A 142,866-nucleotide genomic window follows, 5' to 3' on the forward strand; every position below is an offset into this window, starting at 1 on the left:
AGGCCCAGGTCTGGGCTTTGGGGCCAGCACCCAGTCGAAGGATCAGACCCAATTTTGAGATCAGGGGTCAGAGTTCAGTTTGGGGGGTCAAAGAGTCAGAACCAGTTTTAGAGATCTGAACCCAAGCTCAGTTTCAGAGACCAAATCAGGGCCAGTCTGAGCTCGCCTACCCCACCCATTCTGGAGTTGAGGATCATGCAGTTTCATAGCTCTAGGTGAAGGCCCAGTGACAAGGCCGCCGCCAGATCAGGCCAAACCAGAGCTGCCCCGACCCCTGTTCTACCCCTGTTCTACCCCATCTGGCACTGAGCACCCACCAGAGCTGGAGATGGAGCTGGCGGTGCTGGAAGAGGGGCAGGTATCGAGGGGCGCGGGCGAGGTGGAGGCACTGCTGCCTGCCGGGCCCGTGTTGGTGGCCTCATCAGCCGTGCGGCGGAAGAAGCCGTGCTGCAGAGCCCCCAGTGGGCTGATGCGGGCGGCGGGCTCATACTCCAGCATGCGCAGCACCAGGTCCTGGAAGCGGAGGTAGTCGGCGGGGCTGTGGCCCGGCTCCCCCGCCCGCCGGCCCCCGGGCCCGCCCGTCTGCACGCCCAGCACCTCCTGCAGCCGCCGTGTCCCGGGGCCCTGGTAATCCTGGCAGGGGGAGGTGGGAGGGGGGGCAAGAGAGTGGCCGTCAGTGGGCAGGAGGGGCAGGAAGACACACACGGGGAAACAGAGGCACAGGAGAGAAAGTGGAAAGAGAGGAGCTAAGAAGAGTTGTGGGGTGGGTAGTAGGAGAGATGGGGTGGGTGGGGGAGGAAGGAAAGGACAGACGGGGCGGAGGGAAGAGGAAGGAAGGGAAAGACACAAGGGCAGGGAAGCAGGGAGAGGGGGAGAACGGAGCCCCAAGTGTGAGAGTGAGCGGCCACCGGGGTAGGAGGAGCGGCATGGGGCAGGGGCCGCACCTTCCTGAGTTCCTTTGTCCTTCGCAGGGTCCAGCCACCCCCAGGCAGCCGCTCAAAGTACTTTCGAGCCTTGGGTGCCTGGTCCAGCATGGGGGCTGGTGGGATGCCCAGCACCTCCACAATCCGGTTCATCTGGTCCACCTGAGAGCAGGCAGGCAGTCAGGATCATCAGGCCGGCCAGGCCTCCACCCCCTCCAGCACACCCCCTCCTCAGGAGCACACCTCGTTGGAGCCACTGAAGAGGGGCTCTCCAGTGTGCATCTCCACCAGGATGCAGCCCAGGGACCACATGTCAATGGCCAAGTCGTAGGGTGTGCCCAGGAGCACCTCGGGAGAACGGTAGAAACGGCTCTGGATGTACTGGTAGATCTGGGGGAGGAGAGAGGGCAATAGTCAGAGGTCCCGCCTCCCCGACTCATACCAGTGACACCCCCACAGCTAGGAGGACTGACTAAGGAGAGGTCTCCTGCCCCCAGAACTGGGGACGGGGCTCTCCAAACCCTGATGTTATCAACACCAGCTTTCCAGGAGTCACTACCACTATCTTATTCATCGGCTTCAGGAGTCTCTGCTGGCCTAATCTGATCCTGATCTCCATTTCTGCTGGCCTGATCCTGAGCCCCTCTTGGTCACCAGAGGCTGGGAGTCTGTAAACCTAGGCCCTTCCCACTCTCCCAAACTGAACACTTTTCCAACCACTACCAGCATCATCTTAAATGCCAGCTCACAGGAAGCTGCAAAGCTGAAGAGCCCCACCCCCTTCCATCCCCAGCTTTAAGAGCACAGGGTAAACAAAACTTTGCAATCTACCACGCCAGGCTCAAAGCCACCCAACTCCCCCTCTCCCCCCCCTACAATCTGGCAGCCTCAAAACTGGCTTGTTCTCCCAGGCTCCACTCCTCCCTTTCCTTCCGGCAGTATACCCTGTGGCCCTCTCCTTCACCCACTGGCCCGACCCTCCGTACCCGCAGACACCCCCATCCCAAGCACTATCCCTCAGGCATCGGCCACTTCAAGCTGCACATTACGATCCCATCCCCTCCTAGCCTCGCCCCTTGGCCCCAGGCCACCAGTTGGCCCCGCCCACAGTCTGGCCACACCCACACCACTGGCCCCGCCCCAGGGCCGCACCCGCTGGCCAAGCTGGCAGGAGCTGCCGAAGTCCACGATTTTGATGGCGCTGCGCTTGGGGTTGCAGAGCAGGATGTTCTCGGGCTTGAGGTCGCAGTGAATGATGCTGAGCTCGGGCGTGGCCAGGAAGAGCAGCGCTGTGCAGAGCTGCTGCGCTAGCTTCCGCGTCAGGTTCAGCGAGACGCCACGGAAATGCGTGTTGCGCAGGAGGTCGTATAGGTTGTAGGAAAGCAGCTCGAACACCAGGCACAGGTGGTTCCGGAACATGAAGTGCCGCTTCAGGTGCACTGCCGGGAAGAGGACGGAAATGGGCCGAGGGAGAAGAAACTGAGGCTCAGAGAGGGCCAGCGGCGGCCTGGGGCCCACCTTCTGGAGCACAGGCCAAACTGTGGCGTGCCCACAGGTACCAGCTGTTAATCAGGATGTTTGTATATGTTTATAACTTGTTTCACACAGGAAGTTAATTTTCTTTTCAAGTCTCTGTCAAACTTCCTGATTAAACCAAAGAGAAAGTTTACATTTGGTGCTGATGGGTTTTTTAACACCATCCTACACTTCCTCATTTAATTTTATAATATTGTTTTAGTCTCAGTTCTGTTTATTTTTGTGACAAGGGATGCTTGCTTTCCATTTACTGTAAGGATGTATATTTTCCTTTTAAAAGAAACACACTCCTTAAATCTACTTGCTTTTTCTAAGAGGAATCAGTACAGGAAAGAGGAAAAAGACTGGCATAGATGTTAAGAGTAAAGGCTCTGGAGTCCACTGCCTGGTCAAATTATAGCTCTACTGAGTACAAACACTGCAACCTTCTGCAAGTGACAGCACCTAAGTGCCTCTGTTTTTTCATCTCCAAGCTGTGGGCAATGATAATGGGGCTGCGGTGCGGGTTAAACAAGTGAATTTATGTAAAGTTCTCACAACAGAGTCTGACCCTTAGTGAGCATGGGATAAACTCTGACCAGCATTCTCATGTGAATAGGTAGACATCCTGAAAGCGGCAGGAGAAATCACTGATGTCAGGGAATTACAGACCAAACCCTGCCCTGAAGACACCAGCCCCTTCCTGCACCGAGGGTGACCCATCCCCAGGCAGCTCTGCCCCAGGCCTCACCTATATAGTACTTCATCTCTGTGTCATGCTGGTTCATCAGCTCCAGCAGCCGCAGCTCAATCTGGGCCTGGTTCAGGAAGGCCTTTTTGTTCTTGATGATCTTGATGGCCACCAGCTCCTGGGTCTGATGATCATAGGCTTTCACCACCTGTGACCACAGGCATGTCACAAAGTGAGGGAATGGGGGTGTGGAGGACAGAGCCAGGTACCGCCACTCTTCTCCCTCCAGTAAGGAGACCCACCAATATCACCGTCAGTAACACTAATAACTCAATTTGAGTGTTCACCAACAGTCAGACACGAGTGTGAACACTGGACATGAGATAACACAACCACCTTATGTGGAGAGTCCTGTTATTTGCACTATTTTACAGAAAAGGAAACTGAGGCACAGGTAACCAAGTGATTGCACTGGGGTGAGTGGCCCAGCACAGAACTTGAAGCCACTGAACCACTGGCTGTGTGGGTCAGTATCAGTGGGTGCCCGCACCTCCTAACCCCTGGATCAGGGTCGGGTGGGGGGCATCCCGCACCTGGCCAAAGGAGCCTTTGCCAATGAGCGAGTCAATCTCATAGCGCTCCAGCCAGCGCTCGCCACTGCGCACGATGTAGTCATGGTTGTCATCGTCATAACCGTGGTTCAGGACCTTTTTCTCCTTCTTGGTGCTCGAGTCCTGAGGTGGCACCTGCTGGGCCCGCCGCTTCTTCTTCGCATAGTATACCTGCCCGGCCGGCCGGGAGATGAGGACTGGTGAGTGACCGATGTCAGGACCCCTCAGCACCCAGCCGGTGTCCCCCACCCCCTGCCCACCTCATTGATGTGCTTGTAGGTCTTGATGAGGTCCACGGAGAGCTTGCGCAGCGGGGCTGAGGTCGCGTCTCGGAAGGCCAGGGGCAGCCTCCGCGGCAGTAGCCGCCCATCAGGCAATACCTGGGGGAGGCGGGGTGACGGGTGAGCACTGAGCACAGGCCTTCACCTCTGACCTCAAGGGGCAGAACTGCATGGGCAGCTGGCTCATCATTTCCACACACATTATTTAGTTGGTCACTGTCTGACGACCCCACTAGAATAGAAACTCCCCAAGGGCAGAAACTTTATCTTGCTCTTGCTTTATCTCCCGTGCCTGGAGCAGGGCCTGGCACATAGTGGGTGTTCGTTAGAAATTTACTGAGTGAATGAAGTGAACTATTTACCCGTGATCTTTCATCACATACCTTTACTCTTTTCTAAACACCTCAGTGGGAGAGATCGGATAGAAAACCTGGGCTCTGACCCTCCCAATCCTTCACCTGAGACCATCCATTTTGGGTATCCCATGTTGAGGAGCTCCCTATCTTGCTTCATCCTCATCCCTTGGGGCCTTCCTAACCCTCAACCCCCACTCTGTGCATCTTTGACCAGTTTTCTCATCCTAAGGATCTTGGATCTGGGTCCAGCACCCTGGACCTCCTACTCCATCCTGCTTCCAGCTCTACAGTTTAGAGCCTTAACAGTCTACCCTTGAAGGTCTTTACCCTGCGCCCCCAGGCCTTGCTGGCTCCAAGACCCTGCAGCTCAACCTTCTTCCCTTTCAACCCCTCCAGATCTTTCACTCTGGACTTTTTTTTTCCCCCTTAATGAACATTTATTGAGTGCTTACTATGTGCCAGACACTGTTCTCAGCATTTCCAATTCCATTTCATTAACTTGTTTAATCCTCACAACAACCCTGTGAGGTAGGTATCATTATAGGCCCCATTTGACAGAACAGGAAACTGAAACACAGAGAACCTGAGTAATATAACTGTGGTGCCAGGATTTGAACCCAGGCTCTCCAAACCCTGACTCCGCCAGCAACTCCTCTATACCTTCCACTCCCGTGGCACCCTTCATGCTCCTGGGAGACTGTCCTGGGCAACCACACCATCTTTTTGGCCCCAAGATCCTTCTATCCCAGCCTCCCCCGACCCCCAGGCAGGTGAGGATCCAGCTGGACGCGTACCTGCGTGTGCTCCTGGGGCCCCGGGAAGCCAGAGAAGGGACCATGGCCCGGTGGGACGGCCATGGTGGGCTCAGAGGGCCGCAGGGGAGTGAGGCCTGGAGCGGGAGCCCGGCCGGGGGGCGCCTTCTCGCATCCTGCACCTCGGCTGCCACCGCCGCTGAGACCTGAGAGCGGGCGGGAGGCGGGGGAACAACATGGAACAAGGGGATGTGTTGGGCAGTACCAAGCGGGAAAGAGAAGGACAACACAGAGAAGGCAGGGCACAGAGTGAGGAAGAAGAGGGTACGACACGGCAGCAGGTGGCAATGAAGAGAGGGGACAGAGAGAAGTGGGGGGGGGCACAGCGGAGTCCCCAACAAATGATTACCAAATAAATGAAGTAGGCAGCACAAAGAGAGGAACATGGAAAAGGGAATGATTGGGAGCCAGGCAGGGATGTGGGCCATGACAGGAAAGGACAGAAAGACACGAATAATTGCGGGAGAGGAAGAGAAGAAGAGAGAAACCACAGACAGTACAGGGAGTAGGGTTCACTCTTCTCTCCGCATTTCTACTCACGGCCCTCCCCAGGGCCCCTCAGAGAAGATCCCACCATCCTGTAGTCTTCCCTGAACGTCATGACCTCTTACCACAGCAAGGTCCCTCCACTTCAAGATCTACCCTTCCCAGTTGGTCCCCCAATCCAGAGAACTCTAAGATCCCCCCAAACCACATGAGAGTCTTCTGGGCCCCCTCCAAAGCACAGCAGGGTCCTCAGGGACCTCCTGATCACACCAAGGTTATCTGAGGACCCCTTCATAACAGGGTCCTAACCCTATGGCATTCTCACCCACCAGGGTACACCCTTCCCAGGGGACCCTCCCCATATGGTGCTAAGACCTCTTCCCTATCATTTCCTCCCACTGGGGACCACCCCTCCGTAATTTCCCAAACCATATTCCAGTTCCCCCATGCCACATCAGGGCCCTTCCCCACATTACTCCAAGCCCCCGCCCACCCCCAATCAAGGCCCACTCCTTCTGATGGAAGCAAGGGGGAGGCGTTCCTTCCCACGGTTTAGAGTGGATGGTCCTTGTCTCCCCTACCCTGGCTCCTACCCCCACCCTCCCTAATCGTTATTCCTGTCAGGGCCCTCTCTCCACTCACTCCTCTACACCAGGGTCAATCCACAACTGTGCCCATTCCTAAAAGGCCCCCATACGTAAATCCCCCAAATATCCCAGAGTTCTCCCCTTCCAGAGCATCTATCACACCAAAATCCTCTCCCCACGGGCCTTCTCCCATGTCAATCCTCTTCCTCTATGCCAAGCCGGGCCACTCCACGACCCCTCCTCTCTCTTGGAGCTCCCCCACAAAACAATCTCTTCCTCGGGGCCCTCCCACACCAGGACCCTCTCTCCCAGCCCCCACCCCCTACCCGGGTCGGGGCTGGCGCGCCCACGGGGGGCTGGGGCGCGGTGGGGCCCCCAGTGGGGTGGGCGAGCGGCCAGCATGGCGGCGGTGTCTGTGGTGAGAAGACGGCCGCCTGTCCCGGCCCGGCCGGCCCGGCAAGCCCCGCGGCGGGGAGGACGAGCGGGACAGGCGGCTCGGTGGGTGACAACAGCAGCCGCCGCCCCGCCAAGGGCGGGGAGAGGAGGGGACGAGGGTCAGCCCGGGGCACGCGGGGGAAGGGGAAAGCAGGTGGACGGGGGAGGGGCGGGTTAACCCTCGCCCCGCCAGCACCGCCCCGCGCAGCCACCCGCCCCAGGGGACCCCAGCGTCCCGCCCCCCAGCCCTGGAGGCCCGCCGGGGCCAGCAGAGCCCCGGCGGGCGGGGCCGGACAGAGCTTGGCAGTCCACACCTACGATGGCAACAACCTTGCCATTGGCTGCTGCTGCCAAGAGCTCAACCAATTACAGTCCAGGACAGCTGTTGCTAGGCGACGAGGATGCGGCCGGCGGAGCCGAGCCCAAACAAAGAGCGGGAGCGAGGCCCGGCTACCCCCTCCCAGCCTCCCTTCCAAGACTGCTACCTCGGGGCTCGGCCCCTTCCAGGAATCCGACTAAGAATAGCCAGGCAAGGCCTGCACCTGCCCACCGCCCCCCTCCTCTTCTCCCTCGGCCTCATGCTAAATCTCGCGGCGACGCGGGCAGGGCGGGTCCCGTACTACCCCCCTCCCGAGAGCGCGTGCTGCCCCGCCCGTAGCCGCGTCGTTACCTGAGGGCGCGGGCAAGGGAACTCAAACTGCTCGGGAAGCCCGAGCTCAGTCCTGCCCACTGGCTGAAGATATCCGGCAGACGCAGCGAGCCAGGGCCCCGATTACCCAGTAATGCAACCAGCAAAATGGCGACCACAACAAACCGGCCCCCCCACCCCGCCCCGGACTCCGCCTCTCGCCCGCCCAATCTGTTTCCCCCTCACGTGACCCAGGGCAACACTCCGCGCCTGCGCTCAGAAGAGCTTACCGGGATCTACACGCAGGGAGCAACCAACCCCGCCCAAGCGCCGAAATCCACGTTACGGCTGCGCAGGAGGCAGCTACGATAAGAGCATGCGCTGTATGACCGGATGAGAACGCCCGCCCCCACCAACACGCAAGTTGACCGAGGGCGCATGCGCCCTGTTGATAGAGGTCGCCAAGCAATCAGGGGCAAAGGGAGAGACTGATTAGTCTTTTAATAGAAAAACACACGTGTAACAGTAGCAACACAGTCTCTCTCGCGATCCAGATGGCGCTGGGCTTCAGTTTTTCACCTTGGGGGGTGGCCTGTGAGAGGAAAGAGATGAGGGGACTCAGAGCTCATCACCACTGTGGAACACTCCTAACAAGTACTGACCGGACCCCCTGCTCACCTGTACACACCCACGACCACAGCGTGGTCTCTTTCGTATGGCTCTAGCGTCAACTGCTCCTGGGGCTTCATGTTCTCCTGCTGCATCTTTTTCACTTCAGAGGCAAACACGGCCTCTGCAGAGGCCGTGGAGTCAATGCAGTTGGCCTGCAGAAGAGAGGATTTGAAGTCTGCAGCAAGGCTTTGGGCTGTTTTCCCTTTTTTGTGCTTCTTTAAACCAGTAGAATTTGTTTTCATTGGAGACTAGGCTTTGGGAATGTAGGGAAAGACTTCGTTAGATAAGTTTTCAATTTGGTTTGGATTGGAACAGGAAGCCTTCAACAGAGCCCTATTTATCTAAAAGCCAGTGTTTTAAATCTTACACTCCGGGTTTTGTTTTTTTTCTACTTCCTCTTCTTTAACAATAGCAGTAACTGCAGCTGAGAATACTAAAACAAATGCAGCAAAGGCTGCAAAAAACAATGGTGAATCTGGTTGAAGACAATGGAGAGGCCTCTGTACTTCAAAATGAAACATTTTTTAAAATACACCTAGCATTTATCTGGTATTTACTTTACACCAGGTTCTGTTCTCAACACTCCATACATATTGAGACATTTAGTCCTTACATCAACATTAAAAGAGATAGGACTAACATTGCTATTTTACAAGTGAAGAAACAGGCATATAGGTTAGGTAACTTGCTCAAAGACACACAGCAAGATGCAATTCAAACTCAAGATACTCAGACTCAGCGATCATGCACTTAATCGCTACAGTCTATGGCCTCTTTAAATTCTAAGCTTTTTACTTTTGTAGACATTTTTCATTATGTGCTACTTGATTGGGTGGCTTATAGGGAGCTGGGCATAGACTGACTGGATTAGGGGGATGGAGGCCCCCTTGTTTTGACTGGCTGCTTGGCAGTTACAGATAGAGAAGATACTGCCACCCCATCTTAAGACTCCTCTAAGCCCCGCACCTTAATGGAAATCACAAAGTGTCCTCCATTACGCAGGAAAGTATGGGCATTCAGGGCTACAATCCGCGTCTGGTCTGGCTGGGCCACGTCAGCAAAGATCACATCCACCATTGCTAGGGAGAAACAAGTAGTGGTTAAAAGCTGGATCCAACGGATCTTCCCAGCTCCTCCCATGGGGCCTGCGCCCCAACACCAGCAGGTTCCTGGCAGAGTCTTCCCTGCCTCCAGTCTCACTTCCCCCCCGTTGATCCCCCTCCCTCCACAGTGCCCCCAAGATGGGTCCAAAACCCACAGTCACACCACTCATTCATTCATTCCTCTTGTAAACCGTGTTGCCACCTACTCTGTGGCCAGCCCTGGGCCGGGCGTGGGGGACAGAGAGACGAGTCAGACCCGGACCCTGCCCTCGAGACGCTCCCGGGTCTGGGGGGGGAGACAGACACGTCATCAAAAAGACAAGTAAAGGTGAGCACTTACAGGCAAGAGCGTCTGCAGGATTGTCAAATGAAAACAAGTTGCAGGACAAAGGGTAAGGTATGAATGCACAGGGGAAAAAAATCACGGAAAGAAAAACCAGGGGGAATGCAAAGTAGTATTTTTAAGGCAGTGATTAAAAAAATAAATAAAATAAAATAAAAAACTTCAAAAAATGAAAAGATGGTGCAATGAAAACTGACTTTTTTAAAATCAGGAAAAGCAGACATCAAATTGTTCATATTGGTTACCTCTGGGGGTGGTTTATAATGCACTCCATTTTTATACTTTGCTTCTGAATTTGTTTTTAAAACAAAGTTATTTACATTCACAATGGGCCCCTCTGGGCCAGGCCGTACTCCGTTTGTGCTTTCTGGGTTATGATCTCCCCAGACGGTGCTGATGAGGACCTCCGAAGGAGGCTTTTATGCGTAAGTCAGGGGTAGTATAAAAGGTACCACGTTTTGCAGGGAGGCAGGAAGTACTGGGGTGGGGGAGATTAGGGGGAGGGGCAGGAGATTGGAGGAAAGGAGGTTGGCCCTCCAGACATCCCAGACCCTGAAGCAGGACTGCCACCTCCACCACCTCACCTGGCTCCCCCGACCCTTTTCATTTCTGCAGACTCAAGAGGCCTGTTCATCCACTCCAATTCCATCCAAATCAGGGCTCTGGAGGCCTCTTCCAGGAAACCTGGAGAGGCCTGTCCTACCCCACCCGAGCCAACCCCAGACCCCTCACCGATGAGCATGCGGTATTTGTGCGGGTGCCGAGCATCTTCAATGACAGGAATAATGTTGGTCCGCTTCTTGGCCAAGTTAATGAGGTCACGGCCAGAACGGTGGGAGAACTCAACTGCATAGACCAGACCGTCCTAAAATAAATCAAAATCAAACAAAAACAACAATGATACTAGTTCTCATGTATGGAGTGCCTACTTTGGCCCATATACTGCGTGCATCTCTTCAAATCCCCAAATCAAAACCCTACCATTTAATGACTTGTTATCATTTTAGATGAATAAACTGAGGTCCAAGGGTTATTCAATCCTGCTTTGCCTGATCTGAGAGCCCAGGCCCCCCAATTCAGGCTTAAAATGGGGAAGCTAGGGCACAGAGATGACATCATAACAGCTAAGAATATTTGCAATGGGCCAGGCACTGCTCTTGACACTTTACAGGATTTAACTCATTCATCTTCACAATGACCCTATTTTCCAGACGGGTAAACTGAGGCTCAGAGGGGGACAGTAACTTGCTAAAAGCCACTTCACTGTTAAGAGCCCACACCAGAGCCTGGGGTTTTTAACCACTAAATTACACAGCCTACAGTCTTGTAGCTGAGTGAGGGGTCATGAAGTGAGACGCATGGGTGCCCTCTCAACAGGGAGCCTGTCCAGCCACACAGAAACACAGGCCCAGAAACTGACATCTTCTGTTCTTTCAAGAGAAACCAGAAGACCAGATTTGGGGGGTATCAATTTTTAAAGAGGGCAACCAAATCAAACGTACTCTCAGCTCTGGGCCCCTCTATCACTGGTCACCCCGATACCCACGCCCCTTCCCTCCAGGCCGAGAACTCAGGAGTGAGGCTGAATGAGGCTTTGGAGACGATGTGGTTCAAGCCGCTCCTTTCACTCACAGGCACTGTGACCAGGAAGGGCCTGGCTCCAAGCCACACGGTGCAGAGAAGCGGCCAGGGCCTCTGACTTCCAGGCTGGCAGAGGAGGTGGCCTTTCCCTCCCTCCCACCCCTTCCTGCCCCCATCTGTCTACTCACCGGGCCTACGATATCAGAGACGTGGGAGACGGTGGTGCCCGAGGCAGCCCCGAGGTAGAGCACCTTGGCCCCTGGCTTGATGTGGATCTGGTCCACGCCGCCCAGGATTGCTGCCGCCAGCTTGGAACGGAAGGGGTTCCAGGCGCGGTACTCAATTTTGTCATCTCCCTCCTGGGCCGGGAGAGATGGGGACAGAAGTCAGTGCCAGGCTCTTCTGCAAGACCCCTCTGCTCTTAACTCCTGGGCCCTCAAAAGGGACTGGGTGCCCAATCACCGTACAAGAAACGAACGTGGGTGCACATCTGTGGCCCCGGCAGAGGAAGGGCCTGCCCTCTCCTGGAGGCTCCTGACTCAGGCGCAAGGGACCACAAACAAACAAGATCATCCCAGGTAACAGCAAGGCAAGACCTATGCATTCATTCTATAAACACTGACCGAGCCGGCACACACTGTGTGCCGGCCCCTATGCTTAGGAACTGGGGAAGCACAGTGAAGGGGACAAAGGCCTCGCCCTCAAGGAGTGAGGGTACGCTGAGCTGACTAACACACATGGCGTAATAGCTAGTGACGGGGCTAAGGAGAAAAGAGCAAGCCAGGAAGGAAGATCTGAAGTATGGGGAGCAGGGCGAGGGCAGGTGACAATGAGGAAGGGTGGCCAGGGAAAAGCCAAGGAGGAGACATCTGAAGCAGACCTGAAGCTGAGGGGCCACTCAAGTTATCTGGGGAAGTGCGTTCCAGGCAGCAGGAAAGCCAGCAGAAAGGCGGTGAGGGCAGCTTTTGATAGACAGGGTGGTGCAAGGGGGCCTTGTGAGAGAGACAAGGCGACACCTGACCAGAGATGCTGGTGATGAAAAGGAACCAGCCACACACAGGGCTGGGAGGAAAGTGTTCCAGGCAGAGGGAACAGCAAGGTTGTCGGTGTGGCTGGAAGACACTAGGTTAGGGGGACAGTGGGAGGAGACAGTGGGGAGGGGGAGCTAGAATGTGCAGGGCCTTCCAGGCCACACTGAGGACTTGGGACTTTAACCTGAAGCCAGCGGGACATCACGGAAGGTATCTGAGGAGGGGGGGTGCATGATCTGACTTATGGATTAAGATGATCCCCTGGCTGTCACGTGGAGGACGGACGGTGGGAACAGGGAGACCAGGCAGCCGGTTACCCGGTCAGCTTGGGGCTCTGGTGGCTTAGCCAGGTGCCCAGGTCTCACCGAAATCGAGACTCTCTTCTCTCCGTAAACCGATTCTCCAGGGACCAGATTCTTGGTGACCAGTGCATCCTCCTTTCCTCGACAAATGAAGACACCTGGGTGAGGGGATCAGAGCAGGGGTGAACACCCCAGCGGGCCACACCCCACCCCTAACCCCAGGGGGCTCCCTGCCTTCCTCACTCACCCTCATGCCGATGAGGCTCTACCATCACATTCTTCCCCGACTGGTTTCCTCTTCTTCCTCCCCGACCACGACCCCGGCTGCCACCAGACTGGAACCCGCCACCTACAAGGCAGAGACGCAGTGAGAGGGAGACCCCACGATGCTTCCCTCCCCGCTCCCCAAGCCCAGGGAAGGCCCCCTCCATCACCTCTTCCACCTCCTCCTCCTCCTCCTCCTCCTCGTCCACGGCCCCTAAAGCCTCCGCCTCGACCTCGGCCCCCGCCAAAGCCTCCACGGCCTCCGCCAAAGCCTCCACGGCCTCCGCCGCGACCGCCACGGTCACCAAAGCCACCTCGGCCACTGAAGCCGCCCCCACGGGGGCTGAAACCTGTGGTGGAAACAGAAACAGGAACCATCAACGGGGCCATGGAGCTTGAGAAGTTACTCCTACGCCGAGGAACTCCACTCGGGAGAGAGAGTGGAGAAACGTGCGTACGTGGGCGCCAGGAGAGGTGCCCACACGTGTCCACAGCAGCAGAACAACGGACTAACCTGAGGGTCCATCAGCAGAATGGACAAATGAACGAGGGACTATTCACAACCAACAACGAAAAGGATCAACAGCTCCACACAACAGAGACATAAATCTCAGAATCATGGTAAGTGAAAAAGCAAGCCCTAGAAAACCACATCTAACACAATATCCTTTTAATAAAGCCCAGCAACAACTGAGAGGTGCTATGCTGCATGGATATATGTGGTAATCCATGCCCCACCCGCCCCCAAAAAGAGGCAAGAGAATGATAAATGCGAAACTTACGATATTAGGCTTTGGGAGGGAGAAGTTATCGGGTTAGGATAGGGGAGGAAAACATAGATAGAGGTAGATTTACTGTCAATTTTCTGCTTTGCTCGGTTGGATAGTAAATGCACAGGATCTGTTCTATTATCAATACTAATTAGTCTGAAGAAGAGTGTGCACCGTGTGTGTACATGCACTGTGGCAGTAGGGTCCCCCAGGCCCTGGAAACTTCTTCATGCCCTCCCACTCCTGCCCTTGTGGGTGGCAGAAAAGCGCCAACCCCCAAACAGAGGGGAGGCATTCGACATCACATCTTTCCTGCTAACTGATCCCCCTGCTTCCAAGCATGCACAAGTCTCTCCCAACTCGGGGGGGAAAAACAAGCAAAAACCAAAACTGTCCTTTATGGATGGGCGACTGATCATAAGCAGTTTAGGGCTTGTCAACAAGATGGAAAGTTTAAGGGAAAAAAAAAAAAACATTTAGAGAGACTTTATTTTCATCACTTCAGGAGAGAGCAAACATTGTTCACTTCACTGAGCACAAAACAGTGTCTGAAGCAGACAGAACTCTCCTGGTGCTAACAGATTCAGTATTTGACTCTTCTGTGATGGCTTCAAAAGCTCTGCAGTACTTTCAGAAAACTGCATTATCAAACAATCGTTCGTGTGAAAATTAGTGATGGTTTAAAATGATCTCACTTGATGTAAACTCTTCAATAACGAACTTGCTAAAGTTTTTGCAAAGGTGCATTATATTCCCACCCTATGCAGGCTTCATTCGTTTTAATGGTGTTAGAGATGAAAATGTAGAACTTTGAATAGCTAGTCCTAATTTAGTTGTTAAAAATGAACGGTTTTCAAACTCCTACACCAAGAGTTGTTGACCTCTGGTCTCCTGCTCCCTCTGCAGTCTACTGCCCACACAGCAGCTGGTGACTGACTTTTTCAAAACAGCAAATCAGCTCTCATCATTCCCCTGCCCAAATCCCTTCAAGGGTTGTCCATCACATTCTAAATGAAATCAAAATTCCTTTCTCTGGCTTCCAAAGCTAGAAATCGGTGGGTCTCATCCTTGCCCAGCGCTGTTGCTTAGATTCTCAGGTAAATTGTCTGGGGTGGAGGCCCGGGCATGGGGCTTTTTAAAAGTTCCCCAGGTGACTCTAAAGTGCAGCCCAAACAGAATCACCACCATTGGGCTTGGCTTTTGCTGACTTTTCTGACCTTACTCAGATCTCTATGTTGGGTCCCATGCTCTTTCTCCCCAAGAACAAACTCGCTTTCCAGCTTCTAAACCTTGAGCATCTCCTGTTCCCACTGCCTGGGTCCAGAGGACATTGCTTGACTCACCCACTCCACTGCACTCAGGTCTCTGACCGAATGTTCCTTCCTCAGAAGGGCCTTCTCTGGCTACCTGACCTTTACTCTGCTTTCTTTTTCTTCCTATCAGTTATCATACATGGCATTTTAAAGATTATTACTGCCTGCCTCCCCCACTAGAATCAAGCTCCAAATGGGCAGGGATGTTTGTTTTGGTCATCACTGCATCCTGCACAACACCTGGCACAAAGTATGGGCTCAACAGATAGTAAGTGGGCTGGTAACTCTTAAACCCCTGGGTTCTGTCTCGTGAAGAAAACACCCTCTCTGTTCATTCAGGAAGCAGGAGATCAGATGGTGACCAGAGCCCCAGTCCCTCCCTCAAGCAGCTCATGCATTGATTACAGGGAGACGGCCATGCCATTCACGACCCTAGAGAGCAGGGAAGGTTTGTGGGTATCTTGAAAAGTTCACCTGTAAGAAGGAGATATGGAAATAACACAGTGTCCACCTCGCAGAGTTGTAAAGATTAAATAACAATACACACAGAGCACTTAATATGCTACCTCGCACACAGTTTGAATATATTACTCAAACTCAGGAGAATGAATCCCTCCTCCTTCCTACTTGGGGGAGAAACCACTAGGCCTAAGAGACCCTCAACACAGGCCTGAAAGAACAGAGACCCAGAAAGTGTGGGCAAGGCATGGGGCACAGTGGGCACGATACTCAAAACATATCTTAATCCATTTCAGGTCCTGCGGCTCTTAGAAAAATGTACTGAAAGTACCCACTCCTCAGAAAAACACACAGTTCACATACCTTTTTCTATAAGTTTTGGCTGGAGGGTCCACAGACCCCCTCCCCCAACCCAGTGTAAAACTGCTCTCCTGCCACAGCCTTCCCCATCTCAAAACTGGCAACTCTACCCCTCCAGTTACACACGCCAAAACCCTGCATTGTCCTCGACCCCTCTCTCTCACACCCACATACAAGCTGTTGGCTCTGTCTTCAAAACAGATTCCCTGACAATTTGTCAGCCAGGTCCACTGCTACCACCCTGGTCCAAGCCACATCATCTCCTAGTAGATGACAGCAACAAACTTCCCACTGATGTGTCTACTTTCACTCTTGTTCCCCTAAAGTCTTCTGCACACAGAAGCAAGAAGGATCCTTTTAAAGGTCTCAGTCAAGTCTGACTGACATCAGGTCCCCGCTCAAAATCTCCCAAAGGCTTCCTCTCTCAACCAGACTAAAATCCTCGCTAAAGAGCGGACTCCTGACAACTTCTACAACTTCTTATCCTAACACAGTGAGGGAAGGGTTGGGAAGGCGTACCCTCCATTCCTGGGACAATCCAATCCAGGCAATCAGGATGCCCGCAGGCTTGCCAGGGTCTCAGTGGGAGACACACTGCCTGGCACTTCCTATTCCACCAGTAGATCCGTAAACATTGAAGAGAAAGGGAACTTGGGAGGGGGCATGGACCCACAAATTCTGCCCCCCGCCCCAGATGACCCCATCTCTCCACAGGCTGAAGTGGGGGGAAGGAAGGAAAAAAGAAAACCTGTACTAGGAAACAGACCCTTTCAGTCATGGCAGAAGATTTCCCCAACTCCAGGGGAGCAAGTTGAGGGGAGGGGAGAGGGGCTCGGCCTGATTCAGGAAGATCTGAGACACCAGGGAGAAGGACCCTAATTTTGCTCCCCTTGAGAAGAAAGATAAAGATAACAATTAGAGAAAATACTATTATACATCAAGCACTGTGCTATATGAGACATAACTGCAAAATGTAACATTGTGTAAGTTTAAAGTGTACAACCTGTTGATCTGATACACATATATTGCAAAATGATTACCACCATGTGCTATTTTTTTCTTAGCATGCTCTCACTAAATTAGAACTGGGTGCCATTTTATTGATGAGATAACTGAGGCTCAGAGAGGTAAAGCCACTCGCCCAAGATCACACAGTAAGTTAAGCATAGTTAGGACTGAAACTTTGAACTGAGGCCCTTCTGCTGTCAAAGCCAGGACTCTTTATCATTCCACTAGGAGGGAGGTGTGGAGGGTTCATCAAAATCTCGAGTAAAATTGGAATGAATAAAACCACTCACGCCCTGTGATTACCTCCCTCGCCCACCCCACGATGATCCTATACTGGGCGTGTGAATTTTCACCTCACCTCTCACCGCGAGTTGAGAATCACTAGGCCCAGGAGCTCCACTCCATTCTCAGGGACCCGCCCCCCTCCGGAGAGTAGAGAGCGGGAAAGTGGGCCAGGGAGGGCAAGCCGGGAATACTCATCTATGCCGGCCCTCTCTGAGAAGCTAGGTTTGGAGCCAAGGGTACTGTAGTTGCGGCAGCGACAGGGGAGCATATGGGGTCTTAGAAGACCCAGCCCTAGCACCCAAGACCGGGGGCTCTCCGCCTCCCAATCAGGACAAATCCCCAAATCCCACGCCCAGAGATCCAAGACCCCAGATGCCTGGATCTAGATTCTGGTTCAGTACCCTCGACTGCCGCCTGCGGCCCAATATCCCAGACCCCTAATGACTGCCTCAATGAAACGAATCCCAGTTCAGGACACCCCCAATTCTACGCCCAAGACTCTCTACTAACGACCGTGACCTCTGAGAAGTCAATCACAAACCTCTAGACCAGGAACCCGAACCCCAGGCTCAGGTTCGATCACAGGGCGGAACCAAGCCCTCCCATCCCCACAAGAGACCGGAACAAGACCCCTTCCCCACAAGAGACTGGATCCGGGGCTCAGAATCCTTGCCCCCAGGCCAGGACCCCGCCCCTCCGTTCCGGCCTGGCACCCCGATCCCCGCCGGATCCCAGTCCTGAGCTCCGACCCCAACCCCGGCCTCCACCTGGCTTCATAGCGAGCGTGGAGCTGCACGGCTCGGTAATCTGCGGCTTCCCGGGATCCAAGCGTCTCGGGCTTTCGCACGTGGAAAGGAGCGCACGCGCGCGGCGACGTACACTGCGTGATGCAACCACGCAGCCCCGCCCCTCGGAGCCTCAGCCCCGCCCGGAGCCTGGTGCGCGCTCTGTGGGCGGAGATTTGAGCCTCTCAGGGCACCGCCCCCTCGACCATCCTTGGAGCTGCCTAGACCTGTGCAGCGTTCGCTACCCTAAATACGCTTCCCTCTTCCCTTTTACTGGTGCGATCACCCCAGTAATCAGGGCTTATCCCCAAACTTTCGCACGGGCTGTGCCCTCTGCTTCTCTTCTCTATTCCTAGTTAGCTCCCTAAGATTCCCTCTACAATCAAAAGCCTTCCCTGATCCATTTCCATCCCCAAGAACAAGGGCCGACTCTGGACTCCCATTCATACATTGGAAAAGCATTTGTTGTGCGCCTGAATGTACCAGGCACTGTTCTAGGCACTGGGAATACGGTAGGGAACAAGACACACAAATCCTGGAGCTCATCTTCCAGTGGGGGAAACAGACACCAGACAAGTTATTAAAAGCACGCTGAATGATGGACGGCAATAAGTGCTTTGGAGAAAATAACAAGCAGGGAAGGGGGATAGGGACTGGTGCTGGGACGGGGGGGTGTGGGGTGTGTGTGTGTGTGAAACTGCTTACGAGGTGGTCACGGAACGCATCCAGTGACTTTTCTTAAAAAATAATTAATTAATTTTTGGCTGCGTTGGGTCTTGGTTGCTGTGTGCAGGCTTTCTCTAGTTGCGGTGAGCAGGGGCTATTCACTGTGGTGGCTTCGAAGCACGGGCTCTAGGCGCGCGGGCTTCAGGAGTTGTGGCACATGGGCTCTAGAGCACAGGCTCAGTAGTTGTGGCACACGGGCTTAGTTGCTCCACAGCATGTGGGATCTTCCCGGACCAGGGCTTGAACTCGTGTCTCCTGCATCGGCAGGCAGATTCTCAACCACTGTGCCACCAGGGAAGCCCCATCTGGTAAGGAGTGCGGCATGCTCCTATCTGGAGGAAGAAAGTTCCAGGCAGCTACGATTTTAGGTGCAAAGGCCCTGAGGCAGGAAAAGTAAGGAGGGTTGCAGAAACACTGAGGAATGTGGTCGAGACAGAGTGAGGAGGGGAGAATGGGAGGAGATGAGGGCAGGGAGGTTAACAAGGCAAAGTATGTGGGGCCTTGGGGTGAGAACTTTGACTTTTACTCTGAATGAGATGGAGGGTCCTGAACAGAGAAGGGATATGATCTGACTTGGGTCACTCTGGCTGCATGTGGGAAACAGAGTGAGGGAGCGGGGTGGGAGCAAGAAGACCAAGGAGGGGCCTGCTGCAGTGGATCAGGTAGGAGACAGGATGGACCAGATCAGGATGCAGGCAGAGGAAGGAGGGAGGAGGGAGAAGATTCTGTGTAAATATTGAGAATTTTTTGGTAATTTTATAATTTTCATATTCATCCTCATATTCATTCCACAAAGCAAAACAAGTGCTACTATGAGAAGTTACTAACAACCTCCAGGAGAATCCACTGGTCTGTTCTGTTCATTGTTGTATCACTTTGTACCCAGAACAGGGCCTGGCACAGAGTGGGTGCTCAGTAAATGTTTGTTGAAGGAAGGAATGAACCTATGCTATCTTGAGTTCTCTGTGAAGGGTCTCAGAAACATTCCTGAACATTTGTTTACATATTAAGATGGAAAATCTGCTGAGTCTATGCTGGATTTCCAGGAGCTATGTAATAATTCAAATGGCTCCAATTCAGGGTGTTACCTACTACTGATGGATTTTACTGTTTGCCTTCCAATTAAAAATGGTTTTTTTCTAAAGGATGAAAATCCTCAGTATACAGTGCAGACTGTATTCTGGAATCCTGGCACCATCTCCTGGCTCTGAGGTATTTCACCTGCCAACTTACAACCTGAAATGGCCACTGCCAGTGAGTAATTAGGGGGTGCCTTCTGGTTTTGTGCTGGGGGCACAATGGTGACTGAAAGAGTCCAGGCTTCCTGGAGCTGCCTCAGACAGTGGCAGCCCAGAGGGGTCAGGGCCAGAATGGGGGAAGTACAGGCAGAATGGTCAGGGCTGGGATAAAGCACTGAGGGCTTTATCGGATGTCCCCCATGTCCTCTGAACCTTCCTTTTGCCTTGCTGCTCTGACCACAACCTAGCTCTCCCATGAAGACATGTCTTTCCATTGCAGCCCTTCTAAGCAGAGGCTGTTTTCTCTTCCTCAGCCTTCATGCCCCCTGGGCCTGTAGATAGCATAAGCTCCTCCGTGCTCCCCGTGGCCGCTTCTAAACCATTCTCTGCCTCTTCTCTAAGCCCCTAGCTTTGAAGTTTATACACAGCACCTGCTCCCATTCTTGTAACCAGCTTTATCGACTCCCAAGTCACTGCACCTCATCGCATCTTTTTAGCTCCAGGCTCACTGCCACACAAGCTGCTCCTCTCATAATTCTTGGTGATTTCCCAATTCAGGTAGATGAACCTTTGAGCGTTCTGGCCTCTCGATGCCTTGACTTCCTCTTCTCTAGCGATCTCGTCCTCCACCCAACACTTCCTTCTCACACTTAGACTTTGTGCTGGGGACACAATGGTGACTGTGGAAGCCCCGAGATCCCAGGCCAGTGGGGGAGAAAGGCCCACCCCCATACAGTGGCAACCCCAAAACCACAGCCCCTGCAGAGTCTCAGTTCCATGCGTCTCACTGTCTGCCCATCACCTCCTGCCTTTCCAGCTCACTCCCACTAAACCTATTGCTCCGAGGATCCTTCACCCCCATAAGCTGACCTCCTTTTCCCTGCCCCTCACCCCCTTGTGACCACAGTACTCTCACCACCCAGCCCGATTCCTCATCCAGTGTTCTCTCCTTCACTCACACCCTCAAACTTCTAACTTTATCTTTTGCACCCAATTGAGTCCACTCTCCACCTCCTCCGCACCTGCTCACTGGAAGCTGAATATGGATGGAGAAAAACCCACACCCACCCTGGCTGGTCTCACTTCACATTCACGACCACAAACCCAAGTGGGCCCTAATGCGGCCCAGCCATCCTATCGCATGTCCCTAATTAATTCATTCTCACATTTCCTTTTTTTTCTTAATAGTATGGGTAATGTGCTCATTTTAAAATGCCTGATTAAGGCATAATTTACATACCATAAAATCCACCTATTCTAAGTGTATAGGTCCACACATTTTAGTAAACGTACACAATTGTGTGCCCATCACCGCAATCCAGTTTCAGAATAGATCCATCATCCCATTTCATACAAATAAAACCATACAATATGTAGCCTTCTGCGTCTGGCTTTTGTCACTTAGCATCATGTTCCAAATGGTTGCATGTATCAGTAGTTGGTTCCTTTTCATTGCTGAGGATTCATCATATGGCTATACCACATTTCGTTTGTCTGTTCACCTGTCGAGCATTCGAGATGTTTCCAGTGTGCAGGTTATTAATGCTGCTATAACCATCCACTTACAAGTACCGGTGTGGACAAATGCTTTCATTTTTCTTGAGAGGAGTCCCAGGAGTCAAATGGCTGAGTCATGTGATCAGAGTATGTTTACCTTTTTAAGAAACTGACACACTTTTCCAAAGCAGTTGGACTCATTTTCTTGAAGGATTGTTTTGCGCTCTCTCTTCTCATCAGACCTCAAAACTTTCTCTTTCTTTCTTACTCTTAGCTGATGACCTTGCTTCCCACTTGCATGAGAACATACAAGCAATCATAAGAGAACTGCAGTATCCTCCTATCCCCGTATCTACCAGGCAACGGCACCTGTTACCTCCTGTGCCGTAAAAGAAAACTGTTTTTGTGCTCATACACTTCACTTCTGACACCAAATGTATCTCCACACCAAGCAACTCTCCAGTTCTCTGCAGACTCCACCTGCTGACCTATAATTTAATTCAGTTCGGACACTAAGTACCCGGAGTTGCATCAGACCCCACAGGTTAAGGACGGAAAGGAACAGAGGAAATCACTTTAAGTGAGGTGGTTGTGGAAGCCCTCTCTAAGGCAGCAACATGTAAGTGGACATTTGAAGGATGAGAAGCATCTAGTCATGTGATGACAGCTTTTCGCAAAGGAATGAAGTGAAAAATTTTGCCATGTTCAATACCCTGAAAGATCAGGTTCCCAAATCGTAGTTAGCAGGAAGTACAGTGATAGGAGATGAGTCAGAAGAGGTTAACAGGGGCCTTGTAGGACAAGGTGAAGGAATTTGATTTTATGACAAGATAAATTTATAGCCAGTGGTCCTATTTACATGTAAAGAAGAGTCATCTAGTGGCTGTGAGGATGAATTACAGGCAGGGAAGAGCAGATGGTAGGCTATTGTTGTTGACATGAGTGAGGATGGTGGTGACAGTGGGCACAAGAAGAAAGACAGACAGATTTCAGGTGTGTTTTGATACCATCCAAAAAGATTTGTTGATGAACTGAATAGATGGCAAAGGGGAGGGAAGAAGCAAGAACATTTCCCCATTTTCTGGCTGCTAGACTGAGGATTGGTAGTGCTATTCACTGAGGTGGGGAAGACCACTACAGGCAGGGCACGAGACAGGTTTCAAAGGGAAGAGAGACTTCAAGTTTTGACTTGTAGTTTGGATGAACACATTAAATCCTTGCTCCAACTCTGAGAGGTAGGTACTATCCTTAGTTCTACTTTATTTTTTAAATATTTATTTATTTGGCTGCACCGGGTCTTAGTTGTGGCACGCAGGATCTTCGTTGCTGCATGCAGGATCTTTAGTTGTGGCATGCAGGATCTTTAGTTGTGGCATGCAGGATCTTTAGTTGCAGCATGCAGGATCTTTAGTCGCGGCATGCAGGATCTTTAGTTGCAGCATGCAGGCTCTTAGTTGTGGCATGCGGGATCTAGTTCCCTGACCAGGGATTGAACCCGGGCCCGCTGCTTTGGGAGTGCAGAGTCTTAACCATTGGACCCCCAGGGAAGTCCCATCCTTAGCTCTACTTTAAATATGATGCTTTTGGCTGAATGTTTGTGTCCCCTCAAAATTCATGTGTCGGAACCTGTCTCCAATGTGATAATATTTGGAGGTGGGGACTTTGGGAAGTGATAGGTTGTAAGGGTGGAGCCTTCATGAATGAGATTAATGCCTTTATAAAAGAGGCCCAGAGAATACCCTTGTCCTTCCAACAAGGGCGCGTGACATAGCCACCTATGAACCAGAAAGCAGGCTCTTACCAGACACCGAATCTGCTGGTGCCTTGATCTCGGACTTCCCAGCCTCCAGAACTGTGAGAAATTTAAACTTTTGTTGTTTATAAGCTACCCATTTTATGGTATTTTGTTACAGCAACCTGAGTGGACTAAAACGTATGAGGAAACATTAATGTGCCAGGGTTATAAATGATAAAGTCAGAATCTATTGCTCTTTCTTTTCATTTTCTGCTTCTTCCATCCAATTATTCATCTTCTCATCCATCCATTTTTCTAATCCTCCATTTCTCCATTTTCCCATTTCCCCACCCATCTTATTCCCAATCTACCCATCTATCTCCATCCATCCATCCCCTCACCTGCCAACAAATATTCATCATGTGCCAGATTCCCCAGGCATCTGACACCTACCGTGCAGGAAGGAAAGTCAGGGATGAGAAGACATTAGACAGGCACATTGGTATGCAGCTTAGCTTAAGCTATTTATTCAATGCTTTCACAGTTGGCCTCAGTGGCTCAGCAAAGGGGTAGAGTGGATGAGGGACATACAGTGACAGAGTGCATCCTTCAATTATTGCAACCTCCAGGAGGTTCGGGTCCTGAAGTCCTCATTCCCGGTGGATGACTGCTCAGTCCTGACTGCAAGAGACAGACACTTAGCACTTTTTGTAGACTGAGCACCCACCCCGACTGCCCCTTTCCCATGAGGACCCAGGTGCCCCTGCTCCAAGTAGCCTGGCTTCCAAGCTACATTCCTCACCATGGGGAGAAGTCCTGTGCTCTCCACTTCTCCAGTGCTGTCTCCTGGGAGTCATGCCCATCGTTGGTCTGGTCTGCGTCAAAGTTTCCGCAGGCCCCACACAGCATCCCAGCATGGTCGTCGCTGACCACCACAGCCAGCTGCCCATCGGTGCCAAGCTGCACCCGAACCCCCGCCTTCTGCTGGACTAGCACGGAGCCATCCGGATTCCGACTCACGGACACAGATGTTAACACCTCAGCTGGGAGACCCACTTGGAGACCATTCACCTGGTGGTTGGGGGAGGGTGGGTGAGACACAGAGGTGAGGCCGGAACCGCAGGAGAGCCGGGGTGTTACTAGGATGGAGACCCCACGGAAGACAACAAGTTCAAGGAGTAAAAGCAGAGAGGCGGATTCTGAGAGAGATGAAGACCCGGATGAATGCACCAAATGGAGAGATGGAAACCTAAGGTAGTTGGAGATGTGGATGGATGGATGGAAGGACAGAGAGTGGGTGGATGAACAGATGCATCAGAGCATAAGCAGGCGTGCACACAACATTCCAAGGGCGGCCGGGGTTGGGGGGAAGCACTTGTACCGGATAAACAGTCAGTCAAACCCCAGCATCACCCTGTCTGATTCTAGTTTTCAAAAGAAAAGAACACTTGAGCATGTCCTGTAAGTTACTGGTTCCCTAACAAGGCAACTTCATCCCTTATTTTTTCAATGCTGATGTCTGAAGACAAGTAATGACCTAGCAAGTATAATAATCATGTGAGAAAATGACTATTTCTCCATTACTGGCTGTGGACTCAGTAACCTTGTGAGTTTTTCCCTTTAAATAACTGTTGTCTGTTGGTTTTTTTTTTTGTTGTTGTTGGTTTTTTTAAAAAATAAATTTATCTATCTATCTATTTATTTACTTATGGCTGCGTTGGGTCTTCATTGCTGCACACAGGTTTTCTCTAGTTGGGGCAAGTGGGGGCTACTCTTTGTTGAGGTGCGCAGGCTTTTCATCGCGGTGGCTTCTCTTGTTGCGGAGCACAGGCTCTAGGTGCATGGGCTTCAGTAGTTGTGGTGCGCGAGCTCAGTAGTTGTGGCTTGCGGGCTCTAGAGCGCAGGCTCAGTAGTTGTGGCACACGGGCTTAGTTGCTCTGTGGTATGTGGCATCTTCCCGGACCAGGGCTTGAACCCGTGTCCCCTGCATTGGCAGGCGGATCCTTAACCACCGTGCCACCAGGGAAGTCCTGTTGTCTGTTTTCTTCGATGAGTTAACCCTTCTAAAGTTAGATTCCCTAGCAAGCCTTGTTTCAAAGAAAAGTACTTTTTTTCTAAATGCTTTTTTATGTGACTCTTCCTCTGCCAGATGATTGGAGAGTTGGGTAGATAGACTGGAAAGATAGGTAGATAGGTCTGAAAAGATGGATGGATGGGTGGGTGAATAAATGGATGGATGGAAGGAAGGAATGGAGGGAGGGGAGGGAGGAGGAAGAGAGGGAAAAAGGAAAGAGAGGTGGAAGGAGGAAAGAAGAAGGAGGGATGGATGCAGTGAAGGATAGTTGGAGAGATGGATGGAAAGTTTCACCTGGCTGCAAGCTTCGACGATATAAGAACTGGGTCTGAGTTATCTGTGTTACCCAGCACGTGGCCTGGCGCAGAGGGAACAGGGATGAACGTATTCACAGAACCAAACGTTTCCTGGGTACCCTCTTGGTGCCAGGCCCTGATCTGGGTACCGGTGACAAAGTGATGATCAAGATGAACAGGATCCCTGCCCACCTGAGGATTATATTCTAGTAATGGAGAAAGGCAACAAACACAAAGAAATAATGGATAACCTCAGATAGTGATAAGCACTTGAAGGAAATAAGCCAGAGTAACAGCACTGAGTCTGGGATGGAGTCAGAGCTTCCATTGGTAGTTGGGAAAGGCCTCTCTGTAGAAGCGATGCCAGAACTGAGGTCTGAAGGATGAGAAGGAGCCAACTCTTAGAACATCTGCATTGCAGCAGTGGGAACAGCGAATGCAAAGGCCCCGAGGTGGGAACAACCTTGCTCTGTTGTATGAATAGAATAAAGGTCAGCTTGGCTTATTATCAGCACAGCCAATGAGGGAAGGAGTTGTAGGAAATGAGGTTGGTGAGGTTGGCAGCAGTCCAATCACACAAGGCCATGGAAGGGAGGTGGCTTGAGTTTGGAATGTTGTTCTGGGAAGTCACTGTAGAGTTTTAAGCAGCAGAATGCCCTGATCTGATTCACATTCCTAGAACATCTGCTGTGTAGAGAATCGTTTCTTGATAGAGGAGCGAGGGAAGGTCAAGAGTAGGGGTCTGTTCACCCGAATTATGGATCAAGCAGAGGGCCAGAGAAAAAGAGTGACTGGTCCAGATTACACTAACAAGAGAACTCAAGCTTCCCTGCTTTCAGCAGGGCTGAGTCTTGGACCACCTCGATGCATTGGTGGAGGGATGTAGACAGACCATTCACTGGGGGAGAAGTGTGTGGAGCATTGGCTTTATCGCCCCACTAGACCCAGAAGACACCAATGGGTGTCTCTGCCATCAATGAACAGGTCATGGAAACAGAGACATGGGAACTTTAGGGCAGCCTGACATCTGTGTTTGGGTCTTAGGCTCTATTACTTGGGCCACGGCTGATTAGACTCTCAGTCAGCATCAGCCCTCAGTTCGGCCAGATTCTCTCTCTAGAAATTTGGAATTGGGGTGGTGAGAACTGTGGGGTTTGGCCAATGCAAGGCAGTGGTAAGTCAACAGAAGTCAAGGGGCAGAAGGGAGGACCCACTGGGGCTGGAATGGACTCATGAGGCAAACAATGACAGGCCTGAGGGGGCCCTAAGAGCAAGCTGAAAGACGGCTGAGGGAAGGGTCAAGTAGCCTGGAATTGAGAGAGTCCAAAGGATGTTCCCACTGAGCAGGGCACCTGGAGTCCATCTTGGTCCCTTATATCCACACAGTCACCACCACACTCCATTCCCATCAAAGTGGTTCAGAGCCTGGGTGCTGGTGGGTTCAAAGCCTGGATCTCCCAGGTACTCTCTGAGTGACTTGAGTAAATGATGTCACCTTTTGGGGCCCTAGTTTCCCCTCTGTGTAAAATGGGGATAATAATAGTCCCTGTCTCATGAGTATGTTGTGGGGAGTCACAGAGAATGAAGCTGATTTGGTGGACAGCAAGTCTAAAACACAGAGGTACAAATCTCGATGACACTGCCAGGCACCTGGATCCAGCCACTCCTGAAGCTCTGCCCCTGGATTTTCTAGTTATGTGGGCCAATCAATTCATTTTTACTCAAGGCACTCTGAATTTGGTTTTCTGTCACTTGCAACCAACAGAGTCTTGATTAACACTAAAATCAAAACTAGTAAGTTACTTGAATGTGTTTTTGCTCTTCAAGAGCTCAGCCAGAATAGAGGGACTAAGTTTGAAGTATTGACACAAATACAAATCCAGAGAAACAAACTGCAGAGATCTGTAAAGAAAACAGACAGCAAGACAGATGGGCTGCCAGGAATGTAGGGACACTGCAACAGGAAGAACAAAGCCCGGGGGAGACATGCCCCCTGTGTCCAGGCTTACCCACACGCCCTTGTTTCGGGTCACGGTCACCAGTCCATCCTGGAAGAAGATGTGAACCCGGCCCAGAACTTCAGCTTTGCCGTTGCAGGGCCAGACATCAGCGACCACACGGTACCACGGGACGGTCTCCTGTAGTCCTGGGCAGCGGAAAGAGAGCTCGTAGATGCCGGGGGAGCTGACGGCACTGCGGGCCCCATCGAAGGTGGTGAGGTTGGCATCCACAGAGAGGGAACAGAGGCCATGGGGGACCCAGCAGTCCCGGGCCCCAGCCTGGACCTCGCATACGCGGCCTGGCGGACAGCTGGCCGCCTGACACGTCAGGCCGGAGCTTGAGGAGCAGGAACAGCGCTCGCTGCAGTCTGAGGTCAGCAGGGAGGAGTTCACCTGTGCACAGAAAGGGGTCAGTTTACAGTGGTGTGGTGGACTGCAAAATCAGACACAACCCTTCAACCCTCTGGATCCATGCAGAGTGACTTTGCAGTAGCTCCCATTAAGAAATGGAGTTTATTTCCCCTTCCTCACGAATCTGGGCTGGCCTTACGACCATGCCTTGGTTATTACAGTGCAGCAGAAGCAACGCTGTGCCAGGTTCAAGCCTGGACCTCAAGAGACCTTACAGCTTTCCTCTCTCTTTCTCGGAACCCTGCCCAGACACCACGGGCCAGCCTGCCTGAGTATGAGAGACCCCGTGGAAGAGAGACAGCCAGCCCTCAGCTGACCCACTGGGGGGCCACAGATGTGTGAGTGAGCCCAGGGGATGGCAGAAGAACTGCCCTGCTGATCCCAGCCCAAACTGCAGAGCTGCATAATTGTGAACTAAACAAACCGTTGTTTTAAGCCACTATGTTTTGGGGGTGGTTTGCAACCCAGCAAAAGCTAACTGATACAGGAAGGAGTGGGCACTGGAGATATTCCAGAGTCCTGGCACCCCCAGCCTAGAACAGAGGGCCCTGGAAACCCAGTTCCAGGAAATGGACTTTCTCCTGGTTTTCTCCTGTCTGAGTGGCTGTTCTTTCTTCACTGCATTTTCAAGTTCCTCCTCATCTCCCGAATCCTGAACACTATCCTGCCCAGGGCTTAGTCCTCAGAACTATTCTTTCTCTATCTACCATTTACCACCTGGTGATCTCACCAAATCTCATGAAGACTAAAAGCAGTGTCTGATCCTCAGTTGCACCCTGGCCCAGGGTGTGGGTCGGGTGGGGGTAATTGTTATAGAGACCATTATTGGGACAACAGGTGAAATTCAAATAAAACCTTTACGTTAGATAACAGTATCGAGTTAGTATTAATTTTCTGACTTTGAATTGTATTGTGGTCAGATCAAATGAGTTTTTTTATTCTTAAGAAACCCTTGCAAAAGTATTTAGGGGTAAAGGGGTACTATGTCTGCATCATACTCTCAAATGGTGCAGAAAAAGCAGTATGTGTGTATGCATACAAACATATATATATATGGAGATGGGGGGGGATGATAAAGTGGCCAAAAAGGTCAACATTCGAAGTACCTGAGTAAAGGGTAGGCAGGAGTTCTTTGTACTATTCTTGCAATTTTTCTTAAATTTGAATTATTTAAAAATAAAAGTTTGAGAACTTTAAACAAAATGAATACATTTAATTAAAAAAAATTACCATCTCTATACTGATGACTCTCACATTTATGTCTCCAGCCCAGACCTCTCCCCTGAATATCAGACCCACAAATCCAAGAAACCTTCTAGCACGGGCAGAGCGGTCAAGGCTGGCATGGGGAAGCAGAGGGGTCTGTGGGAGTCCAGAGGAGGAGCCTAACCCAGCCTAGGGGATCAGAGAGGGCTTCCTGTAGGCGGTGAGGCCTGAAGGAAGTAGTAGGAGGAGTTTGGCATCTTCTTCCGCAGAAGTCCTGCACTTCTAGACACTCTAGCCTACCTTTCTGCCGTTAATAAAACTGGGAGGAACGGGGAAGGGAAGTGGTAATCCATCTTTCCTTTATTTGATAAATATGCTTTTGAAGAAGCAGGACAGCCTAGTAGTTCAGAAGGTGAGCCCAGGCTGCTGGGGTGTGCATCCCAGACTCCCCACTTGCTAACGGGTAGCCTTGGGCTGACTTCTCTTTGTCATCCATAAAATGGGGAAAATAACAATAGTATGTGTCTTGTAGAATTGCTGTGACTATCAAATGACATCTATAACAAACTTGGTGCATAGTAAGAGCTCAAAAAATATCAATCACAAAAGTAAATCAACTATTAACTTTCGATTCCCATTATTAAATGACTGTAGCTGTGCTGCTGTAAATTACTATTATTTTTACTGAGTGTGATGAACATTGAGGGTGAGGCCCAGTGCTCAGTGAGTGCCTTTCAAGCACAATCACCCCCGATTCCTCAGACACCTATGGTGCAAGGATGATGATTAACCCCATTTTACAGATGGAGAAAATGAGGCTCAGGAAGGAGACTGTAGTAGGCCCGATAATGGCCACCCCAAAGACATCAGGTCCTAGACCCAGTAAATGTTACCTTATATGGAAAAAGGGTGTTTGCAGTTGTGATTAAGAATCTTGAGATGTTGAGATTACCCTGGGTGGGCCTTAAATACAATCAAGTGTATCCTTATAAGAAGGAGCCAGAGGGAAATTTTATGACACAGAAGAGGAGGGGAAATGTGACATGGAAGCAGAAATTGGAGTGATGTGGCCATAAGCCAAGGAACGCCTGCAGCCACCAAAAGCTGGGAGAGGCAAGGAACAGGTTTTCCCCTAGAGCCTCTGGAGGGAGTGCCGCCCTGACGACATCTTGCCCCAGTTATCCTGATTTCTGTCTTCTGGTCTCCAGAACTGTGAGAGAATAAATTTCTCTTGTTTTAAAGCACCGAGTTGCGGTCATTCGTCACAGCAGCCACAGGAAACTAACACAGGAACGTTACTAACATTGAGTCACACAGCAGGGAAGTGGTGGCAGCCTCTCTGTCCCCATCCTCGAGGCGGTCAGCACAGAAACTCTGAGTCCCCCTCAAGCTCCTCCACCCTCCCTGCCCACCTCAAGCTCCTGCTTACCGGCAAGTATCGGCCGTCATGGGTGCAGCCGCAGTCTTGGACAGGGATGCAGACACCCTGGGACAGCAGGAAGCGGTCGTCACACTCACAGCCCTCAAAGCAGCGGGTGGTGCAGCCCGTGAGGCCAGAGAGAGCCGCACAGGAGCCCTGGCAGGAGCGCGTGCAGATGGAGTAGTGGCTGTGGGCAGGGCACTGGAGCGCTGCGGAGAGAGAAGGCAGGGTGGCGTCACGCCTACACACGGCCACTGAATAACGAATGGGGCCTACTGCACACCCAGCTCTGGGCTGCCGGTGCTGGGGACACAGCAAGGAAGACAGCTCCAGGCCCTGCCCTGTGGAGCTCATGTCAGTGGGACAGAGAGTGATGGCCCAGGGCTGCACTGGGGAAATACAGACAGAAGGTCCGGGCCAGGGTGCGGGAAGCAGAGGCAGAGGGGTCAGGGCCAGGCTGGGAGCTGTGAGGACGCAGGGGGGGCAACCAGAGTGAGGGTCTGGGCTCTGGCTCAGCAACTGGTGGATGGTGTGGCTGCCCCGAGATGAGGACCAGGATCAAGGAATAGGAGGTGTGTGAGGGACCCTGCGGACACCAAGTGGAAAGTGTCCAGGAGGTCACTGGACCCATGAGGCTGGCAGTCAGGAGAGAGGTCAGACATGGAGACAGACAGTGTCTACTGCCAGCACCGAGGACAAATCTAAGGCTATAAGGGTAGGTATGGGCCTGGATGTAGGTCCTACCCTGAGGAGAACGAAGGAGACACAGCCCTGCCCTGGGGGCATGAGTGGCCACTGCCTTGTCCAGGAGAGTCCAAGGAGACATGGCCCTGTCCTGGGGGTTTGAAGGAAACAGATAAGCCCTAACTGGGGGTATCTAAGAGGTACAGTCTTGGGCTGGGCGTCTGAGGGAGCTGCAGCCGTGTCCTAAAGGATCTGAGGGGCTATGGTCCCATCCTGGAGGAACTGGGTGAGCCACAGACTCAGGCTTTATTGTGTGAGCTTCTGACCTGCCCGACCCACCCTCCAAGGTCACCACAAAAATGTTCGGGATGGGCCTTGAGAAGAACTGTATCTGAGGTCTCAGGAGAGCGGGTCCCTGAAAGGAGTCTGAGAAGGGCCAGTCAGCCAGGCAGGAGGGAAGCCAGCAGGGTGTGCTGTGGGAGGAGCTGGGGACTGCTCCTGAGATGCAGACAGGACAGGGAGCAGGCCAGAGGGGGCCCCCGAGCCTGGGCTGAAGTCCTCCCAGGGGCCCATGGACACTCACGGCAGAAGCTGTCTGTCCTCCAGGGCTTCACGGCCACGCCAGCTGCCTGGCAGGCCGCTGTGTAGGCTGACAGGCTGCGGCAGAGGGCGGCACTGTTGCCCTTCTGGGCACAGAGGTCATACACGCACTGGCGGAAGTACTCAGAGGGGCTCAGAGACGCATGGCAGGCGGAGAAGGGGCCCTTGACATCCCGGAGCCGCCCGCAGGCCTCAAGGCTCTCATGCGGCGCCGTCTCCTCCGCTGAGCACAGGGGGCAGCCCTGGGGCCCGCAGCCCTCGCTACAGCCCTGGGAGGAGCTGGGCGCCCGCCATGCGGCTCCAAAGGCATCCTCGCTGGGGGCCGTGGCGCCACCGGGCAGGACAAAGTCATCGTTCCAGTTGCCGTTGAAGTTCCCACAGAGGCCACAAAGCCGGTCACGGAAGGGGCTAGGGATGGATATGAGGACGTGGGCATCGCCGTCAAAGAGAAGACGCAGCTCCTTGGTGGTCTGCAGAATCATGTTCCGGCCCTCGGCGGTCACCCGCACGTGGCCCACGGCCACAGGCAGGGCTACGGCCTCGCCGTCCACAGTGACCTGGATGGAGGGTCAGATGCGTCAGGGACTCATAGAAGCACAGGTAAGGCAGGTAAGGCAGTTCCCTCAGACTCCCAGGATGCAGCTGTCTCTCTCTCAGTCACATTGAGGTGGGACCATGTCCTCCCCAGACTTCCCAGGGCAGGGTCGTGTCCCCCTCAGAGACCCCAGGGCAGGGCTGTGTCTCGTTCAGTCCCCCCTGGGGTGGGGTCATATCTCGCTCAAAACCCCCAGGGTGAGCCCTGTCCCCCTCAGAGCCCCCAAGGTGGGGCCAGGTTGCCCTCAGACCCCCAGGGCAAGGCCATGTCCACTCACCTGCGGCCCGCGAGCCAGGCCCACAACCTGGCCAGCCACAGTAACCACCAGACGCTGGGGATCTCCAGCCGCATTCTTCTCAAGCACAATGGTAAAGTCCTCGTCCCCAGGCTGCGGGTGGCAGACCTGGGCCAAGATATAGGAGCAGGAGCCATGCAGGTCATAGGCACGGCCGTCGAGGGTAATGTAGTGGACGCCCCCGCTGGCCAGGCAGCGGCCACAGCCTGTAGGGCGACAGGCCTGGACCCCGTCCTGTAACCGGCACTCCTCATAGGGCCCACAGGCCGCGCCCTCCTGGCAGCTGACCTGGCCGCCCGGCCCACACTCGCAGCGCCGCCCACACTCAGAACCCGGGTAGAAGTCCTCGCCCAGCGGGTAGTAGCGGCCCTCGTGGAGGCAGCCGCACTGGCCCACAGGCACGCAGGTGTCTCCACTAAGCACAAAGCCAGCGTCGCAGACACAGCCCTCCCGGCAGGTGGATTTGCAGCCCTCGGGCGCTGAGAGGCTCGGGCAGCTCACAGGGCAGGAGTCACCACAGAGCTTGTAGTGACTGTGGGCCGGGCACTGGAGGGCTGTGGGGACAAGAGGGGAATGAGCCAGGCAGGCACGAGGGAGGGGGACACAGGGGAGGCACAGAGCGGGAGAACCTGCCCAGGTGAATCTGTATGTTTTGTCTGAGCACATTTCGTGAGTGAATCTGTCTGGGGATCTGAGCGGGGTGCCTGATCCACTACATCTAACGGGGGGATTCAGTGCGGGGATCTGGGGTCTCTCTGCCCAGGTAGTGTGTCAACCGGATCAAGTGTTTCTAAAGATCGAGTCGATCTGACTGGGTGAATCCAACCTCATATATCTGACCAAGATATGCAGGAACCAACTGTGAGTATCTCAGGGTGTGAATCTGGCCGGGGTGTGGGCCCAGATATACCTTGGGGTATGAATCCACACGAGTATGCCTGACTGTCAGTGTCTGACCTGGAGCCTCTCACGGTCTCGATGACAGGGTCTGTCAGTGTGTGACTCTGACCACATGTATGTGGATTGGGTGAAGCTGACAGGATAAATCTGACCAGGAGATCTGTCTGAGGGGAACTGCCCAGGACTATCTGGCCATGAATCTGTATGTATCTGCCTGGGGCTATGTCAGGTTCCTGATTCTACGTGGGTGTATCTGCCTAAGTGTGTCTCAGTGTAAATGTGATCAAGTGTCTCTAACCAGAGGAGTCTCTGTCTGAGGTTATGGGACCAGTTCTATCCGACCCTGTGTATTTCCCTGTTTAAAACCGTCTAGGGGCATCTGACCAGGTGTAACTCTCTAGGTCTCTCTGACCAGGGGGAGCTGAGAGAATCTGCCTGACCAGGTGTTATCTAGCTGTGTAGCTTGGACAGGGTCAGCCACCCCAGTCTATCTGAGCGCATGAATCCTGAGAGGGTACTGGACGCAGGGTTTCCAACCACGTGTATCTGAGTCTCTACCACTTCAGTATGTGACCTGGTATATTTCAGTGTGTGAACGCCAAGATGTTTCTTTCACAGGAGATATCTGGGCTCAGGGGAGGCAGGGTGGTGCCTAAGCCCCACCGAGGAGAAGGCTCTTGTCTTAGAGCCCTGGGAACGGGGGAGGAGGGGAGACCCCTGCTATGCGGCCCATGCATGGATCAGTACTCACGACAGAAGTCCGGTCGCCTCCACTCGCCGAGCTGGGCCCCAGCGGCCTGGCAGGCTGCCACATAGGCGGCCACGGCAGGGCAGAGGCCTCCCGGATGGCCCTGAGCCTGGCAGGTGTCCAGCAAACAGGCCTGGAAGTACTGCGCGGGCGGCACGCGGCTGTGGCAAGGAACCAGCGGGCCGTCGGGGGCAGAGATCACGCCGCAGGCGTCCGGGCCGCCGAAGGGCTCCTGCTGCTCCTGCGTGCAGGGTTGCGGGCACGGCCCGGGCACGCACTCTTCGCAGCCCTTGGCGCCGCCCACTTGCCAGCCGCCCGGGTTCCCGCCCACCGCATTCAGGTCGTCTTTCGGGTTCTGGTTGTAGTTCCCGCACAGGCCACAAAGGGCGCCCGCGTACGCCGCCGGCACGCGCAGGCGCACGTTGTTGTCTCCGTCGAAAGCCAGCGAGATCATCGTGGCCGTGGTTACCACCACGTCGGCGCCGCTCAGGTGTGCGCGCAGGCGCGAGTCCAGCTGGAAGGGCAGCGCCACCAGCTTGCCGTCCACCTACAGGGTCGGGGTGGGAGTGGGGGTAGTGAACGTCGCAGGCACAGATTCGAATCCTGACTCCACTATCTAGTGGCGGGGGGGGGTGGCGGGTAGGGTCCCTGTGCACGTGACCTCCCCCCTTGTAATTAGTAGTAGTACTAATAATGAGCGACTATAGGCACGATGTCACTGGCTCCTCACACTACCCTCCGAAGCAGGTACTGTTCTTAGACCCATTTTACAGAGGAATAAACTAAGGCTCAGAGATGGGGAAGCCACTACTCCAAGCCATCCAGCTCCAAGGCCTATACTCTCGATCCCTCCATCTGCCCTGTTAACCTGTGAAAGGCAATCAGAGTAGTGGCAGACCCCTAACTGTCCCAGGCAACTCCAGGGCTGGCACATGCTCTTGCCTGGCCCACTGACCCCTCACCTGCAGCTGTCGAGGCTGGCGGGCACTGAGGGTGAAGCTGTGGCCGTAGATGTGCAGGGTGACAGTGCGGGTGTGACTGACGGCCTGGCTGCCCCGGTGCTCGTTGGCTACAATGACCGTGAAGTTCTCTACCCCCGGGGGTAGTCTGTGGCAGGGCATACTCAGCAGGTACTCGCAGGCGCCTTGGAAGTTGAAATGGTGTCCATCCAGGGTGATGTAATGGGGGTCACCCCAGGCCTTACACTCAGCTGTGCTGATAGGGTGGCAGCCATGCTGGCCTGAGGGCAGTAGGGCACACTCTTCACCTAGCCCACAGCTGGCAGGCTTGCAGACCAGTGAGCCACCGCCAGGCCCGCAGTGGCACCGCTGGGAGCAGGTGGCATCAGCCCAAAACTCGCTGCCTGCCTCGTGGTAGGTGCCGTTGGCCCAGCAGCCGCAGCCACCATCCAGGGGAACGCAGCGGGCGGCGCTCAACACGAAGCCTGAGTCGCACTGGCAGCCCTCGGTGCAGGGGCCCTCACATGGGGCAGGGGCGGTGGGGGGTGCAGGAGACGGGCAGCTGGCTGGGCAGGGTGGGCCGCAGAGCTCGTAGTGGCTGTTTTCTGGGCAGGAGAGCTCTGTGGGTGGATGAAGAAGCGGGAGGGAAAGAAAGGGAGAGAATGGTGTCAGGAAGTGGGGTCTGAGGATAGGGTAGGAGGAGACAGACAGAGACCACGAGATACAGAGCAGGAGACAACGAAAGACCCAGAGACAGGGAGAGAGAGGATGAGAGACAATCAAAGGGAGACACAGAGACAAGCGCCAAGAGACTGAGAGACAAAAACAAAAACAGAAAGACAGAGAGAAAAAAACAAACAAACAGACCCAGAAGGACTGGAGTGAAACCAAACCAGCCCCAAAGAGACAGGACCCCTGCCCCCAGCTTCTGCTCTGTCCCCCAACACTCACCGCAGCCGGCCTGCGTCCTCCAGTCCTTAATGACAATCCCAGCAGCCTGGCAGGCGGCGGCATAGGCAGCCAGAGCCTGGCAAAGTATGTCCTGGGCCCCACCGCCCAGGCAGACATCCAGAACGCAGCCCTTGAAGAAGCTATCAGGGGCCACATGGGCATGGCAGGCAGCGAAAGGGCCTCCGGAGCCAGGGGCCAGGGGTCCACAGAAGCCGGGGCCCCTGTACTCCTCCAGTCGGTCCTCGGTGCATGTTGGGCAGGACCCCTGACATTCATCCCAGCACAGTGGGTCCCAGCCTGGAACCCGCCAGCTGCCGCCCCAGACGGGTATGGAGGGAGCCAGCGTGCCGTTAGGGAAGGCTCGGTCGTTGCTGGGGTTACGGTCCATGTTCCCACAGAGCCCACACACCGCACCGTGATAGCTGCTGGGCAGCGTCACCTCCACTCGCCAATCCCAGTCATAGCTGACCCGCAGCCCGAAGTTGGTGGCCAGCACCGCTCTCGATGCGCCCTGGGTGACTGAAAGCCGCCCACCGGCCACAGAGACAGGCAATGCCGTCAGCACGCCGTTCACCTGGGGGAAGAGGGGGAAGGGAGGCAAACACAGGTCACTGGAGATGCCGAGGCCCGGCTCTGGCCCCCTGCCTCCCTCGCTTGTCCTGCCGTGGCTGGGAGCTGCCAAGGCCTTCCCCGTGACTGCTGGTCATATAGTCATTTGACAAACATTATGGACATCTGCTCTAGTCCAGGCCCTGGAGAATGAAAGCCCACTCTGCTGCTTTTTCTGGGTTTCTCTTTTGATCTTTGTCTCCCTCCCTTCTCTCTCTCTCTCTCTCTCTCTGTTTCTCTCCCTCTTTCTACATCTAGACCTATCTCTCTCTCTCTGGATTCTCTATGAGTTTCTCTCACTTTGTCTCTCTCTCTGGGCCCCCTCCCTTCTCTGTGTCTCTCTCACTTGTGCACTGTCTCTCTCTGCATCTGTGTGTGTGTGTGTGTGTGTGTGTGTGTGTGTGTGTGTGTGACATTCTCTCTCTGGGTCCATCTCTCTGGGTCTTTCTCTGGGTCTCATTCACCTAGTCCCTCCCTCTCTCATCATCTCCTATGCATCTCTCTGTGTCTGGGCATTTCTTCCACTCACTCACCATCGTTTATTGAGGGCCTGCTCTGTTCCATACCTCATTCTCTCCCTGTGAGCTGCCATTAATCTGCATCTCCATTATTCTGGGCAGAAAGGGCAGTCCATCTCTCTCTCTCTCCATCTCTCTCAATTTCTCTTCATGTCGGAGGCTCTGGGCCTCTCATTTGTTCCCTCACAAACAATCAAGGGTGCTTACCTGGGGCAGACCCTCAGCTGAGCACTTTACATGCATCACCTCACTGTGGGGCAGGGCCTGCTATGATCCCCATTTCACAGATGAGGAAACTGAGGCCCACCAAGTCAAGTCATTTGCCCAACATCACACAGCTCATAATGAGAGCCTGGATTCAAACCCAGATCTCTAAAAAGGCAAATTCTAAAATGGCAAAATTTAAGTCCTACATTAAAGCCCTTAACAAAGGGCTAGGCTCATTTAATTCCCAATAGAGGGGTGATGTTTTTGTTGTAATTATTATTGCTCTCGCTGCCATTTTGTTTCAGGCCTAAGTGAAGAGAGAGAGCACTGAGCTCCTAACTGTGGCTGGCAGGACCCTTCCCACCCTACCTGGGGGCTCAGGGGCCATCCTTACCCGGACTTTGCCAATCTCGCCTTTGTGGATGGAGATGTTGGTGTTGAGGGTGGTCACGGTAACCAGCCTCACGTAGGACACAGAAGGGTTGCCCCGGTTCTCATTCTTGGTGGTGACAGTGAAGGATGTCAGGCCCTGGGCACTGCTCCCTGGGCAGCTGGTTGATGCCAGCACATAGTTACAAGTGCCCTGGAAGTCAAAGTTCCAGCCATCGAAAGAGTGGTAGTGTGGGTCACCCCACAGCCAACACGTGGCCTCGTAGTTGGGCACGCACACACCCTGGCCATTCTTCTCCTGGCATGTCTCCTGTGGCCGACACGTCACACCATGGCACGGGTCTGGGGGCAGAGGAGAGAGGACCTTGAGGGGCTGCCAAGCATATGACCAGCTACTTCCCAGCATCTGCCCCAGTCTGTGCGAGGGATACTGGCTCTAAGAGCAACTGGGGGTGAGACCAGATTCCAGGTTCCTCCCATCTGAGATGCAGGCCCTACAGTCTGCCATTTCTGAGACCAGGCCCTGGGCACCCCTCCACGTCTGAAACTCTGTGTCCAAGACCCTTTCAAAGGTCCCCACATCTGAGACCCAGGCCCTGCTGTTTGTTGTCTGAGACCCAGGCCCCAAGGTCCTTGCAGCCAAGACACAGGTCCTAGGGTCCCTACATCTGACACCCAGGCTCTGGGGTCCCCTTGCTTGAGATCTTAGCCCCAGAGGACCGAGGTCTGAGACCAGAGACACAGGAGTCCCTGTGTCTGTGATGCCAGCCCTGTGAGCATCCATGAGAACATCTACAGCCCAGGGTTCTCTGTGTCCAAGACCTTGGGCCCGGGTTCCCCCATACCTGAGCTCCCAGCCTCCTGGGGGCCACCACACCTGAGACCCAGGTCCTGGAGGTCTCTGTGCTCAAGACCAAGGTACTGCAGGAACTTTCTGGTGAGAAACTAACCCCAGAGGTCCCACCATTTGAGACCCTGACCCCGGGGTCCCTGTATCTAAGTCTCATAGCCTGGCAATCCCTCTGTGCAAGATTCTATCTCCCTGGGGTTGCTGTGCCTAAGACCCTGGCCTTGGGGGATCTCATTTCTCAGGCCCTACCTCCGAGGGTCTCTTTGTCCAAGACTGTTCCTAGGGCCACTGAATCTGTGAACCCAGCTTTTGGAACCCCTGTGCCCAAGACCCCAGCCTTAAAACTTCCTTCTCTCTCCCCCGTGCCAGTTTTCAGTTGACTGCCCCTTAGCTCCAAATCCACCAATAAAGTTAGGCTTTGTCAGCAGAGGGCGCTGGAGGGTCACGGCAGGAGGAAGGGGCTGCTCTGCTTCCAGTGGGCTTTGCTCTCCAGGCTCCAGGTGGCAAGCAGGGCCAGCAGCCTGGGGGACACCCACTCGGTGAGGTTCACTGGCCCCAGCTGGTTTCCCAGCGAGTCATTCAGGCACCCCGGCAGGTGGCTTCCCAATGAGTTTTGCCAGCACCCCAGTGGGGGTTTTGCCACCTTCCAGCTCAGCCTGAACAGCCTCTCTGCCACCCTGCAATGAGACCTGTCTCTCAGCCGTGGAGTGGGGGCCGTCTTCCCAATTCCTCCCTTCCTTAGGTGCTCTGCTGTAACCTTTGGGGGCAGGGGCTGCTCCCTACATCTGCTCTTCCTGTGTTCGTCGGCGTTCTTTTTATCCCTTAGTAGTCAATCCCTATTACAAGCAAAGAATTCTATTAAACTGTCCCTATTTAAGCTACTGTGTGGCTTCTGTCTCCTGTTGGACTCTGACCAAGGTACTCTGGTCCCTGGGAGTCCCTGATACCCTGCCCATCAGCCCTGAGATCTCAGTCAATTCTGGAGGTATATCCCTTTATCCTCAGGAATAAGGGAATTATTCTCTGCCCTCCACCCCGAGAAGTCAGTCCTGTGGGGTGGCTTTGTGGCTTAGACTTAATCCTGAGGGGTGTCCCCTGTCTGAGAGTGTGTCTCTATAAATCCCGATCTTCCACTTGAGGTGGGTCCTGTATTCAAGACCCTGGCTTTGGTGGGGTCTCTGCCTTAGACCTCAGGACTCTGCTTTCTGTCCCTGTGGGCCCCAGTCTCCTCTACCCCTTGGGGATGGTGTCTGAAACCCTAAGCCTAAACCCGCATACCAGTCGCCAGCAAACTATACACTTCCAGCTTCCGGCTTCTGTAAATAAAGTTTCATTGGAGCCAAACCCCTTCACTTACAAAGTCCACAGCTGATTTCATGCTGCAAAGGCAGAGCTGAGTAGTTGTGACCGAGACCGTATGGCCTGCAAGTTTAAATATTTACCATCTGGCCCTTTAGAGAAAAAGTTTGCCGGTCCCTGCCTTATACTGAGGGTCTCTGCCATCTGCCCTGGGAAACCTATCCCTGAGGGTTCCCACAGCCTGGTTTCCACCGTAAGAGTCCCTGCCTTCCACGCTGGAGAGCTACTGCTCCTGGCCCTGGGAATCCCAGCCTAGGGGTCCCCAGGTCTGAGACTTCAATCGTTAGTCCTCTGTGCCTCCCACCATGAAGAGCCGGGTCACATCACCCTCGGCTCCAGAGTCCCTGTCCTCTGTTACCCCAGCCACACCGGCCCTGGCCCCAACCCGGCACCTTTGTTGACGCAGCTCAGGACGCCTCCCGAGGGCTGGCACAGCTGCCCTGGATTGCAGCTGTGGTCCTGGCAAAGCAGGCCTTTTCCGGCATGGCATACGCACTGCTGCTGGCAGTTGTCAAGGAGTACAGTCTGCCCCAGCTGTGGGGACAGAGGACACAGCTATCAGGGCGGGAGCTGACTCTGGCAACTTTGGTGTTCCGGGCATAAAGGGGTCTGGAGGACATAAAAGGGACATCTTCCAGCAGGGTGGCCCCTTGTCTAAGGCACAGCATGGCCTTGGGGCCCAATTTATTCATTCTTTCAGTTTCATTCATTTACTCACTCATTTGTTTATTCCAAAATAGCTACTAAATGTCTGCTGTGTGGGAGAAACATAGGAATTAAGGGCAAAGGCTCTGGAGCAGATTGCCTGGGTCTGAAGCCTGTTTCTGCTGTTTCCAAGTTACACCACTCTGCTCAAATTATTTAGCCTCGTTATGCCTCAGTTTCCTCATCTGTAAGTTTCAGGTAATAATGGAACCAACTTATGAAAGCATAACTGAGTTAATAATACATATAAAGTACAGATGAAATGAAAAAGGATTTCCTTTAAATATCCAGAATGGAGAGGAAACGGGGGTAGCAATGAACTAAGATTGGGAAAAATGTTGATTATTTTTGAGGCTGAGTGATGGGTACATGGAGATTTATTATACTGTTCTCTTGACTTTTGCCTGTGTGAAAATTTTTATAATAAAAAGTTGATACATAACATTATATAAAAAGTATATATATATTACATATAAATAAATAAATTCATGTATATTGTACATACAGTACTTAAAGCAGTAACCGGCACATAGTAAGCACCATATACCTGTTTGCTGTAGTGCTATTATTATTCGTATGAGGAGGTAAACAGAGAGGGTTCCTGCCCTCACAGAGCTCTCAGACCTTTGAGGGAGACAAACTTTAGATAAACACACACTCAAATCAAAGGAAAAGGAGTAAGTCTCAGAGAGTGGGAGAGGGAAGCAGAGGGAGTTAGCCTCTGGTATCACAGAGACGAAATCTAGACCTGGATACAAAGCCGAAACTTGACCTGGGGAGCCAGGGGATGGTTTCAGGTTGCAGGACCTATGGTCATATTTGGAAGGGTCTTACCTGCTACCTTGGGGATGGTAGACCAGAGGGAGCAAAAGTGAGGGCTGGGAGGGAGCCAGCTGGGAGAGGACAAACTTGGACCACGGTGGGGCCATGGCGAGGGGAAGAGGAGTGGGTGGGAGAGACGTTCAGGAGGCCAAGCGGACAGGCTGTGGGGCTAATGGGCAGTGGGAGGGGGGGTCCAGCTTGCAGTCCCCAGCTCTGCCCAGGATGACCAGGTCCCTACTTCGTAGTAGACACCGTCGTGGTAGCAGCCGCATTCCTGGATGGGCACGCAGGCTTGGCCGTCGTTGAGGAAGCCGGAGTCACACTGGCAGCCCTCGGCACAGCTATCCGGGCACTGCGGGGGGGCACTGAGTGCCCAGCAGCCCAGGGAGCAGGTGTCTGCACAGAGCTCGTAGTGGCTGTTAGGGGGGCACTGCATCGCTGCAAAGAGGGGGTGCAGGTCAGAGCCCCTGGGAGTGAGAGGCTGCAGGGCCCAGGGTCTGCCCCTTCTGTGCCTCTACCTCCCCCTCTCTCTGCCCCTCACTCACGACAGAAAGATTCGGTCCTCCAGGGTTCCACGTGGCCTCCAGCTGCCTGGCAAGCACTCACATAGGCATGAACGTTGCTGCAGAGAATGCTCGCGTTCCCGCCACCCACACAGAGATCAAAGACACAATCTTTCAAGGGACCCTGGGGATCCACCAGCTTGTGGCAGGCAGCCAGCGGCCCTGTGGGGCTGGTGAGGAGCCCACAGAACTGCTGCTGCTCGTATTTCTCCTGCAGCTCAGGTTTACACTCCAGCTCTGTGTCACAGCTTCCGCCAGGCTTGCAGGTGGGCGCGCAGGGAGAGCCCGGCACTGCCTCCTCCCAGGAGCTGCCAAACTCATTGGAGCTGCCTGCCTGTGAGCCGTCGGGCTTCTGGAAGTCGTCCTTGGGGTTGCCATTGTAGTTCCCACACAGGCCACACAGCTGCTGGTAGTAGTTGCCTGGGATGGTGACCCGCACATTGTACATGAGGTCGTAGGCCACGCGCAGGCCAAAGTCAGTCTCGATCACAACGTCTGAGCCATGCTGGGAGGCGCGGACCAGGCCCTCGGCCAGCACCACGGGCAGCCTCTTGTCCACACCATTCACCTGGGAGGTGGGAGATGCCGTGCTTCAGAGGGTACACTTCGAGAGGTCAGACCCTAGATCAAGCCCCTGCCTGACACTGAAGATCTGTGTGACTCACCTCTCTGGGTCTTAGTTTCCATATTTGTAAAATGGGCCTAATAATAGGGTCTTGTAGTTGGTTGAATGGTGGTTCCCCAAAGATATGTCCATCTAGAACCTCAGAATATGACCTTATTTGGAATAAGGGTCTTTGCAGATGTAATTAGGGTAAAGATCTTGAGATGGGATCGTCCTGGATTAGGGTGGGCCCTATATCTAATGACAAGTGTCCTTAAAAGAGCCAGAAGAGGAGAAGAAACAGGGACACACAGGGGAAAAGGCCATGTGAAAACGAAGACAGGGAGGGACTAGAGTGATGCAGCCACAAGCCAAGAACACCTGGAACCACCAGACGCTGCAAGAGGAAAGGGAGGATTCTCCCCCAGAGCCTTTGGAGGCGGTGCATCTCTTGCCAACACTTTGATTTTGGACTTCTGGCCTCCACAACTGTGAGAAAATAAATTTCTGTTGTTTTAAGCCACCAAGTTGGTGGTAACTTGTGACAGCAGCCTCAGGAAACGAATACAGGTCTCAATGTAATAACACCCTTATGAAAGCAGGGACCAGGAGGGAGGGGAAGATGGAGTGGAAGGGGTGGGAGAGAAGTCCGGAGGGGATAATCAAGGGGCAGGGAGGTGGAGACTGAGCCACATGGGAGAAGGTCTCGGTCCCCAAGGCCTCCTCCCTCCTTGGTTCCGCACTGTAGGCTCTGACGGGCACCTCCTCTCCTTGCGGACCCCATGCCTCCCACGTCTGCTCGGAGCTCTGTGCCCCCTGCCCCTGGCCTGAGTGCTGCACGTGCTCCACCCACAGATCACCCTCTAGCCCAGGCCCCTTCCCTTCACGTCCCACCCCTGCTCTCACCGTGACCTTCCGCTGCCTCTGCTCCAGCCGCAGGGTGAAGTTGGCCACCTGGACCGTGATCGCCCTGGTCACGCTGACTTTCCCATTGCCCCAGGCCACGTTCTCCTGCAGGACGGCAAACTGGGCCAGGCCAGGCCGGGTCCCGCAGGTCTGAGCCAGCGTGTACACACAGGTGCCCATGAAGTCGAAGCGGCGGCCATCGAAGGTGGTGTAATGCGGGTCTCCCGATGCCTGGCAGGTGGCAGAACCCACGGCCACACAGCCCAGGACGCCACCGGACGGCTTGCAGGCCTCGTGTGGGCCACAGCTGGAGGGCTCACAGGACACCAGGCCACCCTCCTCACAGCGGCAAAGGGAATTGCACCCCGACCCCGGGTGGAAGGTCTGGCCGGGCGGGTGGTAGGTGCCCTGGTACACGCAGCCACAGGAGGGCAGCGGCACGCAGGACTCACCGTTGAGCACGAAGCCCTCATCACACACGCAGCCCTCTTTGCAGTCGAAGCCACAGCCCCCAGGCACCGGGAGGTCTCCGCAGGACAGCGGGCAGCCGTAGGAACACGCCTCGTAGTGACTGTGGGGCGGGCAGCTCAGGGCTGCAGGGAGAGCGGCCATCAGCATCAAGAATCCCTGCTCCCCGGGGACACCGTGGACCTCCCCCCCACACACACGCATGCACACACACATGCTCACACACACTCACACGTATAAGCGGTCCAGCGGCAAGGAGACCCTCCTCTGTTCAGTGGGGCCTGGCAAACATTATATCACAGTTAATCTACTCCTGATAATTAAGATACTATTCCAATTTAACGGTGGTCTGGGTTTATCTGTAATGTCTTTAATGACCTTATTCAAGTTGGTAACAAGTTGTGGATCTGTGGTACATATTTTAACCATGCAAATGTGTGTGTGTGTGTGTGTAATCTATGCAGTGTATTTGTGAATGCAGTATTTTTAGCTTCTTCACTCTATAGCAGTAATGTAGTAGTAGTGGTAGTAGTAGTAATTCTATAGTAAATTAAAATATTTGGCCAGGGTGGTAAAGAAAAAAATAAAAAAGAATCCCTGTTTCTCTCTCCAAACTCCAGTCATCCCAGATTATAAAACAGGTGGTTTCCTCACAAAAAACAACCAAAAAAAAAAAAAAACCCTAAAACTGAACCCAATCAAGCCTCTATCTGTACCATCCAATACGATAGCCACACGTGGCCATTTAAATGTAAGTTAATTAAAATTAAGTAAAATTGAAGATTTAGTTCCTTGGTCACACTAGCTCGATTTCAAGTGCCCAATAGCCACACATGACTAGTGGTGACCAGATGGGACAGCTTAGGTATAGAACCTTTCCACCATCACCAGAGTTCTACTGGGCAGCACCATTATAGATCTAATATCCAGTTTACAAGAGAATCAGGGGACAGAGGGACAAATTAAATACACTGTGAAGAAGCAACTAGCCAAATCCAGAAAGTAGGAAATTCTGTAGAATAAATGACCTGTTTTTTCCATGAACAAAGGAAGGGGTGGATAGAGGGATAGACATGTGATAAAGCAAGTATAGTAAAACACAGATTGTAGAATCTAGATGGTAAGTATATGTGTATTCACTGTAAAATTCTTTCAACTTTTTTGTATATTTGAAAATTTTCATAATAATATGATGGGGAGAAAAAGGAAGGGGCTATTACAGGATAAAAATGAATACAGAAAAATCAACCCAGTGCAGTGTGGATTTGGTCTGGATCCTCATTCAATTAAAGTGAAAAAAAACACATTTTTTAGACAATTGGGGAAATTCGAACCCAGGTTGGGTTTTAGAGGATGTAAAAGAATTAGTGTTATTTTTGTTGTTGGTAATAACAGCACTGTGGTCATGTTGCTTAAAAGTCCTATCTGCTGGAGATGTTTACTAAAGTATTTGTGGCAAAATTCATGTCTAGAATTTGCTTTAAAATATTTCCACAAAATAAAAAAAGAAAGGGGCGGTGGTGGAGGAGATAGAGGAATGAGAATAGCAAAATATCCACAAGAGCTGAAGCTGGTGCTGGGCACATGGGTTCAGGCACCACCAAGGCCTCCCTCTGCCTGGTGTCTGAGTCCTCACAACCCAGTCTTCTAGAACTTCCAAGGGCTCCAAGGGCAAGAGGAGTTTTAAGGAAATAAGAGATTCTCAATTATTACAGAGGCCATAGAATGCAACAATTAACTGTACAAATTCAGGAGCCAACCGGCCTGGGCTCAAATCACGCTGCCCTGCGGTGTGACCCCAGGCAAGTTACTTAATATCTCTGCGGTTCCATTTCCTTGATGATCCCACCTCACAGGGTGGTGGTGAGGATGAAATGAGAGCTGTTAAGCCCTTAGAACAGAACCTGCCCAATGGGAAGTGTGCCACACAAGTCCTGGCTCTAATTATGCAAGTCCTTCCTAAAACGATCAGCCTGAGAATGTGCCTCTGATGGAGTTGCATCTGCTTTCCCACCGTCCCTTTTGCAAGTGTGCTTCTCCCACTTTACAGAAGAGAACAGTCCCGAATCTTAACACAGTATGCTGCCGTGGGGATGTGAAAACTTCCAGGGACACGAAGGGACAATTTCAAATATTACCATAAGCATGGAGACAATGGATGACAAATCATTACTGGTAACAAATCAGTTCCAGCTCTGCTCCCGACAAAACAGAAGGAGGGCCTCATAGAATCAGCTGCTCAGAAGTCATAAAAAGTAAGTTTTATGGCATCTCTCAGTGTGACTAACTTCCCTGCAACTCAAAAGGGGTTCAAAGAACGGACTGATGTTGCTCTAGCAGAACTCCTGCCACTTCCACCCACTTAGTAGTACCATATCTACAAAATGAAAATTAGAATTGATGCTACACCCTGTCTCCTTCCAACAACAGACGTGAACTATTGGGGGGAAAACCCCATCCATCTCATTAAGAGATGTCTTTCCAATACGTGTTTAATATTTTTTATCAGTTGTGTACTAACGAGACTTGCAATGATAACTCACTCTATCTTTTTTTTTTTAACACTTAGAGTCTATGGTCTCAGGCATTTCTAAAACTTATTAAATGTTGCTCACTCATGCATATGTTTGTGGCAGAGATGTATGATGGGGATTGTGACAGACTGACACTGGCCACCCTTTACTCTGGGTTTGGCCATGGTACTGACTTTGGCCAATGGGACATTAGCAAATGTGACGTCAAGCAGAGGCCTGGAGTGTGCTTGCCCACTGGGGGCTGTCCGCCCTTGCTGCTCTTAGGAACCTTGAGACCACTGTGTGAAGAAGCCTGTGCTAGCCGGCTGGAAGATGAGACCAAGCAGAGCAGAGACAAGCAGTCCTGACTGAGGTCCTCCAAACCAACCAGCCTGACAACTGCCAGATGTGCAGGCAGGGATCCTTAGGAGCTCATCTCTGAATGACAGCTGCCAAATGGGAATCAGACCTGGGGCCACCAGATGTATTCAGCCAACTTACAAATATCTACTGCATCTGTGACTTCCTAGCTGTCATGATCCCAGGCATGTAACAACCTTTCTGAGCCTCTGTTTCCTCATCTGTTAAATGGGTATAACCACAGCCCCTACCTCATGGGGCTGTTATAAGAATTCAATGACTTAATGGTATTTATACATTAATGAATATACATAAGGCTGAGTCCCCCAGTCGTCACTCTCGGTACTCACGGCAGAGTTCCTCACTCCTCCAGGGGTGCACAGCGGCCCCGGCGGCCTGGCATGCAGCAGCATAGGAGGCCAATGCGTCACACAGTGGTCCAGACTGGCCTGGCAGCAGGCAGCGGTCGTAGACGCAGTCTCGCACAGCACCCTGTGGGTCCAGTGTGTGGTGGCACTCCCGGAAGGGCCCACTGGGGTCGGCAAGGATCCCACACTCCTTCTTGCTCTGCAGCTGCTGGGCCACCAGGGTGTCCAGCTTGGGACAGTCGCCTGGCTCAGCTGCTCCACAGCCTGGCCTTGTTTCCGCCTGCCAGCTCTTCCCGAAGGCCAGTGCGTTGGCAGCTTGGCCTCCACCCCTCAGAGCCAGGTCGTCAGCTGGGTCCCCATTGAAGTTCCCACAGAGCCCGCACAGGGCCCCCGCATAGCTGCTGGGCACCTTGGCAGTCACATGGGCATCCCAGTTATAGGTGACAGTCAGGCCAAAGTCTGTGCGCACGACAGCATCTTGGCCCTTGCGGAACACCTGCACCTGCCCATCTGCCGCCTGGAAGGGCAGGTACTGAAGGATGCCGTCCACCTGGGTAGAGATGCGGGAGGACCAATAGGTCAGGGTATTCAAGGCTCTGTGGCTCACCCTTCACTCACTCAGCTCTGGCTACTCTGGGCTCCTTGTTATCCTCTTGAGCACATTATGCTTGATCCACCTCAGGGCCTTTGCACTTGCTGTTCCCACTGCCTGGCAAATCATCCACCTCTCTTCATCCTTCAAGTATTTGCTTAAATCCAAATCCCTAACCCATGGCATTCAAAGCCTACAGGATCTGTCTCCCTATTACCTCCCTGACCTAACCTCCTCCCACTCTCCCCCTCACTCATTCTGCTGTAGCCACACTGGCTTTCTTGAGATTCCCCCAACTCTCCCAGTTTAGTCTAACTTTAGGGCCTTTTCACCTTGCCAAGAACACCACCTACCACTTTGCTCCTGGCTGCTTCCCCTTCATTCTTTAGGACTTGGCTTAAATCTAAGCCCCTTCCCTAGAACATCCTGCTTAACCTTGGCTCTTGTCCACCTTTGTGCCTGCACCACCTCCCACATCACTCACTCGGGCTCCCTCCTGTCTCCTTGCTGTCTCCCAGGACATGTTAAGTGCACTCCCACCTCTGGGCCTTTGCACTTGTTGTGACCTCTTCCTGGGATACCTCTCATCACTCTTTACTTGGCCACCTCTATTTCATATTCTAGGCATCAGCTTTGATCCAAACCCCTTACAATGGTCTAAAAGACCATACATGATCCGAGCCTCACTGCTCTCCAATTTAATTCTTCAGGACTGCTTCATTCCCCACCCTTGGAACTCCAGCCATGCAGGCATTTTGATATTCTCCTGAACTCACCAAGCTCAGCCCAGCCTCAGGGCCTTTGCACTTGCTATACCCTATGTACCCTATGCTTGCAACATACCTACCCTCTTCCACATCTTTATTCTTTGTCTGGCTGCCTCCCCATCACCCTTCACATCTCAGCTTAAAATCAAATCCTCTACCCACTAGGCCCTTCTTGTCCCCTCTTTTCTGACTTCATCCCCTACCAACCTCTCTATCCCATCTCCCCAGGCTCACTCTCTCAGGTGCAGCCTCCTTGGCCCCATGCTGTTCTCCTGAACTCTTCAAGCTCAGTTCAGCCTCAGCCTTTGCACCTGTTGTTCCCTCTGCCTAGCAACCACTACTCTTCACCTGGTGGTCTCTTCCTCATCCTTCAGATTTCAGATTAAATCAAAAGCCTCTATCATAGCCATCCCCTACATCATCTCCTACCTCGCTCTCCCTTCCCTCTCTCCATTCCAGGCCCACTGGTCTCCATGCTGTTCCTCTACCCTTCATGTTTGTTCCTGCCTCAGAGCCTTTCAGTTGCTGTTCCTTCTGCCTGGAACAGTCTTCCATCCACTTCCATCCCTGCCTGTTCCATCTCTTTCTTCAGGAAAGGCAATAGAATGCAGAGGTTAAGAGTATGGACTCTGGAGCCAGACAGCTTGGCTTCAAATCTTGGCTCTGCCACTCATTAGCTGTGTGACCTTGAATAGTTGACTTAACTTCTCTGTGCCCAGTATTCTCCTCTAACAAGATTACCTATTTCACAGGGTTGTTACAGAGATTAACATATGAGTTACTGTATGTCAAGCATTTAACACATAGAAGTAAATTTTATATATATATATATATATATATATATATATATATATATATATATATATATATATATATATAAAATTTACTGGGTGGTGGACCCTGTAAAAACCCTCTATCCAGAACCCTGTGGGCCCATCTGTAAGTACCCCCACACCCCTGTAACACTCCCCCAACACCTTTTATTCCCGACTTTTCACATGTCACCTTACTCTCTGAGTATCAATTTTCCTCCAGAAAATGCACCAATCTTTAACTTTGGAGGGATCATAACAATAAAACATTGAGTCAACATTTACTGAACACTTGTTGGGCACCAAGGTCTCTTTTAAACATCCTACAAACATTAACTCGTCAAACCTCCACAACCACCTTGTGAAGCGGCTCGCATTGGCAAGGCACCATCTCATTATCCCATTTGTCAGAGGACAAAACTGAGGCACCGAGAGGCAAAGTCACACAGCCAGGGAGAGGCAGCACCACCTGGCTGGGGCGCCCCAAGCCTAATCACTGGCCACAAGGTCTTCTAGCAGACCCCCACCCTCCCCCAGTGGCCAGACCCCTACTCTTTAAGGGGGATTCCCTGCCCCTCCACCCGGCCTTGGGCGCCCATCACTCACCAGCACTTGCCCAGGGTACTCCCGGCGCACGGCCACCTTCACGCCGCGAGCCTCCACGCGCAGGGCGCGCGTGTAGCTCACCCTCTGGCTGCCCCGATGCTCGTTTTCCACCAGCACCCGGAAGGCAGGCAGCCCCGCGGCCTGGCCGCACGAGCCGGCCAGCAGGTACGTGCAGGTGCCCATGAAGTCGAAGCGCCGGCCGTCGAAGGTCACGTAGTGCGGGTCCCCAGACGCCTGGCAGCTCCCGAAGCGGTCGGGGTAACAACCCAGGAGACCGTTCTGGACGCGGCAGCGCTCGCCCGCTGGGCAGCCCTGCGTGTCGCTGCAGCGCATCTGCTTGGTGGCGGCGTCACAGGTGCAGCGCCGCCGGCAATACTCATCGGCCCACACCTCCTGGCCGGGAGCGAGCGGGCGGCCCTCGAAGTTGCAGCCGCAGGACGAGGCGGCCACGCAGGCGCCGCCGCTGGCCACGAAGCCCGGGAGGCACACGCAGCCCTCGACGCACGGGCGCGCGGAGCAGTTGGACGGCGCCGCGGGGGGGTTGCAGGAGGCCGGGCAGGCGGGGCCGCAGAGCTCGTAGCGGCTGTTGGCGGGGCAGGACAGGGCTGCGGGGACACGGGAGGGGGGGGTCAGGCCAGCACAGTCAGAACATGCCAGGACTTCCCTCCCCAACCCAGCTCCTTCCTCAGAGCTCCCCATCTCAGTTAATGACACTTTCACCCTTCTGGGTGCGCAGGCCCCAAACCTCAGAGATATAGTTGACTCCTTCCCCTTTATTCACTGGACAACCAACATGTCGGTAAATCCTGTGAGCTCCATATTCAAGATCTATCCAGAATCTGCCCCTTTTTCCTTTCACCCCAGTCCCCACCCTTGTCCTGTTCACCCCAGCAGCCTCCTGCCTGGTCTCCCCCCTGCTCCCATCCTGCATCCCATTCTATTCCTCACATGCAGCCAGAGGGATCCTGTGAACACTTGAGTTAGATGACATCCCTCTCCTGCTCAGAGCCCTCCTGTGGCTCTGTCTTGCTCAGGGTAAAAGCCAGAGTCCTCCTATTGGTCCATGAGGCTTCCCATAATCCACGCTCTGCCCCCATCACCTCCCTGTCCTCACCTCCTCTCACTTTCCCTCTGGCTCACTCCGCCCCAGCCACAGTGGCATCCTCTGTGGTGCTCACACTCCCGCCTCTGGGCCTTTGCACTGGCTTTTCCCTGTGCCTGTATTAGCCTTTCCTCACATGGCATGTGGTTAAGAGAAGGTTACTGGAATGTAGATGGCCTGGGTTCAAATCCCAACTCTCCCCTTCTTAGCTGTGTGATTGTGAGCAAACAACTCCAATTTCTCTGTGCCTCAGTTTCCCCATCAGTAGAATGGGATAATAATAGTCCCAATATCACAGGAGGCTCATCTATGTAGAGACACCCCATGTAGAGCATCATTATGAGCTCACACTGTTCCAATGGCAGCTTCTCCCAAGGGCCTTCCCTGAGCACTCTCTTCATGAGCCTCCCATTTGCTCTTATCCCATGAACTCTGTTTCTTTCACTCTCTGAAGCTATTCCACAGTTCACTGCTTACTCTCTGTCTCCCCCGCTAGGATTATAAGTTCTGTGAGAGTGGGAACCTGATCTGTCTCAAACATGGCTGAATCTCCAGCACCAAGGACGGGGCCCGGCCCACGAGAGATGCCCAGTAAATACTTCGAAAATGAATGGGTAGATAAGTGAATGCACTGGTTCTTCTTTTGCACCAGGCATTGGGGAACTCGGCGGTGATGGGGAGTGGTGTTTACTGGGCAGTGAGGACACTGCAGTGACCAAGACAAACCCCAAATGGCCTCAGTGTCTCCCCCAGACTTACCCCTCTCTGGAGTCCCTGTCCCAAGCCATGGGCCTGGGCCTGGAAGCCTCCTCCTCCTTCCTGTGCTAGCCTTTCTGCCTCCTGAACATTTCTCTGGGAGCCTCACAAGGGCAGAGACAGGTGTTTTGGTCCCCACTGTGCTCATCGTCAGCACAGGGGTGGGGCCAGATAGGGACTCAGGGAATGCATGTTGAATGAATGAATACATGAGTGAATGAATGATTCAGTGGATGGATACCTGGCTATGGAGCTGGGACTTTATCCAGAAGACATCGGGGAATCATGGAAGAGATGTTCGCATGTCTGCTTTGGGACATCTCATGCCAAGTCTTTGCAGATGCCCTTCTCTCAGCTTGGAACCCACTTCCTGCCCCCCCGTTTTTCTATCTAGCTCCAATCCCTCCTACAGGCTTCAGATTGGGCATCCCTTTCTCTAGGAGATCCTACTTGATTCCCCAGACTGAGTCAGGAAGCTTCTCTGGTCTCCCATAGCCCCTCTGAACTTCCCCCATCCCAGCCCTGACCACTCTGGACCATCACTGTCTAGTGTGATACGTCTGCCCCAACCTTAGGCTCACTGTGGGCAGAGCCTGGCCATCTTGGCCATTGCTCCGTCCCTGGCATGGTCCAGCTCCAGGCTGGACCACAGTAAATGCTCAGATATTGAGCAGATGCAAGGGGTCCCCTGCCTCCCACATGTGCTCCCAGCCCCCACCAGGGTATCACTCACGGCAGCTGGCTGGCAACCTCCAGTTCCCAACAGAGATGCCAAACTCCAGACAGGCCTGGGCGTAGGCGCTAAGGGCACGGCACAGGCTGGCCCGGTCCCCATGGGCCACACACAGGTCATATACACATTCCTTCAGGAAGGGCTGGGGGTCCAGGGCATCACGGCAGACAGCAAAGGGGCCATCGGGCTGGGTCAGCATGCCGCAGAGACGGCTGCCCTCATGGTGCTGGGCCTGGTCTGGGGTGCAGGAGGGACAGTTGTTCTGGCAGCCGTCCTCACATAGGTAGTCCTCGTCGTCCAGCTTCCAGCTACTGGCAAACTCCACGGCATCAGGAGCCTGCTCCCAGTCAGGTGTAAGGAAGTCATCAGTGGGGTCACCATTATAGTTGCCACACAGACCGCACACCTGGCCTTGGAAGTGCGCGGGCAGGCTCAGTGCCAGCTGGGCATCCCAGTCATAGGTGACTACCAGCCCGAAGTCCAGCTCTACCACGGCCCGTGTCCCACTCTGGTACACGCGCAGGCGGCCCTCAGCCAGGGAGGCAGGCAGGCGTGAGCGCTGGCTGTCGATCTGCAGGAGTCAGGAGAGGAGGGTCAGATCCCCGTGTGGTCTGCCCTTCAGCCCCTCATCTCCTCCCACTTGCTTCCCCTGCTCTAGCTGCGTGAGGATTCCTTCCTCCTGTTAGTGCCACCGACCAAGCCTCAGGATCTTTGCTCCTGCCTTCCTCGTGACCTGAAATGTTCTTTCCCTTAGATATACACGTGGCTCACTCCCTCACCTCTTACAAAAACTTTGCTCAAATGTCACCGTCTCAGGGAGGCTATCCCAGACCACTCTATTTTATATGGCAACTCCTCCCTACTCCCTATTCCCCTTCCCTGCTCTCTTTTTTTCCCTATGGTGTCTAACCTTCTAAAATGTCATCTGCAAATATCTGATGTTTATCATCTCTCTAACTTGACTACGCTGTCAGCTCCACGAAGACAGGGCAGCTGCTTCATCTCCAGTGCCTAGAACTGTACCTGGTAGAATAGCAGGTGCTCAGTAAGTGAATGAAGCCCCTGCTGTATTAAATAAACATTCACTGGGCACTGACCCTGTGCCTGGCCCTGGCCTGGGAGATCCTGGAGATACACGATGACAAAAACAACCCCAGACACTACTGTCATGGGGCTCCCAGTCCAATAGGGGAGACAGACCTGTCACTAGACAATGACAGATCAGAGCGATCAGGGCTGGGATAGTGGAGGCACAGGAGGCTGCAGGAGCCTAGAAAAAGAACCAGACCCAAACTTCCAGGTCAGGAAAGGCTTCCTGGAAGAAGGGACAGCAGAGCTGAGCCATAAAGGACCAGTGAGAGATAGCCACGAAAACCAGGAGGGGGAGTGGTGTTCCTTTGCAAATGTCCTGAGTGGAGAGAGAGTCCAGCCAGGAGATAAGGAGTGTGCTCTCTCTGTCCCCTGGGCCCATTTTCCTCTTCCTGAGCATGTCTTTCTTATCCTTTCTTCACAAAGTCTTGTCTTAGCCAAGAGGATGGGGTATGAAAAAAGGAGTAACAGGCAGAGGGGACAGCATGAGCAAGGTCAAAGGTAAGATAGATTGTTCATTCAGTCAGCAACGCCTCCATGAGCCTTCCTGTGTGTCCAAGCCTATGCCAGGCAGTGACCGAGACAGCCCACATTCACAGGCTCTCAGTCCAGGGACCCCCGTTCAAATCTGTCTTTCCCCTAAGACCAGTGATCTTCATTTTTAAATGACACAAGTAGTGCCTGTTCAGTACAGAAAACTTACGAAGTATGCACGAGCAAAAATGAAAAAAGAGAAAATCACCCATAGTGCTGTACACATACACACGGGGAGAGGGAAGGGTAAGCTGGGACGAAGTGAGAGAGTGGCATTGACATAAATACACTACCAAACGTAAAATAGATAGCTAGCGGGAAGCAGCCGCATAGCACAGGGAGATCAGCTCTATGCTTTGTGACCACCTAGAGGGGTGGGATAGGGAGGGTGGGAGAGAGACGCAAGAGGGAGGGGATATGGGGATATATGTATACGTATAGCTGATTCGCTTTGTTGTGCAGCAGACTAGCACAACATTGTAAAGCAATTATGCTCGAATAAAGATGTTAAAAAAAATACTCACATTTATGAATCATGCCAGGTTTTTTTCTACGTTTAAATACATGTATACTTTAAAAAAATAATGAAACCATGCTGAAGTCACCATTTCATGAACTCCTCTTTTCTCCTAACAAGCTCTTGTGGACATCCTACCATGATCCTACCAGGAACTGTAAACCTTTGTCAGGTCGCTGACCTCTGTAAGGATCTGACAAAGTAATGGACCCTCTCCCTGAAAAACTACACAGCATATGCAAGATTCTGCACATAAGTTCAAGGGATTTGAGGTCCCCCTGAGCTTGTGTTCAACCTCTCTAGCCTTCAAGAACACTACTTTAATCCACTTGGTTATTGATCTCACAGATCGACCTGCACACTCACAAAGCGAGGGAGATACAAGAATATTCACGGCAGTACTGCTTGCCAGCATGAACAAAGCGTCCAACCACAGGGGCCTGAGCTAAATAAACTGTGATGCATCCAGCCGATGACAAACTGTGCAGCTGTAGAAAGGAGAGAGGAGGCCCCCTTCCTACTGACAAGGAGACAGCCTCAGAATGCACTGTTCAGTGCAAAAAGTCAAGTTCAGAACAGAGCACAAGTACAGTACTGTTTGCTAAGAAAGGGGAGACGTAAGAATGTATTGCTTGTGTCGGCATAAAGAAACCCTAGATGAATACTCAGGAAACTAGTAAAAGTCATTACCTGTGGCGAGCAGGGAAAGCAGGTAAAGATAGGCGTAAAAGCAGGATCTTTCACAACATGCCTTTTTGTTTTGAGCTGTAAATTCTTTTCCTATTTAAAAAAATTAATCGCAGCAACACGGAAGAACCTCGAAAGTATCATGCTGAGCAAAAGAAGCCTTACACAAAAGGCTTCTTGCACTGGATGATTCCGTTACTATGAAGTTCTTGAACCAGCAAAACTAATCTACGGTGGAAAAAAATCAGAACTGTGATTGCCTCTAGGGGTGTGTGGGCCATTGTTTGGGAACGGGCATGAGGGAATTTTCTAGAGGGATGAAAACCTTCTATATCTTAACAGAGGTTTGGTTTGCACATTTGTCAAAACTCAGTGAACAGTGATTCGTGGATTTTATTATGTTTAAATTTTGATTTGTGGATTTATTTATGATTTGTGGATTTTATTATGTTTAAATTTTGTTTCAAAAGTAAGCAAAAAAAAGTGTGAAAATATTGCATTCTAGTTAACGGTATGCTTGCTAAAATCTTTAGGGGTGAAGTGTATTGATGTCTAGGACTTACTTTAAAGTGCATAAAAAGTAAGAGGGTTTGTTGAGTGGACAGAGGGATGGACAGTTGATAGATGTGTGATGAACTAAGAAGAGTAAAATGTTTAGAATCTAGGTGATTGGCAAATGAGTGTTCACTGTACAATGATTTCAACTTTTCTGGGTGCTTGAACATGTTCATAATAATACAGTAGGAAAAAGGGAAATTATTGTTTCTATTTATTTTGCTGTTATTATATTTCTGTAATTTATATTGGCTGAGTAGTAATCCATTTACCAGAGGCAGAATAGCCTAGAGGTTAAGATAGAGACTCAGGAGCCAGCCTGGGGGCGTTCCCAGCTCCATCTCTTACTAGCCCTAAGCCCTTGGGAAGTCCTTCATCTCTCTGGACCTCAGTTTCCTCATCAAAAAGTGTTAATGGGGCTTCCCTGGTGGCGCAGTGGTTGAGAGTCTGCCTGCCAATGCAGGGGACGTGGGTTCGAGCCCTGGTCTGGGAAGATCCCACATGCCGCGGAGCAAGTGGGCCTGTGAGCCACAACTACTGAGCCTGCGCGTCTGGAGTCTGTGCTCTGCAGCAAGAGAGGCCGCGATAGTGAGAGGCCTGCGCACCGCGATGAAGAGTGGCCCCCGCTTGCCGCAACTGGAGAAAGCCCTCGCACAGAAGACCCAACACAGCCATAAATAAATAATTTTTTAAAAAAGTGTTAACAATAATAACGCCTACCCCCATAGATTGCTGTGAGCATTAAATGCGTTAACACATGGAAAGTGCTAAGTGACAAACCCAGCACATAGGAGGCGCTCACTACATTTTTAGTGTTTAGTGACTTAAGAAATTACCCACTGTTGGACATTTTGTCTTCTTTCTTTCTCTCTCCGCCCGCCCCCTCTTCTTGCTATTATAAACCCATCGGCATAAACTTTTTCCCCCCTAACCATATCTCTGAGCATTCTAAAAATTTTTAGAAATCGAATTGCTGGACAAAAGGGGTTTAAGGTTCTGCCACTGATTTTCAAATCCCCCCTCCCGAGCCCCCACGCCCTCGGCCCACTTCTCTGCACCCTCCACCCCTTGGCAAAGGGCTCGGGTTTGGGGCCTGACACTCAGGCACTGCCTCCTCCTTCTGCTTGTTGGGTGACTCATGGGTTTCTTTTTAACCCGGAAGCCTCCTCTGGGTCCTTACCCGAGCGAAGCCAACTTCCCCGCGGGCCAGCGACACCGCGTGGCTGTAGGCGCGCACGGTAACCAAGCCCACGTAAGAGACTCTGCGGCTGCCCCGGTGCTCGTTCTTGCTCTCGACGCTGAAGGCAGGCAGGGTCTGGTCGTCGCTGCACAGCTCTGCCATCGAGTACAAGCACGTGCCCATCATGTCATAGCGGCGGCCATCGAAGGTGGTGTAATGGGGGTCACCCTGGGCGCGGCAGGTGGCCACGGAGGCCGCCACGCATCTGGCCTGCCCATCCAGCACCTTGCAGAGCTGCTTGGGACCGCACTGCTTGCCTTTGCAGGAGGCCTCCTCCTGGGTGTGCACGGCTGGGGAGGGAAGGGGGAGAAAGAAAGAGTCAGGAGTGTCCACCCCACCAGGAATCCTGGAGCTCTCCCATCCTGGGGAGTTTGGGCAGTTGGCTCACAACTACCCATTCTAGAAGTGGGGGGACTGAGGTCTGGAATCTCAGAGGGAGAGAGCTGCTCAGGCCTGACTTCTCTTAGGTTTTCTGGTTCCCCAGAAAACACAGCTCAGCCCAGAAGAGCTGAAAGGTGGTGAAGAACCACCAGGCAGGAACAGTCATGGAAAGGTTAATGCGTGGCTTTTCTCTCCCTGTTTCCCCCTTGCCCCTACCTTCCCAATCAGGCTAAAAGGCTAAGGGACCGTTTTTATTTTTTATTTCTTTTTAATTTTTGGCTGCACCACACAGCATGCAGGATCTTAGTTCCCTGACCAGGGATGGAACCCGTGCCCCCTGCAGTGGAAGCGCGGAGTCCTAACCACTGGACCGCCAGGGAATTCCCTAAGGGATCTTTTTTAAAGATAGAAAATGGAAGACAGAGACTGTTCAATAGAATGGAAACGGTGGTGTCAGGCTGCCTAGGTTAGAATCCTGGCACAGTCAATTAGCTGTGTGACACTGGAAAGTAATTTATAATTCTGTGTGTCTCAGCTTCCTCACTTGTGACATGGGGGTGATAATAATACCTTCTTCACGGGGATAGTTGGGGAGGGGGGAGTGGCCTGCTTTAAATAAGCTAAAATATAAGCAGGGTTTGGAACTGATCCCAGGTGTTAATTAGGTTAATTATTACCTGTTATAATCAATCACCCACCTCTTCCACATTACTATTCAAGCCTGAAGTGGCCCTTTGAAGTTGGGTGGCTTCCATGCCCTGGAGGATGGATGGGAGGGGCATTTTTGCCAGTGCTGGGAACCCTACTGTCTAGGATCCTTGCTTCGGGAAGGGGATCCACATAGGAAGAAACAGCTGTGCCTCCCCTGCCTCCTAGTCTTCAGAAGCTCTTGCCTTCTGTCTGCTCATAATGATAGCTCACCCTTATGCAGCCCTACTCACTTGCCCGATACCGTCTAAATGAGCTACAAATGTTAACTCATTGCACTGTCACCTAACAGCCCTGTGAGGGGTGCAGTTAGGATCCCCAGTTTACAGATGTGGAAACAGGTCACACAAGCAGAGGTGGGATTTGAACCTGGGAAGCCTGGCTTTAGCATCTGTGCCCTCAAACGCTGCACTGCTTGGAGGCAACTCCTCGACAGGCTGGGCCCAAAAGTACACACAGGGCCAGGTCCTAGAAATTAACTATGTTAACACATACAAGGCACCTAGAGTGGACCCTGGTATGTTGAGAAATACTCCCCCCACATGGTAGCCATCATTATTATACTTTTAGACCTCCTGAGTTTGGCATTCCTATATGAGGTGTTGGGGGAGTGGCAGTTAGCAACTGGTATGGTTGTGTGTCAGTAGCTAAAATAACAAAATATTCCCAAGCTGGTTGGTGAGAAGCTGCTGACCTGACCCGACCCCTCACAAAGATCTCTCCCTCTTGGCACCTTGGCTCTCCCCAGGAACCTTTCCCCAATGCCACCCCCCACAAAAGCAACAGACAAAGGGCTGATGCCAGACACCCTGGGGGCTTCTAGGACCCTGCTGCAGTGCTCTGACTGGCATCTCTTCAGGCTGGTTGGGACCCTGGATCATATCAGTTGCTAAACACTTAGAGTATTGTTCCTGCAGGGGGTGGGGGGACAGGGAGGGCTTGGGAAGCCTTAAGGAAAAGAAGGATGGCGGGGAGGATGCAGGTGAGTGGGGGACAGCCCAGCTGAGCCAGGAAGCCACAGATGAGCACAGAGAGGGTGGGAAAGGGGAAAAGGCAAGCGAGCTGGCAAAGGGGTCCCCAGGTGGACAGGGCCAGAGGTCATTTCTGATCACTCACTCCGGCCGCAGGCAGCTGCTGTCCCAAAGCTCACGTCCTGGTCCAGCCCAAAGGTGAGCAGCCCAAAGTTGGTAGCAGCCTCAGCCACATGGATACTGTCCGTAGTGCCGAGGTCCACTTCAGCATATGAGAACTCACTGCCTGGCACAGCGGCCCAGGTGAGCTTGGCCCCCAGCCTCTGCCCGTCTATGGTCAGCTCACCAGCAGCCTTTGTTGGTGCCACTACCAGGGCCGTGCACTTACAGTTTGGCACGCTCTTCACTACATAGGCAGGGCAGTAGGCTGCCACGTCTGGGATCAGGACCAGGTGGGGGTCATAGGTCTCTCCATCTTTGGTGGTACCCGTGCCAAACAGCAGGACTTGGATGCCCACATCTGCAGACAGGTAGAGTGGCCAGGACTGCTGGATCTCAAGCTCTGTCACGTCACCTGCCTGGAGCCCACGGGAGCCAGCGGTGCCCCCGAGGTTGTAGGTCAGCTTCGTGGCCTGGCTGGCCACGACATAGACCAGGTCCTGGCGGGTCTGGAGGGACAGAGGGGGCACCACATAGCGGGTGCCCCAGGCAGACGTGGGTAGCAGCTGCTCCACCACATGGTTGCAGTTCGTGTTTTTCTGGGCACAGCTGTGGCCGGAGAGGACAGCCACGGGGCTGCTGGCGGTGACCTTTGACCCTGAGAGGTTAGCTGTGCTCTGCACCTGGGCCACCTGGTAGGGGTCCAGAGTCACACTCAGGACATTGCCCGCTGAGTAGGACTTGCCCTGGAATGTCACTGACCCCTTCAGCTGTATACTGACAGAGGCACCGGCTGCACCCGCCACCACAGCAAACTCCTTGAGATTCTGGGACGAAGCGCTGGCGGGTGTGAGCACAAAGTACTCAGTGCCTAGGGCGCGGACAGGCCACAGCTGTGTTACATCTGCTGTGCTGGGCTTAGCGTTTATTGCCTGCACAGAGATGGTGCGGTCAGAGTGGACCACCACCGCACGCTTGAAGGTATTGCTGCCGACCATCTCAGCCTTGGCAGTGATGTTGACCATGACTGACTGCCCGGGCCCCACAGTGACCTTCTGTGAGGTGCCGTCTACCCGGCTGAGGATGGAGACTGAGGTGAGGCTGTCCGACAGACTGGAGAGGAGGAGGTAGAGGTAGGCTTTGCTGTACCCGAGATTATAGTTCTGCAGGAAGGCCGTGAGGAATTCCTCCCCCTCACTGTTCTTGGGGTCCACTGAGGCCTCCTGGGTCAACCCTGGGGTGAGAAAATGCAGCTGTGGGTCTGCTTTATCCAATCCTCCCCATCAGAGAAGTAACCTCATACCCCGTGCCTGGGTCGCATGTTGAAATACTAACGTGGGTTTCTATTTTCTCTCTTCTCTCTCCTTTCCCCTTATTCATGCAGTGTTCACCTACCAGCCTTTCTGGCTTTTGCCTTCCAAAAGCCTGAACACTTCAGACAGGGATCTCAAACTCAAACACTGACGGGGCCAGGCAAGTGACATATGTGTGAAACAGAATGGGCAGACTGTGCAGCTAGAGCATTCACATGCCATGGAAAGTGGGGTGTTGCTATTAGCTTTAATCTGTTGTTATGATGATGGCTTATGGGCTCTTTCTTAAAAATGTCAGATCTTACCATTTTTTCAAGGGAAATTGGATATCTGAATTTCCATGTGAAATCTCCAATCCAAAACTGTTTTAAGTAAGAACTATGGGGCCTAAACTGGCTGGATTCAGGTGCCAGTTTGTGACTTCTGTCTTCATAGGATTAGGGGTGCATGTGAAGGGGAAAAGGGGATTATGGGAGTATGGACAAAATGTCTCCTAGAAATAGAGAGGAGTGGGGACTTTTCAACACCTCAATCTAGGAAAAGATTCTCCAGGGCTGAGAAGAGAGAGGGGGAGGGAGAGAGATCACTCTACAGGATCTTGGAGAGAGTTGTGGTGGTTATAGAAGGACTGTCTGCCGAATAAGGGGAGCCTTGAAGGACATCCCAGTGTCCCATGGGGCCAGGGCATCAGGGTCAATGAATGTTTCTAAAGTAACCTAAATAGATGTTGACTGGTAAAGAGGGCCGGGGTGTCCCATCCCTCCCCCCAAACTTTGGCTTTACCTTAGACTACAGTTCTGGACATAACCCTAGATAATTGGCCACCAAGTCCCCCCCACCGCCTGCCAAGAAAGACTTTAGTGAAATTTTCCATCACCTCAGCAGAATGAGGCTCTAAGTCAAAACTTTAGTTGAGTTGCAGAAAATCAAGAGAGTAGTAGTTCTTACCTACTTGAATTTGGGGACTAAAGTTTTTACCTGTTTCCCTCTGGAACAGAGAGAGAATGGGTGAATTCCACCACATTTCTCTGCAGTACTTAAAGGGCCTCTCTCTCATCTCAGCTAGCCTGGGGTGACACTGGGAGATGTATTTGTGGAGGGGGCTCAAATGGAGGGTGCTGACCCAGGCAGGTAGAGTTCTTCAGACTGGAACCAGGACATAGATGGGATTTTGGTCTGACTTACCCCACAGGAGGGTTGCCCCGGCCCAGAACATCCACCAGCTCCGCAGAGAACCCATGTCTGCAGTGGAGAAAGAGAGGGGGTCATAGGAGGCTGGTCTGCCCCTCCTGCCAGAGGACAAAAGGGCCCAGTCTCAGGACAAGGGCTTCCTGGGCACCAGGAAGGCTGAGGTGGGCTGAATCCAAGGGCCAGTGTGTGTGTGTAAGGGGAATTGGACATCTGGTGGGTCTGGGGGTTGGGCAGGGAGGGCAGGACAGAGGTAGGATAGGGAGTTGGATGTCCAGTGGGTCTGGGGGGAGTGGGATGGGGAGGTCTAGAGCCAGGGGCAAGGGTAGGGGACCTGATGTCCCACTTCCAAAGGGGATGCAGCCTCTCTCACCTGCAGGTTCCCAGAGCTGCAGGGCTAGCTCCAGGTTCCCTGGGCTGCGCTATATAGTGGAGTTTCTTGACTCAGGCCACGCCCTGGGCCACCTGCCAGGCAAATGGTGCCAACTTCTTAGAGGAGGGCGCTGATCCCAGGGCCAGCTGGAATGGGGCCCCCGAAGGCCTGAGAAGGGTGGAGGGCAAGCCTGAATGCCTGAGTCCTGAGAGGGGTGTGAGAACAGCTGGTGGCTCTGCCTGGGGAGCCTGCTGGAAACTTCAGTCCTGGAAGGGTGGTGTCCCTGAGGGAAACAGCTGGGGAGCAGGGTGCTGAGGGCCTGGACCTGGGTCCCCAGTGGGTGGGGAGCAGGAGTCAAAGGTGGCATTTGGTCTTGTTTGCTGGTTCAATGGCTAAATTTTTTTCCTTTGGCTCCTGCCAGGAACAACAGTGAAGGACCCACATCCGGGTCCCCACCCGCCACAAGCTGTTCCCTGGTCCCCAGCCACACAGATCCTCTTTCCAACCGCTCACGGTGGGGGGCAGGTGTCTGAGGTGGGCAGGAACCTGAGCACCTGACTCAGGACTTTGTTGTGGGACACAATACCTCCACCTCCAGACCAACAGGGCCTCCTGGGTACCTAATCTGCAAAATAGGAACGTCAAAACTAGCTTCACTGGGCTTACTTGTCTCCCAGAGGGCACTCTGTAAACTCTCAAGGAGTAGAGGTGGGAGGCAGGCTCTTCTGGTGTGGTCCCAGGTGGGGAGCAGGTGGCACCTGGGGGCTGGAGCTGTGTGTAAAGAACGATGCAGGCCCCTGTTTCCTGGTTCCATGCAGACACTGGGCTCCACTTTCTGGAGAATTTGTTTTCTGGGAGGTGTTTTTTTTCTTCCTGAGAAGGGACTCGCTGAACAAGTTTTGGGTGATTCTGTGCCCCCATCACCCCAAAATCTGCCTGGGATGGGAGTTGGGGGTGTAGGTCGCACACAGGGAGCAGTAGCAGAGACAGCTGAGAGGTGGTGTGGGCGTTCTGAGGCGGAGTCCATGCCTCCCGAGGGGCTGGCCTGACCCATGCCCTGCTCTCCTCCGCCCAGCCCCAGGACTCATTGCCTGGGGAGTCTCCCCTGGAAACAGCAGCTGCAAAGCCTGGGTGCCCTCTTGGACAACACCCCAGCAGCTGCTGCCCCCAGGACTTCTCCTCTCTTATCACAAGGCTTGGGCCTCTTGGTGGTCGGGGTGGATGGGGGCTGTTAGAGCCCCACCCAGGGTAGGTTCCCAGAGGGAGAGAGAAAGGCTCAGAGCTGACTGGGGCCCAAGGTCAACCAGGAAAATGAGGTGAGTAAACAAGAGACTGGATAAGAGCCAGACATATCAAGAAACAGGCAGGGGTGAGGGGGGACCAACAAAGAGTGAGAGCTCTGTGGGGAGTGGTGCCTGGGTCCCTGAGGAAAAGGACCGGGAGGAGGGGCTGCTGGGACTCCTAAGGAGGAAACAGCTATTGCAAACCAAGATGTCAAAATCTTCTGTCAAATACACCTTGTTTAGCCTGAGACACTCAGAGAAATAAGGGATGAGGGAGCAGAAAATCAGAGTAAGACTCAGAGGTGATTCTGCCCCCCAATCTCTAAGCCTTGAGGTCTCCCCTGGTTGACCCCAGAGAGATGCTTTCCCCCTCCTCAAAACCCGTTGTTGCATTCTGCGGCCAGAGTTCCCAGAAGTGGGGCGGTGGTGGTGGGAAACCTCACAATTTAATATTTGACACCCCTGGGACCTTCTCCCTCCTTTCAGAGCCTTAGGGGTGTGAGTGTGGTGGGTGTGTGTAGGTGGGTGGGTATGGTATGACGCACCCTGTACTGTACTCCATGTCATATCGATTCTCAGAAACCCCACGGGGAACCCCTGAGATAACCTGTGGGGACTCTTCCTTGTGGTCAGCGAAATCACATCCATCCTGCCACTGGCAGCCCTGCTCTGAGCCAAAACAAGGGGTGTTTGTGTGTCCAAGCCCTCTATCCTCTCCCTGCTGACAAGATCTGTAGGGGACAGATCTGTACTGGTCATATGACTTGAGACCCCTGGGACCCTCTGGCTTGTCTGGGTTTTAGAGATCCAGGGTACAGGTGGAGACAATTTACTCTGCAGCTCAATTCAGATTTTCTGGCAATTTTGAACTTCATTCTTTCATGCTCTGGATCCCACAAGGGGTCTCTGTACCCCCTTGGGGAACTCCTTCATCTTGCACAAGTTGCCACTAACCTCCCTGAGGTTCAGACTTGATCTTGTTCCTCCCCTGCTCAAGGAAATTCCATGCTTCCCTGTCCCTGTGAATGTAAGTCCACACTCTTGGCAGGACTCTCTCAAGCCCTAATGCTCCATTTCCTGCACCTTCCACCTTGCCATTGCCTGCGCAGCTCCTTCCACTTGGAACACTCTTCTTCATATTCTACCTGCTAACTCCATGCCTGGAATCCAGACATCATTTTCTGCATGTGTGATCTCCTGAGAACCCAAGCTGAGGCTAATCTCTTTTATTCCTCCTATACGGCACTGGCCATCTGCTCCCTTGCTTTATGGAAATTCCCTTTATTTGTTTTACCTTCTTGAAACTTCAGACCTGCTACAGCTATGTTCCTGTTCTTCACCTCCCCACCCATCTCTCTTTTATTTATTTATTTATTTATTTATTTTTGGCTGCGTTGGGTCTTCGTTTCTGTGCGAGGGCTTTCTCTAGTTGCGGCAAGTGGGGGCCACTCTTCATGGTGGTGCGCGGGCCTCTCACTATCGCGGCCTCTCTTGTTGCGGAGCACAGGCTCCAGACGCGCAGGCTCAGTAGTTGTGGCTTACGGGCCTAGTTGCTCCGCGGCATGTGGGATCTTCCCAGACCAGGGCTCGAACCCGTGTCCCCTGCATTGGCAGGCAGATTCTCAACCACTGTGCCACCAGGGAAGCCCCCCCCCCAACCCATCTCTCTTTGACCCACCGCAATCTGACTTCCATGTGCACTGAAACTGTCCTGCTAAATTCTCCAGTCACCTCTTACTCACCACTTGATTCTAGCTCCTCTTTAACATTGGACATGAATGCTTCCTCCTCAAACATTTCTAATGTCTTGGTTTCCATGATATCACTTTCTTCTGGATCTTGTGTTACTTTGGTCTGTTTCCTACAATAACCTCTTTAACATTGGTGGTCTTCAGAAACAATGCCATTTGCAGCAACATGGATACAACTAGAGATTATCATACTAAGTGAAGTAAGTCAGAAAGAGAAAGACAAATCTCATACGATATCACTTATACGTGGAATCTAAAATATGGCACAGATGAACCTATTTACAAAACAGAACACTCATAGACATAGAGGACAGACTTGTGGTTGCCAGGAGGGAGTGGGGGAGGGAGTGGGGGAGGGAGAGGGATGCACTGGGAGTTTGGGGTTGGTAGATGCAAACTATTACATTTAGAATGGATAAACAACAAGGTCCTACTGTATAACACAGGGAGCTATACTCAATATCCTGTGATAAACCATAATGGAAAAGAATATAAAAAAAGAATGTAGGGCTTCCCTGGTGGCGCAGTGGTTGAGAATCTGCCTGCCAATGCAGGGGACACAGGTTTGAGCCCTGGTCTGGGAAGATCCCACATGCCGTGGAGCAACTGGGCCCGTGAGCCACAATTACTGAGCCTGTGCGTCTGGAGCCTGTGCTCCGCAACAAGAGAAGCCGCGATAGTGAGAGGCCTGTGCACCGCGATGAAGAGTGGCCCCCGCTTGCCACAACTGGAGAAAGCCCTTGCATAGAAACGAAGACCCAACACAGCCATAAATTAAAAAATTAAAAAAAAAAAAAAAGAATGTATATATATGCATAACTGAGTCACTTTGCTGTACAGCAGAAATTGGCCTAACATTGTAAATCAACTATACTTCAATTGAAAAAAACTGGTGGTCCTCAGATTCTCTTTCTCTGCTTCTTTCTCTAACTACCTCTTTTCTCCAGGAGATCTTATCCATGTCCACTTACGCTGTCTAACAGAATTTTCTGTGATGATGAAAATTTTCCGTGTTTTGTGCTGTGCAGTGTGAAAGGCAATGGCTCCATGTGTCTACTGAGCTCTTGAAATGTGACTAATGTAATGGAGGAACTGAATTTTTAATTTAATTTCATTAACCCATTTAAAATTAAAGTAACCAGCTGTAACTTGTGTCCATATTAGACAAGACAAAACTCTAGAACTGTTGCTAGCCCAGGCTCCATTTCATCTACCTAGTCAGCTGCTTATATGTCTGTCACCCACCTACCAACCTATTTATTCTCTTTTATACCCATTTTTACATTCCTGGCCCCCTTGTAGGCAACCATTCTAATGTGATTCATGAGAATATTTTTAATGTCTTCTTTAAATAAAATACATATATTAGTAAGTGTACAAATCATAAATGTATGTAGCTCATTGAATGATCTCAAAATGAATACATCCTTATAACCTACACCCAGGTTAAGAAAGAGAATGTTTCCACCATTCCAGAGGCCCTCTTCATTCTTCTTCTTAATCACTCTCCACTCCCTACCTCCCATAAGGAGCCACTATTTTGGCTTCTTACACCACAGATTATTTAGCTTGTTTTTGAACTTGACACAAATGGAATCATATGTTTATGTTGTTTTGTGACTGGCTTCTTTCACTCAGTGTTATCCTGTGTACATAACTATAGTTCATTTTCATTGCCATATGGTACTTGCTTGTTTAAAAATCACTACAGGGACTTCCCTGGTGGTCCAGTGGTTAAGACGCCGTACTTCCACTGCAGGGGTCCCAGGTTTGATCCTTGGTCAGGGAACTAAGATCCCTCATGCCGTGGCCAAAAAAAAAAAATCACTACATATTTACCCATTCTACTGTTTCCACTTTGGGCTAATGAATACTATCTTCTGATGCACATGTGCACAGTTTCTGTTGGGATGTGCTGTGGAGTTCCTAATGGTCATTGCTGGGTCATTTGGCTCAGCTTTAGTAGATGCTACCAAACATGTTTCAATGTCAACTCCCACGATCAGCATATGACGAATCTGGTTGCTCCACAGCCTCGCCAATATTTGGCCTTGTTAGACTTTGTAATTTTAGCCATTCTAGAGGGGTAGTGGTATTGGGTTGTGGTTTTCATGTGCATTTCCTTGATTTTTTAGTGAAAAAATCAAGAATGTACCTGTTCATTTTAGTAATCTATTTGTTCAAGTCTCTTGCCCATTTTTTAAATTGGGTTGTCTGTTTTTTTTCTTATTGATCCGTACAAATTCTTTATATATTCTGGATACAAGTCATTTTTTGTTAAATGTTTTGCAATTTTTTTCTCCCACTCTGTGACTTATCTTTTCACTTTTTTTTTTTGGCCCACATTGTGTAGCTTGTGGGATTTTAGTTCCCTAACTAGGGATCGAACCTGGGCCCACAGCAATGAAAGTGCACCAAGTCCTAACCACTGGACCATCAGGAAATTCCCTTTTTTCACTTAAAAATATATTGATTGATTGATTTGGCTGCACCAGGTATTAGTTGCAGCATGTGGGATCTTTGTTGCTGTGTGTGGGATCTTTAGTTGCAGCATGCGGGCTCTTAGTTCCCTGACCAGGGATTGAACCCCAGCCCCCTGCATTGGGAGTGCAGAGTCTTAACCGCTGGACCATGAGGGAAGTCCCCCTTTTCACTTTTTTAATGATGAAAAAATTCTTAATTTTAATGTAGTTCATTTAATCAATCTGTAACATTTCATGGCTTGCCTTTTTTTTTCTGTGTTGAATTCTTCTAACCCAGAAACATTCTATTTTTTCCCATTTATGTAGATTTTCTTGGATTTATTTCACCAGTATTTAAATTTTTTTCAGAAATATTATGGGGACAGGAAGTAAGAATTCTGAGGGGACTTAGAGAAAATAGAAAAGTGATGTGAGCCCTGTCACCTTGGCATGTGCTGTGTCTGAAGAAACTAATAAACATGCACTCTGAAGACTTTCAAAGGGACACTTTGTGCTTGATGTAATGGTTAGTGAGAGTGAGTGCGCTCTGGTAGATATTGACTCTGATGAGGAATGAATAGGTATTTCTCATCATTCTCAGGACTTGTGATCAAACCCTTTTACACCTGGACTCTGCAGAGTGGATCCTCCTACCTAGAGTGAAAACATGACACCATCCAGGAAGTTGAAAGAATGCCTCCCAGTCAGAGATGCCATTTTTGTCTTCTTTGAATAGGTGAACTACAGGGGTTTGACAACTTCCTGCCCGAGCCATGCCTTTCTCCAGCAACCACAGATGGAACTGAAAGGAAAAAGGAAAAGCAGCAGGTAGTGGGCAAAATTATCTAACTCAAGATTTCAGAGCTGAGTTGATGCAATTCTATGAAGAGAAGTTTTTGGAAAACTCTTAAGACTGAGTTACGGGACCCTAACTCAGAGACCTGGGTTCTCCACCCCCAGCACCCTGTAATTCCTTTACCAAAACACATTTCACATTGTCTTGTAATTGTTTTCTTGACTTCCTTAATCTGAATAAGGATGTGTTTATTTCGCTGATCAGTGGATCCCCAGGGCCTGGTATAGTCCTGGCTCATAGTGGGTAGTTAATAATTATTTCCTGATTGAATGGAGAAATGAAGAGAAGCTCTGGAGGGGTGATAAAGATTTGTGGGGTTCAGCTCTGTCTGTTGTATGGCCCTTCGGTGGAAGTTGTCCTTCCCATAGCGATAATGGAGGGTGGTATAGACACTTTGCAGAGGCAGAGTGGGAGAATCAGGCTGCCTGGTCATATAACATGGATACACTGTACTTGAAGTACACAGCTCAGATCAGTGGTCTCTGTGTTCAGATCTTTTTCTAGGAAAAGTGATGCTGGCTATTTTTAGGCTTAGTCAAATATTGCTGTGACACACAACATACATGTATTAGCCAGATCTGAATAAATATAGACCATGGGACTACATATCTGAAATTTACAGAAGTATTTAAAGAAAAAAATGCAAATGCCCTGGTGGTTAAGAACCTAAGGTCACTTGGCCGGCTAGTGCCAGAAATGGAATTCCATCTGGCTCTCTGGGCTCCAGGTGCAGTGCTATTTCCACTCTGCCACTGACTCACAACTCCTTTTGGTGGGGACATATAAAATATTACTGTTTTGCACATGGAAAAGTAGTCGAACAATTTTGGATCACTTAGTTGTTGTAGTTCCCACTTCTCTCCAAGGAAGCCCAGTATCTACCTTGAAGGACATCTATAAGGTGCCTTAAAGGCTCTTAAGTTGTTTGCTTAAATTTGCGATAGTTATACACACTTGTTGAACATTTTTCAACCAATTCAAAGTGTGGAGATAAAAAGTGTAAGTATTGCCCACCTACCCTCCTCATTCCCCATCATTTCCCAGAGGATAACTCCAGTTAGCAGTTTGATGTGTACCATTCAGTCCTTTATATATTCATATATACTTATATACACATATACATATGTACACATATATAGCTCTTCTAATAAGGAAAAATGAGGTCAGTTATAGGTTCAATTGTGTCCCTGCAAAATTCATATGTTGAACCCCTAATCCCCAATACCATAAAATGTGAGCTTATTTGGAAATAAGCTTGCTGCAGATATAATTACTTAAGATGAGCTCATACTGGAGTAGGGTGGGCCCCTAATCCGATATGACTGGTGTCCTGATAAAAAGGGGCAATTTGAACACAGAGTTAAACATGCACACAGGGAAAACACCACGTGAAGATGAAGGGAGAGATTGAGGTGATGCATCATCTACAAGTCAAGAAATGCTAAAAATTACCAGTAAAACCATAAGAAGCTGGCAGAAAGGCATGGAACATATTCTTCCTCACAAAGGAACTAACCTTTCTCCAAACCCTTCTGACATCTTGGTCTTGACTTTCTGGCCTCTAGAACTGTGAGACAATGCATTTCTATTCTAAGTCCAAAAAGTGTGTTTTCTCAACACACAGATCCTGAACATGTTTTGTTAGATTTATGCTTAAATACTTTATTTTTCTTTGGCTCTATTGTAAATAGCATTGTGTTTTAAAATTTGGATTCTACATTTTCATTGTTAGTGTATAGAAATGCATCTGATTTTTGTGTGTTTATTAGTTGTTTTTTGTTTTAGAATCCTTGGGATTTTCTATGCAATCATGTCATCTGAAAATAAGGACAATTTTATTCCTTTCCAATCAGTATTTTTTTAATCTTTGTTTTGCCTTGTTTAGCTGGCTAGACCTTCTAGTACAATGTCAAATAAGAGGTGATCGTCCTTACTTTGTTCCTAATAAGGGGGAAAACGTTCAGTCTTTCAGCATTAAATATGTTAGCTGTAGGTGTTTTTTTTTTTTCTTTTTTCTTTTTGGCCGTGCCATGCAGATCTTAGCTCCCCAACCAGGGATTAAACCCACTCCTCCTGCAGTGGAAGCACAGAGTCTTAATCACTGGACCACCAGGGAAGTCCCTGTTAGTTGTAGTTTATTGGTAAATGCTGTTTTATCAGGTTGAAGCAGTTCCCCTTTATTCCTAGTTTGTTGGGTTTTTATCATAAATGGTGTTGGTTATTGCCAAATTATTTTCCCATGTCAATTGATATGATCATATAATTTTTCTTCTTTACCTTGTTGACATGGTGGATTACATTGATTTATTTTTTAATATTGAAGCAGCCTTGCATACCTGGAATAAATCCCACTTGGTTATGGTATAGAATTCTTTTTACACTTTGCAGGCTTTGATTTGTTAATATTTTTAAGGGTTTTTAAATCTAAGTTCACAAGAGATACTAATTTTCTTTCTCTCTCTTTCTCCTCCTCTTTCTTCTTTTTGTAATGTCTTTGCCTGGTTTTGGTGTCAAGGTAATTCTGGCCTCATCGAATGAGTTGGAGAGTGTTCCCTCTTCTATTTTCTGGAAGAGATTGCATAAAAGTGATGCTAATTCTTCTTCAAATGTTTAATAGAATTCTCTAGTGGAACCATCTGGACCTGGATATTTCTTTCTTTAGGCTATGGTGAATAGTGCTGCTATGGACATAGGGGTGCATGTATCTTTTAGAATTACAGTTTTGTCTGGTTATATGCCCAGGAGTGGGATCGCTGGATCATATGGTAATTGTATTTTTAGTTTTCTGAGGAACCTCCATACTGTTTTCCATAGTGGCTGCACCATCTTACATTCCCACCAACAGTGTAGGAGGGTTCCCTTTTCTTCACACCCTCTCCAGCATTTATTATTTGTAGACTTTTTAATGATGGCCATTCTGACCGGTGTGAGGTGGTACCTCATTGTAGTTTTGATTTGCATTTCTCCAATAATTAGTGACATCGCACAAAAAAAAATTTTTATGACAGACTATATCAAACGTATGCTCCACTGGTGGGAGTGTAAGTTAGTACTATAGTTTGACAGTGTCTGCTAAAGCTAAACACATACCTGCCCTGGAGTATATTCCCATGTTTACCAAAGAAATATATTAGAATATTCATAGCATCAGTATAGCCCCAAACAGGAAAATATCCAGTTTTAGGCATATTCACACAATGGAAACCATACAGAAATGAAAATGAAAGAACTATCCCTACACACAATATGAATCTCACAAACATAATGTTAAGTAAAAGAAGGTAAAAACACAGTACACACTGTATGGGTCCCTAGAGAGTTTGAAACAGACACAGTAATCCATGCTGTTAGAAATCAGGTAAATGATAACTTTCAGAGGGGATGAGGGTGGCAGAAAGAGCATGTGCGGAGCTTCTGGGGGCTTCTCTGTTTGGTTTCTTGATATGAGTATTGGTTATATGGGTGTGTTCACTCTGTGTAAATTCGTTGAACTGTACACTAATGATATGTATACTTCTCTGTACTTGAATAAAAAGTTTACTTGGGGGCTTCCCTGGTGGCGCAGTGGTTGAGAATCTGCCTGCCAATGCAGGGGACACGGGTTCGAGCCCTGGTCCGGGAAGATCCCACATGCCGCGGAGCAAATGGGCCCGTGAGCCACAACTACTGAGCCTGCGCATCTGGAGCCTGTGCTCCGCAACAAGAGAGGCCGCGATAGTGAGAGGTCCGCGCACCGTGATGAAGAGTGGCCCCCGCTCGCCGGAACTGGAGAAAGCCCTCGCACAGAAACGGGGATCCAACACAGCCATAAATAAATAAATACATTAAAAAAAATAAAAGTTTACTTGACAAAACTGTAGCTGGTGTGATGAACAGCGGCCAGAAGAACAGGCTTTGAGGACAGAGAGCTCTGGGGCCCCGCGCTCTGGTTTCTCTCCCTGTAAAAGAGGGAACATAATGTCTGTCAAGATTCGATGAGGTGCGCACGTAAGACTTAAGCACAGGGCCTGGTCTATATAGGCCTGCAGTTCTCCTGCGTGACCCAACTCCTGGCACCGCTGCCTCACCTTCTCTAGCCCTAATGCGTGGGTTCTACTTGATTCACGGTAATGAAGTAACTGGTAATGGCGGGCTTGGGGCTCCTCAGCCCCGGGATGCAGCCCGGTAAGAAGTGTCATTCTCAGGGGCAGCCCCCGTCTTCCCGCCCCCGCGCGGGTGGCAATCCTCGGCTGCAGCCTACTTGGAAACCCCCTAAAAGAGCCCCTCTGCGAAACCCGGCCAAAGGCAGATCCAGCCCCGCCACTAAAGAAAAAACAGCACTTTGCCGTCAGATTCTGACAGATCTCTGGGAAACTCCTCAGGTCAAAGAGCAATGAGGGCAGCGCCGCCTGCCGGCGAGAAAACCCGCGCACGAGAACGCCATGCGAGACTGCGCCAAGGCGCGCTATTGCACACGCGCACCGCCCCGGGCCCGCCCGCGCGCTCGCGCGGTACGGAGAGCGCATGAGCATACCTTGGGGGAGGAGCTCAGGACAAGGTCGTCCTGCCCTTCACCTATCCGGCCTATCCGGCCGTCTCTCCTTGGTGTCTTAAACTACATTTCCCAGAATCCATCCAGGCCCTGGCTTTCCGGTGGCGTCAGCGGAAGCGGTGACTGGCTTAGGCCGGGCCGCACAGAGGCCGGCTTGGTCGCTATGGAGGAGATAGGTATCCTGGTGGAGAAAGCTCAGGTCCGGTGGGGCCTGGCTCGCGGGGGGAGGGCGAAGCCGACCTCAGTGGGATGTTGAGCGACTTCGGGGATCCAGGCCTGGGTTTGAGTGTTTTCGGAGGTCTCAGTGGAGAGCTTCGTGCCGTCCCGAGGCCTGGGCTGTGGCTGAGTGATGTTGGGAGGGCAGTAGGGCTGGGGAAACGAGTGACGTTAGAGGTTCTTTGGGACTGAATGATTTCGAGGTTTAGCTGGGAATGCCGTGACATCGGAGACCCGGCGGCACTGGGGATGGGTCGGTAGTGAGTGATGTATGGGATTCGGCCGTGGGGCCGAATGATATCTGAGGCTGGGCTGGGGAGCTGACTGACATTCGGGGCTTAGCTGGTGTTGGAGGGCCGAGTAATGTATGTGGTCTGGCCGAGTGATGTTTGGGGACTACCTGGGAGCTGGATGACATAAGGGCCTAGTGTGAGTTGGAGTTCTGTGACATGAGGGGTCTTCGGGAGGTAATTGACTAATGCCCGGACTGTATGAAGGCATGGTGACTTTAACAGTCAACTGAGAGAGCCATGTGATATTAGGAACCTGTTGTGGGGGGCTGGAGGGCATTGGGGTCTGGTAAGGAGTTGATCAGACATGTAGGCCCTAGATGGGAGTTGGGTGACATTGCAGACATGTTACAAGTGGCATATGATGCCAGAAGATCTGTTTGGAAGGCTGTTTGACCGAGGGGCCTGTGAGGAGTTGGGTGACTTCAGGAACCTGTTTAGGGGACTGAGAGGTTTCCAGGATCTATTTAGGGAGCTGAATGATGTCGGGAGCCTATTAGGGGCCAACTGACTTCATGGTGAAGTGGGAGGGGGGCTCTAGATTCTTTCATAAGGGGACCTTCTTCTTCCAACCTGAGTTTCCCTCCATGGTCTAGGATGAGATCCCAGCCCTGTCTGTGTCACGGCCCCAGACTGGCCTGTCCTTCCTGGGGCCTGAGCCTGAGGACCTGGAGGACCTGTACAGCCGCTACAAGGTACATTCAAACCCAATCCGGACCCTGCACAGGGCCCAGCATCCCATACTTCCCCCACCTTCCACTGCTCCTTGGCTCAGCAAGGCCTGGAGCCATCCCCTACCTCTTCCCTCTCTGCTCACAGAAGCTGCAGCAAGAGCTGGAGTTCCTGGAGGTGCAGGAGGAGTACATCAAGGATGAGCAAAAGAACCTGAAGAAGGAATTCCTCCACGCCCAGGAGGAGGTGAAGCGAATCCAGAGCATCCCACTGGTTATTGGGCAGTTTCTGGAGGCTGTGGATCAGAATACAGCCATCGTGGGCTCCACCACAGGTGCGTGGGGGTTGTTTACTCATCTGTTCATTCAACAGCTGTTAACTGTTTCCTGCCACGTGCCAGGAACTTACAACGGCAAACGAGGCAAGACAGTGTAATGGTGTTTTTCAGAGTATTTTGAGTCTGATGCAAAAGTAGAAATATATTTTACGTTCTCTCTCTCTCTTTCTTTCTCTACGTGTGTGTGTATAACTCATATAGTAAAAGTCTGACCAAACGATAGTTAGCCACACTATGTGTGACATACTCTAACTAGTTTCCCATTTTGTTCTAGTCTGTTTTGTTTTAAACAACGTTCTGGTCATGACTCTCAAATGATTTCACAACTACTACTGGGTTGGGACCTGCAATTTGAAAGCACAGGTGAAGTGTTAAGAGATTGGGCTCTGGTAAGGACCCAGTATACGGGAGCTGCCGTTATTAACGTGGGTCTAGGCTCTGCCTTCATGATGGGCGTTGTCTCTGCATCTTATCTGTCTTTTCCTGCTTCTGGCCTCTGCTCCTCTGGACCAAGCCATATTCTTATAAAGCTTGCGGGGAAAGGTGTGTGACTGGGCCTGGAATTGGACTGACGGGCTGGCAGTGAGGTAGTGAAGGGAGGGAGGTATCCAAAATGAGGCCTGTGTCTTTGATCTTTAGGACTTAGGGGGACAGTGGCTATCCCTGAGATGGCGACATGGGCAGAAAAGCAGGTTTGCAGGGAGACAGTGAGGGCAGTCTGGGACATCACAGGGAAGTGTCTGGGAGGTCACTGGACAGCCAGGTCTGAAGGTCAGGAGAGAGACTGAGGCCAGAAAGAGATGTGCGTGTCACTACCATAAATGTAGAAGGTGGACTGGGGACGTGAGACTGGAGGCTGGGCGAGCAAGGAGGAGTCTGCTGCAGAGACCTAGATGGGAGAGGATGGTACTGAATCAGTGCAGGGTCCCTGGGCAGGAGGGAAGGGATTAGTCAGAGAGACATTTTAGGAGGCTGGTGGACTGCCATGGTGACTGACGGGCTGTGGAGGGAAGCGGAGGAAAGTCCAGAATGAGGCTTAGGGCTCTTGCTGGTGACTCGGCACCATGGGCCTCCCTGAGACAGAGACCCAGGAGGAGCAGCACAAATGGGGGGAAGATACTGAGAACACGCTGAGACATGGTGAGTGAGACGTGCCGTGGGGATGCCCACGGGCAGGCATTCCAGGAGGCTGCTGGTCACCTGGGGCTGGAGCTCAGGAGTCAGGGACAGACAGGGAAGTTGTGAGTGTGGATGCGGGGGGTGGACTGGAGGAGGCAAGACTAGAAGCCAGGAGGGCCATCTGGGGTCTGAGTGAGATGCTGTCGGCCTGGAGGTCCAGCTGTGAGGTCGGCAGTTTTGAGGTTCTGGCACTTCTCACTTTCCCCTCTCCCTTCTTGTCCTCTTCCCAAAGGCTCCAACTACTATGTGCGCATCCTGAGCACCATCGACCGGGAGCTGCTCAAGCCCAACGCCTCGGTGGCCCTCCACAAGCACAGCAACGCCCTGGTGGACGTGCTGCCTCCTGAGGCCGACAGCAGCATCATGATGCTCACCTCAGGTGAGGGGGCGCCCAGGGCCAGGGAGGCCTGAGGGGACCCTGCGGGCCCGGCTGGGAGCCCCAGCTCTGCTCTCCCACCAGATCAGAAGCCAGACGTGATGTACGCGGACATCGGGGGCATGGACATCCAGAAGCAGGAGGTGCGGGAGGCCGTGGAGCTCCCCCTAACGCACTTTGAGCTCTACAAGCAGGTGAGGAGCTGGAGCTGGCAGGGAAGGGAGAGGCTGCCCCCACCATGTCTCCGGCTGGTGAGGGACTCCCCGGCTCACGCTCTTCTCCGCCTCTGTGCTTCAGATCGGCATCGACCCTCCCCGAGGCGTCCTCATGTATGGCCCGCCCGGCTGCGGGAAGACCATGTTGGCAAAGGCTGTGGCTCATCACACGACAGGTGAGCCGCTTGGCCCCTCCCCCAAGCTCTGACCTTCTGGGCTCTTCCAACCTTGCCCTCAGCTCTCTCATCCTCCCCAGGAAGTAGCGTGGCACAGCGATTAAGAACATGGGCACTAGGGTCAAAGACCCAGTGTGCGTCTTACTGAGTGGCTGTGCCGTCCTGGGGAGGTGACTTCACTCTCGTGCCTCAACTTCCTCATCTAATAGAACACTCATTTCACAGCATGATTGTGGGGAATTAATGAAATAATGCCATGTTTTTCCTACTAATGGGTCATTACTAATGACCCATTAGTAATTATGAATTCAAATTCATGGGTTGCAACCAGCATTTTAAAAAATGAAACAGAACAGAAAACGTTGGAGTCCACCCCGCATAGTAAGAACTCGTATTGTTTGTGAACACACACAGACATTGTACACAGGTGTGCTGTGGTTGTTTACAGATGTATTTCTTCTTGTAGGTTCTAAACAAAAATGTCTGGAAGTCACTGTATTACTGTTTGTAAAGCCTAAGGACAGGACTCAGCTCATCTTAAAATCTTAATATATCTAAGCCAGGGAGCAGTAGAGGGCAGTGGGTAAGCAGCGTGTTTTCTGGGCCAGACTGCCTGTGTTTGAAATCTGGCCCCCCTACAACTACTTATATAAGTTAGTACTACTTACGTAAGTTAGTTTATGTAACTACTTGGCAAGTTAGCCTTTCTGTGCCTCTATTTCTTAATTTTCTGGATTATTCAGAGGATTAAATCAATATAAAGCTTCTAAAACCATACCTGGCACGTAGTAAGTGGACAGTAAATGTTAGCCATTGTCATCATCATTCATTGAACTTCTGCTCTCCCAGGTGCTGGGATATAGGGGTGAGTCAGACCTGTCCCCTGCATTGGAGAGTCTCCCAGTGTGGCTGAAAAAAAGGAAAATAAACACTTAGAACTCAGTCAGTTAATATTTATTGAGCACCTAATATGTACCAAGCTGTGTTCTAGGTGCGGAAGACACGGCAGTGAACAGAACAAAGTCTCCCTTCCTCGTAAAGGTGATGTCTTAGTTGAGGAAGCACTAACAGATGAATGAGGAGATTATATGTCATGTGGTGCTAATGCCTGAAGAAAACAACTAAGGGGCAGGGGATGGGGAATAACGGGCTGCAGCTTTATGTGCCGGGACTGGCGGTGGTCAGGGAAGACTATTCCGAGGTGACATTTACATAAAGACCTAGAAGAAGCCTTGAGGGAGTGAGTCATGTCGACGTCTGGGGGAGGGAGTGTGTCAGGCTGAGGGACTCGGGTGCAAAGGCCTTGAGACAGGTGTGTGCTTAGTGTTCTAGGAACAGTGAGGAGGCCCCAGTAGTTGCACCAAGTGAGCAAGGGGGTTATGGTTGGAGGTGAGCTTGGGTGGGAACGGTCTGCAGAGTAGCAAATGCTCCAAGGAAGCAAGGAAGGTGGTGGGATAGCCCTAAAGGAGGGTTGTCAATCCATTCTGCGTAGGCTCTTAGGTAGGGGTCCCCAGAAGAGAGGTGTGAGGAGCCTGTCAGGCACACAGCTGGGAGAAGGAATAGCATTTGCGAAGGCCAGGGGGTGGGAAAGAACTCATTTAGGGAGTTGTGAGTAGTGGTGAGTAGACCGTGACTAAACTCCACAAGGGCAGGGAACTTGTGCATTTGTCCTTTTTTGTGTTTCCAGTGCCCGCCCAGTAGCTGAATTGTGGTAGGTGCTCAGAAAATAACTGTTGAATGGCTGGCTGAAGGAGGGGCTGTGCAGGTCCAGGTATCAGAATGGGCGTGAATATAAATAGTCTTAGTGCTAACCTAAGAGATTTCGACTGTTGTCCTGAGATCAGGGTGGTTTTAGACAGGCAGGGTTCAATAGAAATACAGTTGCCCCTCGAACAACAGAGGCTTGAAGTTCGAGGGTCCACTTATACCCAGATTTTTTTCACATGAGGCATGGTTGGATGAATCCGCAGAGGCAGAACTGCAGATCTGGAGGGCCAGCTGTAAAGTTATACACAGATTTTATGCACAGAGGGTCAGCACCCCTAAACCCTGTGTTGTTCAAGGGTCAACTGTATAATGAAACTACATATATAATTTAAATTTTTAAGTACTCATTTTTTAAACAAGTTAAAAGAAGTAGGTGAACTTCGTCTAAAATATGTTTTTTTATTTAACCAGTATACTCAAAAATATTATTTTAACATGCAGCAGATACAAAACTTGAGTTTTTTCTATAATTTTTTATTGTAGTAAAATATATATAGCATAAAATTTACCATTTTAACCACTATATAAATATACAGTTTATAAGTGGCATTAAGTGGATTCACAGTGTTGTACAGCCATCACCACTATCCACTTCTGAGACTTGTTCATCATCCAAACTGTAACTCCATACCCATTAAACAATCATTCCCTATTTCTCCCTCCCCGCAGCCCCTGATAACCTCTATTCTACTTTCAGTCTCTATGAATTTTCCAGTTCTGGGCACCTCATATACATGGATGAATCATACAGTATTTGTCTTTTTGTGACTGGCTTATTTCCCTTAGCATAATGTCTTTGGGGCTTACCCATGTTGAAACATGTGCCAGAATTTATTTCCTTTTGAAGGCCAAATAATATTCCAAATAATATTCTATTGTATGTATATAGCACACTTTATCTATTCACTTGTTGATGGACATTTATTGAGATATTTTACTTTTTTTGTACTGTCTTTTGAAGTCTGGTGTGTATTTCACATTTACAGCACATCTCATTTTGGACCAGCCACATTTCGGTTGCTCAGTAGCCACTTGCGGCCAGTGGCCACCACATTAGAGAGGGACAGGGCTGCAACTTGCACAACTCCTAGTTTATGACCAGATCTACATAATGGACTTTGTGTCTCCTTTCTCTGTGGTGGCTGGAAGGAGTGTCCTGGAGGTTGCTCCATGCAACACAAAGCCACATCCAGTCACTAACAAGTTAAACTCTAAGAAAAGGTGGAAAGGAGTGGCAAGCCCAGAGCAAACCTGTCTTTAACCCCATTGCCACTTGTTGATTATGTCAGAATACGTATTCCTGGTTCCTGACTCTTGCATGATATTCAAAAGTGGGTCCTTTGAGCTCTTGGTGAGGCAGCATGATGCCTGTGTATGGAAAACCTGTTTTCTTACTGATTTTTCAAGCACTCCGGAAATTCACATTTTTTGGTATGTTGGATTCCATGAATGTCTCTAGCTCTACTTTGTCGGTATGTTGAAGCACAGACACATTTTTTTTTAATACCCTGATTTTTAAATGTTGGGCCAAAAATTGGCACATCTGGAGGCAGGATTCATGATTTGGGCTGCTGGGTCTCTGTGGGGTACAAGCTGGTCCTCCTGGCTGGATCTGGGACCCAGCCCAGGTCATGAGAGAATGACCTGGCTACTTGGAGTGGGTATCCAAAGAAAGAGATGTCCTCAAGGAATTCTCAGTTTCAGTTAAAGTATTATGGGGCCCTACAGGTGTCCCATTCTCATCTAACCCCTGTCATCCTGCCATCAGCTGCATTCATCCGAGTTGTGGGCTCAGAGTTTGTACAGAAGTACCTGGGTGAGGGCCCTCGCATGGTCCGGGATGTGTTCCGCCTGGCCAAGGAGAACGCACCTGCCATCATCTTCATAGATGAGATTGATGCCATTGCAACCAAGAGATTCGATGCCCAGACAGGGGGTGAGTGATGCCCAAACAGGGCCTGGGGTCTATTTTTTTTTAAATGAATTTATTTTTTTGGCTGTGTTGGGTCTTCGTCGCTGCGTGTGGGCTTTCTCTAGCTGCGGCGAGCAGGGGCTACTCCTCGTTGCGGTGCCCAGGCTTCTCATTGCAGAGGCTTCTCTTGCTGCAGAGCACTGGTTCTAGGCGCACAGGCTTCAGTAGTTGCAGCGTGTGGGCTCAGTAGTTGTGACTCACAGGCCTTAGAGTGCAGGCTCAGTTGTGGCGCACGGGCTTAGTTGCTCCGCGGCACGTGGGATCTTCCTGGACTGGGGCTTGAACCCGTGTCCTCTGCACTGGCAGGCGGATTATTAACCACTGCGCCACCAGGGAAGTCCCAGGGCCTGGGGTCTTAGGCAGGCTTGTCATGCGGGATGCCCTGGACTGACCGTGTTATATACTATCCAGCTGACAGGGAGGTTCAGAGAATCCTGCTGGAGCTACTGAATCAAATGGATGGATTTGACCAGAACGTCAATGTCAAGGTTTGGGGTTCAGGATGGGCAAGGGGAGGTGTGGTTGTGGGAATCAGGGAAGGATGGAGGCTGGCATGTGAGGAGATAGGTATTGCGACAGGATGGAGAGTATAGTGGGGACAGAGGTCTGAGCTGGCCTGTCCCCAATGCTAGGTGATCATGGCCACAAACAGAGCAGATACCCTGGATCCTGCTCTGCTGCGGCCGGGACGCCTTGACCGTAAAATTGAATTTCCACTCCCTGACCGCCGCCAGAAGAGATTGATTTTCTCCACTATCACCAGCAAGATGAACCTCTCTGAGGAGGTTGACTTGGAAGATTGTATCCTGCTCTAGAAGCGAGGGGAGGGTCACCATTGAGAATGGGGATTAGATCTCCACCCCTGCCATCACCACCACCCAGATTGTGCAGGTGGGAGACCAAGGTCTGGGGAGGGGGATGGTGACAAAGACAGCCCAAGAACGACTTCTAGCTCCAGGCATTCACCCAGTCATGCATGGAATGGTTTCCTTAACTCACCTGCCATAGATGTGGCCCGACCAGATAAGATTTCAGGAGCTGATATCAACTCCATCTGTCAGGAGGTGAGTGATGGTTTCTCTCTAGATTGGGCAGGGGGTCTGTGAAGACCCTCCACTCTGCCGCAGTCCTGTCCATCATTGCCTCCCTGGGTCTTAGGCTGCGTCTGTCTCTTCCTGCACCATCACTAGGGGCGGGGAGTGCAGGGAGTAGATTTTAACTCTCATCCCTCAACAGAGCGGCATGTTGGCTGTCCGAGAGAACCGCTACATTGTTCTGGCCAAGGACTTCGAGAAAGCGTACAAGACAGTCATCAAGAAGGACGAACAGGAGCATGAGTTTTACAAGTGACCCCTCTACCCACACCACAGGGGCCGGGGGATTCTCTCACTTCCCCAACCTCTGTCCCCAAAGCTAGTTCTGTTTTTTCTTTACCCAGGATTGATTTATTCAATAAACTAACAAGATCAAATCTGTTTAATTTCTTCTTACAAGTGTAACTCCTTTGGAGAAGCTGGGCCTTGAATAGGATCCTCTGTGCCCCTCCTGCTCTCCTGACATATGAGCAGTTGAGGTACATGGTCTGGGTTACAGCTTGAGAGAGAAGTAAAGAATTCAAACTAAATGACCAGAAGTTTGGGGAAAAGGATGGAAAATTAGCAGACTGCAGCCCCTGACCAGAAAATAAAGTCTCTATCCATCTTCCCACCCACATTTCCTACAGGTGGTAGACCATTCGAGTCTCGGGCAATTCCTGCCTTCTTCACACTCAGGGGGAGTATCAAGGACACAGAGACCACCCATTAGAGTCCCCCAGAGCAGGGATGAGGGGCCAGCGGGGAGGTTGGATGCCTGGGTTCTGTGAATGTCTCTGGCTCTTCATGCCATCTTGTTGGGGCACAGATGCGTTTGGTAGGACCAATTCTCACTTTCTCTTGAAATCTGTTTAAACACCTCTCCCTCTGGGGAGTCTTCTCTGATGCCCCAAGAAGGGAAGTCACCCTTCCCCTACACTGCCCTGGCGTCGTGCACATGCTGTGCTTTGCACTCCTTACATCTCCAAGTGCTTGCCTCCTCCAGACTGGCACCTCTTGTAGCGTAGTCAGGGATTGTAGCTTGATCACAATTCAAGGCCCAGCACCCACACATGGTAGATATTCAGTTCATGTTCCTTGAACAAAAGTATGAATGTCACTATATATTTGGGAGTGAGATGGGAAGAAGGTATAAGGAAAAATAGTTGAGGAATCACAGGTCCTTGAAGAGACGGGGGTGATTCTGCTAGATAAGCATGGCATGTTGAGCAGAGAAGTTAATTCTTCCTCTCTTCTGGCACCTCACTAAAACAAAAGTAAGGTGTAAATTCACATGGACACAGGAAGAGAGAGGAGATGGCAGCAACACAATTTTGGAAAGAGGCAGATACCTGCTCATTGATGTAGCAGACCTGAGGAAACTTGAACCTGAACTCAAGGGAAGCCCAGAAACAGTCATTTTCCCCTTTCAGAAACCAGAGGTGCCAGGTTCTGAAGGTGAGGCCTGGAAACAGGAGGACTACCTGAAAGGCTGTATAAAAACCAGAACTGATACACTGATTATGCAGGAAACAAATGAGCTGTTGTTACTCCAGGCCCTGTGGCCCTTCCCCAGCCTGGCTGAAGACCTCAGATTTACTCTGGAAAGGCTGGATCAGCAGTGTCTGGGCTGGTGTGACTGGAGCAAGGATGAGAGCGGGGCCGTGCAGAAGACGAGATTGAGATTAAGTGAGATCCCTGGGCAGGCAATTGAAGGATTCCTTCTGAGGAAACCAAGCAGCATGAGAGAAACAGGAAAGTGGGTTGTTAAGACACCTAAAGTCCTCATCGTTCACATTCAGCAGCGGCTAATATCTAAAACTGATGAGTTTACAAAAGTGTGTAACTTAGATATATGGAAGTAAATTTCAAAAGAAACAAATGAGGATGGGAAGTCCTTGCCTCTTGGAAGTAGACAGGGAAATACAGGGTGAGGGTGCCATGGGAATGCTTTTTGTTTCTAATATACTTTATATATATTTGACCTTTTAAAATAGGTACTTACAAAACGACAGTGACAAAACCATGCGAAAAAAAGGATTTTACAAGTCCTCTTGGAGGAGGGACGGTAAAGGAAGGAAATTGCTGAAGTGACAAAACACATCCTAAACATCAGTGATAAAGGGCAAAGAGATTGGGAAAAGAACAAAGCCATGTACCTAAGAAATGACAGCAGACCAGTGTGAGGCTAAAGCTATAACTGGTAAGAGGTGGTAGCCACTCACATTAGCTGGGAGAAGGGATATTTGGTATATTTTGTGGGTTGCCCAGCAATCTTGTCTGTGCTTAGGCAAAATTATGAAATGGCCTACCATTATTATGGTCTCAGAGTGACCATAATGTTGATGTTCTGTGAGACTATTCATGTGCAACAGGATAACAGGCCCAGCTGTGAGCACCAGGCCAGCTTTCAATACCACTGAGGCCTACCTGTAAGTGTCAGGCCAGTTCCTGGATGTCAGGGGCTGCTTTTTTTTGTTCTCAATTACATGCTACCGCGTTAAGAGGGAAAAACTAAGGCTGGCTTGCTGAACAGCCCAGACACTCGTGCATTTTGGAAGTGGAGTCTTGAAAGCAAGTGTTTTCCTGCCAAGCAAAACACACACCGCTTTTCTCTGTTCTGCTCTGCAAAGACAAGAGGGAAAAAAACCCTTAAATATATGTAAACCTTTTTGTGTATTTGTTTTTAATTGTCTTAATTGTAAAAATAATACACATAAAGGAGCCCAAAATATAAATGTATAATGTAACAACTTATTATAAATAAAACACTTGCGTAACCATCATCCAAGGACCAGGCTGTAGGTTTCCACTGAAAAGGAAATTCCTACACAGCTGCCCATAGGCAGTGATGATCCACTTTGTGACTACGTCTGTAATTACTGCAATGGAGAGTGCACCCCGGATTGATACAGCCAGTTTGGACAAACGTCAATCACTTCCCCAGGTTTCATGTATTCTTTAGTAACATTTCCTTTGAGTACACCCAGCATCAGTAAGCATACCTCAGATGAGACTACCGTGCATGTACTGCTAAGTAGTTAAAAAGGACTCTGTTGATCAAAAATGACTCTGTACCGATGCAGCAACGTGACAAACGTCACCACTGTCTGCACAGACCAGAAGCCATGTCATGATGGCACAGATCACACCACAGCCAACCTAGATGACTCAAACGTGGTCTTCCATGTCAGTCTCAGAGGGAGAGGAGGAGGGCGAAGGAGCATCAGAAGGAGCCAGAAGAAGACAGTGCTCAACGTCCTGATGACTGCATAATTTTTTTTTACTTGTCCTCACAAATTATCCCAAAATATTACGTGGACATTTTGCTTCTTCTTCAGGATCTTAAGGTGTATTTACTGTCTTACGTCATAGGACAGGAGGCTCCAGTGGAACGCTCAGCATGGTGACTCCTCCTGCTGAAGCAGGGACACATCAGGCCAGGCAGACGCTGAACCCAGAGTCCTGCAAGGGGGAGCAAGGTTCTCCCCAAAAGTCAGCCTGGTGACCTCAGTGGCCCAGCACCTGCCTATTTTTATTTTTATACCGATCCATATATATAATTGTGAGTTCATACCATTGCATCTAGTTTCAACCTGCCATCACAAGGTTCATTCTAGTTCTCTCCTTTTCCATATCTGAGGTTCCCCGCTGACAGGGAGAAGCTAGGCTGATCCCAATGCACGTATTGGGTTGGCCAAAAAGTTCGTTCGTAATAGCTTCCAGAGGAACCCGAACGGAATTTTTCGCCAACCCAATGATATATTTATTTAACTTGATCAGAACCCCACCACCTCCACCCCCACCTGCCACTGTATGTAACAAACTCCTATCACCCTGTTGCGCCCTTCCCCATACAGATGCTCTCCTCACCCTACTTGGGTTCTGAGCCTCACCACCTCCTATCCAACCGACATGAATGTCTCCAACACCCCAATCTGGGCTCCGACACCCAATGCTGGGCAGTACCCATACCCACATGCCCTTTTCACCCTGCTCAGGCTCTGAAATCCCGTACAGGGCATTCCTCCTGTGTGGACGCCCTCCTTATCCTGCTCAGGTTGACACTCCCATGCTGGACCATTCCGCCACCTGGAACGCTCCCTAGTAAGCCCTGTCACCCTCCACCAAGCCACCAGCTGCATGCACACCCTCCTCATCCTGCTCAGGCGCAAAGACCCTGCTCTAAGCCCATCTGATGGCTTTAGGACTGAATTGCTCAGGAAGGGAAGGGAAGAGGAAGAGCAAAATGTGTTAGCATCTGACTAATTGCGGGCTCACTACACTATGGCATGCTGCCTTTCCAAGCATAAAGCTATTCCCTCAGCCCAAGATTCTCAAATGTATCTGCCATGAGACCTCTAACAGCACAGAAGACTGGAAAGAATTCCTTCATATTTAAAAAAAATTACTATGATTTACATTTTTCTCTAGGAAAAAATTCATTTGATTCTATACAAAATTGTTTGACAGATACATTACAAATCTTCGGTCCAAATCTTGAAATACAGCTGATGCTGCAAGAAGATGCACCATATTCTTTTTATAATAGGCCTGTGGCTGCACACGATCACACACACCCAGTCGCGAGGCCACTGGCACCCGTGACGTTCTACACGCAGATCCTCAGATTCACACAGCCTCGCTGCACTCGCCACTCAACCACCCCGGTCACACAGCGACCCGCACACCCACCCCATCACACACACATCACCCACAGTCCAGCAGAGGCGGTCTCCCACCGCGCCTGCTCAGTCACGAATCACACTCCAGGCTACTTTCTGTGGCCTCCCTCCTGTCAGGTGCCGCTACAGGCACACACCGTCTCGCACCCAAAGAATTACACACACGCAGAAACACAGCTCACCCTCAGCCAGAGGCGGGGTCGGCCCCGCAACCCTCACGGCGTCGCGCGCGTGAAGACAGGTGCACACACACAGACACACGCTCATGAGGCCGGGTACAAAGGGCCACACGCCTGTGAACCATGCGAGGGGACTACCCCGAGGGAAGAATCTGACAGAATCCGCCTCGCACGTGCTCGGCCTCAAGACGGCACCCACGGACGCACTCGGGGGTCAAGACTCTGGAGGTCCGTCGAGGCTCGCACAGCCTGGACAGGTCCCCGCTGTGAGCTCTCTCAGCTTACCTCGCGAGGGCGCGGGCCCCCGACTCCGGGACTGAAGTCGCCCGGTCCTGAGCGTGCCTGCGCCTGCGCACTCAGAGCCCAGCCTACCGGCTTCCGGCTGTGGACTACATTTCCCAGAAACCCCAGGGGGTGGTGTAAACTTCCACCCGGAGGGCCCCTAGCCGTGCGTGCTGGGTTTTTCAGCCACCGCGGGTGAGTTAGTCGAAACGTGGGGAGAAGTTGGTGCTAGGTGAGGCGGAGCAGGACTCGTCTGGGGTAGGGAAAGGGATGGAGCTGTAGCCCAGAGTGAGGAGCCCAGGGCGCATCGTGCCCGCAGCCTCAGGCCTGTATTGGAATGAGGAGAAGAGAGGGGGGGGATTGTGTGACTAATTGTGACAGGCTGTGTGTGTGTGTGTGTGTGCGCGCGCGCCCACGAGCTTTCCAGAACCAAGTTGGGCCTCCTGTCGGTGGGCGCGGTTGTCATTCTGATACTGGTGCTTGGCTCAGTGGTGTGTGTGACTGACCCACGCTCCTGCTGCTTTCCCCTTCCTTCCCACACAGCCCGGGTGTCTGTACAGACTTTCCCAAGAGGGAAGTCAAATATTGAACCCTAGAATGAAGATTCCCAGAAAGCAAGAAGACACAGTCCTGGGCTTGGGATGGGACTTTTAGAGCTAAAAGTGTCTCCAAGACAAACTCCTAGCTCGAAATGGTGGGAGGGGTTCCTACTTGGAGGCGCTGTGGGTGCTGCTACATTTTTCAGAACCACAGCTTTCCCATATCTCTGATTCTAGGAATCGGCTGTGATTTCAAAGACGGGTTCCAGCCTCCCTGTCTCACCTGGTCATATGTGTGAGGTCGGAGCTGATGTGGCCCTGGAGGGGACCTCTCCGTCTCTCTGTGCTCTAAGAAAGGCCTGAAGAAGGTCTCATGATTTCCTTCTTCCCCAGTCCTGCCATTCTCCCCCAAGAAGTATCCTGAGCAGGAGGGGACAATTGTTGTTGCACATCTAAAAGTACAGATCAGGTGAGTTTCTACTTCCTCTTTGTTCATAAATGCATCTTTGTTTTTAGTACATGGAAGCATTTGCTTTTCTTTTCATGAAATGTCCAGTGGCCTATTCTAGGCCTTCCTTCCCAATGAATGAGGGGCCGTGCAGGTGGCCCTCTCTCACTCACTTTTTATAATAGTAAGAAATATATATCCTGGAGTCTAAAGTTAAATCTTCGTTTTATTGAGATTAATATTTAAGTGGAATCACATCATTGATCTTCTGCAGAACCTAAGTTTAAAAGTAAGGCAAGATCAGAGGTAGTCTGACTGGTGTCAGTAAGTAAATGACACGGGCATCTGTTTTTTAAGGTGTTTAGGAGCAGGAATGTGAATGGAAGTCTGAGCGTGGAAATCTGTATCATCATGCTCAAGGGTTTCTTCCAAGGAATCAATGGGTTGAGATTTATGTTTATAAAGAGTTTGTCAAAAGAAAAAAAATGTACATATGAGTAAAGTAATATTCATTGTGATGAACGATAATTCTCAAATTTTAAATTTTATATGAATGTCATTTACTATTATTGGAATTCAGAGACATTTTACAAGGGTTATATCCAAAGCGATATTTCAGTTGATTATTCAGTGGAGAAAGAGAAAAAGAACCAAACACTGTTCTGTCTGCTTTGCCCAAATTTTCTTATTTAGTCTGCAGATGCCCCTCACCTGACATGTCCATTCAGAGGAGAATTTTGTCAGTAAAAAGTTCTTATTGTATTGAAGAAGAATGTTCAAGAATTGGTAGGCTTTATTATAATGGTCACACTGATTCCCTTACTCTTCCCACACATGTCAAACAGATTTGCTTCCAAGAATTTTCAAATATTTAAAAATTGGATATAGATTTATTGTATACTTAAGATTATGGAATTAATGCTCATTTTTTGCAAAAAGAATCAGTTATTCAATTATATTACATGAGGGACTTATAAAAAAGAAAGTTAAATAGTCCCAGCACCACTATTAATACTTTGGGGAGGTTTTTTTTTTTTTATACTATGCTTTTTGAATTTTATTTTGGAACATCTCATTCAGATCAAAGTGACAACAAAACTTGTAGTAATAAACAACAAAAATTCCATGAGGAGTGATTTGTTGAGCCAGATTTATTTAGAATTCTACTAGAAGTCTTTTCTTAGATAATGACATTCTTAGTTCTCCCTTAGCCAATTGTAGTGAGTTCCAAAATATTTAGATCCCAGCTAGTAGAATTGAAGTTTTGAACCCAAACTCATCATTTCTTTTTTTAAACTTTTTATTTTATACTGGAGTATAGTTGATTAACAATGTGTTAGTTTCAGGTGTACAGCAAAGTGATTCAGTTATACATATACATGTATCTGTTCTTTTTCAAATTCTTTTTGGGGAGGTTCATTTTAGCAAAATTTTTTTCTCTCCAGCTGTATGTGTGTGTGTGTGTGTGTGTGTGTGTGTGTGTGTGCACAGAATAGAAATTATTCTAATTGAACATTCAAAGGACACAGACTCCCCAACTCCTATTTAGAAAAAGTAATTCTACCATAGGTTTCTTATACCTCCATGATTATAGAAAGAAGAGGAAAGTGCCAATGAACCCCTCTAGTTTGACAAACCTTCCAAGTATTTACACCTCCAGACTTATGCCTTTTAGGGTTATATAAATCAATTCAGAGTAACTATTATGGCACAATTTATCAAATAAGATAACCTTCAGATTACACTTGTTTTAGATTTTTAAAGTTGCTTTCACAGGACTTAGCAATACCCTCTCCAGTCCAAGTATCTTTTTTTTTTTTTCCAAGTATCTTTTAATGCAAATAACATTTTAGAAGACAGATTTATAATAGTAGAAAACAGAATAAGATGGTAGTAACTATAAATATTCATGTAAATCTTTACACAGGACAGGAGAGTAAGATTGAACCTCTTACTAACGTTCTCCATTTAATACCTTATTAGGATCTTTACTTTAGCTTTATGTTGAAGAATGGTGTCTCTTCTTTGGTAGCTGCAGGGACGAGGAGAGATTTGGTTAGCACCTCCAAGCCTTGCCTCTAAAATATTTAAAATGTCATTATAAAAAAGAGTGGGCCTGAGACTCAAATTTTACTATAAAAAAAGAAAGTAGAAAATAATTTTGTCTAATAACAATACTATCTAACTTTTATTTAGTGATTATTTGTATTAAGTGGTGTCTATGTAATATCCCAACCTTCATGACAACTGTAGGAGGTAGGTGCTATTCTTATCCCTGGTTTATCAATACACTAACTGAAAAGTTGGTAGTTGTCAGACTAGGGCTCACATTCTGGAAGTCTGACAACAGAGTCTGTATTTATGAATGACATTATAATCCCTCCCTTCATTTTACATACTTTTTTGTTTTGTTTTGTTTTTTGGCCGCACTGTGCTGTTTGCGGAATCTTAGTTCCCTGACCAGGGATTGAACCTGGGCCCTCGGCAGTGAAAGCGCAGAGTCCCAACCACTGGACCGCCAGGGAATTCCCTATAATTCTTTAATTTGCCTGTATCAGTCAGTAATTCATCATGAATGTCTTTCTCCAACATTAATAAGGCCTAGTGTACCATCATAACTGACCATAAGTTATGTAACCTGTTGCCTCCTGGAGCTATTTATTTTTCTAACAGTTGGTTACTCTGAGTTGTTATATGATAAACATCTTGTGCATGTATCTTAGTGTGCTAAGAAAAACTGCCAAAAATGGAATTTTGGTCAAATAACAGACATAAAGGCTCACAGTATGCTGAATCTCATGATAGTAGTTAGAGGAATACACGCACTGAAACATAGTTACTATCCCTTAAGTTTCTTGTTATACAGCAAATAATATAAAATCAGAGTAGACAGAATAAGCATGAGATAGGAGGTAATAAAGCCACTAGAGAAATTCAGGTCACATGCCTTGGGAATTCATAGGAAGGAGATATTATATCTCTAGCAACCTCTGTCAGGTTTTGACCAAATTATTCTGAGTTCAGAGGAACTCTACGGTAAAAAATGGAATTTAGGCTGTAGGATTCATACCAGCTCTGTCCAGTAGAACTTTCTGTGGTGATGGATATATTCTGTATTTACATTCTCCAAATGGTAGCTACTAGCCACATGAAGCTATCGAGCACATGAAATGTGGCTGGTGCAACTGAGACACTGAACTTTTATTTAATTTTACTTAATTTAAAATTTTGATTCGATTTAAATAGCCATATGTGGCTATCATGTTGGATCGCACAACTTCAAAACTTACAGTTTTTTTTTCAAATGATGTTAGATTCAAAGTGACACTAGTGGAACAGCTACAGATCAACATCATCAGCAATTGGGGTGAACTAGAGACCCTTCTGCTAGAGTGCCTGGTCTGGCTTCATGCAGGAGGCCGCTGCTCTGTGTCTACACTTGTGCAGCTGGTTCCTTGTGGTATAGGAAGGGTTTGGCTTCGTCCAAGCTCCCTCTTATCTCCCCTGATTTGTATTTGGGGCACTGTGGGGTGGAAGTGGAAAGAAGGCAAAACAGGATCGTATTAACTTAAGTCATTTTGGGATTTCTTTGAGACACGCCTGGTCTCAAAGCTTCCTCTTCCTCCCCCAGTCCTGGCTTCTCTGGACTCTGTGCTTTTCGAGTGGAGGAAGCCCAAAGAGGAGAACCAGTTCTTGCGGTTCTACAACCATGGCCCATGTAAGTTCACGTTTATCCTCCTTGAGATGCTGTGGTTTTGAATTCATGTAATCATTTTTATTATCCTGAGACTTCCTTCCTAAGACAACCTGATTGCTGAAGCTGCACCCAGTTGCTCTGATCACAGTGAAGGATGGTGTCATACAGCCTAGTGGCCTCCTCCTTTGCCCCTCTTCTCTCTTTGCCCCTCTTCTCTCTCACCTGTGTTCACCTATTCATCACCTCTCCAAGTGCCCAGTCTCTCTCAGGAGCATTGATGGAGCAGTGATGGATGAAGTTGCTTGAGGGAGATATTTGAACTTCCCTTGTTAGACTCATGATTCTATGACACAGAGATGATGGTCCATTAGACTCCACAGACCTGAGTTTTACAGGCTGATAAGATGGAATTTAGTGTTGAGTGTTCTGCATGTGATGAGATCCCATACCCTGAGAAACTTATAGGGCTAGATTGGAGTGTGACTGAGGCCTGCACGTGGGGATATCAGGGATCTATCCAGGGGGTCCCCAGAGGGATGAATAACAGGACAAAAGTCAATTTTGTGGTTGAGGAGGCTGTGCTGGTCTCTAGTGACATCAGTGTCATTGTGGATCATCCTACATCAGCATCCTCCAGCTCAGAATCAAGACAAGTGTTCCTGAGGGATGGTGGCAGCAGGTAGGAAGACCCTCCAGATCCCTAATGGGGAATGAAGAAAGGCTAATGAGACTGGAGAAGACCTTAGACATCTTGTCCAAAACAAATGCCTAAATATGACAGAAGGATTAGTCTGATATATCCACAAGATGGATGATTAGCCAGCCGGTAAATAAATTAACTAAAGAGTTTGTCATTTGTTATAACAAGGAAAAAGGCTTATGACATTTTCTTGCATAATGATGAACCTGAGTTTTAAGGAAATCAAATGTCAATCGCGTCCTATTTTCTAAGATAGAGATTTTAGAGTACTTTTGGGGAAAAACAATTCATTACTTCATTTTTTTTTTTTAATTCCTTAAAAAAAAAATTCCTTGAAGGGAAAAGAGAAAGGAACTCACATTTCTTCAGAACTTAAATGGCAGGCACGTGATAGGCAGTGTGCTTATTTATAGGATTTCATTTCATTGGGAACCTTTGACTATTTTATTCATTCATTCATCCCATGGTATACAGAACATTCTGTTTGTACCAACTGTATTCTTTAAAAGCTTATAGGCACTCCACTTTAGAAATCACTGATTTTCTTATTCTTCCCTACATATCACGGGCTTTAACCTCAGTTTACTGCTTGCTATATCATTGCCTCTTTCTTGCAAAGCAGTTTTCCATCTTGAAAATACATTTAAAACGTTGTTTATGATACATCGGTCTGTCATTTCAGATGTCCTTGTCATTCAGGGACGTGGCCATAGACCTCTCCCAGGAGGAATGGGAGTGCCTGGACCCTGTTCAGAGGGCCTTGTACAGGGATGTGATGTTGGAGAACTACAGCAACTTGGTCTCATTGGGTAAGGATATCTGTGCAAATAACTGACAATCTGTTTTCTGGAATATCAGTTTTCTCCATTGTTGAATTTCAGAGCTCTGTTTTAAGACACCAGCTGAATGTCTGCCCCCTATTTTGAAAGAAATGGTTTGAGCATTATTGGGTTGGAAATAGGCACTTGGTTAAGCATCATCATCTCCATCCTGCAGTGACCTTCTCTCTTCCCTCTGGCCCTTCCTATAATTGCCTGTTTTTCTAAATTAGTCCTAGATTTGAGTCCCAAGACATTTTCAGAGAAGCCAGGTGTCATATAATGGGTATGCCCAGAATTCCTGTAGCTGCTCTGTGTTCATGTCTGACTCACTTGAAAAGAGATTAGCTAGTCTCAGGGTTTTGTGTTTTTGTGATCAGATGAACCTCTACATTTTATATAGTGGTGAACTGGGTTAACAATATCCATTTAAAATTCAAGCAAACATATCCCATCTGAGAAAAGATGTATTCTCTTCAACCTACTTTGTGCTTGAAAATTCTAGTCTGTGAATTTTGCATTTTCTATTGAAAGAATTCTGAGGAAGAACTTGGAAGTGTTTTAGGAAACAGTATTTTTCTTTTACGTAAAAAAATAATAAGAACAACAACAAAAATAATACTACATGTTAGGCATCCTTGCAAGCCCTTACATATATTAATTCATTTAATTCTCACAAGAGCCCTATGAAGTAGGTAATATTAGGCCCATTTACATTGATAAAAGCATAATACACGGAAGCAATAACAGCTGGTGGGTGACAGAGGATCTGAACCCAGACCATAGGGCTCCAGAGTCTGTATCCTCAACCCCTCTCTATACTGCCTTTAAAAGCAGAGCAGACCTTTTCCCTCCCCTATCTGGCCTCTTTAGTCCTATGACCATGAGTCCATGTAAATGTCAATATTCTTCAATGGCCTTTTTTCATTTTATCAAATACTATTTTGACCTACAATTTAATATAAATGTAACCAAGTCTAAATTAAGTCATTTTGAACTTACGGTTTTTTGTTTGTTTGTTCTAAATCATGTGGCGTTTCTTTCCTGTGAGCAGGATGTTCCTCTCCGAAGCCAGACGTGATTACTTTATTGGAGCAAGAGAGAGAGCCCTGGACGGTAATGAGAGAAGGAACAAGAAGCTGGTATACAGGTCAGTGATGGCAAATCAGGCGAGGGGGATGCCGTCACAAGTTATAGCCCTTTGGGTCAGGGAGAGGCATGGCCCTAAGATGTTGTTTGGAAAGCTCCTTTCAAAGGCCCAAGGCCTGTGGGGAAAAGGCCTGAAATCTGGGAAAACATTCAAATCCTCTCAACACGAGCTCCCATATATAGGACTTGTTCTATAGATTTTGATTCCGCTTGTCTGGGTCGGTGCCTGAAGAGCAGTATATGTAAGGAACTCCCCTACATCCATCCTAAGTAGGAGGACCACTGACTTAACTTGTTCCTCTAATCACTTATTTTACCCTCTTTTAGAGTCACATCATTAAGTCTTTTGCCTTCTTTCAAATTGCATTACAATTTAGAGTTCTTTAAATCAGGATCCAGCAAACTTAGGCCCAGGGGCCAAACAGTTCACCATCTGCTTTTGTATGGCTCACAGGCTAAAACTGGTTTTTACATTTTTAGTGGTTGAAAAAAATCAGAAGAAGGATATTTTGTGAAACATAAAAATTTTTGAAATTCAAATTTCAGTATCCGTAAATAAAGTGGTACTATAGTATACCTACACTTGTTCAATTACATACTGTCTATGGCTGCCTTTGAGCTATAAGAGCAGAGCTGAATAATTGCGACAAAGACATGCCCTACAAAGCCTAAAATTTTTACTCTCTGGCTCTTTACAGAAAAAGTTTGCAGACCCCTGCTCTAAACCTTTTCATCTAATGTGTATTGTTTTTAGTTTGTCTTTTATTTCGACTATGAGATTCAATCCCTTATTCTACCCCAACATAGAAAAATCACATCACAGCATTTGTTTCCTTCTTGGTTTTTGTTTTTTTTTTTTCAGATTTGGAGTCTAAGTATGTCACCAAGAAGTTATTTCCAGAAAAGGATATTTGTGAAATATATCTGTTTCAGTTGCAGAGAGTGGACAAAAGTAAAACTTACATCCATGAGGATACCATTTTCAGAAATGATTTGCAGTGTAAACATGAGTTTGAGAGACAAGAAGGACATCAAATGAGATGTGCTAGTCAAATGATAATCCAAAAACATATACCTCTTCTTCTGCATCAGAAAATTCATGCTAGAGAGAAATCATATGAATGTAAGGAATGTAAGAAGGCTTTTAGACAACAGTCATACCTTATTCAACATCTGAGAATTCATACTGGTGAGAGACCCTATAAATGTAAGGAATGTGGGAAAGCCTTTTGTCGTGTAGGGGACCTTAGAGTACATCAGACAATTCATGGTGGGGAGAGACCCTATGAATGTAACAATTGTGGAAAGACCTTTAGGCTTCATTATCATCTTACTGAACATCAGAGAATACATTCTGGTGTGAAACCCTATGAGTGTAATGAATGTGGGAAGGCCTTTAGCCGTGTTCGAGACCTTAGAGTACATCAGACAATTCATGCTGGGGAGAGACCTTATGAATGTAAAGAATGTGGGAAGGCCTTTAGACTTCACTATCAGCTCACTGAACATCAAAGAATTCATACTGGTGAGAGGCCTTATGAATGTAAGATTTGTGGAAAGACCTTTAGGGTACAACGACATATTAGTCAACACCAGAAAATTCATACTGGTGTAAAACCCTATAAATGTAATGACTGTGGGAAGGCCTTCAGTCATGGCTCATACCTAGTTCAACATCAGAAAATTCATACTGGTGACAAACCCTATGTATGTAAAGAATGTGGTAAGTCCTTTAGTTTTCATGCAGAACTTACTCGACATCATAGAATTCATACTGGTGAGAAACCCTATGAATGTAAAGAATGTGGAAAAGCCTTTCGTCTCCAAACAGAACTTACTAGGCATTGTAGAATTCATACTGGAGAGAAACCCTATGAATGTAAGGAATGTGGGAAGGCCTTTATTTGCGGCTATCAACTTACTTTACATCTGAGGGTTCATACTGGTGAGATTCCCTATGAATGTAAGGAATGTGGGAAAACCTTCAGTAGTCGCTATCATCTTACTCAACATTACAGAATTCATACTGGTGAGAAACCCTATGGATGTAAAGAATGTGGAAAGGCCTTTCGTCTTCAAGCAGAACTTACCAGACATCACAGAATTCATACTTGTGAAAAACCCTATGAATGTAAGGAATGTGGGAAGGCCTTTATTCGTAGCAATCAACTTATTTCACACCAGCGAATTCACACCAATGAGAACACCTATGAGTGCAAGGAATGTGGGAAGATTTTTAGTCGTCGCTACAATCTTACTCAACATTATAAAATTCATACTGGTGAAAAACCCTATGTATGTAAAGAATGTGGAAAGGCCTTTCGCTTTCAGACAGAACTTACTCAGCATCACAGAATTCATACTGGTGAAAAACCCTATAAATGTAAGGAATGTGGGAAAGCCTTTATTCGTAGCAATCATCTTACTCAACATCACAGAATTCATACTGGTGAGAAACCCTACGAGTGTAAAGAATGTGGAAAGACCTTTAGTCGGCACTATCATCTTACTCAACATCACAGAATCCACACTGGTGAGAAACCCTACATATGTAATGAATGTGGGGATGCTTTTATTTGTAGTTACCAACTTACCTTACATCAAAGAATTCACACTGGTGAGATTCCGTATGAATGTAAGGAATGTGGAAAGACCTTTAGTCGCCGATATCATCTTACTCAACATTTTAGACTTCATACTGGTGAGAAACCTTATGGGTGTAAAGAATGTGGGGATGCCTTTCGTCTTCAGGCAGAACTTACTCGACATCACACAATTCATACTGGTGAGAAACCCTATAAGTGTAAAGAATGTGGGAAGGCCTTTAGTGTTAAGTCAGAACTTACACGACATCACAGAATTCATACTGGTGAGAAACCCTATAAATGTAAAGAATGTGGGAAAGCCTTTATTCGTAGTGATCAACTCACTTTACATCAGAGAAATCATATTAGTGAGGAACCCCCATTCATAATGTAAAGAGGATACAGTGGCCTTTAGAAAATGCCTTTTATAACAACAGAATTCATAATTGATTTAAGAAAGTTTTTACTTGTTAGGGAACATATGGGAATCCCTTTTGCTTCATGCTCAAAACTTAACAGCAGTAGATTTATACTATATATATTGATTTAAAGAGTTGAAAAATTACAGCATCACCCAGCCTTGGTTAACTTTAGAGAATGATACTGCTGCAGTACATCTCAAACCAAGATAAAGTGTACCCCTTCCCCCCTCAAAATTGTTGTTGACCAATACTTTTACAAGATACAATGAAATTAGATTACCAGATACATGAAATTGAAAGAAAAACATACAAAGTGAAAGCCCCCAAGTTTTTATTATTGGACTTAACAGACAAATTAGCTCTGTCATTTTTCTGTAAATGTCTCTAAATATTTGCTCTCGGTGTCTGTACCTTACTCATTGCAGAACAGAAGCAAACAACCTGTGGACCAGCATCAGTACATGGACCACACTTTATATAGCATTGTAACAGAAAGTAATTCTGTTAATGTAACAGATGTGGGAAAAGACTTCAGCCATAGCAAATCTTCACTATAGTTCTCATAATTCCACCCCTGCCTGTGTAGTATTGGCAAGACACTACTCCCCTCTGTGCTTTATTTTATTTTATTCTATTTTACTTTAATTTTTTTTGTGCCTCAGTTTTAAAGTGGTGATTATAGTACCTACCTAATAGTACTTTTGTAAGGATGAAATGTTAATAAAAAACAAAACCTTTAGAAGAGCATTGTTCAATAAATATTATTTTATTATTAGTGATATTAGTAAGATCATGTGAAAGGAAGACCCTGTGAATATAAAGAGTTTGTAAAAACTGTCCACTACCTTTCATTTTGTTTACTTAAATTAATAATTAATTATGGATAAAGTTTAGTAAAATAAACTTCCACTTCTAAAATTCAGAAGTCATTTCTGAAAACTAATGTGAGAAAGAAATCTCTAGAGTTGATGGATATGGAGATTATGAGAGAAAGCTTTTGAAGAATCAGGGAGAGCTGTAATGCTTTTTCTTTTATAATCCATAAAGCAGACATGTTACAGTCTTCTTTTTCTGCCCCAAATTCATGATAAATTAGAAACTAACAATGAAAAGGCCACTGTCCATTTGGAAAAAAAAGAATAGTACAGGGAACACTGGTATGCCCTCTCTAGATTCAGTGATTGTTAAAACGTTGTCATATTTGGTTTGCTTCTGTATAATTTTTGACATTTTTTGCTGTGGCATTTAAGTATAAATATAGACATTATAACATTTCACCTCTCTGTATATATCATGTAACTCCTAAGAATAAAGGCTGCCTCCTACTTAATCACTATATAACTTCACACCGAAGGAGAGTAACAGCAGTACCATATCCGTAATATTACAGATAGATAAGCAGTGCCTTAACCCAACATATCTAAAAGAATGTCTCTGGGAACAGTAGTATTTAATGGTACTTGAAAAATGTTCTGTGGTCACAGATACTTATGAACTTCTAAATACTAAATCCATTCTAAGAAAAAAATGCTAATTATCATGCTAGCAAAGGACTTAAGAGGCCTACAAAAAGAAAATTTGCTTAACTTAGTTTATCTTACTGTATCTTAAACTTTACTAAGGAAGTCCCATTCACAATACCTAATTTCTTTGGGATGTGAACCCACACTGACAAGGCTGCCATAACTGAAAAACAGTGACCCTAAAGATGGACACTCCAGATAACCATGGCAGATGCTTAGCTATGTTGAGAAAGGAAATGCATGATGTATTTCTCTGCTGCTCACATCTCTTCCTCTGCAGTCAGTTGCTTGCCCTCTGAATGTAGGGCTGATACTTTCTACAAAATTAAAAACCCATTTGGTTTAGTTTTTTATATGAACATACCATGACATATTTAAACCTTCTCTTCTTTTTTAGTGTTTAACAATTTTTCACTATTTCAGATATACTTCAGTGAATATCCTTGTCTGTGACCATTGGTTTCTGTGAGCTGGAATTTCTTTAATTGTACACATGTGGAAGTAGAACTGCTCATACATTATATATTCTTTCAGTTATGTTAGATATTGCTACATTGATCATAGGTCACATACACTTCCAATTCTATTAGATATTGCCAAATTGTTCTCTTAGACTCCTATCAAATTGAGTATTCCTACAGCCTTATGTTAGGTATAAGTTTTAATAAATATTTTCATAAATTTCAATTTCAGTTGCACATTTTTTCAAACATGTTTCTTGGCCAATCATTATTCCTTTACTTTGAATTTCCAATTCTTGACTTTCTCCATTATTATTGTTCTGTTGTTTGTTTGTTTTCTAATTGACTGGAATGGCATTCTGGATAGTTCATTTGCAATTATTTTCTCCTACCTTAATTATAGCATTAGTTACGTATCTACTGAACATTCATTCTATTTTTATGAGACAGATTTCTAGGTTATAAATTGTATAATCTGTATAATAAGTTTTATTTATTATTTTCTAATATTTATGTTTATTACTTTTCTTTTTGCGATAAACTCTTCAGAACAAAATTGAATATTATGGTGATAGCAGTCATCAATTTCTCTGAATTTAATGGAAATTTCCCAACATTTAATCATTTACCATAATGTTCACTCTATTTGGAGATAAATTCTCTTTGTTGCCTCTAAATAATATCCTTCAATATTTGTAGGGGACCAGAAGAGACCTACTTTGGTAGTGATTGCTGAATTTTGTCCAAGACCATTTTGTTATTTATTGGTATAATCTTATGTTTTCTCACCTTAAATTTATTGATGTATTGATTTGTTTTTATTAGTTCCTTGATATAAATTTATTGATGCATTGATTTGTTTTTATTTAAAATTGAATTTTAAACAATTCTGGTCATATACCTTGATTTTTGTCATACTGCTGAAGTACATTTGGTAATATCTTACTTAGAATTTTTCCATCTATAATCATATGTGAGGCAGTATTATCGTTTCCTTTTTCTTTGATAAGATTTTAGAATTCAAATTAACTGTTCTTTAAAAATTAGAAACAACTTGTCTCTAGAATATGCTGAATTTTGTTTTCTGTTTTTTGGCCATGCCAATTGGCATGTGGGATCTTAGTTCCCTGACCAGGGATTGAACCTGCACTCCCTGCAGTGGAAGTGCAGCATCTTAATCACTGGACCGCCAGGGAAGTCCCTGTTGAATTTTTATATATTGACTATGTATTTGATATCCTTGCTATAAATTCACTTAGTTCTAGAAGGTTTTATTTTATTTTTTATAAATTAGAGTTTTCTATAAACACAATCAAGACACATTTCAATACAAAGATAATTCCTTTTTCATTTTCATTTCCTTTTATGTCCTTCAATTGCCTTATTGTACAGGCAAGGACAGTGTTGAAGAAGCACTCAGAATGGACCTTGTTTCTGACCTTAGGGAAAAAGCATTCAATATTTTATCATAAAGTGTTATGTTAGCTGTTCATTTCCATAGATATCCTTACCAGATTGTGAAAGTTTTTTTCATTACTAACTTACTGAGAGCTTTATCATGAACAGTGTTTAATTTTGTCAAATACATAAAAAGCAACTATCGACATGATCTTTTGGTGTCCCTCCATCTTTAATGTGGTGAATCGCTTTGATTAATTTTAGAATGTCATACCAGCCTTGCGTTCCTAGCTTATGCCCCACTTGGTCATGATGTATTACCCTCTCTATATATATTGCTGAATTCCATTTGCTAATTGTTTTTTGGAGATTTCTGTGGATATGATTATTATTGATATTGATCTGTAATTTTTTTCTTATGATCTCTTTCTCAGGTTTTATTATCAGTTAAGTTGATGTCATAGAGTGAGGTGGAAAGTGTTCTTTATATTCTGAAAGCAATATTGTAAGATTCATGTTATTTCTTTCTTAAATTCTGGGTCAAATTGCCATTGAAACCATCTGAGCCTGGAGTTTTCTTTGTGGAAAAGATTTATAGTGTCAACGACAATATATGCCCCCAAATTGAATTTTTATATTACACCAAACTAGTGAAAATGAATTGTAAAAGAGAAAAGTTCCATTTTTAGAGAACATAAAATACATAGCAATAAGTTTAACAAAATGCATGCAGGACTACTGCTTAAAAATTATACAGTTTTGCTGAGAGAAGCTAGAGAATACCTAAATAAATGGAAAGATATGCCATAATCATGGGTGAGAAGACCCAAAAATGTATGAAAGGCAATTCTCCTCAAATTTACCTGTACGTTCAATGGAAGGTATTCAAAATCCCAACAGGCATTTTTGTAGAAGGTGCTAAGTTGATTGTAAAACATATATGGAAATGCAAAAGACTTAGAATGCTTAGATAATATTTTAAAAGAGGAACAATGCTGAGGGATTTATACTACCTGAACTCAAGGTTTAATATGCAGCTAGAATAATCAAGACAATGTGGTGTTGGTATAATGATAAACAGATAAGTGGAACAAAATAGAGAATCAAGAAATAGATTTACACTTATACAGTCATTTGATTTTCCTTAAAAATTTCAAGGCAATTCAGTGGGGAAAGGACAGTTCTTTCAACAAATGGTGCTGGAACAACTGGCTAAACTTGGTAGGGAAGTTAACCTCAACCTATACCTAACAGCATACAAAAATTTAAATTGAAGTGGATCATAGATATAAACAACTATAAATTCTGACCTAAGCAAAAAAGAAAAGACCAGAACCAGAAATATGAAAAGTATAAAGGAAAGACTTTATGGGTAAAGGCAAACATACAGTAAACTTGGTAGATCAATCACTTATAAAGCTAGTTGGAAGGTTAGAAGGCAAAACTAGTAAAATCATCTATATCCACAATAATTAGTGAAGGGATACACAAAACAAAAAGATGTAAAATATGATGTTAAAAAATTAAACATTGAGTGTGTTAAAAAGGCAGAATTGTTAGAATGTGTTTGAACATAAGAGATCATTGACCTAATATATTCAGATAGATAGATGATAGAAAGATAGGTAGGTAGATAGATGATAGATAGATTCCCACCATAACCACAAACCAAGAATATATAAAGGATACACACAGAGAAAAAAGAGAAAGGAATCCAAACACAACACTAAAGATAGTCATCAAATTACAAGGGGAAGAGAACAAACGAAGGAGACAGGAACAAAAAAAGAACTACAAAAACAACCCTAAAACAATTAACAAAATGGCAGTAAGTACGTACCTATCAACAATTACTTTAAATGTAAATGGAATAAAGGCTCCAATCAAAAGACATAAAGTGGCTAACTGGATACAAAAACGAGACCCATAAATGCTGCTACATGAGACTTCAGATCTAAGGACACACAGACTGAAGGTGAGGGAATAGTAAAAGCTATTCCATGCAAATGGAAATGAAAAGAAGGCTGGGATAGCAATACTTATATCAGACAAAGTAGACTTTAAAACAAGATTGTAGGGACTTCCCTGGTGGTGCAGTGGTTAAGAATCCACCTGCCAATGCAGGGAACACAGGTTTGATCCCTGGTCTGGGAAGAACCCACATGCCATGGAGCAACCAAGCCCATGCACCACAACTACTGAGCCTGTGCTCTAGAGCCTGCGAGCCACAACTACTGAGCCCATGCACCCTAGAGGCTGTGCTCTGCAACAAAAGAAGCCATTGCAATGAGAAGCCCACATACCTCAACGAAGAGTAGCCCCCACTCGCCGCAACAAGAGAAAGACTGCATGCAGCAAAGAAGACCCAAAGCAGCCAAAAAAAATAATAAATTAAAAAAAAAAGATTGTAACGAGACAAAGCACATTACATGTTGATAAAGGGATCAATTCAACATGAGATGTAACAATTGTTAATATATATGTAACCAACAGAGGAGCACCTAAATACATAAAGCAAATATTAACAGACATAAAGGGAGAAATTGAAGCTTACACATTAATAGTAGGGGACTTTAACACCCCACTGAAGAGATCATCCAGACAGTAAATCAATAAGGATACATTGCCTTAAATGACACATTAAAGCATACGAACTTAATAGATATATACAGAACATTCCATCCAAAAGCAGCAGAATACATATTATTTTCAAGTGCACGTGGAACATTCTCCAGGGCAGATCACATGCTAGGCCACAAAACGTCACAATAAAGTTAAGAATATTGAAATCATACCAAGCATCTTTTCCAACCACAATGATACAGAACTAGAAGTCGAATACATGAAAAAAAAAACCTGCAAATAAACACAAACACATGGAGGCTAAACAATATTCTCCTAAACAACCAATGGGTCACTGAAGAAATCAAAGAGGAAATCAAAAAACACCTTGATAGAAATGAAAATGGAAACACAATCCAAAATCTGTGAAACACAGCAAATGCAGTTCTAAGAGAGAAATTTATAGTGATGCAAGCCTACCTCAGGAAACAAGAAAAATGTCAATCTAGTCTTACACATAAAGAAACTAGAAAAAGAAGAACAATCAAAATCCAAAATTAGTAGAAGGAAAGAAATAATAAAGATCAGAGTAAAAATAATTGAAATAGAGACAAAAGACAATATAAAAGATCAATGAAACTAACAGGTAGTTCTTTGAAAAGATTTCGCTAAGTGAAACAAGTCAGACAGAGAAAGACAAATACTATATGATATCATTTGTATGTTGAATCTAAAAAGTACAACAAACTAGTGAGTACAACAAAAAAGAAGCAGACTCACAGATAAAAAGAACAAACTAGTGGTTAGTTACCAGTGGGGAGATGGGGAGAGGGAAAATATAGGGGTGGGAGAGTGGGATGTACAAACTATTGGGTGTAAGACAGGCTACAAGGATGTATTGTACAACACAAGGAATATAGCCAATATTTTGTAAAACCTGTAAATGGAGTGTGACCTTTAACAATTGTTTAAAAAATTTAAAAAAAGTTTTTTCATCATCACATTGTACACCTTAAGCTTACACACTGTTTCATGTCAATTATATCTCAATAAAGCTGTAGAAAAGAGCAAACTGTAAAAGCAGGAGGCAAAACAGCCTGAGGTGAGGAAGTGTAGGTGTTCGCTGGGGAGCTGATCCGAAGTCAGATTTTATCAAGTCCTGTGGGAATTTCAATCAGATGAGTGAAAACTAACTTTGATCACTTTTCTGGATTCTGAAGTTAACTTTATGATGCAGTTCAACTGGGGAAAATGTACATCCCCAAATGGTGACTTTGCACTCAGATGGTGATAAGTTTACCAGGAGAATCATTCTGCATCTGGGAGAGCAATTTGTTGCTCCTCTGGGTGCATCAAGATGATCCCCAATAAACAAGGTCACGAAGACAGCAGGTGACAAGGTGATGCACTGGGAGAAGTTTTGCCATCTCATCCCTGATATACAGTCTGCCAGTCAAACCCAGTTTTTCAAGATGTTCCACATTCTTGAGGAAGCCAACTGCTTTTAGTAAGGATCTGTGTCACTCAGCCTTGAGAATGAGATGGAGGTATGAAGACGTTTTCAATATTCCCATTGCTCATCCTAAGCTTTTTTACAGAGACTTCCAGTTTTTTCAGATTTAACCTTCTGTTAATTTTCTGTTTGACATAAGTATACTTTATCTTGTTTCTTACATTATTGTCCCTATTTCTCCCTTCTTTCATATATGTTGTTTTACTATCTTCATTTTTTTCATTTTTTATTCTTTAGCCTCTCTTACAGCTCCAGTACTGTTTCATTGTCGTGATCAATTTTGTTTCCTTTAAAAACTGTATCACACTTTCTTCATTGTATGTTGACTTTTCAGTTTATTAGTACCTATTTGAAAATTCCATATATTCCATGAATTGGCTGATATCTCCCCTTACTTATGTTTTCTTTTATGTCTCTTCTTTATTCTCTACACCTTAATTGATATTTATTTACATTTGATACATTTGCCTCTCAATTTCAATACTTGACCTCTTTTCTAATCATCTTATCCTTGCTTTTGTTTCCCTGCATCGTTTTTATATATAATACCCCTTTCCTCAAGTTATTGTACATCATTTTCAGGTAAAAATGCTTTAATCACATTTATGCTAATTTATAACATTGCTTCCTCTTAGAGGTTTTACACATTTGTTAACATATATTAAATCCTTTGTTCAACATATTTAATGCTATTTAAATGGTTTCATTGTTTATATTGCATTTAAAAACTATCTTCATTCTGACATATAGAAATCCAAATGATTTTTATACTAACTTTGTGGCAAGTGGGGGTCACTCTTCATCACGGTGCGTGGGCCTCTCACTATCGCGGCCTTTTTCTTGTTGCGGAGCACAGGCTCCAGACGCGCAGGCTCAGTAGTTGTGGCTCATGGGCCTAGTTGCTCCGCGGCATGTGGGATCTTCCCAGACCAGGGCTCGAACCCGTGTCCCCTGCATTGGCAGGCAGATTCTCAACCACTGCGCCACCAGGGAAGCCCGAAGGGACACAAATAAATGGAAAGTTATTCCATGTTCATAAATTGGAATAATTAATATTGTTAAAATGTCCATATTACACAAAGTGATTTACAAATTTGATGCAATCCCTATCAAAATTCCAATGGCTCTTTTCACAGAAATAGAAAACACAATCCTAAAATTCATACAGAAATAAAAAGATTCTGAATAGCCAAAGCAATCTTCGGTAAGAAGAACAAATCTGGAGGCATCACATTTCTGACTTCAAATTATATTGTATTATAAAACTACAGTAATCAAACAGTATAATACTGGCACAAAAACATATAGACTAGTAGAACAGAATAGAGAGCCCAGAAACGAACCCACGCTTATATGGGGAATTAATCTAGACAAAAGAGGCAGAGATATACATTGGGGAAAAGACAGCCCCTTCAATAAACGGTGTTGAGAAAACTGAACAGCTACATGCTAAGGAAACTGGACTACTTTCTCACATCATATACAAAAATAAACTCAAAATGGATTAAAGACTTAAATTTAAGACCAGAAACCATCAAACTCCTAGAAGAAAACATAGGCAGTAAGCTCTTTGACATCGGTCTTAGCAATACGGGGGGAGGGGTAGATAATGTCTCCTCAGGCAAGGGAAACAAAAGCAAAAATAAACAAAGGGAACCACATCAAACTATAAAGCTTTTGCACAGCAAAGGAAACTATCCACAAAACAAAAAGGATCCCTACTGAATGGGAGAAGATATTTGCATACGATATATCCGATAAAGGGTTAATATCCAAAAATATACAAAGAACTCATACAACTCAACATCAAAAAAACAAGCAACCCAGTTAAAACATAGGCAGGGAACCTGAATAGACATTTTTCCAAAGAAGACATACAAATGGCCAACAGGCACATGAAAAGATGCTCAACATCACTAACCTTTAGGGGAATGCAAATCAAAACCACAATGAGATATCACCTAACACCTGCCAGAATGGCTAATATCAAAAAAGACAACAAATAATAAGTGAAGTCCCAACATTTTAAATTTAAGGCTCAGTCTATCCCATACCTGTATCCACACAACTGAGCAAGACTAAGCAAAGAAAAAAAGCTCAATGATCTTACTTCAAGTTCATGATCATTCACCTCATGAAGATACTTAAAGTTGAGTGACAGTTATCAAGTCTGGGATTTGATTTTTCCCTACTTGGAAGCTAATAAAGGTAGCCAGTTATGTTTCATGGTTGCTGTCAGAAGACATTAGACTCCTGAGTAAGAAACAAAGGGATTTATTACTCATGCCTTGGAAAGCAGCTTTAATATCAGCATATTTTGCATTGGTTCCCCTTGCCCCCAAGTCCCCGGAGGAGAATATGGATATGTCTAGATGAACACCTGCTCATGCAGCCAGCTGTGTTACAGGATAAGAACACTGTGCTTTAAGAACCTGCTGTTTTATAGCAAAGTGTAAGCAAGCCTGCTCTTTGTCCCAAAGGGAGACCTCATCCCTCACAGTGCTCACTGCAAACACAACCCTGAGAAATAGCCCAAATTAAAAGAGATCCTGGGCTTCCCTGGTGGTGCAGTGGTTGAGAATTGTCCTGCCAATGCAGGGGATACGGGTTCGAGCCCTGCTCTGGGAAGATCCCACATGCCGCGGAGCAACTAAGCCCATGCGTCACAACTACTGAGCCTGCGTTCTAGAGCCCGCGAGCCACAACTACTGAGCCTGTGTGCCACAACTACTGAAGCCCACATGCCTAGAGCCCATGCTCCGCAACAAGAGAAGCCACCACAATGAGAAGTCGGCGACCACAACGAAGAGTAGCCCCCCACTCGCCACAACTAGAGAATGCCTGCGCAGCAACAAAGACCCAATACAGCCAAAAATAAAAACAAATTAATTAATTAATTAAAAAAAAAAGAGATCCTTGCATTCTTGGCACACTCAGCAAGACACGAAGGAGTGTGAGACTCCCATGGAGGACTTTATCTCCCAATAGCAGTCATACAATATTCTCACATCTCATTCACCCATCTTCTCTCCTAAATGACTACTACTTAACCTCTCCTCTTTCTTCCAAACTCCAACCTCCCCCCATGTTTTTACTCTCAGCTTATGACCTTGCAACCAAAAAAAAAAAAAATTCTACAACTTCTTACTATGTCAACTAGCTATCTAAGTGGATATGTGTCCATATATTCTTTCTTACTGCCTGTTACTGACGATGAACTATTCATGTTCTTGACTAAGGCAAATCCCACCAGAACTAAACGGAGAAACAGAAAAATCCACATAGTGGGGGATTTTAACACATATCTTAATAGATAATAAAACAATCAGACAAATAATCATCCGGGATATATAATATCTGAACAATGCAATTAGCAAACATGACTTAATTGCTGTTCAAAGAACACTGAACAAATCAACAAAAGACTACATCTGGTTTTCAACTGCACAAAAATATTTACCAAAATTAATCATAACCTGGGTCATTAAGCAAACCTTGACAAAGGTCAAAGGACTGAAAAAAATACAAAGTATGTTCTCTAGCCATGGTGGAATTGAGTGAGAAATAACAAAAAGGTAACTAGAAAATCCACAACTCTTTGGAAATTAAGCAATACCTTGGTAAATAAAACATAAGTCAAAGGAGAAGACAAAAGGGAAATTGAAAATATTTTCAATTGAATGATAAATATATGGCATACCAACTTGTGGGAGACAGCTAGAGCATGTAGAGCTCAATTTATAACCTTAAAGAAACATTTTTTAAAAGAAGAAAAGCAGAAAATTGTATGCTCTCATCACCAGAAGCTAAAAAAAAAAGGGAATAGCAAATCAAGTCAAAGAACACATAAAAAGGGAATGACAATGACACAGATAAGAGCAGAAGTCAGTGAAGTATAAAACAAATATATAATATTGTAATAACCTTTAATGGGAAAGAATCTGAAAAAGAATACATATATGTATATATATATATATTCAGAATATATATATTTCTGAATATATATATACACATTCTGAATATAAGTGACTCAGTGTATATAAATGAATCACTTTGCTGTACACCAGAAATTAACACAACAGTGTAAATCAACAATACTTCAATTAAAAAAAAAACAAATATACACTAGAGAATTTTAAAAATTAACACAATTGAAAAATCTCTAGCAATGTATATGAAAGGAAGAAAGGAAGGAAGGGAGGGCGGAAAATTTATCAGTATCAGGAATGATAATGGGGACCTGAATACAGACCCTATAGACATTTTTAAAGATAATGAGAATTCAGTAAACAACTTTTCAATATTTGACAACTTAAATGCCCAATTTTCTTGAAAAATAAAACCTATGAAAATTGACACAAAAAGAAATAGAAACTCTGAATTCTCCTAACTCTATTAAGGAAATTGGACCACTATTTTTCAACTTTCCCACAAGAAAACTCCATGCCTGGACTGCTTCACCAGTGATTTCTTCTCAACATTTAGGAAAGAAATAACATCAGACTTATACAAACTCACTGAGAGAAGAGAAAGGAGGAAACACTTCCCAACTCATTCTAAAAGTTCAGTAATTCTGATAATAAAACCTGACAAGGACATTTCAAGATTCACCTCATAAACATAGATGTAAAGATCCTTGTTAAAATATTAACAAATCAAAAAATATATAAAAAGCATAACATATCATGACCAAGAAGGGTATGTTCAAGAATGCAAATCCTTGGACTTCCCTGGCAGTCCAGTGGTTAAGACCCCGTGCTTCCAGTTCAAGGGGGGGCACGGGTTTGATCCCTGGTCAGGGAAGTTCTGCAAGCCACAGGGTGCAACCAAAAAAAAAACAAAAAAAAAAGAGCAAAACCCTTACAAATAAGAACAGAAGAAACCTTCCTTATTCTTACAAATATCATCTAAAATTTCTATAGCAAATCATAATTAATGGTGAATTATTATAATTAATGGTGAAAATTGAAAGCTTTCCCCCCTAAGATTAGAATTAAGCAAGTATGCCCATTCTCACCACTTTGTTGGAGGCCCCATCTAATGCATTTAAGGCAAAACAAATGAATACAAGGCATATAGATTAAATGAAAATAAATAAACTTGTTATTATTCACAGATGACATGATAATACACATAGAAAATAAGAATCTATAGCAATATGTTATAATTTAGCAATGTTAATTTAGCTGAATTCAAATTCAAAACACAAAGCTGATTTTATTTCTATGCACTTTCCAAAGAAATACAAAATGAAAATTTAAAAGTGATGCCATTTAGAATGCATCTAAAACATCAAGTATCTAAGAAAGCATCTAACAAACAATGTATAAGACCTCTACACTGAAAAACCACAAATCACTCCTGAGAAAAATCAAATAAGAACTAAATGAGTGGAGGATATACTGTGTTTATAGATTGAAATGCTCAGTTTTTTAGAATATCAATTCTGCCAAACTGACCTATGTATTCAGTGCAATCCCAGGCAAAACTCCAGCAGGATTGTTTGTGAAAATTCATAAGCTGATTCTAAAAGTGTATATGGAATGTAAAGAGCAAAGAATGACTAAGGCAAGACTGAAGAAAAAGAACAAAGCTGCAGGGCTTATTACAAAGCTATTACAATTAAGATAATGTGATAGAGAAACAAGGATAAACAGATCAATGGAAGAGAGTAGAGAGTCTAGAAACTGACCCACAAATATATTGCCACCTGATTAATGATTAAAGAGACCTGAAGTACACTGGAAGTACCTAAATGGTGCCTGGATGGTTGGCTAGCCATAAGAAAAGAAAGTCTTTGGCAGCTGCCTCACGTCACCCACAACAATGAAATTATATATATTATATATGTAAATGTGAAGGTATAAACAATAAAAGTGTTAGATGAAAGCAGATAAAAATATGATAATAGGGGGCTTCCCTGGTGGCGCAGTGGTTGAGAATCTGCCTGCTAATGCAGGGGATGCGGGTTCGAGCCCTGGTCTGGGAAGATCCCACATGCCGCGGAGCAACTAGGCCCGTGAGCCACAACTACTGAGCCTGCGCATCTGGAGCCTGTGCTCCGCAACAAGAGAGGCCGCGACAGTGAGAGGCCCGCGCACCGCGATGAAGAGTGGCCCCCACTCGCCGCAACTAGAGAAAGCCCTCGCACAGAAACGAAGACCCAACACAGCCATAAATAAATAAATAAAATTTAAAAAAATATATATATGATAATAACCTTGGAGTATGCAAAGATTTCCTTAACAGGAAACCAAAAGCACCAACTTAAGGGGTAAAATAATACAATGGACTACTTTAAAATTAAGAAATTCTGTTTAGAATATAAGTGAATAAGAAACTGAAAAGGCAAAGCGTGGAAGAAGATACTTACACTGAATATATCCTACAATGGACTCGTACTGAGAATGTATAAAGATTTCTTAATGATGAATAAGAAAAAGGGAGGTAATCAATAGAAAAAAACAATATGTTTAGAAAGAACCTCACAGAAGAAGACAGCCAAATGACAAAAAATATATACAAAGATTTTTAACTTAAGTAGTCATAGGGAAGTTAAAATTAAATCATAGTGTGATATCACCCATCAGTTTGGCTAGAATGAAAAAATAGACAATACCAAATATTGGGGGAATATTTGGAGCAACAGAATTCTCAAATGCTGCTGATGAAAATATCAATTTACTGGTACAACCACTTTGGAAAACTCTTTGGCATTGTCTACTAAAGCTAAGATATACCTACCAAATGATCCAGCAATTTTCCTCGAGCTATATTCTCAGAAGAAATTCAGGTATACAAGTCCCCAAAGATATGTACAAACATATTCCTAACAGCACTGTTCTAATAGCCAAATCCAGAAAAAAGCCAAATGAACACGTACATTAGAAAGATTAAGTTGTCTTCGATCTATACAATGGAATAATATGCAGATATGAGAATAAAATATCTTCAATGACATGCAATAACACGTGTGAGTTTCAGAATAATAATGTTGAGCCATGGAAGTCAGATACAACGGAGTATACAAGCTGTCTTTCCATTTACACAAAGGTCAAATACAGTCAAACTAAACTATGGTGTTAGAAATCTAGACAGTGGTTAGCTTTGGGATTAGCGACTCTATTATGGCGTAAAAATAGATACAGATCTTCCTCAACTTATGTAGGTTTACATCCCAATAAGCCGATCATAAGTTGAAAATACATTTAATACACCTAACCTACCAAACATCATAGCTTAGCCTAGCCTACCTTAAAAGTGGTCAGAACATTTACATTAGCCTACAGTTGGGCAAAATCATCTAACACAAAATCTATTTTATAATAAAGTGTTGAATATCTCATGTAATTTATAGAATACTGTACTGAAATTGAAAAGCAGGATGGCTGTATGGGTACAGCATGGTTGTAAGTGTTCCAGTTGTTTATCCTTGTGATGGCGGGGCTGGCTGGAAGCGGAGGCTCCCTGCATCATGTGAGAGTATTATCCCGCATATCACTATCCAGGAAAAAGATCAAAATTCAAAATTCAAAGAACACTTTCTAGCGAATGCAATTTGCTTTCACTCCATCTTAACACTGAAAAATTGTAAGTCAGGACTGTACTGGGATGTTGGTATTATTCTGTTTCTTAATCTGGGTTTTGGTTTCAGGAGAGTGTTCAAATGGTGAAAATGTAATGGTCTGCAGACTTATGATTTGGACCTTTTTCCTTATGAATGTTATACTGCCATAAAATTGGTGGGGGAAAAAAAGACATCAAGTCAAATAAATAAGAGCCTGGAACTTTTATAAATCTCATCGGTGCTAGAAGCCAGCACAGAAATAACAGGACAATAAAGACTTGTGTTTGCCAGAAAATAAAAAAGGCAACAAATGCATAAAAATCTATGCAAATTTGAACAATGCTCACCACGTCCACTACAATGACACTAGTCCATCATACCTCCCCTGGATTATTACAGTTTGCCTTCTAAATGATCTCTAGTCTCCTGCTTTGATCTCCAGAGCGAGAAGGAGGAACATCATTGTATCTGTTAGGATTCAATCAGAGAAGCAGAACCACTGGGAGGGATATGGAACAGGAGATTTCTTATAAGAATTAGACCTTTCGAGGGAGCCCTCCTACACTGTTGGTGGGAATGTAAATTGGTGCAGCCACTATGGAGAACAGTTCCTTTAAAAAAAACTAAAAATAGAGTTACCATATGATCCAGCAATCACAGTCCTGGAAAAGACAAAAACTCTAATTTAAAAAGGTACATGCACCCCAATGCTCATTGCAGCACTATTTAAAATAGCCAAGATATGGAAGCAACCTAAATGTCCATTGACAGATGAATGGATAAAGAAGATGTGGTATGTATATACAATGGAATACTACTCATCCATAAAAAAGAATGGAATAATGCCATTTGCAGCAGCATGGATGGACTTAGAAACTATCATATTAAGTAAAGTAAGTCAAACAGAGAAAGACAAGTATCATATGATATCACTTATATGTGGAATCTTAAAAAAATGATACAAATGAACTTATTTACAAAACAGAAATAGACTCACAGACACAGAAAAAAAAGTAGGGTTACCAAAGGGGAAGGGGAGGGGGATAAATTAGGACTTTGGGATGTACAGATACACACTACTATATATAAAATAAACAACAAGCACCTACTGTATAGCACAGGGAACTATATTCAATATCTTGTAATAACCTATAATGGAAAAGAATCTGAAAAAGAATACATACATATGTATAACTGAAACACTTTGCTGTACACTGAAAACTAACACAACATTGTAAGTCAACTATACTTCAATTTTAAAAATAAATTTTAAAGGGGAATTCCCTGGCAGTCCAGTGGTTAGGACTCTGCGCTTCCACTGCAGGGGGCACGGGTTCCATCCCTGTTGGGGGAACTAAAATCCTGCATGCCATGTGGCACGGCCAAAAAATAAAAATAGGGTTTCCCTGGTGGCACAGAGGTGAAGAATCCACCTGCCAATGAAGGGGACAAGGGTTCGATCCCTGGTCCGAGAAGATCCCACATGCCGCGGAGCAACTAAGGCCCTGCGCCACAACTACTGAGCCTGCGCTCTAGAGCCCGCGAGCCACAACTACTGAGCCCACGTGCCTAGAGCCTGTGTCCTGAAACAAGAGAAGCCACTGCAGTGAGAAGCCCGCACACCCGGACAAAGAGCAGCCCCCGCTGGCGGCAACTAGAGAAAGCGCACGTGCAGCCACAAAGACCCAACACAGCCAAAAATAAATAAATAAATAAAATAAAATAAAATTAAAATTATTTAGAAAAGAATTAGACCTGACACAATTTCGGGAGCTGGTGAAGACGTCTACAGTGGACACTGCTGCCTCTAGCGGTGGGCCTGAGGTCACTATAGGTTGGCAGGCCGGGCGGTCAGGGTATAAAAGCTGGAAGTGAACTAGGAGGGAGTGAAGACAAAGTGGAAACTGGGTCGGTGTCTCACAACCTCCAGCTTCTACAATGTGGGTGACCTGTGGAAGTTGGCACCCTGCCCTGGCCAGCACCCGCAGCCAGCCCAGCGCTAGGAGGAGCTGAAGGAGGACACCCGGCAGCAGCCAGCAGGGGGCGCCAGCAGATGAGCGGCGACGCGGAGCGCTGCGGCAGCGCGGGGCCCACGCAGCCCTTCAGAGCATACATGGCACTTCTTCTCTTCCAACTTCTAAATATGGCACAAATGTCACCTCGGCCAACCCTAACCTGAAACCATTCAGGAAGGGAGTTCTTGGAAACATGGTGCCGGCTCAGCTAAATTGATACAGTATAAAACCACCACCATCGGAGTGCCAGGAGCAGGCGTGGAAACTCTTGTGTACCCCTCCCAGACACATACCTTACACTACACATTTCTTCCATTTGGCAGTTCCAGAGCTGCATTCATTATAATAAAACTGCAATCGTAAGAATAGGAGAAAAAAACAAAACCAAACCACCACCATCATTCTTTCCAAAAAAAAAAAAAAAAAAAATCAGATCATGGCATTCCTCTGCTCAAAACCCTCTAATGGTTCCCTTTCTCTTTTAGGATAAAAGTCAAAATAGTTACACTACCTACAACACTTCACATAAGCTGGCACTTTTAATTCCCACTACGTGCTCATTCCCGTGTCTCCCTGCAGCCACACTGGTCACCTTGCTACTCCTTCAACACACCAATAATGGCCCTTCCTCAGTCTTTCCTCTCCCTATTCCCTCCACGCTCTACATCCTTGCCATGGGCTATATGCATTACTTCCTCCCTCAAGTCATTCTGGACTCTTCAAACATCACAGTTTCAGGGAGGGATCTCCTGACCAGATTATTTAAAACGGAATCACCCAGGGCATTCCTTCTCCCCCTCCTATCTGACACTTTTCAACAGAGCACTTAACCACAAACTGAAATACTACAGTGTTATCTGTTTGTTTAACATCTTCTGCCACTCCCAGTAGAATGTAAACTCCAGAAGGACCGTTATTTTTTTCCTACCTTATTTATTACTATATCCAATATCACCTATAACAGGGACTGGCATACAGTAAGCAGTCATTGAATATACTGGATAAGATGAATGAATAAATGAATGAAAGAACTAAAAGTGTAGATCCACCTCCTCTATCTGATCTTTAAAAGAAGCTTACTTGTTACTATGTCTCAGGCCTGTTCTCTCCGCTCTTAATTTTCCCTTTCTCTTATTTCAACCCTACCCAAGCTCCTATTACCAATATATGTTGTTGACAGCCAAGTGTGTATTTCCACAGCAAACCTTCTATCTGTGCTCCACTCATATATACATGTGGGTGATCTACGACTAGACACGTGCATAACACAGATGCCTTAGAGACATAACACACTCTACATACTAAAAAGAATGTGCAATAATATCTTTACACCCAAAATACAACTTCCCCGGTTTCTTGATATCAAGAAACACCACTACAACCAATCCAGTTGCTCAAGTCTTAAGAGAATTGCGAGACATTGTCCACATCAGCCTTAAACTACCCCTTATGAAACAGTCACCAAATTCAGTGCGTACTTCCAAGGCAGTGTTTCTCAAGTCCATGTGTTCCTCCTTCACATTGATTTTCATCATCTTTATCAGAATCATCATCCTCTCTCATCTGGTTTATTTCAAAAGTCTCCTAATTCTTTTCCCCAAGTTTACTCTTGCTCAATGCAATAAGCTACGCTCATAATTGTTAGGCAAATTGGATAATTTCTTAAATGCCCTCTTTCTCCTTGATAAAAAAACAACAGGGGGCTTCCCTGGTGGCGCAGTGGTTGAGAATCTGCCTGCTAATGCAGGGGACACGGGTTCGAGCCCTGGTCTGGGAAGATCCCACATGCCACGGAGCAGCTGGGCCCGTGAGCCACAATTGCTGAGCCTGCGCGTCTGGAGCCTGTGCCCCGCGACGGGAGGGGCCGCGATAGAGAAAGGCCCGCGCACCGCGATGAAGAGCGGTCCCCGCACCGCGATGAAGAGTGGCCCCCGCTTGCCGCAACTGGAGAAAGCCCTCGCACGAACCGAAGACCCAACACAGCCAAAAATAAATAAATAAATAAATAAATAAATAAGAAAATCCTTAAAAAAAAAAAAAAAACAACAACAAACGAACAAACTTTAAATCCTTTTATCTTCTTGATGAAAGCCTGAAATTACTATTGGGATCCATGGTACACGTTCTTAACCTAATCTGTAAACCTGGCAAACTGTTATCCGACCTGAACTCAATAACCTCAGCTCATGCCGAATTCTCTTGTTCTTGGCACACGAGGCAAGTGGGATTTCTTTCCGTTCTTTGTATGTTCTATGTTTCTTCCTGTAAATGGTGTTCCAACATGCCTTTCCATTTGCCTGGAACATCCACTAAGTCTGACGACATCCTCCAAAATATTCAGGAAGTAGCCTAAACTGCAGATACAGAGGGAAGCTTTCCAAGATCCTGAAACATACTATCCCAAGTTCCTCATGGCAGCATTCTGTACATCTGCAATTACATAATTATTTGTGTAATTGTTTGTTGGATATCTAGATTCCCCCACAGACTTTACTGGAGCAGATACACTTGCTGTCCACCACTGTGTCTAAAACATGAATGATACAGAGAAGGTACTTCACAGTATGAGACGAATGGATGAATGAATATTGTACAGTGCTGTCAGCAATTGGGTAAGTTCTACAACTTCCTCAGCAGGAAGAGCAGAGGCTGGAGATAGATATGGGTGTTACATTTTAAGAGCAAAAAGGGACTGAGGGTTGGAAAACAAGATACTAGGAACACACTAGTGTTCACAAGCCACAACTGTGGACTGTCAAAAAGATAAGCATACATTTCAAAGGCAGAAGAGAAAGAATAAAATATGACAAAAGTGCTCACAAGTAATATGATAGATTTTGTGGCTCTGGTTCCTGTGGATATTTGGGGTGGGGTGGTTGCCTAGTGCTGTGAATGTATTGGACTTGCTGTTTGTGCCCGTGAAGGAAACATATCATGGATCCACTCGCCCATATCATGAGTCCCAAACAAATAACATCAATAGAGGAGAAAATAACTGAACATATTGATTCTGTAATTGTGTTAATAAACAGATAAGAGCAATATCCAAGATTTGACTTCACACTGTTATTTCTGCTGTTCTTTTGTCCAGTCATTCTCATGGGAACTATGTCATTGACCAGCAAATGAAACATCCAGCTCAGGATACACAGAGAAGTAATATACTTTGGGGATTTGAATTTGAGTTCTGCCCACTTGGAGTTTGTGGGGTTAATACTTAAGGCCTGGAAGCCACCCAAAAGTCAGGTGATGCTGAGGGAATTTCCCCAGGCCACTCTGTGAAAATAAAAGATAAGTTTACATCCAATGTCATTTAGGAAATATTTCAACTCAAAGGCTGCCAGTGTCGGAGGGATTCCTCCACAAATTAGGGTCAAAGTATTGGCTAAAGCAAGATGGTTGATTATTTGTTCTAATGGTCTTAATCCATGTATCTTAAAAAGGGAGCAGATATAATGACAAAGGAGTGAAACATTCCCCACAGTTCCTATTCCAGTCTGAGCAAGGATGACCATACCTATTGCCACATCAACAGAAATCATTCCTTCAGTGGCTGGGGTATGATAATTATGCTCAGATCCACAGAACCTGGGGAGAAACAGAACAAATGCATGAATTTCTTCAAGTCAAGAGAAATACGGTTCTCACCATAATTTCTTTAAAATCTCCTTTCTGGGAACCCTATTCTAATGTCATGCATAAAAATCCACCCCTAGGGAATTCCCTGGCAATCCAGTGGTTAGGACTCTGCGCTTTCACTGCCGAGGGCGCGGGTTCAATCCCTGGTTGGGGAACTAAGATCCTGCAAGTCGCTTGGTGCAGCCAAAAAAGAAAGAAAGAAAAAAATCCATCCCTAAGGTTTGTTTCTCTTAATCACCCAGTATAGCCCTCATAATACTTATAACAACTGAAATTATCTCATTGTATTATCTTATTTCTATCGAAGGAAGACAGTTTCCTCCAATAGAAACACAAGAGCCATGAAAGTAGGGATCTTATCTACCTTGTTTTCAGTCCATATCTACGGTCTAGAACAATCTGTCACTAGTAGGCAGTCAACAAATATGTATTACATGAATAAATGAATAAACAAATGAATGGAGTCATTATTTTCACCTCAAAAGTTATTTTAATATGTCCTTTATGTTAATAGGTTTCTTAACATGGAATGCAGATTCTCTACTTAATAGTTTAAAAGAGCACATTAAGCTCTCTCATTGTGTTATTCAAAACTGCATACCCTTGCTTGATTGGGGGGTTTTGTTTGTTTTTGTTTATGCAAAAGCTTGGCCTTTCTGAGAAACAGGCATTCAAATGTCTTATGTTGCACTGGATCCTATCAAATACTCTCTAACATTATCTTTCTATAAACCAATTCAATTTTTGAATACAACTTTTGAATCAAGGACCTAAGCTGAATTGAGCAATATATCTTTTTTCTTTTTTTTTGGTTGCTCCACGCAGCATGGGGGATCTTAGTTCCCCCACCAGGGATCGAACCCATGCCCCCTGCAATGGAAGCGCAGAGTCCTAACCACTGGACCACCAGGGAATCCCTGAGCCGTATATCTTAATAATGATACCACATAACAGAGATACATTCCAAGAGTACACTGAGAATGAACACTGGAAGCAACCTCATTCCATTAGGAAAAAAGACTAACATGACCACAGGCACACAAGTATTCAATATTTTTCTAACTTCAATAAAATGGCATAAAAAATTATTTCTTTTTGAAAATTAGATTATTTTATGTGTTACATTCAAAGAACCAACTGAAATTTTTTAAATTTCTTTTTTCTTTTTCTTTTTAAAAATTTTATCTTCTCTCTTTTTTTTTTCTTTACAAACCCCTGTGCCGAGGGCTGACTTTCAATAGATAGCAGTGAAGAAGCTGCTCTGCTACATAACTGAAATATTTTAGAAGTAATAAGCTAGTAATTTGCCCAAACATAACACAAATGTGCAACATTTTAAAATATACTGGGAATAAACACTTTAAAATCTTAGGAGTAAACTAGGTCAGGGATGTGCTGGAAATATAAAAGTGAAAAATTAAATAGCATAAGAGGAATCTTAAATGAGCAGAACTACATTCCATGTTCTTGGATGGGAAGATATAACATGTCATTAAGATTTGAAACTTCTTCGAAGGTGTAGATTTAATTCAATATCAATCAAAACAGCAAGATAATTTGGAGGGAACTAGGCAATTTGCCTCAAAATTTAACTATAATTGCACAAGAAAAATCCGAGTCATTTCCCCCAACACTTTATTATCGAAATTTTCAAACATACAGAAACCAAGTCATTCTTTAAAAATAATGATGAAGTGGATTGACCTACCCGATTTCTTAAAACTTAATACAACAATTAAAGTGTGTGGTACAAATGAAGAATAGTTAAACGTATCAATGGTTCAGAATGAAGTTTCAGAAAAAAATTATAGATAGGAAAATCAACAAGTGAGAAAATAACTGTTCAGTATGAGGGACTAGACAAACTGGTGAATGAACTGCCAAATCAAATCTTACAGGCAAATAAATTTCTGGGCAAAAAAAATCAGAAAGAGCAGGAACCAGACATCCACATGCAGCAGAGGTGCAGCTGACCAAGATAGTATTGTAGCTGATGATAAATCCTGTACATCAGATTTCTGATTGTAGGACCAATATCACATCTCAGAGTCAAGTCTTGGACCCAAGCATGCCATTAGAAATGAAGACCCAGCTGTGAGGATATTCACTGGTAAACATGCCTTCTTCTGTAATTGAATTTGGCATTAATTCCAAGGTGTATTATTTTGACTTGAAGATCAAAATCTACAATAATGTAATTTCCTAGTGCACCAATTCTAGTAAAGATTCAGACAATGTCTTAAAATCTTCATGAAGTGCACACACAGAGCTTTTCAGTATAAATGAATTTCCCAAATTCAGTCTCACCCAGATAAGGTCCAGTGGAAACAAAAGACACAAACATTTATTTAAGATAATCAGTGCCCTCTAATTTTCTCTATTATACATTTAACTCATCTTGACCCCATGCTTAGGGAATCTCAAACGAAGACAGTTTAATCAAAGGACAGAGGTGAAAATTTGGACAGAACTAATGCAGGGAAAGAATTGAGATGACTTTGTAGGCAAGTGAGTGAGAGGAATAGAATCTCTGCAATGATCAGAGAACAGCCCTTCACACTGATTCTCTCAAGGACTCTTGCATATTCTCATGAGAAGGTATTATTATCCACACCTTGTGTAGATTCCCGTCTCCAAATGTTCACTTCTTTTTTCCCCCCAGATAGTTTCTAAGTCCAAAATAAAACTCCCCTCGCTTGAGTAACCTTTGTTCCGGGATGCTGGACCCAATGATTACCAGATTTGTCGTGGGAGGGAACAGCTGAACCCTTGGTTATAAGTTTGGTTTTCCTGACTTCACCTCTCTAGAGCTGTGATTATTATGTTATTTCTAGCATCAATGACAGTGCCTCCAAGAAAAATCTCTAAACATTTTTTCTAAGCACACTAATAATCCAAATTAATTATGAGTGTTTAAGGAGACGATCCCAAGATGCTGTCAGAAGTAACTGGAAGAAACATTTTTTTCTGCACTCCCTACAGGGATGAGGACAAATAATTGTGAGTCCTAAAAAGTGAGAACTTAGAGAATAAACATATGACCCTGCCTATATTCTGAAAATCTCTGAGGGGTATATTTCCTAGAAGAGAATTCTTAGATTCCTAAGACCTTGATGAATTCTACCTATTAAAGATTTGGTAAGAAAAAGAGAGGCCTTTCTCAAGGAGAGAGTGGGGGACATCTAAATAAGGTAACAGGTATTGACAGAGAACCCATTATAAAAGGTAAAATAAATTAGATGGGGCTGTGTGATGGAAAATCAACTTACTATGGAGTCAGAGGGCATGGGAGTGAGGAAATGGAGGGGAGTACAGATCATGCTCTCAGCAAGAGTAACCAGAACTTCATGGGGTGAAGGGAGAATTTAAATTCTGATGGGTAAGAGCTGGTAGATCAGGACTTGTTGAATTATGGTAAATATAAATTTAATACTCATTAGATCAAAGTCCATTATTAGCAAAAAAAAGAGTGGGATCCATGCATAAGTAAAGAAATTAATCACAGTTTTTAAAAGGGATATATTACCAACTTAACATAAATTAGGAAAAAATAATGGATGTAAAGTGAGGATTATTCTGAATTGTGAAAGGAAATGGAGGGATTTCTCAACAGATGACTTCAGCTTCTTTATGATTCAGGAGACAAGCATATCTGAAAAGCATATCTGAAACATGGAGATTTGAGGATAATTAAGAATATCTGAAAGCACAGCAGTAGATAATGGTATGCAGAGTTGAAACATGAAACGGAAGAGATCTGTTGGGCAGAGTCATAAGAGGAGTTCAGGTTATTGGCAATTAAATATTTATGCTGACACCAATCTACCTAGTTGTGTATTCAGCTGCACAAAACTACCATAGTGTAGCCACAGGGAAAAGAAATGGACACTAGATTCAATTAATGCTGAGGTTTTTCCAGGTCAGGGTGATGGGATGAAATAAGAAAGGAATTAAAGTTATTGAAGGAGACTGAAAGGATTAACCAGAAAATTACACAAGAGAGAGAAATAAAGAAAGAAATATTGGGTTGAATTGACATGACAGAAAACTAAAAATGTATATAATGGGCTCAAAAGGCAATGAGAGAGAAGGGGAGCTACGTAGAAAAAGAATTCCAGAAATCTGCATGGGGCCCCCTTGAGTCTTTGCTGAACACTAAGTTGTGCATGCATAGGGTGAAACTCCATAAAACTGCACATATAAAAACCAGGTAACTGTGAACTAAACAGTTCCCAGAGCTCATTCAAAGCTGGAAGGTGTTCAAGATATGACCAGCCAGAAAAGAGAGTCCTCACTGATCACTTAGGGCATTCAGTAGAGGCACTAGGAGGGCCACACCTTAGTAGTTGGACTAAATATCTCTATAAAGAAGTTATTCTACACTTACTTAACAAAGCTTAAATGTAAGCTTTGAAAGAATCAAACTGAACCACAAGTAAATTAAATACACATCAGAACAATGCCTAATACTTCTTTTAAAAAAGAAAGTAAAATCCAGGCACTCAAGAGAGTAAAACTGACAAAGTCCATCATCCAATTAAAAATTACTAGATAAGCCAAGAAACCAGAAAAATATGGCCCTTAAACAGAAGGAAAAATAGTCAATAAAACAGACCCATATATCTTTCGTTTGTTTGTTTAATCACTACATGAGATTAACAATAAATTACACACTGGAGAAGTGAAAATCGGTGAACTAGAAAAAATATTAATAGAAACTACCCAAAGTGAAACAAAAGAGAAAAAAAAATTGAACTTTTAAAAGGTAATGGAGGGGACACAGTTTTTCGAGGCCGGAGCCCACTGTACCCCCCTTTGCCTGGCAAAGTAATAAAGCTCTCCTTTTCTACTTCACCCAAAACTCTGTCTCAGGGATTCACTTCAACACCGGTGTACAGAGAAGCTGAGCTTTCAGCATCAATTTTGGTGCCCAATGTGGGGACCACTCAGGGATGGTCCCAGTTTGGGGGGTCCCTTGGCTTGATCAGATGCTCCAAGGTTTTTTCCATGCCAGCCTCTTTTGGGGGAGCGGAGGGTTGGAGAATTCCTTTAGAGGCCAGATCACCTGGGACCCTTGCCTGGAAAGGCCAAGCCCCAGTCATACCCCATCCGTCATCTTGGCAGCTGGAACTCTGAGGCGGGAGTAGACGGTGGGAGAGAGACCGCCCTAGCAGCTGCCAAGGCCATCCTTGCCTTGAGGATGTTCCTCTCTTCCTCCTGCTTGGACTGCCCTGGACTTCCTACTCTGAGGAATTATTTTGAGGAAGCAGAAAAGTAGCGTTTGGGACGTTGTGACACCTCGGCCAGCATTTGGGTAAGTCCCCCATCGTGCACACTGAGGCCCCTTTGGCCCTGTCCATTTGGGGGAGACCTAGCTCCCATTTGGCGGATTTTCCGTTTGGGGGAATCCATTTGGAAGGTGCGCCGCTTGGACAGGGGTCATGGGCTAAGTGGGTCTTGGAAGCCGATTTGAGCCTTGTGCTGTTTGGTTTTTGGTTTTTGGTTTGAGGCTTCCGTTGCTGGTGAGGATTTTGGTTTGTTCTTCGTCCACACATGAGTGGTCTATCGATCAAACATGGAAAGCCCTTCTTCTTCGGTTCCACCTGATAGCCCCCTAGGGAAAATTTTGGCAGATTGGTCGACATATAACTATGAATCTATGACAAAAAAGAATGAGATTATATTGTAATTCTGTTTGGCCAATGTATATTCTTAAAAGTGAGCAGAGGTGGCCTTTGTATGGTGCCCTGAATTACTATACTATTCTTCAGCTAGAATTGTTTTGTCACAGGAATGGACAGGCTGGGAATTCTCTCCACTCCATCTGGGCTAGCCACTCTGGGCTCACTCCCTTGTGGGAACTGAGCCACTCTGGGCCCCCTGAGAGCCAACTCTGCGTTTGTTCTCTTTCAAGAACTGAGCCGATCTGTTTGGAAGCCTTTGTCTGGGAGTAGAAATGGAATCTTTGGGCTACACCTTGTCTGATCTTTTGTTTGTGGGACCATGTTTTTTGTTTGTGTGGATATGTCTCAGTACTTGCATTGACTGGTTGAGACGAATAACAGGGCTCACATGTGACAACACCTGGGGACCCTATTGCGTCGGGCTTTACCTGTGGGAACACTGGTTGGGATTTTCCCTTTTGGACTAGCCTTGCTACGGGTGAGCAGAGCTCTGTTCCATCTTGTAGCCCCCCACCCCCACCCTCGTAGGGTATTGTTATAAAACTGGGGGATCTTCAGCTATGCTCTCAAGAAAAGGAATTGGTATTTCTCTTCCCTGTGCCCAGGCCCTCAGGAATACTTATCTAAACCATCTCTAGAGACAAAAAAAAAAAAAAAAAGGCAGGAGTTGGGGAAGAAAGCCTTTTTAAACTCATGCAGAAAAACTGAGATTTCTGGTTCTGTCTTTATGTAGAAGTTAACTTGTAAATGAGCTCTATTTAACTGACTTAAGAGTAAGCACTTACAAATTAAATCTAAATATCTAGAAAATTGGCCAAGATAAATTCTAGGACCACATGATCTGGGAAATGTTCAGTACTGAATTGATATCTGCTGTTGAAGGTGGCTTAAGCTTGTTGGTTTGATTAATATAGACATGTCTTTAGAGTCATCAATATTAAGTATAACACTTTTATTGCACCTAGTTTTGATAAAATTTAAATAAAATCTTGTTATATCTGCTGCAAATTTGTCAGCAAGGAGAGTACCTCGATGTGAAGAAAATTTTAAGGGGAAAAAATGTAAATGAGATCAGAGCTTTTAGGTAAACTCTATTAAAAATAATTATGTTTAGATGCTCAACATCACTAATCATTAGAGAAATGCAAATCAAAACTACAATGAGGTATCACCTCACACCAGTCAGAATGGCCATCATCAAAAAATCTACAAACAATAAATGCTCGAGGGGGTGTGGAGAAAAGGGAACCCTCTTGCACTGTTGGTGGGAATGTAAATTGATACAGCCACTATGGAGAACAGTATGGAGGTTCCTTAAAAAACTAAAAATCAAACTACCATATGACCCAGCAATCCCACTACTGGGCATATACCCTGAGAAAACCATAATTCAAAAAGAGACATGCACCACAATGTTCATTGCAGCACTATTTACAATAGCCAGGACATGGAAGCAACCTAAGTGTCCATCGACAGATGAATGGATAAAGAAGATGTGGCACATATATACAATGGAATATTACTCAGCCATAAAAAGAAATGAAATTGAGTTATTTGTAGTGAGGTGGATGGACCCAGAGTCTGTCATACAGAGTGAAGTAAGTCAGAAAGAGAAAAACAAATACCATATGCTAACACATATATATGGAATCTAAAAAAAAAAAAAGGTTCTAATGAACCTAGGGGCAGGACAGGAATAAAGATGCAGACATAGAGAATGGACTTAAGGACACGGGGAGGGGGAAGGGTAAGCTGGAACAAAGTGAGAGAGTAGCATCGACATATATACACTACCAAATGTAAAAGAGATAGTTAGTGGGAAGCAGCTGCATCGCACGGAGAGATCAGCTCAGTGCATTGTGACCACCTAAGGGGTGGGATAGGGAGCGTGGGAGGGAGATGCAAGAGGGAGGGGATATGGGGATATATGTATACATATAGCTGATTCACTTTGTTATACAGCAGAAACTAACACAACATTGTAAAGCAATTATACTCCAATAAAGATGTTAAAAAAAAAAAGAATAATTATGTGTAGAACATCTATCTAAAATAGTCTTTCCAGATTTTGGCAACTTGAAATTCTAGAGTTGTGCTAAATAAAGTGATGGAAGTTTATTGAATAGCTAGATCATTTCCAAATAAAACAAGATACTGAAACATTTTAAAAATAGAATAAAATAAAAGGTAACAGAGCTTCATTTACCTGTGAGATAATATTAAATGGGCTAATATATACATAATTGAAAGAGGAAAAGGGGAAAAATATTTATTTTGAAAGGAATAAGGGCTGATAATTTTCTCAGTGTGATAAAACTATAAAGTACAGGTCCAAGAACCTCACTGAAACTCATAAAAATTGAATTCCTGGAAACTATAGTTAAACATAAAATCTTAAAAGCAGCCAAAGAAAAACACATGTTAGGAAAAGAGGAACAAAGATGATTTCTTATCAGAAACTATGCATACCATAAACCATGGAATTATATCTTACAGAGCTGAAAAGGAAAAAATTGTCAACCTAAAATTTTATACCCAAATAAAATATCTTTCTCAAGTGAATTTAAAACAACTTCTCTAATGAACAAAAACAGAGAACTTATCACTAACAGACTTTTACTGAGTTAAAGAGTTAACTTCCTTTAACTTTGGAGTTAAAGGAAGTTCTTCAAATAGAAGAAAAATGATACCAGATGGAAACCTAGATATACACAAATAAATAATGAGCACTGGAAATGGGAATTATGTAGGTAAATGTAAAAGTTTTTCTATCTTTGATTTCTTTGAAATATTATTTTTAAAATAGAAATTGTAACAATATGTTGTGAGGTTTATAACATAGGTAGAAGTAAAATATATGACAACTGCATAAAAAATGAGTGGGGGAATGGAAATATGTTGTTGTAGGGCTATCACATTATATGTGAAGTTGTCCAGTATTACTTGATGGTAGACTATGAGAAGTTTTCTATTGTAAATCCTAGAGCAACAGCAAGAAAAAAATAAGATATACAACTAATAAGCCAATAGTGGGGATAACAAGAAATCCTTTAAAAATACTCAATTAATACAAAAGACAAAAAGGAGGAAAAATAACAGAGAGGGAAAATAGACAGAAAATATTTTAAAAGGTAGATTTAAACTCAACAATATGAACAATCACATTATAAATGGCCCAAGCACTCCAATTAAAAAGCAAAGATTGGGACTTCCCTCGTGGCACAGTGGTTAAGACTCCCTGCTCCCAATGCAGGGGGCCCGGGTTCAATCCCTGATCAGGGAACTAGATCCCACATGCATGTCACAACTAAGAGTTCACATGCCACAACTAAGGAGCCGGTGAACCGAACTAAGGAGCTCACGAGCCACAACTAAGGAGCCCGCCTGCCACAACTAAGACACAACACAAGCAAATAAGTAAACAAATATTAAAAAAAAAAAAGAAATGAAGTCACACCAGATGAGGGTGGGCCCTAAACCCCATATGTGTGTCTTAAGAAAAAAAAAAAGCAAAGATTGTGAGGCTAGATAAAAAAGGACTCAACAATTAGCTATACATAAGAAATTCATTTTTTAAATTCACATAAAGACATAGAGAACAATTCAACACCCATATGCAAAAAGAAAAAGAACTTGTATCCATATCTTACAGCTTAGACAAATATTACCTCAAATTTGACCATAGGACTAAATCTAAAAATTAAAGCTATAAATGCACAAGGAGAAAATACTTGCTTCCCTGAGGTAGGTGCAGAGTTCTTAAATAGAACAAAAGTACAAACCACAAAAGAAAATTTTGGACTTCCTCAAAATTAAAAGCTTCTGTTCTTCAAAATTCACAGTTAAGAAAATAAAAAGGCAAACCACAGGCTAGAAGGAAATATTCACAATGCTATAACCAACTGGTAACCAGAATATATAAACAACTCTTGCACATCTATAAGAAGAGTCCAAGCAACTCAACTGAAAAACGAGCAAAACATCAGTCACTTCTCAGAGAAGATATATAAATGGGCAATGAGCACTTGAAAAAATGCTCTGCGTCATTAGTCATCAGGGAGACACAAAACTACAGTGAGAGCTTCCCTGGGGGCTCAGTGGTTAAGAATCCACCTGCCAATGCAGGGGACACGGGTTCGAGCCCTGGTCGGGGAAGATCCCACATGCCGCAGAGCAACTAAGCCCGTGTGCCACAATTACTGAGCCTGCGCTCTAGAGCCCGTGAGCCACAACTACTGAGCCCACATGCCACAACTACTGAACAGGGCCACTGCTGAGACAGAGAGAAACCAGCAGAACTTTTGGAAGTTGTATGAGGGTGGCAGGGATCAAATGGAGATTTCAGGGGCTTCAAGAAACTGATTTCCTACTTAAGACATTTGCTGAATAGCAAAATGTGGCCGGGCAGGAGGCTAAGTAACTAAACCAAAACCTCAGAAAACCAGAGTTGAACTTCCCAAGGTATCCAGGTACGAAGGAGATATGGGAGAGGCCTTGAGAACAACAGGTGAGACCTGAAAATTTTATAGGGTATGGTAAATTACCACTGATGATCCACAGTGACTTTCTCCCTTGGATTATTTACCAATCTAGACTCAGAAAGAGGCTGAGAACTCAGATTTTTACCCCGGGCAAAATTCTGCTGCCAGAGTTCAAAAAGAAATCCAAGTGGCTTCCTCCTCAAGTTTCTGTTTGAACTTTTTTGCCTGGCCTGAAGCATCAACTCAGGCACAGCACACTCTGGCCAGGAAGCTGAAGCTGACCCCAAAGCCTTCCAGGGCTGAGGCCGTGTCAGGGCACCTCACACATGAGAAGAACAACCCCAGAGGGCACAGGCGGTTCCCCTGGAAGCAAAGAGTTTACAATTGTTAGGGCACCCCAAGCAGGACACGCATTGGTCAGGCAGAACGGGTTCACAGAGCCCCCAGCGTGGTCGCCTGACCTGGGCCTTCCTACCCCAAGGTTGCCAGACCAGTCCAAATGGTTCAGTTCAGTCCTTGCTTTCAGAAGGAATGCCCGAGGCAGTCAGTTCCAAACGGTTTGCTTTTCCATTACACCCGTTCATCTGCCTCACAGGTGCGGACAACATCTAAAGATGTTTTGCCTGGAACGTGCAGGAGCCAGGGTCACCTCCTGTTGTCTCCTCATCAGTTCTGTCAGGTGTGATTGTAGGGTCAACAGTCAATTAGAATTCAAAGCACATGCAGCAGTTTCGAAAAACAGCAGAGGCATTTTTCTTTAGGAAGGGAAAGCTTCCAGGAGTAGTTTTGAAAAGCAAAAGATCATTAATGCCCTCCCTCTCTTCCTTGCTTCCCTCAGATGCTGGGATTTGAGAGGGTTTTTTTTTTTTTCCTTCATTGTTACAAAAGTAGTGTGTCTCACTCGGCAGTCATAACTTCACATTTTTTTTTCAAGCATTCCCTACTCTCACTCAGACCTGTCATCTGGAAAAGTTGTGTGAAAGAGAAACGGAAGTATTTTCATAGAAAAAAAAATTTATATAACAAACAGAATGACACGTTCTGTTCAGAAATTGGTCAGGATGGAATCCTGAATTTTCAAAAATTTCAAAATGGGTTTACATAACCTTCCACCCCCTTAATCCTGATCATTTGTTGGGTAAGTCGTCTAGAGAAGATCAATCCCTTTCTGGGGTAGCTGTATTTAATAATCAAACTGCCTTCCTAAGATGTGTGTACCAGGAGGAAGGTGAAAAAAGTAGAGGCAGGCTATCAGTCCATTGTTGCAAACTGCATCTAATCCAGAAAGCTGAACACAAGTCGGCAGGAATGAGACATCCCCCAAGAGAGGGGTCAAGAGCCAGATCTGTCAGGAGTGGGCGGAGGGGTCACAGTCCTTGTGATGTCTTCCTTCAACTTGCAGCTTTGGGGCAGGAATCATGAGTTAGAAAAGCAATTACCTGGCATTAGAAACACAGAGCTTATTGGGAGCTCAATTTTAGATGGTCCTATCAGAGAATAAACCCTTTCCTGTGGGCACCTGTGAGTGACCCAGATGGTCCAGCCAGCATGCACAATGTTGTCACAGTTTTGGCCCCCACAGAGGGATGCCCTATATCTGTAACAGTCCTAGAGTGTGAGTTCTATTTATTGAGCTATACCTGCTTTCATTTCAGCACAGCTCATAGCAGGTTTTCACTTAGAGACAGCACCAGGGAATTAGGATCTGTTGATTCAGGATTTTTAAAAAGCCAGCAGATTTTCTTCAGCCTCAGCAAAGACACTACAGCGCCAGACAGCCATGTTCCAAGCCCCAGTGACAAGCAAGATTTTCCTAAGCCCTTGTTATCTTGTCAAACTTTGAGTCCAAACTGATCCACTCAAAATGTGCACCTCAGGCCAGAAAATCATCAGCCTCTAAGAGCTGTCAGATATACGACAAGGACCTACTATATAGCACAGGGAACTCTGCTCAATATTCTGTAATAACCTAAATGGGAAAAGAACTTGGAAAAGAATAGATACATGTATATGTATAACTGAATCACTTTGCTGTACACCTGAAACAAACACAATATTGTTAATCAACTAAACTCCAATATAAAATAAAATTTTTTAATAAAAAAATAAGAGTTGTCAGATATACAATTTCACAAGAGCTTATTAACAAACTGAAAATTGCTTTTTTTTTTTTTTGAAGATCTAATTGGCTTTATTAAGCGATTCATGAATCCAGCAGCATCCCATCTAGCAAGTAGAAGTGCACTCACTGAAAATTGCTTCTTAAAACTCCAAAAGTGTTATCTCCATCTGGAGATTGCCTCTTTTTATGTTGTCTCATTTCTTCCTTTGACTCCAATAGGCAAAAATCATAGTAAAAGATCATCACCTATGGAAACTTGTTCTGTTTCCAATACTCAAATACCAGGGACTTCCCTGGTGGTCCAGTGGTTAAGATTTTGTGCTCCCAGTGCAGGGGGCATGGGTTCAATCCCTGGTCAGGGAACTAAGATCCCGCATGCCGCAGCCAAAAAAAAACCCCCCAAAAAACACCAAAAAAAATGTTAATTCTAATCCATCCATCAGTGGCAAAAAGCAAGGAATTTGTGTTCCCCTAACACTTTTTCTTTGCCACTTTTCCTATACGGATGATCTCTCTAGCATTTATGAAATTAAAAGCATTTAACATTTTATGTCAATTTTATCATACATCCATATGCAAGAGTAACAAGATACAAAGCAATTAAAATACCTCCCTCTTTTTTTTTTTCCTCATTGAAAGTTTACTCAAACCTCTAGTAGTAAAGTTAGCATTTACAAAGTTAATAATACAGCTTTCAGGAAAAATAATGGCTGGAATGCAAGTGGAGAAGGGAAGAGAGGATTTAAAAGACTTTTCTCCTCTGCCTGGAGGAGAAAACAAAAACTAGAAGCATCACTAAGGCGGCATTGCTCCCCCTCACTTTAGCCAGCACGGCCAAAAGCAGCCAGGGCATCCAGCGAGCCAACTGTCCTGGAGATGATCTATTAGTTTCATACTCCATAGGTAACTTTTACCTCTCACAACAGACTGCAGCTCAGTGCTGTTTCATACCATGGATGACTCCACAGTCACCCAGGAACCAAAGTTTCATCATAGCCCACCCCTTCAACTTCATTTCAGTGAGTCAGGGGTGGGTCTAGCAAATCCCACTTCTGACACCATCTGTATCAGAGGTCTCCAAGACCACCACCCCCAGGTTCAACAATTCACTAAGAGGACTCATAGGATTAAGCATCTAGTCATACTAGTATAGCCATACTAGTGGCTATAATTTATTATCCTTATTAAGGGATACAAAGGAAACAAAGCAAAATCAGCAAAGGGAAAAGGTACATGAGCAAAGTCTGAAAGAAACTACGTACAAGCTTATAATAGTCTTCTCCCAATGGAGTCACACAGAATGTGCATAATTCCTCCAGCAACAAGTTGTGTGATATACTGTACAATAATAAAATGGATGAACTGATGCTATATACAGCAACTTGGATGAATATTCCACATATAATGTTGAGCAAAAGAAGCCAGCCACAAAAGAGTACAGAATGATTTCACTTACATAAAGGTCAAATCCCAGAAAAACTCACCTAGGTTATTAGAAGACAAGATAGTGTTTACCTCTCAGAAGGAAGAAAGCGGTAGTATTGGAAGAGGCATGAGAGGAACTATCTGGGACCCTGTTAACGTTCTATTCCTTGATTGGGTGGTGGTAACATGGGTATATTCACTTTAGAAAATTCATCAAGCTGTGCATTTATCCATCATGCATTCTTCTGTATGTCATGCTTCTATTAAAAAGTTTCTTAAAAAACAAAAAAACTTAAAATTTCAATTCTTTTTATTTCACCATATTTTTCATCATGCAACATTTTTTAATATGTTGGTCATAAGTTTTTATTTTTATGAGAAACTAAAGAATTTACTGTACCTATTTGTAAGTAACTAAATATGAAAACTATACTATAGTTTCTAATATCAAATCTAACTCCTCCACCTCAGAGACCTGTGAGAACCTTCACAAGTGTAAATAAGAGGAAGTTCCAGCATAATTCTAAGTCTTCTTTTTTATGTGTTATACTGGGATTTTTCTACCGATGTGTGATAGGATGTCTTTATACACACCCACAACACACACACACACACACACACACACACACACACACACACACACGAATTTTGTCTTTGTTTTACAAATATAGTGTCACATTATATATCCATCTCTTGATGTTGAAATTCTCACAACACTATCTAAAATCTTAAGTTTGGCTTGTGTTTAACTCATTCTTTTATCTGTCTACATAGTATTTCATAAACTTGATGCACCACAATTTATTCAACTTCTCACTAATGGTTATTATGATTGTTTTAGTTTTCTGCTTCTACAAACTCTGATATAATGAAAATCTCACATGTATATGAGATTATGCACGTATTATGTACTGATGCTTTTGTTTCCATAGAATAGACCTATAGAATATTTCTGGGTTGAAGGGTATGTGTATTTTTTTATTTCAATATATAATGCCAGATTGATTTCCCGAATTTTTGTAACAAATTACACTGCCACCAGCAATATGTGAGAGGATCTTTTCCCAGCATTCCAACCAGCATTGGCCTTACAAGTCATTTTCTGTTTTGCCAATGAATGGATATGTAATGATATCTCACTTTTGCTTTAACTTCCACTTCCCTGGATACTAAAGGCAGAGCATCTTTTAATATGTTTATTGGCTTCTTGGATTTTTTATTCTATAATTTGTCTATCTATATCCTTTGCCCAATCTTCTACTTATTATTCTTTTATTTGTACAACTATCTTTCATCTGCCTTGCATGTTACAATTTCACCCACTGCCTTGTTTATGGTCATCATCAGCCATATGATTTTTATATTGTCAAACATATTAATATTTTATTATATGGACTTAAGATTCTTATCTTAGTTAAAGGGACCTGCCCTTCATAAAATTGTACATAAAATTTTTTCAATTTTCTTCTAAGATTTTTACTGATTTTTTATCCTTGAGTATTTTGATCATTTGGAATTTGTCTTCTGTATGGCATGATATAGGGATCGTACTTTATTTTCTTCCAGTTATATCAGCATCATTTTTAAAATAAGCCATTCTCCTACCAAATTCAAATACCATCTTCACATGTGATAAAATCATATCTTTTCTGGGCTCAATTTCTTTTTTTTTTTTGGCTGCATTGGGTCTTCACTGCTGCACGCGGGCTTCCTCTAGTTGTGGTGAGTGGAGACTACTCTTCGCTGCGGTGCGCGGGCTTCTCATTGTGGTGGCTTCTCTTGTTGCAGAGCACAGACTCTAGGCACGTGGGCTTCAGTAGTTGCAGCACGCGGGCTCAGTAGTTGCAGCACGCAGGCCCTAGAGCACAGGCTCAGTAGTTGTGGCGCACGGGCTTAGTTGCCTCATGGCATGTGGGATCTTCCTGGACCAGGGATCGAACCCGTGTCCCCTGCATTGGCAGGCAGATTCTTAACCACTGTGCCACCAGGGAAGTCCCCTGGGCTCTATTTCTAATGTCCCTGATATATCTGCCTAGTCACATGGCAGTACTACACTATTTTTATTTCAATGGCTTTATGGAGAGTTTAAATATCTGATAAGATTAACCTCCTCTCAGTTTATTTATTTATTTATTTTTGGTTGCGTTGGGTCTTTGTTGCTGAGCGTGGGCTTTCTCTAGTTGCAGCAAGTGGGGGGCTACTCTTCCTTGTGGTGCGTGGGCTTATTGTGGTGGCTTCTCTTTGTTGCCGAACACAGGCTCTAGGCACGCGAGCTTCAGTAGCTGTGGCACACGGGCTCAGTAGTTGTGGCTCGTGAGCTCTAGAGCACAGGCTCAGTAGTTGTGGTGCATGGGATTAGTTGCTCCGTGGCATGTGGGATCCTCCCGGACCAGGGATGGAACCCATGTCCCCTGCATCGGCAGGTGGATTCTTAACCACTGTGCCACCAGGGAAGTCCTCAGTTTTCTTTATTTGCATAATCTTCTTGCTTTTTATGAGACATCCTTCTTCCATATAAGCTGTAAGATTATTTTACTCAATTAAAAAGTCCTTTGAGGATTTTAATCGGCACCATGTTGAATTTATGTTCTAGGAGAAATTATATGATTAAATTTTTAAGGTCCTTATTCAAAAGCATGGCTTTTCACTTGTGCAGCTCTTGTTTAATGTTCTCAGAAATGATTTTATAGAGTTCATTTCATATAGGTCCTATATCTCTCTTATTTAATGTACTGAGTTTTAAGTATTCTGTGTGTCATCATTTCTTACTGTGGTTTATTTCATAATCATATCTTATTTTGCATTCTTTCAACACAGGCCCACCAGGCACATAGAACATGTAGAAATGCTCTTAACTGCCACAAACAAGTATGGCTTTATGCATTTATGCCACCCAGGATAGGCTCAGTTATGCTACAGTAACAAATAGCCCCCAAAATCTTGATGCTTTAACATAGTACGAGTATATTTATTTGCTCATGCTACATGTCCGCTATGGCTCAACAGGAGGCTATACTCATTTTAGTCACTAAAGGACCCAGTCTGATGGAGATTCATCTCAGACTGTGTTTCCATCATCTCTACAGCAATGGGGAAGGGAAGAAACAAATTACACATGATCAGTTCTGCTTATATTTCATTGACCAAAGCATGTCATATGGCTATGCCTAATGGGGTGTGAAGGAGGAGAAACTGAGTAGTTACAAACAGTCCAGATGACCACCATAATATTTTTCTGGAAGTATGCCACATTCTCATCTCTACTCTCATCACATTAGATAGGGACAAGGGTGCATATTAATAATTCTATATTATAGGAAAAATAATAGGGGTGGCATCAGCATGAGGGGTGGAGTAAGGTCTACCAAAAATTTTTCTCCTTCATAAAATTAGTGAGAAAACGTGCAAAAAAAAAAAAAAGTCCGGAATTCTGGAAATTAATCAAAGGCTTGCAGCAATGTGGGGAACATTTATTCAAGAAAAATGGCTGAATCTCAGTAAGAACAGTGAGATTTGTGGCATTTTAACTTGCCTTTGTCCCATCTCCTCCACTCTAGCTCCACGGTAGGCTTGAAAAACAACAGCTCTCATTAAGGTGAAAACCAGCAGCCTTCAATCACCAGAGGGAGTACAACAGGGCTGGAGCACTTATAAAGCCACATTCACAAAGAGTTGTCATTATTTGCCCTGTCTGGTGGGTCCCTGGAAGACCCTACTTGCAATGGTCTTGTATTTTACCTTAGAGTTTTCCCACTGGAAAAAGCCTTCTCAGTGGGGGGCGGGTGGGGGTGGCATTTGTTAAAAAAAAAAAAAAATTACAGGCAATTGTTTAATTCCATGTCTGCATGGCTGCCTGAAGTTGTGGATAATAGTACAAGCAAATAGTATACTAACCAAAAAGCTTAAAAGGAAGACCTGGAGAATGAGATGTCCATGGGAGCTTTGAAAATCTCTGACATATTCTGAGAATCTAGAAAGCCATGCCCATGCATAGAGCTATGAGTATGCCCGAGGTTGTGTGCCTGCTCAAGAAAGACCTGAGAAAGTCCTAAGCTCTCACCTTGTGCTGACCTTGAGGCTCTGCCCCGGCAGAAAGTGAAGGCTAAGGCAGAGTTTTAAACTGCCTGACTAAGTGTTAAAGCATGCCCCAACACACAGAGTCCCTCGGCAAAATTGGAAGACACTCTGGTTCCAGGCATTTCAGGAAATCTCTGCAATCATTAGCTAATCCATAAGCTAACTGAGCGGAGATTTCAGGATCCACACACAACAAAGAACACACACTTTATAGGATGAGTTTAGAAAAGTTGGAAAAAATCACTAAACAAATAACTACTATAACAAATGGCAACAAAAACAAACTTGGAGAAGAGGGGAGCAGAGGATTTCCAAAGTTACCCATTATAACAGTCAAAGTGTTCAGTTTCCAACAAAAACTATTATGAGACATGCAAAGAACCAAGAAATACTGGCCTGAGGCAAATGTTAAGAAAATATTCAAAAATACATAGTAAAATAAACAAGGAAATTAAAATAGCACACTAGAAAAAATATATATCTAACACAAAAGAGGGCAGTAATGGAAGAACAGAGGAACAAAAATAGACAAAAGACATATAGACAACAAATAGCAAAATAGCAGACATAAAGCCTACCTCTAGTAATTATAATAAGTGCAAATGGATTAAACACTCTATTTAAAAGGCAGAGATTTGCAGAATGGATTTTTTTTTTTTTTTTTTTTTGGCTGTGCTGCGCAGCTTGTGGGATCTTAGTTCCCTGACCAGGGATCAAACCCGGGCCCTCGGCAGTGAGTGCACCAGTCCTAACCACTGGACCACCGGGGAATTCCCACAGAATGGATTTTTAAAGATATGATCCAACTATAAGCTGTCACAAAGAGACATACTTTAGGTTCAAAATTTTAGGTTGAAAGTAAAATGATGGAAAGATATACAATGCAAACAGTAGTTAAAATACAGCTGGAGTGGCTATAATAACATCAGACAAAATAGGCTTTAGGACAAACATTTTTACTAGAGACAAAGAAGGACATTTTATAATAATAAAAGAATCAATCCATCACAAAGACATAACATGAAAAGATGCTCAACATCACTAATTATTAGAGAAATGCAAATCAAAACCACAATGAGGTATCACTTCACACTGGTCAGAATGGCTACCATCAAAAAGTCTACAAATAATAAATGCTGGAGAGGGTGTGAAGAAAAGGAAACCCTTGTACACTGTTGGTGGGAATGTGAATTGGTGCAGACACAATGGAAAACAGTATGGAGGTTCTTTAAAAACTAAAAATAGAGCTACCATATGATCCAGCAATCCTACTCCTGGGTATATATCTGGAAAAAATGAAAACTCTAATTCAAAAAGATACATGCACCCCAAGTGTTCATAGCAGCACTATTTATAATAGCCAAGACATGGAAACAACCCAAGTGCCCATCAACAGACGATTGGCTTAAGAAGATGTAATGTATATGTGTACATATACATATATATACACACATATATAATGGAACATTACTCAGCCATAAAAAGGAATGAAATATTGCCATTTGCAGCAATGTGCATGGACCTAGAGAATATTATACTTAATGAAGTAAGCCAGACAGAGAAAGGCAAATACTATGTGATATCACTTACATGTGGAAGCTAAAATAATACAAATGAATCTATATACAAAACAGAAACAGACTCACAGACATAGAAAACAAATTTATGGTTACCAAAGGGGAAAGGAAGGAGGCACAAATTAGGAATATGAGATTAACAGATACAAACTACTATACATAAAATAGATAAGCAACAAGGATTTACTGTGTAGCACAGGGAATTATATTCAATATTTTACGATAACCTATAATGAAATATAATCTGAAAAAAAATTACTGAAGCACTTTGCTATATACCTGAAACTTATACAATATTGTAAATCAACTATACTTCAATAAAAAAAGAAGACATAATTATAGATACATATGACCTAACAAAAGAGCCCAAAATACATAAAGCAAAAACTAATAGAATTAAAGGAAGAAATAAACAATTCAATAATAGTTGGTGGGAATTACCTGGCAGTCCAGTGGTTAGGACTCGGCTTTCACTGCCAGGTCCCGGGTTCAATCCCTGGTCAGGGAACTAAGATCCTACAAGCCGCGTGGTACAGCCAAAAAAAAAAAAAAAAAAAAAGTTGGAGACTTCAGCATCCTGCTTTCAGTAGTGAACAGAACAGCTAGACAGAAGATCAACAAGAAAATAGAAGATGTGAACAACACTATAAACAACTAGACATAACAGACACCTATAGAACATGTCATCCAACAACAGCAGAAGTACATACTCTTCTCAAACATGCATGAAACAATCTCCAAGACAGAACCACCAGCTTAGGCCATAGAACAAACTTCAATAGATTTATAAGGATTTAAATCATACAAAGTATGTTCTCCAACAACAATAAAATGAAACGAAATTAAGAATCAATGACAGAACAAAATTTGGAAAATTCATGAATATGTGGAAATTAAACAACACACTCCTAAATAACCAGTGAATTAAAGAAGAAATCACAAGGAATTTAGGAAATACTTTGAGATGAATGAAAATGAAAATACAACATACGAATCTTATGGGATACCTTGAAAGCACTGCCCAGAGGAAAATGTATACCTGTAAATGACTACATTTTAAAAATCACAAATCAATAACCTAAGCTTCATCTAAGACGCTGGAAAAAAATAGGAGCAAACTAAACCTAGAATAAAAGGAAGGAAGCAATAATGATTAAAGCAGAAATAAACAAAATAGATAATAGAAAAACAATAGAGAAAAATCAACAAAACCAAAGATGGTTCTTTGAAAGAGCAACAAAATTGGCAAAACTTTAGCTAGACTGACCAAGGAAAAAAGAGAGAAGGCTCAAATTACTGAAATCAGGGATGAAAAGGGGGACATTACTACTAATCTTACAGAAATAAAAAGGACTCTAAGAGAATATGAAAAATTTTATGCCAATAAATTAGATAACCTAGATAAAATGCAAAAATTCCGGGGCTTCCCTGGTGGCGTAGTAGTTAAGAATCCGTCTGCTAATGCAGGGAACACGGGTTCCAGCCCTGGTCCGGGAAGATCCCACATGCTGCGGAGCAACTAAGCCCAGTGTGCCACAACTGCTGAGCCTGTGCTCTAGAGCCCACGAGCCACAACTACTGAGCCCACGTGCCACAACTACTGAAGCCCACGCACGTAGAGCTCGTGCTCTGCAACAAGAGTAGTCACCGCAGTGAGAAGCCCCTGCACTGCGACAAAGAGTAGCCCCTGCTCGCTGCAACTAGAGAAAGCCCGTGCACAGCAACGAAGACCCAATGCAGCCAAAACTAAAACAAATAAAATAAATAAATTTTAAAAAAAATTACATTGCTCATATTTTTTAAAAAATGCAAAAATTCCTAGATAGACATAAACTACCAAAACTGATCCAAGAAAGGGGACTTCCCTGGTGGTCCAGTGGTTAAGAGTCCATGTTTCAAATGCAGGGGGTGTGGGTTTGACCCCTGGTTGGGGAACTAGGATCCCACATGCAGCGTGGCAAAAAAAAACAAAACAAAACTGACTCAAGAGGAATTAGTAATCAAACAACTTCCCACAAAGAAAAGCTCAGATCCAGATGGCTTCACTGGTGAATTTTACCAAACATTTAAAGAATTAACACCAATCCTTCACAAACTCTTCCCAAAAACTGAAGAGAAGGGAACACTTTCCAACTCACTCAATGAAGCCAGTATTACCCTGACCCCAAAACCTGAACAATACAATCATAAAAAAAGAAAACTATAGCCCAATATCTCTTATGAATATAGACACAAAAATCCTCAACAAAGTACTAGCAAACCAAATCCACCATCATTTTAAAAAAATGGATTATACATCATGACAAAGTGGGATTTATCCCAGGAACACAAATTTGGCTCAACATATGAAAATCAGTCAATATATACAAATGAACTTATTTACAAAACAGAAACAGACTTGCAGACTTAGAGAACGAACCTATGGTTACCAGGGGGGAAGGGTGGAGGGGGTATAGTTAGGGAGTTTGGGATTGACATGTACACACTGCTATATTTAAAATGGATAACCAACAAGGACCTACTGTATAGCATAGGGAACTCTGCTCAATATTATGTAACAACATAAATGGGAAAAGAATTTGAAAAAGAATAGATACATGTATATGTATAACTGAATCACTTTGCTGTACACCTGAAACTAACACAACATTGTTAATCAACTATACTACAATGTAAAAAAGTTTAAAAAAAAAAGAAAGTCAATCAATGAAATATACCGTATTAATAGAATAAAGGACCAAAACCACATGCTCATCTCAATAGTTGCAAAAAAAAAAAAAACAAAGCATTTGACAAAATCCCACCAAAAAATCCACAATAATATCATACTTAACAGTAAAAGACTAAAAGCTCTCTCACTAAGATCAGGACCAGGACCAAAATAAAGATATTCTGTCTCACAACTTTTATTCAACATTTTATCAGAGGTTCTAGCCAAGGAAATTAGGCAATAAAGAGAAATAAAAGGTATCCAGATGAAAAAGAAAGAAGTAAAACTATTTCTATTTGCAGATAACATGATCTTGTATAATATATAAAATCTTAAGACATCCACAAAAATCTATTAGAACTAATAAACTAGTTCAGCAAAGTTGTAGGATACAAGATCAATATACAAAAATCAGTTTATTTCTATACACTTGCAATGAACAATTCAAAAAGGAAATTCAAACAACAATTTCACTTGCAATAGTATCAAAAATATAGAGATACATAGGAATAAATTTAACAAAAGAAGTGCAAGACTTTTACACTGAAAACTACAAACATCGTTGAAGGGAATTAAATAAATGGACAGACATCCCATGTTCATGAATCAGAACTCTTAGTTGTTAATATGGCAGTTCTACCCAAATTTATCAATGCAATCTTTATCAAAATCCCAGCTGCCTTTTTTGCAGAAACTGACAAGTTGATCCAAAAATTCATATGGAAATGCATGGGATCCAGAATAGCTAAAACAAACTTGAAAAAAAAAAAAAAAGAACATTGGGGGACTCACACTTTCTAATTCCATTTTTACTACAAAGCTTAGTCTTAATTAAGACTGTATGATGCTGGCATAAAAATAGACATAGAAAAGTAGAATAGAATTAAGAGTCCAGAAATAAACCCATATATCTATGGTCAATTTATTTCTTTTTATTTTTTATTGAGTTATAATTATCATACACTATATTAGTTTCAGGTATAAAACATAATGATTCAATATTTTTATACATTAGGCAACGATGATCACAATAAGACCAGTTACCATCCATCACCATACAAAGTTGTTACAATATTATTGACTTTATTCCCTATGTGTACATTACATCCCTATGACTTATTTATTTTATAGCTGGAAATTTGTAACTCTTAATCCCCTTCACCTATTTCATCCATCCCCCTACCACCCTCCCCTCTGGCAATGTCCAGTTTGTTCTCTGTATCTTTGAATCCGTTTCTGTTTTGTTTTGTTTGTTCAGTTGTTTTGGTTTTTAGATTCCATGTATAAGTGAAATCATGCAGCATTTGTTTTTCTCTGTCTGACTTACTATAAGAAAGAATGAAATCTTGTCATTTACGGCAACATGGACAGACCTGAAGGGTATCATGCTAAGTGAAATAAATCAGACAGAGAAAAACAAATGTGGCGAATTTATTTTTGACAAGGGTGCCAAGACAATTCAATTGGGAAAAAATAATCTTTCCAACAAATGGTGCTGGGACAACTGGATAGACAACTGGATATGCAAAAAAGTGAGATGGACCCCTACCTCACATCATATAAATATTAATTCAAAATGGATCACAGACCTAAATGTAAGAGCCAAACTATTAAACTTAAAAGAAAACATAAAATAAATAAATAAATAAACTGTCAGGGGTGACAGATTTGTGCTTAAAAAAAAATAAAGAAAAAAGAAAACATAGGCACAATCCTCACGAGCCTGGATTAGGCAAAAGTTTCTCTGATGTGACAAAAAGAAAAAGATTAATTGGACTTAAAAACTTTTGTGCTTCAAAGGACACAACCAAGAAAGTAAAAACACAACTCAGAGAATGCGAGAAAATATTTGCAAATTACATATATGATTATTGTCTAGTATTCAAAATATATAAAGAACTCTCACAGATCAACAACAAAAAGATAACCCAATTTAAAAACCAACAAAGGATTTGATTAGACATTTTTCCAACACAGAAATGGACAATAAGCACATATGAAGGTGCCCAACATCATTAGCCATCAGGGAAATGCAAATAAAAGCACAGTGAGCTACCACTTCACACCCACTAGGACGACTCTAATAAAAAATAATAATAACAAGTGTTGCCAAGAATGTAGAGAAATTGGAACCATTATATGTTGCTGCTTGGAATGTAATATGGTGCAGGCACTATATTACAGTTTGGCAGTTACTCAAAAAGTTCAACATAGAGTTACCATATGACCCAGCAATTCAACTCCTAGATACACGTGTTCATACAAAAATTTCTACACAAATGTTCATATCAGCATTTACATCATTCACAATAGCCAACAGGTGGAAGCAAATCAAATGTCCATCAACTGATAATGGAGGAAAAAAATGTACTATATCCATGCAATGGAATATTATTCAGCCATTAAAAGGAATGAAGTACTGATATTGATACATGCTACCACATGGATGAACCTTGAACAAATTACACTAAGTGAAAGAAAACAGACACAAATGATTCCATTTATATGAAATGTCCAGAACAGGGATTTCCCTGGTGGCGCAGTGGTTAAGAATTCACCTGCCAAAAAAAAAAAAAAAAGAATCCACCTGCCAATTCAGGGGACACGGGTTCAAATCCCTGGTCCGAGAAGATCCCACATGCCATGGAGCAAGAGCAACTAAGCCCATGTGCCACAACTACTGAGCCCGCATGCCACAACTACTGAAGCCCACACACCTAGAGCCTGTGCTCCGCAACAAGAGAAGCCACCACAATGAGAAGCCGGCCCACCACAAAGGAGTAGCCCCCGCTCACCGCAACTAGAGAAGGCCCACACACAGCAACGAAGACCCAACGCAGCCAAAAAATAATAAAAAGAAAAAGAAAGAAAGAAATGTCCAGAACAGGCAAATCAATAGAGACAGAAAGTAGATGAGCGGTGCCAGTGGCTGGGAGAAGGCAATGAGAAGTGACCTAATGGATTTGGGGTTTCTTTCTTTTTTCTTTTTTGGCTGCCCCTCGCGACTTGTGGGATTTTAGTTCCCTGACCAGTGATTGAACCCGGGCCCTTAGCACCCTTGGTAGTGAGAGCATGGAGTCCCAACCACTGGACCACCAGGGAATTCCCAGGATCTGGGGTTTCTTTTAGCAGTAGTATAAATGTTCTGGAATTATATACAGTTGACCCTTGAACAACATGAGTTTGAACTG

At 46.0% G+C, this 142,866-nt stretch overlaps 5 protein-coding genes across 11 annotated transcripts in view; 2 read left to right on the forward strand and 3 right to left on the reverse strand.

Annotated features, from left to right (window-relative positions):
- Positions 1-7,518, reverse strand: part of DYRK1B (dual specificity tyrosine phosphorylation regulated kinase 1B) — an 8,556-nt gene extending 1,038 nt beyond the window's left edge. The window contains exons 1-10 of one of the 4 annotated variants that reach the window (XM_057534639.1): positions 6,589-6,963; positions 5,172-5,335; positions 4,001-4,120; positions 3,723-3,911; positions 3,190-3,337; positions 2,076-2,362; positions 1,167-1,313; positions 945-1,085; positions 598-633; positions 318-513 (exon numbers count right to left, since the gene is read on the reverse strand). In XM_057534639.1, the coding sequence (XP_057390622.1) occupies positions 318-513; positions 598-633; positions 945-1,085; positions 1,167-1,313; positions 2,076-2,362; positions 3,190-3,337; positions 3,723-3,911; positions 4,001-4,120; positions 5,172-5,335; positions 6,589-6,664 (1,504 nt within the window). In that variant the 5' untranslated portion in view covers positions 6,665-6,963. Of the gene's footprint in view, positions 1-317; positions 634-944; positions 1,086-1,166; positions 1,314-2,075; positions 2,363-3,189; positions 3,338-3,722; positions 3,912-4,000; positions 4,121-5,171; positions 5,336-6,588; positions 6,964-7,367 lie in introns of those variants that run through there. The other 3 variants (XM_057534641.1, XM_057534638.1, XM_057534640.1) reach the window with 3 other exon arrangements.
- Positions 7,519-7,809: 291 nt separating this feature from the next.
- Positions 7,810-17,711, reverse strand: FBL (fibrillarin). The gene is made up of 9 exons (XM_007179972.2): positions 17,584-17,711; positions 12,792-12,971; positions 12,605-12,706; positions 12,421-12,515; positions 11,213-11,383; positions 10,176-10,308; positions 8,964-9,076; positions 8,004-8,149; positions 7,810-7,917 (listed from the first exon to the last, which is right to left on the reverse strand). The coding sequence occupies exons 1-9, from the start codon at positions 17,591-17,593 to the stop codon at positions 7,893-7,895; spliced, it is 975 nt and encodes a 324-aa protein (XP_007180034.2). The 5' UTR covers positions 17,594-17,711; the 3' UTR covers positions 7,810-7,892.
- Positions 17,712-23,308: 5,597 nt separating this feature from the next.
- Positions 23,309-72,904, reverse strand: FCGBP (Fc gamma binding protein). 2 transcript variants are annotated; one of them, XM_057534767.1, is made up of 23 exons: positions 72,681-72,904; positions 72,459-72,551; positions 68,412-68,559; positions 61,886-61,942; positions 59,374-60,621; positions 57,109-57,458; positions 52,547-53,117; positions 49,956-50,560; positions 47,161-47,728; positions 43,470-44,062; positions 41,942-42,527; positions 41,635-41,834; positions 40,262-40,403; positions 37,665-38,002; positions 35,937-36,510; positions 34,989-35,605; positions 34,030-34,573; positions 32,361-32,932; positions 31,472-32,045; positions 30,214-30,413; positions 27,177-27,560; positions 23,600-23,868; positions 23,309-23,478 (listed from the first exon to the last, which is right to left on the reverse strand). In XM_057534767.1, the coding sequence occupies exons 1-23, from the start codon at positions 72,789-72,791 to the stop codon at positions 23,469-23,471; spliced, it is 9,354 nt and encodes a 3,117-aa protein (XP_057390750.1). In that variant the 5' UTR covers positions 72,792-72,904; the 3' UTR covers positions 23,309-23,468. The 2 variants fall into 2 exon arrangements, with proteins under 2 accessions (XP_057390750.1, XP_007180031.2); XM_007179969.3 differs by lacking the exons at positions 68,412-68,559; positions 72,459-72,551; positions 72,681-72,904 and adding an exon at positions 62,262-62,286.
- A 299-nt stretch (positions 72,905-73,203) lies between these two features.
- Positions 73,204-81,819, forward strand: PSMC4 (proteasome 26S subunit, ATPase 4). Its single transcript, XM_007179970.3, has 11 exons — positions 73,204-73,343; positions 74,247-74,345; positions 74,470-74,656; positions 76,071-76,217; positions 76,299-76,408; positions 76,512-76,605; positions 80,141-80,308; positions 80,756-80,832; positions 80,977-81,145; positions 81,353-81,408; positions 81,581-81,819. Exons 1-11 carry the CDS (start codon positions 73,308-73,310, stop codon positions 81,692-81,694), a joined length of 1,257 nt encoding a protein of 418 aa, XP_007180032.1. The 5' UTR covers positions 73,204-73,307; the 3' UTR covers positions 81,695-81,819.
- Positions 81,820-86,688: 4,869 nt separating this feature from the next.
- LOC103006580 (zinc finger protein 546) lies at positions 86,689-100,514 on the forward strand. 3 transcript variants are annotated; one of them, XM_007179971.3, is made up of 6 exons: positions 86,689-86,758; positions 87,340-87,571; positions 91,182-91,268; positions 92,630-92,756; positions 93,820-93,915; positions 94,777-100,514. In XM_007179971.3, the coding sequence occupies exons 3-6, from the start codon at positions 91,260-91,262 to the stop codon at positions 96,891-96,893; spliced, it is 2,349 nt and encodes a 782-aa protein (XP_007180033.3). In that variant the 5' UTR covers positions 86,689-86,758; positions 87,340-87,571; positions 91,182-91,259; the 3' UTR covers positions 96,894-100,514. The 3 variants fall into 3 exon arrangements, with proteins under 3 accessions (XP_007180033.3, XP_057390753.1, XP_057390752.1); XM_057534769.1 differs by lacking the exon at positions 86,689-86,758 and adding an exon at positions 86,767-86,795; XM_057534770.1 differs by lacking the exon at positions 91,182-91,268.
- Positions 100,515-142,866: the final 42,352 nt, after the last annotated feature.

Source organism: Balaenoptera acutorostrata, chromosome 19 (genome assembly GCF_949987535.1).
Source record: "Balaenoptera acutorostrata chromosome 19, mBalAcu1.1, whole genome shotgun sequence".
Classification (NCBI taxonomy): domain Eukaryota; kingdom Metazoa; phylum Chordata; class Mammalia; order Artiodactyla; family Balaenopteridae; genus Balaenoptera; species Balaenoptera acutorostrata.

What these genes read in the sequence shown, in the direction of transcription:
- FBL (XM_007179972.2), bottom strand. An exon ending in AGAGCCTCATCGGCATGAGG is followed by an intron (nt 12,516 to 12,604) that starts GTGAGTGAGGAA and finishes CCCCTCACCCAG; the next exon opens with GTGTCTTCATTTGTCGAGGA. An exon ending in CAAATACCGCATGCTCATCG is followed by an intron (nt 9,077 to 10,175) that starts GTGAGGGGTCTG and finishes GTTTCTCCCTAG; the next exon opens with CAATGGTGGATGTGATCTTT.
- FCGBP (XM_057534767.1), bottom strand. Translation starts at nt 72,791, where the DNA reads ATGACACTTCTTACCGGGCTGCATCCCGGGGCTGAGGAGCCCCAAGCC. An exon ending in GAGGTTGCCAGCCAGCTGCC is followed by an intron (nt 50,561 to 52,546) that starts GTGAGTGATACC and finishes GTGTCCCCGCAG; the next exon opens with CCCTGTCCTGCCCCGCCAAC. An exon ending in ATGACGGCCGATACTTGCCG is followed by an intron (nt 27,561 to 30,213) that starts GTAAGCAGGAGC and finishes TTCTGTGCACAG; the next exon opens with GTGAACTCCTCCCTGCTGAC.
- PSMC4 (XM_007179970.3), top strand. Translation starts at nt 73,308, where the DNA reads ATGGAGGAGATAGGTATCCTGGTGGAGAAAGCTCAG. An exon ending in ACCAGAACGTCAATGTCAAG is followed by an intron (nt 80,833 to 80,976) that starts GTTTGGGGTTCA and finishes CCCCAATGCTAG; the next exon opens with GTGATCATGGCCACAAACAG. An exon ending in GGAGGTTGACTTGGAAGATT is followed by an intron (nt 81,146 to 81,352) that starts GTATCCTGCTCT and finishes CACCTGCCATAG; the next exon opens with ATGTGGCCCGACCAGATAAG.
- LOC103006580 (XM_007179971.3), top strand. An exon ending in CAGCAACTTGGTCTCATTGG is followed by an intron (nt 92,757 to 93,819) that starts GTAAGGATATCT and finishes TCCTGTGAGCAG; the next exon opens with GATGTTCCTCTCCGAAGCCA. An exon ending in AACAAGAAGCTGGTATACAG is followed by an intron (nt 93,916 to 94,776) that starts GTCAGTGATGGC and finishes TTTTTTTTTCAG; the next exon opens with ATTTGGAGTCTAAGTATGTC.